The sequence below is a fragment of the Dasypus novemcinctus genome, chromosome 18, assembly GCF_030445035.2.
Source record: "Dasypus novemcinctus isolate mDasNov1 chromosome 18, mDasNov1.1.hap2, whole genome shotgun sequence".
In the NCBI taxonomy this organism is placed as follows: Eukaryota; Metazoa; Chordata; class Mammalia; order Cingulata; family Dasypodidae; genus Dasypus; species Dasypus novemcinctus.
In genome coordinates this window covers 65,305,805-65,440,598 of record NC_080690.1, presented here as the reverse complement: position 1 = coordinate 65,440,598, position 134,794 = coordinate 65,305,805, and the positions used below count along the sequence as shown (strand labels likewise).

At 57.8% G+C, this 134,794-nt stretch overlaps 7 protein-coding genes and 1 long non-coding RNA gene across 15 annotated transcripts; 1 reads left to right on the top strand and 7 right to left on the bottom strand.

The window, feature by feature from the left end:
* Positions 1–14,073: 14,073 nt before the first annotated feature.
* Positions 14,074–17,724, bottom strand: APOC1 (apolipoprotein C1). Of its 3 annotated transcripts, none has more exons than XM_058280405.1 (4): positions 17,698–17,724; positions 15,893–15,968; positions 15,266–15,413; positions 14,074–14,259 (listed from the first exon to the last, which is right to left on the bottom strand). In XM_058280405.1, the coding sequence occupies exons 1-4, from the start codon at positions 17,707–17,709 to the stop codon at positions 14,199–14,201; spliced, it is 297 nt and encodes a 98-aa protein (XP_058136388.1). In that variant the 5' UTR covers positions 17,710–17,724; the 3' UTR covers positions 14,074–14,198. The 3 variants fall into 3 exon arrangements, with proteins under 3 accessions (XP_058136388.1, XP_058136387.1, XP_004484097.1); XM_058280404.1 differs by lacking the exon at positions 17,698–17,724 and adding an exon at positions 16,303–16,437; XM_004484040.5 differs by lacking the exon at positions 17,698–17,724 and adding an exon at positions 16,084–16,155.
* A 911-nt stretch (positions 17,725–18,635) lies between these two features.
* On the bottom strand, positions 18,636–21,464 carry APOE (apolipoprotein E). Its single transcript, XM_004484038.5, has 4 exons — positions 21,316–21,464; positions 20,486–20,545; positions 19,842–20,013; positions 18,636–19,458 (listed from the first exon to the last, which is right to left on the bottom strand). The coding sequence occupies exons 2-4, from the start codon at positions 20,526–20,528 to the stop codon at positions 18,756–18,758; spliced, it is 918 nt and encodes a 305-aa protein (XP_004484095.1). The 5' UTR covers positions 20,529–20,545; positions 21,316–21,464; the 3' UTR covers positions 18,636–18,755.
* A 1,527-nt stretch (positions 21,465–22,991) lies between these two features.
* Positions 22,992–33,229, bottom strand: TOMM40 (translocase of outer mitochondrial membrane 40). Its single transcript, XM_004484037.5, has 10 exons — positions 33,145–33,229; positions 32,781–33,054; positions 31,999–32,066; positions 31,481–31,573; positions 30,659–30,760; positions 30,475–30,580; positions 24,954–25,076; positions 24,743–24,819; positions 24,534–24,636; positions 22,992–23,609 (listed from the first exon to the last, which is right to left on the bottom strand). Exons 2-10 carry the CDS (start codon positions 33,046–33,048, stop codon positions 23,470–23,472), a joined length of 1,080 nt encoding a protein of 359 aa, XP_004484094.1. The 5' UTR covers positions 33,049–33,054; positions 33,145–33,229; the 3' UTR covers positions 22,992–23,469.
* Positions 33,230–34,635: 1,406 nt separating this feature from the next.
* Positions 34,636–62,609, bottom strand: NECTIN2 (nectin cell adhesion molecule 2). The gene is made up of 9 exons (XM_058280403.2): positions 62,491–62,609; positions 51,025–51,402; positions 48,007–48,303; positions 46,934–47,051; positions 46,186–46,334; positions 38,498–38,648; positions 36,638–36,701; positions 36,413–36,499; positions 34,636–35,756 (listed from the first exon to the last, which is right to left on the bottom strand). Exons 1-9 carry the CDS (start codon positions 62,576–62,578, stop codon positions 35,487–35,489), a joined length of 1,602 nt encoding a protein of 533 aa, XP_058136386.1. The 5' UTR covers positions 62,579–62,609; the 3' UTR covers positions 34,636–35,486.
* Positions 60,598–79,870, top strand: LOC131274368 (uncharacterized). Of its 2 annotated transcripts, XR_009181618.2 has the most exons (5): positions 60,598–60,900; positions 60,993–61,045; positions 61,839–65,400; positions 65,549–65,641; positions 75,173–79,870. It is a non-coding gene; the product is annotated as an uncharacterized lncRNA (long non-coding RNA). The 2 variants fall into 2 exon arrangements; XR_009181617.2 differs by having other exon boundaries at positions 60,993–65,400.
* BCAM (basal cell adhesion molecule (Lutheran blood group)) lies at positions 67,781–77,300 on the bottom strand. Of its 2 annotated transcripts, none has more exons than XR_009181615.2 (15): positions 77,188–77,300; positions 75,368–75,489; positions 74,569–74,797; positions 74,413–74,483; positions 73,435–73,531; positions 73,177–73,359; positions 72,608–72,744; positions 72,088–72,244; positions 70,048–70,163; positions 69,808–69,949; positions 69,515–69,651; positions 69,194–69,381; positions 68,957–69,101; positions 68,252–68,360; positions 67,781–68,166 (listed from the first exon to the last, which is right to left on the bottom strand). XR_009181615.2 is itself a non-coding variant. In XM_058280399.2 (15 exons), the coding sequence occupies exons 1-15, from the start codon at positions 77,270–77,272 to the stop codon at positions 68,161–68,163; spliced, it is 1,881 nt and encodes a 626-aa protein (XP_058136382.1). In that variant the 5' UTR covers positions 77,273–77,300; the 3' UTR covers positions 67,781–68,160. The 2 variants fall into 2 exon arrangements, 1 of the variants encoding a protein (XP_058136382.1); XM_058280399.2 differs by having other exon boundaries at positions 69,194–69,338.
* A 1,237-nt stretch (positions 79,871–81,107) lies between the features above and the next one.
* CBLC (Cbl proto-oncogene C) lies at positions 81,108–96,035 on the bottom strand. 4 transcript variants are annotated; one of them, XM_058280401.2, is made up of 13 exons: positions 95,946–96,035; positions 94,991–95,594; positions 93,728–93,874; positions 93,236–93,392; positions 92,876–92,997; positions 91,623–91,760; positions 88,831–88,918; positions 86,958–87,089; positions 86,222–86,383; positions 85,874–85,954; positions 82,381–82,499; positions 82,191–82,270; positions 81,108–82,074 (listed from the first exon to the last, which is right to left on the bottom strand). In XM_058280401.2, the coding sequence occupies exons 2-13, from the start codon at positions 95,341–95,343 to the stop codon at positions 82,037–82,039; spliced, it is 1,617 nt and encodes a 538-aa protein (XP_058136384.1). In that variant the 5' UTR covers positions 95,344–95,594; positions 95,946–96,035; the 3' UTR covers positions 81,108–82,036. The 4 variants fall into 4 exon arrangements, 3 of the variants coding, with proteins under 3 accessions (XP_058136384.1, XP_058136383.1, XP_058136385.1); XR_009181616.2 differs by having other exon boundaries at positions 82,191–82,265; positions 94,991–96,011; XM_058280400.2 differs by having other exon boundaries at positions 94,991–96,000.
* Positions 96,036–106,002: 9,967 nt separating this feature from the next.
* Positions 106,003–115,535, bottom strand: BCL3 (BCL3 transcription coactivator). The gene is made up of 9 exons (XM_058280398.2): positions 115,175–115,535; positions 113,456–113,609; positions 109,043–109,151; positions 108,450–108,654; positions 108,257–108,345; positions 108,030–108,107; positions 107,616–107,783; positions 107,104–107,221; positions 106,003–106,617 (listed from the first exon to the last, which is right to left on the bottom strand). Exons 1-9 carry the CDS (start codon positions 115,428–115,430, stop codon positions 106,430–106,432), a joined length of 1,365 nt encoding a protein of 454 aa, XP_058136381.1. The 5' UTR covers positions 115,431–115,535; the 3' UTR covers positions 106,003–106,429.
* Between the last annotated feature and the right edge of the window lie 19,259 nt (positions 115,536–134,794).

Genomic DNA, 134,794 nt, shown 5'->3' with positions numbered 1-134,794 from the left:
GCAAGGTAGTGGTGATGTGCTCTATTCCCTGGTTATCCAAACATGGAAAAATAGGTGCCTTAGTCGTGCACAAACTTGGGCCCATTGTTGATTCCAGGGCTGGTTTTCAGTGTCCAGATGTCCTTAGAGTTTGCAAGAGCTTTGCTGCTCGAGGCCCTGCACATGGGGGCGCCTGCGCCACCTGGTCGAGACCCACGTAAGGGCAAACTCCAGAATGACCTCCTGGTTCCATCTGAAATCTAGCTATAGAAAACCTATTTTGTTTTGTTGTTTTTTTAAAGATTTATTTTGTTTATTTACTCCCCCCTCATTGTTTGCGCTCACTGTCTGTGCTCTTTGTCTGTTTGCTGTGTACTCTCTGTGTCTGCTCGTCTTCTCTTTAGGAGGCACCAGGAACCAAACCTGGGATGTGCCTAATTGCTTGAGCTACCTCTGCTCCTTGGTTTGTTGTGTCTCCCATTATCTTTCCTCTTTGTGTCTCCTTGTTGCATCATCTTGTTGTGCCAGCTCACTGTGCCTTCCCGTCTCGCCAGCTTGCTGTCTTTGCTCATCTTCTCCAGGAGGCACCAGGAACCAAACCCAGCCCCGTGTGGTAGGCAGGAGCCCAATCACTTGAGCCCCACCCACTTCCCTCTATTTTGTTTTAATATTTCCCCCTTTCGATCAGGATCCTTCTCCGAAAGCATCGCTGACCAAAATTTGGTATTAATCCTTCAGTGCCTGGGAGGCTCATCCCTCAAGAGCAGACTTGATTTTGCGAGATGGAAGCCCATGCCTGAAATCTTCTTCAGAGAAGTGTCATGGCTGTTTCTGTTTTGGAACCCCCAAAGAGGTTCAAGGAAGATTTAAAGAGTCAGGGCTGGTGTTTTCCTCAGTGCCCTCTGGGGGATATCTGGTGCCTGCGGGGCAGTCAGGGCTGGCTCTTCTTGGCCTGGCTGGCTCGTCTCAGCCTCACCTTGCCCAGTCTCATTTTCTCAGCCCTCCCCAATGCCATGCCCAGGCCTTCTCTTACCCCCTTCAACCCAGCCAGTGTCCCCGACGACCTCTGGAAACATGGGCAGCAGCAGCTGAGCCGGAGCCCGCCCTGGAAGAGGCCGCAGGCCCAGCTCTCCATGAGGCCCTGATCAGATGAGAGCAGCCTCCCCGGCCCCCACCACCCCCCCACTCCCGCACCTCAGACATCGCCTCAGGGTGGGAAAAAGGAAGAACAGAACGATGAGGGTGCCTGTGGCAGAAGCAGCAACGGCAGCATCAGGGGGACGTGGGCGAGGGGGAGCCCTCGAAGGCGAGGACGAGGTACCTCGGTGGCTGCCTAGGGCAGCCCAGGAGGGGGCCTGGCAGAACTTCGGAGGCTGCCGGGGCCCCTGAGGCAGGGGAGCTGGAGGGAGCACCAGCAGCAGGACACCTTCTGGTGGATTCCCGGGCTGTGTGCCGCTGAGTGGGCCAGGGCCAGCCGCGCCGTCTCCTGGCCGCCGAGCTGCTGGGGTGGGAGCCCGTGAGCTGGGTGGCTGGGCTACTGCCCAGCTGGCCAAGAAGCGGGCTTCCCCGAGACCCAGGCGGTCAGAGGTGTCAGAAAGGAAGCTGCACCTGTCAGAGAACAAAGGCTCGCCAGATTGTGGAGGAGAAAAGAACTTTATTAACGATCTTGCAAGAAGGGGAGCGCGACCTGGATAACAGGGCTGGCCCGCCGAACAAGAAACACTGACATTTATACCCTAAACCTAGCACGCAGGTCCCTCCCCTGTTCCCCGTTGATTGGGTACTTCAGGGGTTCCAGCCTATCCGAGAGCTCTAACTAACTTACCTGGTTCCTGCTCTGAGTGGCTGCTCGGGTCCCTACGTGGGTCCCTACGTTCCGGTGGGCTGGGTGGGCTCTATGCTGCTTTCACTCCTGGCGCTGTTTGAAATTTGGCGTAGTTTTCATTATTGACCCCGCCCTCGCTTCTCACCATTGGCTGCCCTCACTTTGGCCCCACCCTCACATCTTACCATTGGCCGGCCTCACTTTGGCCCCGCCCTCACTCACCATTGGCCGTGCTCACTTTGGCCCCGCCCTCACTTCTCACCATTGGCCGCCCTCACTTTGGCCCTGCTCGCACTTTGGAGCCACTGTTTAAATTCTTGACGCCAAAGCTACTAGAACCTTTCCCTCAGTCTTCCAAATGCAGCTGGCTCTGGCTTCACCTTTATGTGAAAATTAAACTTAACCCTTTCCTTACATAAAGGGCCACAGAGAGAGGAGGAGCGCAGAGAACCAGCCTCACCCCCTTTCCCCAGTTCCCCGAGGCCTGTGGCACCCACTTCCAAGACTCCAATCACCACTCATCCGCTCTCACCGGCTGTCATTGAGCTGGGTTCCCCAGTCCCCCAGCCTGCCCCTTGTAATGTCAGCCTCCAATCCAGGCTTCAAGCTGCTACTGAGGGGGGTGGGGCTGGGAGCCAGGGATGGGACAGGGACCCCAGGGTGAGGGCCAACCAATCCCATCCCTACTGTCCTCAAAAGGGACCAGGAGGGAAGCAAATGTAGCTCAAGCAATTGAGCTCCCGCCTACCACACAGGAGGTCCCTGGTTGGGTTCCCAGTACCTCTTAAAGAAGACAGCAAACTGGTGTGATAGGCAGGCGTGGCAAGTTGCCGCAACAAGAGACACAAGAAGAAAAACATAATAACAGTCACAACAAAGCAGGGAACAGAGGCGGCTCAAGCAATTAGGTCCTTCTCTCCCATATTGGAGGTCCCGGGTTCCTCTTTAAGAAAACACAAAGAAAATGAACAAACACAGCAAGTGCAAACAATGAGGCGGTGGGGAGAAATAAAATAAAATAAATCTTTAAAATAAAGGGGGGGAGGGGTGGACCAGGAGGGCCTGGGCTAGAGATCAGCACCCCAGCCCCGAGTCATACTTCCTGGCTTGGGATACCCGGGGAGGGAGCCCCTCCAGGGGCCACGCTGAGCTGGGAGGAGGGCAAGGCCAGGGGTCCGATTGGAGGAGGTCCATGGACTTTGAGTTCTGACCTTGGTGACGTCTGACCCTGATCCGCTGCTGGCATCTGGGCTTTGGCCCCTGGTCACTTTGGCCTCCACGCCCTGGGGTCTGTCCAGGTCCCAGTCCCTGAGGTTTTGTTCAGTGGGCTCTGCCTTCCAGGCAGGAGGGCCGAAGAGTTGAGAAATGGGGTGGCTCTCCGGGGTGTATCCCCTTCTCTGTACGATGTGGTAGGAAGCTATTCGGAAGCCTGGAGGCTACATGAGCAAGGCCACCAGGGCAAAAGGGGCAGTCCCTCCAGGGGCCAGGCTGGGGTCACTTTCAGCCCCGGCCCTAGCTGGGAATGCCTCGCCTGTTCTCTCCAGCTCCCTGAACGAGGCGCTGCCTAGCTCGAGGCAGGTCTCGGGAAGCCTCCCCTGACCACTGCAGCCACTGCAGTCGTTGATTTCACACACATAAGGTCACCCGTGGTGTGCTCGGAATATGAATGAGACATTCGCTCAGAGGGGACAGGAAGGCTGGCAGAGGAAGTGACGAGAGGGGGTAGGGTCTGGCAAGAAGATTCTAGTGTGGTGGGAGGACCCAGAGGCCTAAGGCCATCAGCCTGGACGCTGCTGGCTGAGCTGGGACCAGGGTTCAGGTTTCCCGGCTCTAAACTTTAGGCCAAGAAGCTTCATTTCACTACCTGAAAACTCTGTCCTTCCCCACTGCCATGTCCTCCTCCTACCAGGTACCAGGCATGTGATGTGCTCACGACTGTCACCAAGGGTTTAGAATGAACAAATACAGAAGAACACACAGCAAGTGGACACAGAGAACAGACAATGGGGGGGGGGTGAACAAATAATTATGGTTACTAAAGCATTAAATAGATACCTTTATTTTATTTTAAGATTTATTTTTTTATTTATTTCTCTCCCCTCCCCCGCCCCCAGTTGTCTGCTTTCTGTGTCCATTCGCTGTGTGTTCTTCTGTGACCGCTTCTATCCTTATCAGCGGCACCAGGAATGTGTTTCTTTTTGTTGTGTCATCTTGTTGTGTCAGCTCTCTGTGTGTGCGGTGCCACACCTGGGAGGGCTGCACTTTCTTTCGCGCTGGGCCGCTCTCCTTATGGGGCGCACTCCTTGAGCATGGGGCTCCCCTATGCGGGGGACACCCCTGCGTGGCAGGGCACTCCTTGTGCGCATCGGCACTGTGCATGGGCCAGCTCCACACGGGTCAAGGAGGCCCGGGGTTTGAACCGCGGACCTCCCATGTGGTAGACGGACGCCCTAACCACTGGGCCAAGTCCACTTCCCAGTAGATACCTTTATATTACCAATAGTCAAAGGTTAATATCTGAAATTACTGAGACTGGCTAGACTTACTGCAGCCCGGCTCATGATGGTCACTCTTAACAGGTCTCACCCCTGCTATGGTTACTCTAGACCCAGCCTCTCCCTTATGTATGCTTACTCTTGGGATGCTAATTCTTTTTTTTTTTTTTTTTAAGATTTATTTATTTATTTAATTTCACCCCCTCCCCTGGTTGTCTGTTCTTGGTGTCTATTTGCTGCGTCTTGTTTCTTTGTCGGCTTCTGTTGTCGTCAGCGGCACGGGAAGTGTGGGCGGCGCCTTTCCTGGGCAGGCTGCTCTTTCTTTTCACGCTGGGCGGCTTTCCTCACGGGCGCACTCCTTGCGCGTGGGGCTCCCGCACGCGGGGGACACCCCTGCGTGGCAGGGCACTCCTTGCGCGCATCAGCACTGCGCATGGCCAGCTCCACACGGGTCAAGGAGGCCCGGGGTTTGAACCGCGGACCTCCCATATGGTAGACGGACGCCCTACCCACTGGGCCAAAGTCCGTTTCCCCGGGATGCTAATTCTAGATTGAGCCTATCCTTGTTTATGGTTACACCAAAGCTACGCTCACCCTTGCCTTTGCTTACTATTGTGACGGTAACCAGTCTAACCTCCCGTTTACTATCCAGATGGAAAACCTTGTCACTAGCCTCTGCTCTGTACTCTCCTACTCCGTAACCCTGTGACTCCCCCTAGTTTGGAGCCCACCCCCATCCTGCTCAGTAATTGATGTTTATTAATGAAGAAACCTGTTCCAGCTCCACCCCAATTACTCAATAGCATCCTGATACTATAAAATATTAGAATTTCTGCAGACTCAGGAGACAGCTTTTGGGCCGCTCAAGGACACTGACTTTTGCTTGCACAAACAAGCTCTTTCTTTGAAAAGAACAAAACAAAACTGAGCAGATTTGCTTTCTAAAACAATAAAGAACGATAAGGTCAATAGAAACATCAAGAATATTATTCTGATAGGACATAGAATTGTTGTCTTCTAGGCAGAATGCCAGGTGGAAGAAAAAACTTTTATAATTTCTCACCAAGAGCAGTCTTAGTAATCCAAGGAAACTTCATCTTAGCCAGCACTGACTGTGACAAAATTAATTTCCACGAACTTTCTATAACTTTCCATATTCATTTTGGTTTTGTCCTACACATTCCTGCTTCTCACTTCAGGGAAACTAGGCATTTTAATATAGGATTAAACTACACCCCTTTTCCTTAACAAAGCACATCCTGCATACTTTATATCTCCGAACCTATATACCTTAAGTTACCAAAGATCTTTGAAGTATTTTCAGACATCCTGCATAACACAATTATTCTTAAAGTAAAGCTTGTCAAAGTAATAACTCAATTTTGTTAAGCACAAATTTACACTTTACCTTATTTTAAAGATCTAATAAGTGTAATGTTAGCTTATTTTATTAGTAAACTTACATAAATTTAGGGAGAACATACCTAAGTGGAATAAAATTGTAGGCTTTTATTGTATTTAACACTGATACCTCAGAAGGCATAGCTGTTTTAGGGGATGGTTTTCAAATACATTGTTTTTCTCAGTTTACCATCTTATCAGTGTTCTAGTGAGATATGTTACAAACAATTTTAGAAACAGTTTTCTGGAGACACATATGGAGGCCTGGTTTATTATTATGGCTAAGCAATGATTTAATTGCAGGTTTATAAAGGCGGTCAGCAATTTCTATTTTTCCTTCATTTCAGGTTAAAACCCGCTTTGTTTCCATAACATTTCAAAATCATTAACAACCAACCTCAAAAGCATACCGACTCATGACCAGAGACCAGACAGGTCTTGCATCAGAGTCGGCACCTAAACAAACCTACTCACTCTGAAGACATCTTTGCCCGGAACCAGTTTTTCTCTCGAAATTAAACTTCACCAAAATAAATAAATAAAAATTAATTAACAATAATAAACAAAGAGCCAACAACCCCAGTGGGAACGGGAGAAAGTCCTGGTCGTTGAGCCTCTAGGCTAACTGATCTAGGTGGCCAGTCAAGGTTGATGACTAGAAAACTCCACCCCGCAGGGACCATGGGGCTTCTGGCAGGGGTCATTATGACTGTCCCTTCATAGTCACCAGATCAACACCTCCAAGAGGGCCCGTTTGCCTGATGTGCACAGAAGCAATACTGAGTCTCCAAGATTTTGGGAAAAGAGAGTTTATTGCGTAGTTGACCAGCAAGGAGACCAGATACAAGCCTCAGTTTGGTCTCGCCAAAAAAAATGGGCACTGGGGTTTTATACCCTCTGGGGAAGGTGGGCTTGAAGAAGTGGCTAAGGATGGGTGAGATGACTTGGGCCAATCCGGTTTGGGAAAGGCAGAGTTAACCAGAGCATGCTCAGCCACAAAGTATGCTTGGTCTTAGGGTGGAGGCCCAGGAGGCTCCGTGACTACAACGGGTCGGAGCTAGCTTTAGCAGGCACTGCAAGGGGGAGAAGACAGAGTAACTTATCTCTTGAGACAACAAGCCTCCTATGAATAAACACGAGGAGGTGGGCATTTGGAAAAAGGGAAAGAGAAACTTCTAGAAATGTCTACAAAATAGTAAAGGAGGGGCTACTCTGAGAAGTGGGTGGGGGTTTCAGTATGACCACACAAAACTTGTAGCCAGATGCTTGTAGCAGCATATTCATCACAGGCATCTATAGCTGTTTGATGTTGTTTATGAATTCCAAAAATAGATACTGTATTACGTTTGTAAACTGGTTTGTTCCTCTGGGTGTATTAGATTATATTGGATTCAGAGGTTTCATGTTTACTTGATGAAATAATGATTAAGGTTTTGATTGGGCCATGACAGTAGGTCACAGAGAAGCAGATCTGTGAGGAAGGAGAGAAGGCTCCATTAGACTTAGCAGCGGTCCCAGGAAGAGAGGAGCTCTTCGCCTGATTGTCTACAACTGGCCTTGTGGAGCTAGCAGAGCAGCTGAGCCCAGAGAGAGGCAAGCCCTGAGAAGAGAGGAACCCAGCTAGCCTGAGCCCTGGCAGGCGTCGGCAGCCATCTTGCTCCAACCCGTGGCAACAGACTTTGGTGAGGGAAGTAACTGATGCTTTATGGCCTGGGTAACTGTAAGCTTCTACCCCAAATAAATGTCTGTTATAAAAGCCAACAGAGTTCTGGTGTTTTGCATCAGCACCCCTTTGGCTGACTGCTACAGCCTCTAAAATGGTTATAACCCAAACGCCCTGGTCTTGGGCTTCCCTAAGCACTACCCTGCCTGGCCGGGCTCCACTATGGAAGGGAAGTTTGGGGAGGGGGGAAAGAGGTTGAAATGTCTCCTCTTTTATCTCTTCTTTCTACCTTTTCTCTGGGAGATTTCCATTCATTGCTGGTTGTTTTTTTAATTTTAGATGTGATTCACATGCCATAAAATTCACTATTTTAAACTATCCAAGAGAGAAATAAATAAAATAAATCTTAAAAAAAAAAGAGAAAGAACTCCAACATACCCCAAATCTCAGGTACCGGATGCACTAATTTCAACATTTTGCTACTTTGCTCCAGCATTCCCTCCCTTCCCTTCTTTCTCTATCCTCTATCTATTTTCTGGACATTTGAGAACAGGTCAGACATCCTCCTTGAACACGTGCTACTTCCATGTACATTTCCTACCCACCAGGATAGTCACTTAAGTGATCATCTTACGTGCAGTTATCAAGTTCAAGAAATGTAACATTAGTGTCAAGTTTACAGTCCGTATTCCAGTTTTTTTCTTATGTCCCCATCGTGTCCTTTTGACCTTTACTCCTCCAATCTTAGATCCCATTCAGTATCATGCATTGCATTTCATTGTCATTATCTCTTTAGTTTCTGTTTCTTTCTTTTGTTTAAATGGTGGCAACATATGTACAACATAAATCTTCCCATCCCAAATCCTCCCAAGCATACCACTCAGTGAGTTATCAATCACAATGTTGCAGTGCCCTCCCAACTATCCATTATCAGAACTTTCCCTTCACCCCAAACAGAAACCCTACAATTGTTTGGCAGTAACTCCTCATTTCCCCTGTCTTTCCCCATCCCCTGCCTGTTAACCTGTACCCTACTTTCTGTCTCTATCAGTTTTCATATTCTGATATTTCCTTTGTTACTATGGGACTCAAATTTAATGTCTTAAATCTCTAACGGTCTCCTTTGCTTTGATATTGTTTTGGTTTCCTAGGCTGCTCAAAACAATATCCTGAAATAGGTTGTCCTAAACAATAGGAATGTATTCATTTATAGATTTTGTGTGTGTGTGTGTGGGGGTACTGGGGCTAGGAATTGAATCCAGGACCTTGTTATGCGGGAAGCTAGGGCTCAACCACTGAGCTACATCAGCTCCCCAAAGTTGGTTCTTTTGTTTGTTTCTGTTTTCAGGAGGTACCAGGGATCGAATCTTCTGTATGTGGGAAGCAGGTATTCAATTGCTTAAGTTACATCTGTTCCCCTCACTTACAGTTTCAAGGCTGGGAAAATGTCCAAATCAAGGCTTTACCAACGCAGTGCTCTCTTCCTGAAGACTGGCTGCTGGCAGCCCTTGGTTCCTCTGCCACATGGCAAGGCCATGGCGGCTGGTCTTCCCCTCCTTTTCCGGGTTTCATTGATTTCAGTTTCTTGCTTCCATGGCTTCATTTCTCTTAAAAAGGCTTCAAGTAAGAGGATTAAGACCTATCCGGAATGAGGTGGGTCACATCTTAACTGAAGTCACCTCCTCAAAAGGTCCTACTTACAATGAGTTCACACCCACAGGAATGGATTAACTTGAAGAACATGTTTTTCTGGGGTACATATGGTTCCAAACCACAACAGACACCAACTTAACAACTTCAGTGGCATACACAAACACATAAACCATGTTCCTATGCCCCTCCACCCCCCCACTTTTAGGTAAAGTTCTTACCACAAATTACACATATATGCACTATGGTTCCAAAATGATTCATTTATCATTCCACTCCATGTATTTGCCTTTTAGATCCATAGGAATTAAAATAGGAGTTACAAATCAAAATTACAATAGCACTGGTATTTATCTTTATCCATATCATCGTCTTTACTGGAGATCATTATTTCTTCATGTGGCTTCAATTGATTTTCTAGTGTCTTGTCTTTTCAACCTACAGAATTCCTTTTAGCCTTTTTTTTTTTTGTAGGGTCTAGGGTGCAATATTTCTCATCTTTTGTTTATTTGAAAATGTCTTAATCATTTCCTCATTTTTGAGAGACACTTTTGCTGGATACAAAATTCTTGTTTGGCAATTTTTTTTTGCTTTCAGCACTTTAAATATGTCTTCCCATTGCCTTCTCACCTCCATGGTTTCTGATGAGAAACTTGCACTTAATCTTATTGAGGCTCTCTTGTATGTGACACATTGCTTCTCTCTTGGCCTTACAGAATTCTCTATCTGTGACATTCGACAGTTTGATGATAACATGACAAGGTGAGTGTATTAGTCAGCCAAAGGAATGCTGATGCAAAATACCAGAAATCTGTTGGCTTTTATAAAGGGCATTTATTTGGTTAGGCGCTTGCAGTTACCAGGCCATAAAGCATAAGTTAGTTCTCTCACCAAAGTCTTGCCACGTGTTGGAGCAAGATGGCTGCTGACATCTGCCAGGGTTCAGGCTTCTTGGGTTCCTCTCTTCCCGGGGCTTGCTTCTATTTCCTCATAACCAAACTCTCTGTGTGCTTACTGCCTGGGGCTCCAGCTCAAGACTCCAACATCGAAATTCCATCAACAAAACTCCAACTCTGTCCTTTGCCATGTCTTTTATCTGTGAGTCCCCACCCACCAAGGGGCAGGGACTCAACACCCTACTGACATGACCCAATCAAAACCCTAATCATCATTTAATCACACCCAGGTACAGACCAGTTTACAAACATAATCCAGTATCTGTTTTTAGAATTCATGAACCATACCAAACTGCTACATTGTGGGTCTATTTGGATTGATTTTGCTTGGAGTTCCTTGAGCATCTTGGATGTGTATATTCATATCTTAAGTTTGTAAAGTTTTCAGCTATTATTTCTTTGAATATTCTCTCTGCCTCTCTCTCTTTCTTCTCTTTCTGGTACTCCCACTTGATAGTGTCCCACAGATTCCTCAGGCTCCTTTCACTTTTTTTCTTTCTTTTTTTTTTTTAGATTTATTTATTTATTTAATTGTTGTCTGTTCTTGGTGTCTATTTGCTGCGTCTTGTTTCTTTGTCCGCTTCTGTTGTCGTCAGCGGCATGGGAAGTGTGGGCAGTGCCATTCCTGGGCAGGCTGCTCTTTCTTTTCACGCCGGGCGGCTTTCCTCACGGGTGCACTCCTTGTGCGTGGGGCTCCCCCACGCGGGGGACACCCTTGCGTGGCACGGCACTCCTTGCGCGCATCAGCGCTGGGCATGGGCCAGCTCCACACGGGTCAAGGAGGCCCGGGGTTTGAACCGCGGACCTCCCATATGGTAGACGGACGCCCTAACCACTGGGCCAAAGTTCGTTTCCCTTTTTCATTCTTTCATTCTTTTTGCTCCTTAAACTGAATGATTTCAATTGTCTTGCCTTCAAGTTCCCTGAGTCTTTCATCTGCTGGCTCCAATCTGCTGTTGACGCCCTCTAGGAAGTTTTCACTTCTGTTACTATGGTCTTCAGCTCTGTTTCGTTCCTTTTCATAATTTCCATATCTCTTTTGATATTCTCTCTGTGGTCATCCATTGTTTTCCTGATTTCCTGCAGTTCTTTGTCCATGTTTAGCTTTAGCTCTTTGAGCATATTTGGTACCATTTTTAAGTCTTTGTTTGGAACGCGCCAGGTCTGATCTTCCTCAGTGATGGTTTCTAATGCTTTAGTCTTCTCCTTTGCCTGGGTTGTCATCACTCTCTGTTTTCTTGTATGTTTTGTAATCTTTTGTTGAAATCTGGACATTCTGATATTTTAGCATGTTACTTCTGGAATTGAGACTCTGAGGAGCCTGTTCCTTAAACTTTTATCCAGCTAGTGTTGTTTATTTTTTTTTAAGACTTATTTTTATTTATTTCTCTCCCCTTCCCCCTATTGTCTGCTCTCTGTGTCCATTCACTGTGTGTTCTTCTGTGTCTGCTTGCATTCCTGTCATACAGTCGCTTTTTTTGTTGCGCCATCTTGCTGCATCACCTCTCTGTGTGTGCGGCACTACTCCTGGGCATGCTGCACTTTTTTCGCATGGGGTGGCTCTCCTTGCATGGGGCACCCCTATGTGGGGGACGCCCCTGCGTGGCTTAGCACTTCTTGCACGCGGCAGCACTGCGCGTGGGCCCACTCATCGCATGGGTCAGGAAGCCCTGGGTCATAAACCCTGGACCTCCAATATGGTAGGTGGATGCTCTATCAGTTGAGCCACAACAGCTTCCCATCCAGCTAGTGTTATGACTGTTTTCCTTCCTTAACTGTCAAGAGCTAACAGAAGGAAGGAAGGAAGGGAGGCAGGGAGGGAGGAAAGAAGGGAGAGAGGGAGGGAGGGAGGAAGGAAGGAAGGGAGGGAGGGAGGGAGGAAGGAAGGAAGGAAGGAAGGAAAAAAATACCTTTTCCACACTTTGCAGATTAATCTGGGACTGCTCTCATTCCACTTTTATCCATGCATTGAGCTAGTAGATCAGCTCCAAGTCAAAACAAAGAGAATGCATGATCTTTTCTGTGCATTCCTTTTGTCTGGGCTTGTGCCTGTGGCCCTAGGAATTCCCCCATTTACATCGACAATAATGTCCTCTCTGAGCTAGAAAACTGTGTCCTCAGGGACATGACATAATGTTCTGAAGGAGAGCTCAGTGACCTGCTTTCTACATGCACAGGCAAGTCCTGGCACAGCAAGTCCCTTAGAGAAGTCCTCCAGACAGAGTGGGCTGGACATCCGTGCTCCCAGGATGTGCCCGAGGGTTACTCTGCTCCCTCCACGACCAGGACAAGGACTGCCCCAGGGGTGTGAGTTGGCTCCCGCTCCGAGCTGGTGAGGGGTGGGGGAGGGGCCTGCGAGGGCGCCAACCAGGGCACCCACTGCTTTAAGCAAGCTTTTTCTTGTTTGGGTGCTTGCCCTGTTACTGCAATCCTTTAACTATTTTCTGGAGCTTTGAGAAAGATGTTCCAACCAGTTCTCATTGATGGTTCAAAACTTCTTTCGGGAATGGAGCCCTGAAGCATCTCCTTTTGCCATCTTGATGGTGCAGGCCTCCTATTTAACTTTCTGAGGAACTGCTGAACTGTGTTCCAAAGTGGCTCCATTCATTCATTTTTCAATGTATATATTTATTTATTTATTTTTAGATACTGGGACCAGGGATCGAACCAGGGACTTTGTATGTGGGAAGCCGGCGCTCAACCACCGAGCCACATCGGCTCCCCATTCATTCATTTTTGTTTAGTTTTTCGTGCCTGTGTTTATCAAGAAGTACTCATGGAAAAAATTTGTGTTGTTTCTCACCCTTTTCCACAATTCTCCCTGCCTGGCTAATTCTAAACTGACCTTCTAGTTGATTTCATGGCCAACGTCTCCTCCTCTAGGAAGCCCTCTGCGGTTGCCCAGGCTGGGCCCTGCCCGCTGTGGGCTGGGTGCTTCGGGCATTCCTGGATGAGCTGCCTGGAGTCTTAACAGTTCCACATACATGTCTGGGACTCCCTGGTTGTCTCTTTCTCTGTGTGATCAGGGCTATTTTTTCTCTAAAGTCCTGAAGGTATGTTTGTAGACCTGAAAAGAACCAATGGATTGGCTCTAAAATATCAAAGCAAAATTGCAAAATCAGAACTAATGACTGGGTAACGAATGATAACCAAACACGTACCAAATATTCGTGGGTGTCAGCGGGTCTTCTGAAAAGTCAGAGTTCCTTGCTTGGTCTGATACGTATGTATGGAGCTCCCACCGTGTGCCGGCAGTCTTCCAGGCACTGGGGCACGGGGTGGAACAAGGCAGGCTCCGTGAAGCTGATGTCCCCAGATAAGGGGATGGAAGAGTGACGGGAGTGGGGGGTCGCATTTGAACAGAAACTTGGAGGTGAGGCGCGTGCCAGGCAGATAGCGGGCCATCGGGGAGAAGAGCATTGCAGGGAGGGCATCAGCACATGCAGAGGCCCAGAGGTTGGGACCTGGGCCGTGTGTTGGGGGAGCACGGAGGACTTGCAGGTGAGGGAGGGGAGAGCACTAGGGGATGAGGTCACAGGGTAGGGGCCCGTGGTGAGCTCCTTGGGTTCTACTGATAGTGAGGGGATTCCGAGCAGAGGAGGACTCGATCTGACACTGTGATCTGAGAGGATCCCTCTGGCTGCTAAGTGGGAACAGTGTGGGGCTGGAGCCTTTGAAAGTTGACAGGGTTTGGGGGAGGGTGGTGTCTACCTCCTAGGGGCTTTGCGAAATTTTGTTTTTTTCAGATTCAGCATAATCACTCCTTTCACCAAATACCGTTAAGTCCCAGCCCTGTGCTCAGCCCTAGGCTGGACCAGGCCAGGAGACACAGCGGTGACCAGGACAGCTGCAGTCCTGCCCTCCTAGGGCTTACAGTCTGGGGGTGGGGGAGAGAGATCCATCCCCAGGCAGTGATGACCCAGAGTGGGCCGAGCTGGGGGTCAGGGAAGGCTTCCTGGAGGAGGCGACACTAGAGAAATAATCTGAAGCATGGCACAAGTAGAAAATGCCCGTTCCGTTTGAGTTCCTGCATCTCTTCTCCAAAGATAGAACCCACATCCTGTCCTGGAGCCCCTGCCCCAGAAAGAAGAAGCACTCGGAGAGGACTCTCCTAGGACTTTTATTGGTAGGGGGGAAATGAGTCATCGTGGAGGGAGTCCACTGGGCCGCTCCTGGGGCCAAGGAGCTGGAGCAAGGCCCAAGAGGGGAGCAGGAACACCTCCTGGTGTTCAGGAGAAGGTATCTTTGACTTGCGCCTTCAGTTTTTTAAATGTGTCTGAAAACCAGTTCCTGTTGGGAGACATGGGGGAAAGTTCACTGGGTGCCACCGCCCCCCAGGTCGGCCTAATCCCCACCTCCCCACTCAACTCCCTTATCTTCCCCTTCCTGACCTCCCTTCCCCAAGAAAATAGCAGGGCTGCCCCCACGTCTACACTAGGAGGTGGGCCCTTGGGCTTCAGATGGACCAGCCTCCTTGAACTTGGTACGCTTCACCCTGAAGAGCTCTGCGATCTCTCGCTACCAGCCCTTTCCCAAGCCTGTCCTTGCCTAGCTCCTGAACTGTCCCCAGCCCCCAGCGTCTGCTTGGAGCGCCACCACCCTCTGCAGAAATCCTCGCTGGGGAAGGGTTTGAGCTCCTGCCTCAGGACCTTGACACTCAACTCCGCAGGTGCATTCCTATGGAGCTGTTGCCTGGCTGGATTTTCCTAATCTGTAGACACCCCCTGCCCCCCAAGTCCTTGGCTGTCAGGTCTGTCCAGTTTATTGTACTTGGCTCTGTCTGGACTAATTTCCTGGATGTTTCCCTGGTTTATAGTTTATTCTCCCCCACCTAGAATGCCAGCCTCTCTAGGGCTGGACTTTATCTTGCTCGCTATGTTATTCCCCATTTTGGAACAGTTCCTGGCACTTAGCAAATAAATGCTTAGCCAGTGCTTGCCCTGAATGAGCAATTCTCTAACCCGCAGCACCAAAGGGAGCAAAGGTTGGTTAAATAACGTATTGAACACTTTATAACGTGCAGGGCCTCCAGGTCACATCCTTCCAGTCAAGGTCATGTTAGAGGAAACCGAGGCCCCGGGGCAGAGCCCTCTCCCAGGCCCACGCAGGGCAGGCTTGCCTGGCTCAGGCCTTCATCACCACCCGGGGCTGACTCTGTGCTGTGTGAGCACAAGAATGTGGTCGGCCATCTCTGGGCCTCAGTTTTCCCAATCTGTGAAAGGGGAGGACCCGGGACTCTCCTTCAAGCTCCACCCAGAGACACCCCAGGCCCCTCCTGCCCCAGAAGGGTCCCAACCGAGTCTTGGCAGGGATGTCGCTCTTTTTGATGTGGTCGGCGACTTCGCGTGCCTTCTCCTTCACGGAGTGTTCAAACTCCTTCAGCTTCTGCGGGATGTCTTTGAAGCTCTGGGCGATGTCGGGAGACGCCTGGGCAGGGGCGGGGCCTGCAGAAGATGGAGGGGCGGGAAAAGCACAAACACTTCTTTGCAAGAGGAAGCCTGAGGATGGGATTCCAGGCAAGGGGAAGGAGATCCTTGGATGTGGTTCTTGGGGGTCATGGTGTTAAAGTGGGGGTGCTGGAGCGACAGGAGTAGAACGGGGCTCAAGTTGCGTGGAATCGCTTTCCTCTGCCCGCCCCCCGCCCCGGCCCCAGCTGCCAGGTGTAGAAGCGGGCCAGCCAATCCCCGGGGCGTGAGGGGCCACGAGTCATCGGTTGCTGGGGCTTCCCTAGCAGATTTGCTGCTGCCGTGCCTTGGAGAACCTAGAGGCCACCGTGCCGGGTAGAAGCAGGGACTCTAGGGACTCTAGGGGGTCAGGGACACAGCAGGGGCCTCAGAGCTCTCAAAGGTCCCTGCAGCCTGGACCGCAGGCCTATGGCCAGCTGCACGCTCCCAAATCCCAAACTCTCCAACCTGGCTCTTACCTTCCGAAACCATCCATAGAGCCACCACCAGGACTGGGAGGGACAGGAGGAGCCTCATGGCGCGGCCGGAGGGGCACTGTGGAGGCAGAGGAGGGGTGGGGGCGACCGTGGCATCCCCGCTCCCTCCCCTGGCACTCCCACCCTCCCTTTCTTGCCCTTTTGGGGGCCCTCCCGGGGCACCGAGCACCAACCTGGATCAGGCCAGTCAGCAGGGGTGAGAGGTGCTGGCCCTCCTGGGGCCTTTATCAGGCGGGGCGGGGCGGGGCCGCTCCCTCTCCCTCCCCCTGAGCCGCCCCCTGGCCTCCTGCCTCCCTGCACCCAACCCTCTTCTCCTCTCTCCGCCCGCGGCTACTGGCAGGACGGGGCCCACGTGGCCCCAAGGCCTGAAACCCTTGGTGTCTGCCCCTCACCTGGTCTCCCTGGCTGCGGTGGCAGTGGGTCTTCAGACGGCCAGAGCCCCTTCCCCTCCTCAGGAGACAGCCCTCGCCCTCCTTGTGGCATCTGCCCTCTATCTCCTGCTTGATACCCATCTCAGGGCTCGTCCCCCAGGTCCCACTCTGGAAGGGCTCGTCCCCCAGGTCCCACTCTGCGTTCCCAGGCCCCCCACTTGCACACACACACCCTTCTTGGGGAGACTCCTCAGCTCCAACAACTCTTACTTCTTGCCTCTGGCGTCACCACCTACACCCCACGCCCCAAACCCCCCCGGAGTCAGCTCCGGGCTCCTTCCGGCTCCTCATCGCCCTGCACCTGGGAATGTCTTACACCCCTCCCTCGATGCCATCTGGGGTCTTAACTTCAGAGCCTCAGGCTCCCTTTTTTGGGGGGAGAGGTCTCTTCAGCCAGCTCAAACCCCAAAGCTTGTGCTTCGAGGCTCCCAATGCATGCCCCCATCCATTCCACCAGACCCCTGACCCTTGCCCCCTCCCTGGAAAACACCCCACGTCCACTCCAGTTTCTCTCCCTGTTCCCTTCCTGATCAGTCTGCTGACAGCCTGGCCCTGAGCTGGGCCCCCAAGCCCTCCCCCCTCCCCCGCCCTCCTCCATCCCCGTCCCTGTCCCCGGGGCTGGAGTCCAGCCTCCACTGCCCCTGCCTGGCCCGTTGGGCCTTTGACCTCCAGTGACCCCTGCAGCTGGTGGAGAGGGGAGGCTGGCCGGGTCTCGCACCCCTCACCCTGCGGCTGTGTGTCCAGGCTGGGGGCAGGGGGGGAGGGTTATGAAAGGCACGGCGTGGACACCGGCCTGGCAGCATTGCGACACCCCTCTGGTCGGGCCAGCTCAGCGCTCCCAGCCTGCCAGCCCCCGGCTGCCTTCCCGGATCTCCCGCTGCCAGCCCAGCCCCCCTCAGACTCTGCCCAGATGACTGCCCTCCTCCCCCACCCCCCACCAGCCAGCAAGCCCCGTGCCTTGGCTGGAAGGGTTTCTAGTTCATAAATGGGGAAACTGAGGGACAGCTGAGGAACATCAAGCAGGTCAGGAGAGGGGCTGACAGGGTGGGGCTCATTGCTCCCCACCTCTGCTTCCCTGCCCAACAGCACCCACTGCCAGCCTCTGCTCCCCAAACCTCCTGCCCCAGGCCCTTGGTCCACCCCCTAGACTTGGGTCTGGGGTTGCGGTGAGGGGTGAAGTGGGGCCCGCCCACCATAGGTGTCTTCCTGGCTCAGAAACTCATGCTGCACCTCTGAGGGGCCCTAGGTGTACTCGAGAATCCAAGATCCAGCTCTTTGTAAGCTTTATAATAATTGAATTTCACCTCAATTTTTTAAAAAAAGTAAAACACTCAAGACACGACTGAAGCCACCCACCTCGGCCCGCATCCTGGGATAAGGGATAAGGCCTGGCCCAGCAGCTCACTGACCCTCTTGCCTCAGCCTCATGAGTCATCTCCGGCACAGGCAGCCCACCCACAGAGGTGCTGGGGCCGGGAGACAAAAGTTCAAACCTCGGCCCGTGGCTGTGGGAGCTCAGCTCTCTTCCTCCTGAGAACTGAGGGGGTGGCAGAAGGGACAGAGCCTGTGGCTCCCGGCCTCACCCTCCCGGTCTGCCCTTCCAACTCCCAAGGCCCACCCTGGGCGGGGAGCCCCTCCCTTCTCCCGCTGGAGGCAGACAATAGGGCTGGAGGGAAAGAGAACGAGGGCGGGGGGGGGGGGGGGGGGGGGGGGGGGGGCTGGGCGAGTGCTGGGAGGTCTGGCTTAGTGCAGAAAAGGAGAAAAGCATGGGGCTCAAGGGAGCACAAATCCAGACAGAAGCGAAGGGGAAACGAAACCAGAGCAGGGAGAGATAAAACGAGGTGGAGGAAAACAGGAAGCAGCTCTCAGGGGCACGGCCCAGAGCCCGGGGGCCTGGGGAGGGAGACAGGCAAATCAGATGAGCCTGGAAGGAGAGGCCCTGGAAAGAGTGGCTGAGAGGGATGGGGATGGCGCTGGTCCCGGGGCATTTTGATTCACAACTGTCGTAGGCGGGTGTTCTTACTATGGGGAAATGGAGGCTCACGGAGCCCCCTCCCCCGCAACATCAAACAAGTGGCCTTTAACCCAAAGGTGGCTTTATTCCAGAACTCCTGTCGTAGAGACAGAAACCCAAAGGAGCGGGGTGGAGCGCAGCGAGGAGCAGAAACAAGATGCTAGCACAGGGAGTCAACCAGGCAGAGGCGCCGGGGTGGAGCACTTGAGGCCAGCGTGGTGGGGAAGGAAGGAGAAACTGAGGCTCAGGCTGTGAGAAACCACACGGGGACGCCCAGAAGTTGATGTGAAGCTCCATGGATCTTTATTAGGCTGGGGCCCTCGAGGAGGACAGCGGGGTCAGAACCTGGGACCCTGCGGGCGGAGGGGAGGCAGGGGCCGGGGGGCAGGTGCGGGGGTGCTCAGGCACTCTCGGTGGGAGCCGTGCCTATGGTGCCCACGGCCGTCTGGATCCTCTCCAGGAACTCGGCCCACTGGCGGTGGAAGTCTTCCACCAGGGGCTCGAACCAGCCCTTGAAGCGGGCCTGGAGGGCCTCGGCCTGCAGGCGCATCTGCTGGGCCTGCTCCTCCACCTTGGCGCGCACCTCCTCCACCTGCTCGCGCACCTCCTCCAGGCGGTCGCGGGCGCGGCTGCCCACCTCCTCCAGCCGCCCGCGCAGCTGCTCGGCCCGCTCCCGCAGCGGCTGGCCGGCCAGGGTGGCCACGGTGGCGGCGCGCTGGCGGCCCTGCTCCAGCAGCGGCCAGAGGCGCTCGCGGAAGCTGCTCACGCCGCGCTCGGCGCCCTCCACGGCCCCCGCGCGGTACACGGCCAGGCGCTTGTGCAGGTCCTCGGCGTCGCGCAGCAGCCGCTTGCGCAGCTTGCGCAGGTGGGAGGCGAAGCGGGCGCGCAGATCTTCGGCGCTCTGGCCCAGCATGGACTTGGCCTCCATGCGGTACTGCTCCAGGCGGCCCTGCAGTTCATCCATGTCCGTCGCGAGCCGGACCTGCGCCGCCTGCAGCTCCTTGGACAGGCGCGCCTGCGTCTCGGTGACCACGGGGCCCACCTGGGCCTCCAGCTCCGACTTGTAAGCCTTCAGCTCTTTCATGGTGTCCTCCATCAGCGCCCTGTGGGCCACGGGGGCAGAGAGGGTGGAGGGCTGGGGTGGGATAGAGATAGAAATGGCAAGAAAGACCCGCGGTGGGGTGCGCTAGACAGGGGCAGGCAGAGAGGCCCTCAAAATGGGAGAGGCCCGGGGGGAGGGGGCAGAGAGGAGAGAGATGACAGAAACCAAGGAGGAGAACGGGAAGCAGGAAGAGAGAGGAAGACCCCAGACTCCGATGCGAGTCACAGGGACGTCGAGCCAGGAAGTAGCGACGGAGGGACGGAACACAACGTGGGCAGAGTCCTGGACCCCAAGAGCTGGTGACCGGGTCGGAAAGAAGCCCAGGTCTGCGGGTCCTGAGGGAGCGGCCCACCAGCAGGGCCCAGGGCTGGGGAGGGCACTCACGTCAGCTCCTTGGAGACCTGGGTACTGTGCAGCTCCTCCTGCACCTCCTCAGAAAGTGTCAGCACCCAGCGCAGGTAGTTCGAGACGCGGCCGAGGGCCAGCTCCCAGGGCTGGAGGTCCGGCTCCGACCCCAGGGGCACCTCCACCTCCGGCTCTGGATCGGCCTGGCATCCTGGGAAGAGCAAGTTCATGGCCGGGTCAGTGCCCTTCTGCCCCCTCTGCCCCCTCCAGGTGCCTGGAACACACCGGATGTTCCCCAAACGCTCGTGTCCTGTGGAGCCATGGGGTGATGCCCAGTGTCCAGCCACTTGACAAACAAGTGTTGAGTTTCTCCGTGGGCCCCACACACGGCCGTGCAGGGGTGGGGATGGAGAACAAACAAAATTATAGCTGACCGACGTCACTCAGTCTATGCAGTAGAAATTGTCTCCATTTTATGGGTGGGGGAAACTGAGGCCCAGAGGACTTAAAGTGGTCGTACAATACCAAAGAATGTGAGAGGCCTTAGACGTGGGCCAGCCCTCAAGGGGAAGACAGATTAGAGAAAGGGGGGACCCAGGGCCAAAAGGGGTAAAGATGAGAACGGGAGGGGAAGGGGCCGGGGACCTGAGCAAGCTCCCCCCATTCCTGCTAGGCCATCGTACCTGCCAGGAGCGTGGCCACCAGCACAGCCCACAGAACCTTCATTTCCCTGCTTGGTCGGTCTAGGGAGGGAGAGACGCGTCAAGCCTGTCCTCAGCCCCACACCTGCAACAGCTTAGTCCAAACACATTTCCCAAGCCACCTCTGCATTGGCCCTTTCATTCCCCTTTGTCTTCTATCGGCATCCCAGGTCTGCCTCCAAAGCCAAAATTCTCTCTCCCTCTCCCAAGGTTCAAATTCCACTCACCCCGCCCTAGTTCCCCCTGCGTCCCCGCTGGGCTTGCTAAATTCCAACTTTGTGTCCCGGGTTCTACCGTTGCATTCCGAGCCCCACCTTCTCATCAGAGGGCCCTCGTTGTAAACTGGTCCTCATTTGAAAGTCCTCCAGCTGATGCTCCAGCCATCCTGCCGCTGACTGCCCTCCCTCCCCGCCCTGCACTTGCTATTAGGGAGCGCTAAGAAGGGGGCACTCAGTGGGTGCTCTGTGGACGACAGTGACAATTCATGGGGTGGGGCCATTGCTCATCTCATTCCTCCTCCCAGGACCGGCTGCCCCCCTTCCCTTGCACCTCTTAGTCAAGATGGGGCGCGCCCCTGCTGCCTAGCTCTGCACTGGAGCTAGTGCCCTGCCTCCAGCCTCACTCCCAACTCCCGCTTCGGCCCTGACCCTGGTGTGCAGTCACCTCTCCCCTGGCAGCTCTCGGCTTCCTTCGCTCACCTTCCTGCCCCAGATCCTTTTTCCCCCGGGAGGCAGCGGCTCTGGAGGTTACCAGCCTCCTCCCCTGGGCCCTGAGCTCATCCTTGGGCCCCCACCCCAGCGCTGCCGACCCACCTTCTCCCTGGCTTCCAGGGAGCCGCGTCCTTCGCCTCTGCTCGGGCTGAGTAGAACTCAGGGATCCCAGACTTGTCCAATTATAGGGCTCCCCCTGCCCCGCCCCACCCCAGGGCCAGTCCCCAGTCTCTGTTCCCAGAACTGGGCTGTTCTCTTCCCTAATCCCACCCCCACAGGGCGGCAGAAGGAGGTGGGACTTGGAGGAGGCCTCGTGCCCCCCAACCCCCACCGAAAGGTGACAACTCACCCAGTGACCCTCGTGCACTCTTGGGGGCTGGGCCTGGACAGGGGCTGAGCAGATGGCACCCCCCCCTCCTGTGGATGGATGTGACCTGAGGAAGGGGCTGGTGGGGCTTGGCTTTCTAGACCCGAGGGAGGAGCTGGAGGGCTGCGCTTCTGGACTCCCTGGAGTGAGGGAGGAAAGGGAGGGCAAGGACAGAGCGACACAGCTACCAGCGAGGCTGGAAGGCCTGGCTTGCCCGGCCCTGTGCGGGGACCCAGGCCTGTGTGAGCACCTGAGCCTGTCCTGTGTGAGGGAGAACCCAGCACTTCCCTCCAGCGCAGGCGCCGTCCACAGGGCCTGCAGCAGTGCTGCCCACCCACAACCTTGGACTCTAGAACTGAACTGCTGGGAATTGAATCCTGGCCCTGCAGGCTGCCAGCTGTGTGACCTTGAGCAAATGACCCAGTCTCTCTGAACATCGGTTTCTTCATCTCAAAACTGGGAAATCTATACCTTATTGTGATGATGCAGGAAGTTAACAGACACCCTGCGGACTGTTGCTGGCACACTAGGTGCCACATTAAGGTTGTAAGGAACGGCCACAGCGTACACTGCAAGCTGCCACCTTAGTGGCAGCCATTAAGTAAAACCTGCTCTGCAAAGGACAAACCAGAGGTTCAGAGTGGAGGCTGATGAAGCCACACAGGAAGAACTGCGGGGGCTGGGATTCATTCCTGGCTTGATAGGGCAGACTGGATCCCGTGGGGGTCCCAGGCAGGGGGCCTCCAAGCCCAGCTTGGCACCAGGCCTGTGTGCTTTGGCCCCAGGGGGCACCAGCAGGGAGGGGGCAAGGTGGCTTCTCCGAGTCACCAGAGGTCACCCTGCCCGCAGCCCCCACTCCCAGACCCCGCTTGACCGGCGGGGTTTCAGTTCCCCCGTCTGGACACGGACCTGGGGGCGGGAAACTGGAAGCTGAGGTCAGTGCAGGCGAAGCCCAGCTCCAGGCCCAGCTTGCGGTGCCGAGACAGAGGACGCAGCCCTGGCCCTTCTGCCCCCAGGAGTCGGAGCCTCCGGCCCCTGCTGGCCCCAGGCCCAGGTGAGGATCCCTTTGGAAAACGGCCCCAACCTTCATCACCTCCTGCTTTCTGGAACCTGGAGGGACCCCGGGTCCTGACCCCTGTCCCACTCCGAGGCACCGTCATCCCTGTTGCTTCAGGATGCAAGGACAAAGTCCTCCCCAGCCAGTGGCCAGGTGACCAAGGCCCCACAAGCCAGGGCAGGTGGGGCGCCCTGGGCCAGGCTCTTCCGGAAACGGGTGAATGCAGCCGCCCGTGGGAAACCGGCGCGCTCGCCTGCAGCGCCCTCTCCTGGCAGGCTGCGGGAGTGCCGGGCCCACGGGCCAGTGGCGGCTGAGTCCGCAGACGCGCAGGAAAGCTGTGGCCTCCCAGCCTGCTCATTTTTTTCCATGTGTATTTTTTGTTGTTTTTTCCTTTTTTCTGTAAAATGTCCCGGTTCTTCCATAACTTATAAACATGATTTATACCGAGGGGGAGGTGGGAAATGGGTGGGGACGGACTGCCGGGGATGGGGAAGCTCCTCTCCTGGCTGCCCCCACGGGACCAGCCCTGGGCCCTTCGGGGGATGGGGATGCCCCGACACTCCTCCCTGAGGTTGTCTGGCCACCTCTGCCCTGGTGCTCAGAATCCTGTGTTCCCCTCGAGTCCAGAATCCCTTCCGGGACCCAGGCCTGCTGGCACAGTGCCCCGGGTGCTCAGAATCCTGAAGCGCCCCTCGGGTCCAGAACACCCTCCTCAGCTGCTGGGGTGACGGGCCCCCCCTTTCCTCTGCCTCCCCCGACCCCCGAGGAGGGAGGGAAAGGAGGGGAAGGGGATCTGAAGGAGGAAGGGCGTGGAAGGTGGGCCAGGAGGGGCTCAGCCGATGGTGAGGCCAAAGCCGCACTGGAACTTGTTCTTGCGGTGATTCAGGAAGGCCCCAAGCGCCAGGGTCAGGGGCAGGGGCGGCAGCTTTTTCTCCAGCGTGGCACCCACGATCCAGTTGCTGTCCACGGAGCCTGTGGTGGGGACAGCCGGGGTGAGAGGAGCCACTTCCCAGGGTCCCTTGTAGCTGCACTCCAGGCCACCAGGCGGGAGCCAGACCGGCAGCTTTCGGGCTGAAGGCCGCACCTGCTGCCTGGAGCCACCTCCCGCACCCTGGGCACCCTTCAGCCCTGCCTGCAGCTGCCTCACTCTTTTCTCCTTGCTTGCTCTCAGCCCAGTGACCCCTCTCGGCGCCCTGCCCACCCTGGGCCTCCCTAGGAGCCCCTTGGGGCCAGCCCGTGGTCATGGCAGTAACCCCAGCACTGCGCAGCTCAGGGCCGAGTCCAGGGCAGGGGTTAGGTGAGAGTCTGCTGACGGAGCGATGGAGCTTTCTTCCAGGGCCCGAGTACCAGGACCTCAGAGCTGCACAACCGCATGGAGCTGGCGTAGCCTGGGAGGCAGCAGTCATAACCCGCTTAAGGAAGGGACTTCACACCAGGCCCATGGCAGGCTGCGTCCAGAAGCAGGAGATTAGAGAACCATGGGGCTCCGAGGAGGATGTAAGGGTGGATACCAGGGCTAGGTGCCAGTTGGTGATGGGGGGTGAGCTGGGCCTGGCTGTGACCTTGTGGCCTCCGAGACTCAGTTTCCCCTCATGTGAGGTGAATTGGGCCTGGCTGGATCCTCTCTAAGCTGCCTTCCAGTTACAAGGAAAAATCCAGGGCCGTGTGCATGGCGGGAGGGGATACGCACAGCCCCGGCCCAGCCCGGCCCGGCCCCAGCCACCAGCTGCTCCAGGGGCGGGCCCAGGCACCTACCTCCTTAACTAGCGTTGCCCGGTCATCTGGAGACTCGCAAAACTTCCAGAACACTGTCTCACATCCCCTCCTTTGGTCTACACACCCACTCAGCTGAGTCACCTCATGCCTGTTTTTCGTGAAGGTAAACTGAGACCTTACCTTTGAAGAGGAGGTTGGCCTTGGGCAGGTCCAGCTGATACCCGAAGGAGACGCTTGTGTCCTGCATCCTTGTGCTGGCCTCAAACTCCACGCCCACTTGCAACTGGGGGGCCCAGGGAGACACGAGTTAACTTCCCAGCCTGACTCCCAGGCCCTGGCCATGCGAGCCGGGGCACCAGGCCCCCACGGCCGTCCCCGGGCCGGCTCACCTGGTCGCTGGCTTTGTGGTAATATGTTGCGTGCATGCCGGCCTGGCCCAACGTTACCGTCGCCAACCAGTTGTTCACTGGAAGACAGTGGGGGGTGGGGGGATCAGGCTACCAAGGCAACCTGGGGGTCTAGGCATCCAGCCCCCTCTTCCCTCAGACCCGGGGATCCCAGCCCCCCAGCCCCCACTCCTAGCCTGGGCCCCAGGCTCACATGTGTACTTCCCAGCTAGAGACATGACGGTGCCCTCCTCCCCGGGCCGCCGGTGGTAGACGAGCTCTCCGCCCAGGGCCAGGCACGGGGTGACGCTCTGGAGGTAGTGGGCCACAAGGATTCCTGTGGGCAAGAAGGCGGGGTGGGACCTGGGTGTGGTGGCAGTTTCCAGCCAGCCAGGCGTCTGGGGCAGGTGCCCTCCCTCTTCCGGCCAGGGTGCCCTGGCAGACGCCTGCTCCAGCCGGGCAGTGCCTGTGGGGCCCCGTTGACTGTGCAGGAGCCCGCGAGACCAGCATTCTTGCCCCACTTCTCAGAGGCGCAGAGGCTGGGCCTCTCCACTCCCCAGCTCAGGCTCGGGGTCCCCCAGCCACTGCCAAGAGGCAGTAGAGACAGTAAGAGCACACAGCCTGGGTTCCACATCCTGGCCCCACCACTGGCCAGCCGGGTCACTACAGGCCACTGGGCCACTTCCCTGATTGGGGTTAAGGGAACCACCTCTTTGGGTGTGCTGGGGATTTGCAAGCCAGCCTGTACCCGGGGTGCTGCACAGGCCTGGCACACAGCAAGGGCTCAGCTAGCACGATCGTGCGCTACTCTCAAGTCCAAGTCTGGTCTCCACTGGTCCTCAGCAGCTGGGAGTGATTCTCCCTGTCACTGGGTGAGTCCCTCAAGCCCAAGGACTGAGACAGATTCATTTCATTATTTCTGGAGCCCAGAAGAGAGGAGACACCGCAAATACCATTTTGTAAAGAGGAGAGGACTAGAGAGAAAGGCACGATGGGGGGAACAAAGAGATGACACATGTGTATACAGAAAGAGAGGCAGAAGAGGAGGTGGACAAAGCCCTGAGGGCCCCAGGGGAGAAGTCCGTGGAGGCTGAGTGGACAGGGGAGGCTTAGAGGTAGTGGTCAGCAAAGAGGAGGGTGTGGGGCGCTGCAGGGGCCGAGCGCAGAGCAGACAAGGCGGCAAAGAGAGGCCACGACCGACAGAGCAGAGGCATGAAGAGGCTTCCCTGACAACCAGGGGCCTCGACTTGGACCAGGAGGCGGGGAGGGAGGTGGGGGTCCATCGCCAGGGCCCTGGGGGGTCTTCTGGGGTGGCTGGGACCAGGCTGTGCAGGGGAGGGGCCCTGTGGAGCCACCTGGGCACATTTCTTCCCCAACCTGTAGTTGGGACAGATCAGCCTCCATCTCTGCTCTAACAGCTGGCTGTTAACCAGTTACTAACCACCTCTGGTTAGGATTATCCCTGTCAATTGAGAGGGAAACTGAAGCCCGTAGAGGAACAAGCAGCTGCCTAAAGCCGTGGGCAGAGGCAGGGACCGAAATGCAGCCTCTGGTCATCGTGAGACTGAGGGCCAGTGTGCCCTCGCCACCCCCAGCGTCCCTCCAACCATCCCTCCTCTCTATCTCCTGCTCATGCTTCAGCCCTCCGAGCCATCACATGGCCAACAGAGGATCTCTGCGAGAGCACACACCTGACCCTGCTCCTCCCTGCTCAGAGCGTGCCATGGCTCCCCAGTGCTCCACGACGACCCTGGCTCTTTGCGGCAGATACAAGGCCCTGCGTGGCTCAGGCCCTGGCAGCAGGCTCGCCTCAGTGCTCTCCCTCGGCACACACTGCCCCTTCTGCCGGGTGAATCCTGCTGAGCTGGGTCAACTAAATACTTGCACCGAGACATCTCCGGATCTACTTCTTGCCAGCACCCCCCTGGGCCACGTCCACCTCGCCCTGCTAAGGCTAACGAGCATACCCCAGAGCCCCCGGCTCCCCCCACGCCCCGATGCGTTCCCAGTGGAGGGTCCTGGGGCCTGTGGGTGGCAGCCACCCAGGCTCCTGCTCAACCTCATCTCCTCAGGGCCTTTCTCCACCACCTCACTGAGCACACCTGCTTCCCACGCCGCCACCTCCTCGCAAGGCTGGGCTCCCCCTACAGTATTTATCTATATCCATCACCCCAACAGAACGTGAGCCCCAAGAGGGCAGGGCTTCCCAGCCAGGGGACACTTGGTGACGGCTGGAGACACTTGCCACGACCGGGTGCATGTGCTCCTGGTGCCTGGCAGGCGGAGGCCAGGCTGGGTCATCTTCCTGTGCACACGAAGGTCCCCACACGGCCACCGTGCCGAGGCGGGGAAACTACAGACCGGTCTCACGTGCAATCCTAGCACACACAAGGGGCCGGGCACGTGGGAGCCGGCAGGACAGCACTCTGTGAGCCATGGGAGGAAAGGATCCCCACACGGCAGGAGAACACGGAGAACCCGATGACTCGAAACCCCATGAGCAGGAAAGGAAGCAACTCAGAGTCCTGGACCCAACTCTCCCTCCCCAGCCTCTAGACCAGGGAAGAAACTGGAGGAAGACTGGGCAGAAGCAGCAGGGGGTGCTCCGCGCTGCCACACCCCTGCTCTCGCCCCGCCCTCGCCCCCTTGAACTGAACTCAAGCCAGGCTTCCCTGGGGACGCCGCCCAGGGCAGGTGCAGAAGCACCCACAGGAAGGCGGCTCCTTGCTGCAGCTGGATAGAATTCCCTATCCTTGCTCGGTCACACTACTCTCCAGGTCTCTGGCCACGCAGCACCCTCTTCTGGGGTGCCGTCTTATCTTCACCCTCCCTCTGACCGACACCCCCTTGGTCCAGAAGCCATCATCTTAAAGAAGCTGTCCCTGTTGCCGCAGGCAAGACAAGGTCCTGTTACAAGCTCTCGTGGCCACCTGAACTCTTTCTGGGTAGATTTTTCACAACAGCAGTAACTTCACTGCAGGTTATTTGTTTAAGAAGTGACGCCTCTCGCAGTGGCTGTGGGCGGCAGCCTGCCTGACATGGGTCTCGGGCTAGGCCTCAGCTCAGGCCCCAGCTCCACTGTCCTAGCTGTGTGGCCCCGGGTCAATGCCTTCACCCTGGGCCTCGCTTTCCTCAACTGTAAAATGGGGGCGATAAAAACCCTGAGAGCCCCTACCTCTTGTGGGGTGACACGGAGACCCAGGCACAGGATGAGCCCAGCGCTAAGGACCAAAGACAGGCTCTCCTGCTGATCCTTTCATCCGTGAGGGGGCACTGCCATCGTGCCCACATGCCAGGGAAACTGGAGCCACTCGCCAAAGGCACAGACCTGGGTGGGGGTGGAGGTGCCTGAGCTGTTGGTTAAGGTACGTGACTGCTCAGCACAGGCCTGGGCACGGCCAGCCCCGGGCTCATTAGTTTCTGCGGGAAGGAAGAGACCCCTGTAAGAACCGTGACAAAAGTACCCCATTGGCCTCAGGCTCTTGGGATGAGGGCACTGGAGATCAACAGGGACAAGGTGGCCCAGGCCTGCCGAGGTGCTCAAAGCAGGGCACCTGGTGCCATGGAGAAGGGCGCAGAGCCTGGAGCCCAACGTGCTACGTGGCCTTGGGGAAGTCTTTTCCCTCTCCAGCCCTTGGGCTCTGCCTCTTTAGGATGGGGTGATGGCAGCTACCTCACAGGCTGCTGAGAAGAGCCATCCTCCTCCCTGCTCTATCCCCAGTGCCTGGAGGACCGAATGGAGAGGTGCAGGCCAGGTGCCCGGCACCTGACAGAGGACAAGGTCAAGAACAGGGCCTGCCGCTGGCGTCAGCGTCACTTACTCCTTTGTGCAGCGAGAATTTCCCGAGCACCTGCTGCTCCCACCGTGGCTCCAGGCACTGGGCATACAGTGGGAGTAAGACAGGCAGGTCCCTGGCTGCCCTGCAAGGGTCGACAGCCTAGTCCGGGAGAAAGGTGACCAAGAACAAGATGATTTCAGAGGTAAACGCCACAAAGACTAGGGGGCAGCACAATGTGACATGGTGCAAAGGGGTGCAACTGCTTTCGTCTTCTTTCTGTGCGGGTGGACAGGTGAGTGGAAAGCAAAACGTGGAAGAAAGCTATGGCAAGATCAGGGAACATGTGAAGGAATATAAACAGCAAGCAAAAAGGTCCTGGGGTAGGGGAAAAAAAACAACTCAGTTTCCAGGAAGCATAGGAAAAGCTCCTGTGACCCAATTGCACTGAATATGTGATGCTACCAGGGGTCAGCAGGGGACAGAAAGTACCTCGGTGGCCCCTCAAAGGGGACACCTCCTCTGAGAAGTCTCCCTGGACTTCTCCAGGCTGAAGTGATCGCTCTCCCTGGGCTCTGACCCTGAGCCAGCCCCAGCCTCCCACCTTCGCGGACTCATTCCTGTGGGACTCCCAGCCCAAGAGCCTGCGCCCCACGACAGGGCCAAGGGCAGTGCAAAGAGACACGAACCTGCGAACCAGCAGCTCCACCCTTCCGGGCACTTAGGCCAAAAGCTTTAAGTCACCCCGTTGCCCCCCTTCTTATCCTCACATCCGAGCCAGCAGCAAAGCCCACTGGCCCCGCCTTTAAACTACTTGCAGGATCGAACCACCTCCTTTTGACTTCCCCGACAGTAGGATCCGTTGTAATCTGCTCTGCATGTGTCCACACATGAGAATCTCAGACCACGCCTGCCCCTTGCTCAAAACCCTCCAGTGGCCGCTACCCCGAGAGGAAAGGCCCAAGTTCTACAAAGCCCTCCGTGAGGTGGCCCCGTGCCCACCTCCATCGCTTCCCCTCCATCCCCCTCCGTGTTCCTTGAACACACTGGGCACTGTCTGGCCTCAGGGCCTTTGCACTTGCTGGTCCCACAGGCTGAGGAGCCCCACCCCCACGTTATCCACACGGTCCACCTCCCCAACCTTCAGCCTCTGTTCAAAAGCCCTATCTCAATGAGGTCTTCTTTGAGAACTGGACCTGCTTCACCTCTGCCCCTCAGTTTTCCCTATAGCCCCATCACCTGACCTATTTATGTGCAGGTTTCTTCTATGTCTGACTCACTAGAATGGACGTTTCCGGAGAGCGGAGACTTGGTTCTCCTTGCTTACTGCTCTACTCTCGGGGTCCAGAACACATATCTTCCACACTTGCTAAATATTCTTAAAGGAATCATGAGAAAGCAAAGACAGGCATGAAAGGGCAGGGAAGAAGGGAGAGGATAGGAGCAGCCAGACGCCCCGACAGCCCCTGCCGCCACACAGAGCCAACAGGAATGTTCCTAGTCGGCTCCCATCTCAGACTTCCCTCTTCCCCCGACTGCACGTGGACCTCTCCCACCCTAGGACCTGCCCTGTGCTCCAAAGTGACCCCAGAGCCCCATGGTAATAACAAGGGCAGCTCATATTTGCCAGGGACCAGGCACACGCCTGAGGCTGTTCTCAGCCTGTCAGGCGATAACTCGCATAACCTACTCAACGACCCTTTGAGGCGGCCCAATTTCTCACAGGAGGCAACGGGCCCGGAGAGGTGACAGAACCCACTCAAAGTCAGCTAGGATGGCGGGGGAGTTGGGGTTTGAGCCTGCACTCGCACCTGCTCTGCCGTGTCTCACGGGATGTTTCAGAATCACCCCTGGCCATTTCTCAGGTGGCAGAAAGGGAGGCCCACAGGAGGGAATGGGTGTGCTGGGGAAGTTGGGACGAGGGTTTGGTGACCACCCTCCAGGAACCACGCCTCTCACCTGAGCCCACCAGGACGTCTGGGTTCCCCAGGGTGACGGCCGCCGTGAAGTCAGAGCCCCGGTACTCCCCGTCCACCTGCCAGTTCACAAACTTCGACTGCTGGGTCTGTGGGGACACAGGAGAGTGAGAGGGCAGCCGGGTGCTCCGGGTGGCTGGGGAGCCGTGCCTCAGTCAGCCACTCACCTGGAGGGCCATCTTGGACCGCAGGCCGGGGCCCAGCTGGTGAATGACCTGGGCGTTGAGGCTGCCGCTGTTGTCCATGTCACCCACCAGCACGGGGAAGGCCTGTGAGGCACAGGGCGAGGAGAAAGGTCAGGGCCCCGCATTCTCGAAGTACCTGAGTGGTGGGCCTAGGCGAGAAGCCTAGGATCAGAAAGCCTCTGAAGAAGTCCCCCTCCTCCTGGAAGCCCCCTGACCACCTAGTCTGGGTTAGGACCCCCTTTGCACAGCTTCTGGGTTCCCCACCTTAGCCCTGCCCACTTGGGGCTGTTCCTTTCTGAGGACAAATCTGCTCCCCCAAGTCCCAGGAGAGCAGGACACAGAGAACAGAGCACAGTGAAGGTTTGTGAGATAAAGCAATGTGAAAAAAAAAAAAAAAAGGATATTAGGGAAGACCTAGTTCATTCTCCCCTGCTCTCTTGCTTTGTCCTGCTCCAGCCCCTCCCCCTGCCTGATCTAACCTCTGCAAAGCAGCATGTGGGATATTTCTAAAGTGTAAAACTGTAAACCCAACCATGTCTTTCCTTTGCTTCCTTATGAAAATTTTCCCATGCCCCCCCAGTGCCCTCTTGGGAAGCCTAAATGCTGAGCTGGGCATTCAAAGTCCAGCAGGGCCTGCTCTGCTGGGCAGAGAGGATGTTTGCTGGATATGAGCCTTGGAGAGACACACTTTCTGCTTCCCAATGCCCACAGCTCTCTCAATAGTTCTGCCCTTTCCCTGATACAGCTTCTCAGGCTATTATTTAAAAGGAAGATACAATGAATGAATGACAAAAGTAAACTTACTTCTGTGGGACTCAGCTGCTTTGTCCCCACGTATGTGACCCCAAAGTGGTAGTTGGATTCCCCGATTGTGCTAAGGGCTACCGTATGGTTCACCTGGGAGGAAAAGGAGGGTGGGGTTTGAGACTGTGGACCACCCCCTTCCCACACCAGAGCTTCCCTCCAGCCTGTGATGGGGCCTACATGACAGTCTGGCTTCCCAAATCAGAGGGCAAGAGTGGGGCTAGAAATCCTCTTGATGGGGCAGGGCATAAAGACTGGGCTAGATTAGACTCAGAATCAGAGAAAAGATGTGCTGGGGGTGGGCCTACGTATCTCACACTTCAGTCCTGCCTGGATGTGGGGGTCTGGGTGGGGGTGGGAGAGCTCTGGGTTTCAGGTCCCCCTGGCACCATGTCTAAGTCTTTTCAAGCACCAAAGAGGTCCAGCCTTTCAGGGAAGAGTAAAGGGGCTGTTAGGTGAAGACACAGGGGAGAAGACCAAGATGACATTTGCAGAGTGAGGGAACCAGAAAGGCTCACCTGAAAGTGGTTACTCAACCCTTTGTTGACTGTGAGCTTGACACCCTCCATCTGAATGGGAAACAGTTCTGGAGAAGAGAAACGCCGTCACACTCATACCAACTTCAGCCCTTCCTTCCCAATGCTCCCCAGCTCTCTCTTCTCCAAGCACCTCCAAACAGAACTCACGAAAGTATGCCAACCACTAAAGAGACAGTATCGTGCAGCGAAGAGGGCCATGGCCTTTGCCTGCATCCAAATCCCAGCGCTACTGCGTGCTACCTGTGTGACAACAGGCAAGTCACTTGTCTCTCTGCATGTCCAGCTCCTTATCTTTAAAGGGGAGGTTGGCTCATCACACGGAGACATTGCAAGAACTTTATGAGGTAACATCCACTGAACACTAAGAACGTTGCTCCACCAGTTTCCACCATCTTTACTATTCTAATTATTCCAAGGCAAGATCCAGACGCTTTGGGTTCCACCCCACCATGACACCGTGTTGACATTCTGACCTTGGGCCTCAGTTCCTTCCCTGACCCAGGAGATGGCCGGCTTGGACGGATCCCCATGGCTCCTGGGGATCCTAAGGTTTTTTCCCACTACTATGGCATTCCACCCCAAGATTCCACCATTTCAGCTTATCATTTTAAGCTCTATATCCCATTCGAGCCCAACGTCAACTCCTAACATTCTATTAAATGATTCCAAAGGTCCACGCCAATTTCCAGGATCTCGGTGCTCTTCCCCTTACTCTGGAGATTAAGGCCATCAGCCTCCCGCAGGGGGCCCTCGCCCCTCACCCTTGCACTTCCGGTGGCACTCCTCGAACGTGCCCGGGTTGGGCAGGCAGCCGCAGGCCCCATCGTCCGCACCCTTTGCACCACTGGCGGCGGCGGCCCCGGGGGTTCGTTCCGCACCTCGACCCGCACCCGTTCCGGCGCCCAGGCCTCCGCCAAGCGGCGGCAGCGTGAAGCCCGGCGGCGACGGCGGAGGCAGCCCCACGAGGGCAGGCGCAGGCGGCGGCGGCGGCCCTGCGGGCGGCGAGCTGGCGGCCAACACGTTCCCCATGGTTGCCTGAGGGGTGAAAGGTCAGAGGTCAGGGCCCGCGCGCCCGGGTCCCAGCCCCCAACCAACGCCCGCCCTGCAGCGGGCCCGGGTTCTCACTGTCGGCGGCGCCTGATCCCGGCCTGGGCTCCGCTCCCACCCCGTGCGCCACGCGCAACCAAACCCACTGCCGCCGCCACCACCGTCGTCCCGCCCCACCTAGTCCATTGGTTCAGGGCGCCCGGGGGCCCGCCCACTAGCATCGGGGCCCAGCCGTGCTATTGGAGTACGTAATAAGAGTCCCACCTTCCTATTTCGAACGTCCTTTTCTATCGGTCCGCGCTCGCAGGCAGGTCACAGCCCACCTCCAAGCCCTTCCCATTGGCTCGCGGCACCAGCGCTTATTGGCTCGTGACGCCGCGGGTTTCAGCCCTCGCCCGCCATTGGTCTGCACTGCGCTCGTTGCAACGCCCACTGACGCGCAACCTCCGCCCCTCTCCCGAAGGCATCCGCTCCCGTTTAACTCCTCCCTGCAGTGAGGGTACGGTAATTGGCCGGCCTTAGCCATTGTAGCGTTCTGATTGGCTCCGACATGCACAGGGGTTCGCCCCTGCGTAAATCAGGCTGGTGCGTTCATTGGCTAATGTGGCAGGGTCAAAGGACGCGGGTAAGGGTGCGTTGCACGGCAGAGGCAGCTAAGCAGCAAGGTCAGACCTCGCGTCCCACCAGGCACTGGGGCAGAGGGGCTGCCCTCTGGTGCAGAGCTGCCGACCGAAGACCGGAAGTACTGGCCCTTCCCAGAGTGCCTCGGGAGAATTCTAGCCGGCTCGGTTGTGAACCCTTCCTCGCACCGCGTTACCCAGAATTCCCCGTTACCTATTGACGCAACAGCTGCCTTAAACCCACCCCTTTTGTTACCCGTCATGCTTTGGGCCCGCCCCTCACTGCGGCTTCTATATTTGGCCCATTCATTCGCGTCCCGTTACCCAGCGTGCCTCCGTCCCATTCATTTCAGCTTCGTGGCTCCTACCGCCTTCGGCCCATTCCTGCCTGCTCACATCCATCATTCTTCTGGCCCTTCTTTAATATCCCATCATGTTTTGGGTCCATTAATTCCTGTCCATTATCCCTAGTGTCCGCGGCCCTTATTTCCCTGCATTATTACTCATCATGCTGCCTTTGGCTCATTCATTCAGATCCATTTACCCATCATGCCCTGGGCTCCATTTATGACATTAACAATTTTTGCCTTTGGCCTATTCTTGTCATTTATCCCTCTTAGTATGATTGCTATTTCTATCTTTGTTCCGTTTATTTTTCTCCATTACCCATTTGACCACTGATGCCCTGATTCCTTTTTATTCGCCATCGTTTTCCTCCATGATCCTCTCCCATTGCCCTCCATTTCGCCTTAGGGTTTTACAGTTTTGTTCATTACCCTCTCACATAATTATTTTCTTCATATCTTTGTTCCTTTTGTTCCTGACTGTAACCCATCTGGACCTCCAGCCAGCTGATTCTCCTTTTTCCTCAAGTCCTAAATCCCCTATTCATTACCCATCGTGTCCCACCGCAACCTCTTTCACATTCCACAGAAAACGCAAGACCTGGTCAAAGTACAAATCCATATTTTTAGGAAATACTTTCCTAACAATGATCAGGTCCCCTATCCTTAGCCGAAATGACCCATTTTCCCCCCAGGGGGATGTCTGGGTCCCCATCCCACTGGGAAGAGGTGAGAAGGCTCAGTAGTCTTAAAGTAACAGCAAATTCTTCTCCCAAGGCTGGGGGGCTGTCAAAGCACACTCTGCCCAGGGCTTACCCCGTCTTACCCTGGGCTGGAGCTCCATGCCCTGTTGACAGGAATTGGGGTGATGGGGTTCAGGGAAGGGTCTGGACCCTGAGACTCCTGCCTGCAGGAGGGAGGAGATGGGGAAGCTCTGCCTTGGGCTGGGTGAACCCTCTCCTCCTGCCTTCCAGGAACAGACGGGTGGGGAGAGGCAAGTGAGGCTCTGCTGCCTGAGTGCTCAGGCTGAGCAGCAGGGCGCCCCCTAGCGGCCACCCTGGCAGAGCTATTGGGACTTTGCTGACTGAGGACAAATCCCAGGTCTGGCGTGTTCTTTGAGATTGTGGGGGAGTCTGGAGATGTCGGTGGGTAGATGAGAAGTACAGTCTAAGGCCACAGTTGTCGAGAGGAATCCCTGTGCCAGAGGTTGTGCAGAAACATACTCCCCTATCTCCTGTTCATGAGATAAGGTTGCCAAGTTTCTGTTGTCATGGTGGGTTTTCTCCGGGTCAGATACCATGGGTTAATGATCGCAGTGGAGCCACCAAGGTAGAAGTCACAGATGAGATGCAAGTGTTGACTGACAGTGGCCTGGCCAGAAGTCAGGGGCACTCGATCCCTGGCAGAAAGATGAGGGATCAGAAGGTGAGAGGCAAGAGACTCGGGCCATGGCAGCTCACACGTACATGGCCCGGGACATGACAAAGCCTTTGCCCTGGTAGGAATCAGAGGGGCTGGCGTAGGACAGGGCGTCGTAGATGGGGTTGATCTTGTCCAGGTAGTCCTCTTCCTCCTCTTCTTCCTCCTCCTCTAGGTCCAGAGAAACCCCTTCCACAGCTGACGGCCCTGGTGGCACCAGGATGGGGGACGCCAGGCTCGTGGCCCCCAGGAGCAGAGGTCCTGATCGTTCTTCCAAGGTAGGCAGCTCATGGTATCGAGGCACTTCCTGGTGGTGGGGAGGAAATGGGCACCGAAGGTCACCTCCTGAGCCTAACACAGAATCCCACTTCTGCCACTTGGTCCCCAAATCCTGACCATCCTCTCTTCATGCCAGCCAACCAGACCTGATCTCACTCGTTTGTCACCCCTTGTGCCCAGGGCAATAGTGCAAGAGGACGATCATACAGCTCACCCCCAACCCAAAGCTCAGAGCATGGACCTCACCCTGGGCTCTCCTTTGACCCTTGATCCCTGACCCCATGTTTTTTCAGATGAAACGTGAATCTTGACCTCAATGACTTACCCTTAAATGCTAAATAGTTTCTTAGAGCTTGGCTTGTCTCAGCCATCTATTTGGACCCCTGACCTTCAGAAGATCACTGAGGAGAGTGACCATTCCCGCCTGGCCCCAGCTCCCAGTGCAGTGTCTCAACCAATCCTCACTGACTATGTAAGCTTTGAACTCTTACCTCGTGCCCTAGGGACGTTTTTACTACTGGCCTCCTCCAGTGAGTCCTGAACTCACCTCTAAGCTCTGACCAGAGACACATCCCTAACCTTGAGTGGTGACCTTTAGTCTTCGACCTCTTATGCCAGAGCTTGACACCTGACCCTGAAAACCCAGACCCCAAACCCACCCTTGTCTTCCTTCACACCTCCTACCTGATCAGCACATGGGATGCCGGCATCAAAGTAAGGGGTCTTGAGTGGGCTGTGCTCCGAGGCCCCTAGGGTGAAGAGCTGGGAGGGCTGTGGCAGGAGGGAGAGGGGCAGGTCAGCATCCCCCCAGCACCAGCCTCTCCCCACCAGCCCCTCCCTGCCCTGGCATCAGTGGGAAAAGGTGGATGTGGAGGCAGGGACAGCCTGGGCCCCAGGGGATGTGCTCACCATCTCCGGCTCCTCCAGCTTCGCCTTGGGGGTCGGTGGCTTGTATGAGGGAGGTCCCTCCAGGCTGGGGGGTAGGAGATGGGACAGGTGAAGGCAAAGGCCCGAGAAGCCCTCTGACCACTCAGGGTCACCCCGCAGGCTGCTCCCTCTGCCCGGAATACCCTTTCTGACCTCCCCCCACCCCCGCCCCACCATACACACATCTGGCCAGCTCCTACTCGTCCTATGAATTCCTTTTCTTCCAGGAAGCCTCCCTGATTCTCCAGACAGATCAGAAGCTCCTTGGTACATGGACAAATAAATCTACCTTGGGAGCACTTGCTGGGTTTAAATGTTATTTATGATAGTGTTCAATTACTGCACCCTGCCTTGAGCTCAGTGAGGGGAGGAATAAGGTCTGTGCCATTAGCCCTTTGTCCCTAGGCCTCACTATGAGGAATTCGGGAAATATTTGTTAAAAGAACGAACAGATAAACGAATACAAGGCTTTCCTGTCCCCTAAACTAGGTTAAATTCCTCTGCACATAATAATGAATGCTCCTTATTATACCTTTAACCCCCAGCTCAGATGCCCTCTCCTCCAGGAAGCCCTCCTTGGACCCCCCCCAGGCTGGGTAAGGCGCCCCCTCTCTGGGCTCCCACAGCCCCCTCAACTGCCCTATCCTATCCCTGCCCTTGCTGGGCCATCCCTGTCTGGGGACAGTTCCGTCTCCTCCCCTGGACTATGAGCCCCAGGAAGGCTGGGATCCTGGCACTGGTCAGGGCATAGAGGAGATCAGTAGCAAGTTGTTGGCTTGAATTGACATGCATCATCATGAGTTAGGAAGCTTGTTCTCAATACAGAGGCCCAGCCTTTCTTGCAAAGGTTCTGATACAGAAGGTGTGGGGTGAGGCCCAGGAAGGTGCATCTTTTTTTTTTTTAGGAGGTACCTCATACATGGGAAGCAGGCGCTCAACCACTTGAGCTACATCTGCTCCCTGGAAGGTGCATTTTTATCAAGCATTCATATGCCCTGCCCCTCCCCAGATACACAGGTTGGTGGTGTCTGAGAAAAAAAATGGCCACAAAAATACTTATTTGCTGGATGACCTTGAGCAAGTGGTTTGGCCTCTCTCATCCCGTTTCCTCTTTGACTGCCTCCCCCTGAGAATTTGTTTCCATGATACATTTACTTTCGAGGATACTTTTTAAATGTTTGTGTCATCATGGCATTCCCCCCGCTGGGGCCTGGCCCAGAGTGGGGACTTTCTGAATCTTTACACTTATTTGATCAGTGAATGAATGTGAGGCTTTCGTGAGGTGAGGTCACGCGTGTAAAATGCCCCTGTACACAGAGCTCATTTCCCTCGGTCTCCAGTTCCCCTCTTTCTGGTAAGACTGTAGAGTTTAGCTGGGTACATGGCTGTCCAGGAAAAAAAAAACTACATTTCCCAGCCTCCCTTGCGGCTGGGGCGGTCACATGACTAAGTTCTGGCCAATGGGAAGTGAGAGGAAGTGGTGGGTGTAACTGCGCAGCTGTTCCCCTTCCAGCAGCTGAAGGGGGATGGTTGGACGCTAGGGTGGTCTTGTCTGGTTGCCATGCAAGTAGATCTTGGTGGGAATGGCTTCTCCTCGAGTGGGGAGCAATCTTGGAACTGGATAAAGGCCCCACGGTAGGAAAGGTGAAGCAACAAGTCGTTCGGAGTCCAGGTTCGGACAACGTCGCAGAGCTGAGCTGCCATACCAGCTTTCCAGGCGACAGCAGCGGCTTCCCTGCCGCCCCGCGCCCTTCAGTCACTGCTCCCCACGGTGGCTCCCATTTCCCTCACCCTCACTCTCCACCAGCTGCTCCCGTCGCCTTCCCAGGGCCCATCACTCACTCGTCCTCCTCTGGCCCCTGCAGCCTCTGCTCCTTCCGCTGCTGCCGGCAGATGAGGATGCCCGTGGCGGCCACGGCAGTAGCAATGATGGCGGCGATGATGCCCCCGATGATGCCGCCGGTGGCCCCTGCGCCCGCCGTGTTGGGGGTGTCTGCAAGGAGAGGGAGAGCGTGAGGGGGCCTCCAGGGGGAGGCCGCATTCCGCAAGCCCCCACCCACCTGCCTACCCAGGGTAGGGGACATTCCCTCACCCATCTCTTCCCCGAGCCCTTGCTGGGTGCTGGCGAACAAGGCATGACGAGTGCCCACCCTCCTGGGACTCGTGCTCTAGTGGGGCAGGGAGGACACAGTAACCAAACAAATATAATGCACTCGTAGGCTGGTCGAGGGTAAAGACACAATTGGGCAGTGGTATGGAAGTGATGGGAATGGGGGCTTGAGCCATTTAAATAGGGGAGCCAGGGCTGAGGGTGTCATTTGAGCAAAATGAAGGAGATGTGGGGGACCAGGCAGAGGGAACAGCCAGTGCAAAGGCCCTGAGGAGGAGAAACGTGGGGATTTAAAGGAAGAGCAAAGAGACTGTGACAAGAGCTGAGTGTTGAGGTAGAGAGTGGGGACAGGAGGGCAGGCAGGTGACAGTGGGTGGGAGGAGGGTTTCAAAGGCAGAGAATGGGGAACTCTGGGATTGGGCTCAAAACCCCCTCTTTCACTACAAGGAGTGGAGTCATCCTCAACGGAGACCCAAGGCATAAAAGAAAAAGGGTTGGGGGTTCTTGGCCCCCTGGACCTCACCTCTGCTAAAGAAGTAGTTACTGGAGCAGCTACCTGTGTTAATGTCCACATGAGACTGGGAGAGCTGTGTGCCCACCTTCTCCCATCTGCCCGCATCCCCAGCCTAGCGTCTGGTGTTTTCTAGCAGCGGGAGGAGCCAGCACAGGTGTTCGGGAACCCAGCCTGCGGGGGGACCAGCTCCCCACTGGTGCCGGGGAGAACCGGGGACAAAATCCCCTGTTCCTGCCCTCCTGGTGCTGACCTCCCATTGCCAAGTATGTGTGCTTGTGTAGCACAGTCAATAAACAACCAGAAGGAAAAAGCACGTGTGGAAAAAGCCCCCGCGGAAAAAGCCCCCGCAGGTTTCGCTCTCACATCCACCCCTTTATACAGATGAGGGGGCTACAGCTCCCTAGGGGAGGGCCAGCTGCCCACGGGGCTGTCCTGATTTCCAGACTTCCCTTTCCGCAGCTCTGAAGGGGCTCAAGACTATGGGGAGAGTTCCAGAATAATCACAGCTCAGGCCACACACTGCCATCCTAAAACTGCTATTCCTGTCAACTCCGTGTCCCAGGAAGGCAGGGCCGGGCCACTCTGGGTCACCGCTGTGTCCCCCGCATTACATGGCCCCCTCCCCCCGAAAGTGCAAGTGAATATTAGTGGCATAAACAAGCGTACAGGCCCGTCCTGGTTGCTCAGCCCTGCCACAGGCATTTCCGGCCTCACAATCCCCCCATCTGACAGAGCGGGGAGCAGGGTGCCATGCCCATTCCACATTCCAGCGAGTGGCAGAACCGGAATTTGAACCCTACTCCCTCCCACAGGCTGGGAGCCCGAGGAGCCTCTTGGTCAGCAGCCAGGCCAGGTCTGGGAGATTTTCTGGTTGGGGGAACAGGATGTGGTATTCCCTCAGCACCACCGGATATTCCCTCCGGGCTCAGCCCTGGGGCAAAGGAAGGCAAGGAGGTGGAGACAGGCCCCGGCTCTCAGAGCTGACACATGAGGGGGTCCCCCCGTTCATCTCGGACCCCTGATCCCAGCTACCACCCCGTTACCTTGGGGCCCCGGGAAGCGGGCGCCAGGCCTCCCCTCCCAAGATCCAACCTTAAGGTGTTCAGGCCCCCGGAGAATCCGATCACACCCCTCCCCCGTCATTCCCTCAGGACCCGGAGACCAGGCCTCCAGCCCTCTAACCTGCCTGCCAGCTCCAGCCCCGCCGGGGACCCAGGAGTCCCAGAGCGCCAGCCTGAACCCAGAACCGGCGACCTGAGTCCCAGGCCCACTCGCCTCAGGGGTCTAGGGCATCCAAAGGATCCTTCAGGGAACCCACTCCCCAGGGCCCGGTGGCACCCCACCACCCCACATTATTCCCGGGCCCCAGTAAGCCCTGGGTCCCAGCCGTCCCTGTCCCACCCCCTCCTTCCTCAGGACCCAAGAGGGGGTCCGATGTATTACAACCCGCCCCGCCCCCACAGTTCTCTCCTCAGCGGAGCTGCAGGTGTCCAGGATGTGATGTCCTCTCCCCGCCAAATTCCAGGAAAGAGGCACTTTCAACTTGTGTCGCACAGACAAGTCCCAACAGTCCGGTGTCCTTTGCTGGGTGGTGGGTGTGGGGACTAGGACCCCCGAGCTCCGTCTCTCTGCCTGCCTCCAAGTCCCGCTCGAATGGAGAAAGGGGACCACCGCGGGGACTCCACGTCCCCCTCGAGGGCGGGGCGGAGGCAAACCCTGCCTCCCTCAGCCGCCGCCTCCTGTGCAGAAGCCAGGCCCCCCTATTCCCAAACACCTGAGTTTTGGGGTCGTAGGATCCTCGCCTTCTCCTCCTCAGGACGCTTCCTTCTCCTCTTCCTCAACAGGATGAAGGCCCAGGACCCCGCAGTCAGAAGCACCAGCAGTTGTCCCCCCCACGGCCCCCCGTACCACTGGACCCACGTCTCGGGGTGAGGCCCAGGGGGTGTCTGAGGAGAGAGAGAAGGAGGGGCGAGAGAGAGAGAAAGGGAGACACGAGGTCAAGAGGACACATTTGGGGGTGAGGGGAGACAAAGGATATAGGGGGACAGTGGCCAGAATGAGGAGGTGACCCCGACTGGGCAGAAGAATGGAGGAGGTGGAGGAGGGAAGGCTACAGCTGGCCCAGATGTGCTTCCTCACGCCTGCACGGTGTTTTTCAAAAGCTGAGACATGAAGTCAGAGGATATGTTGGGGGGGTTGTCTAAGCGGGTACAGGATTTCTCCTTTTGGGGTAATGAAAACGTTCTGCAATGGCCTGAGCTGCTGACAGCATAACTCTGTGAAGGAGCTGAGATCCTCAGAGTGCACACTTTGAACAGACTGTAAAAGGCATGAGACTGTGCAACACAGCGGACCCGGTGGTGAATGATGGCCTGCAGTTAACAGGACAAATACGAGAACATTCTCTCGTGAACTGTAATAAATATACATTACTAATATGTTGTGTTAATAATAGGATGGTTTGTGGGAAAAATACACCACATGTAAGCTACAGACTACATAGGTTGGTGCAAAAGGAATTGCGGTTTTGGACCGTGAATTTTAAATCATCATAACTAGGCTCAAAGACATCTTTATTCACTAAACAGGAACCATTACAATCAACACATTTTTGCCAAAAGAGAAATAAGTTTGTTGATTCCTATAACATAAAAATTCGTGCTTTGGGATTGGACGAACTCTTGGAAAGCATTTTCTGCATCCTGTAGGTTGTGGAAGCGTTTTCCCTGCAAAAAGTTGTCAAGATGCTTGAAGAAGTGGTAGTTGCTTGGCAAGAGGTCAGGTGAATGTGGTGGATGAGGCAAAACTTTGTAGCCCAATTCGTTCAACTTTGGAAGCGTTGGTTGTGTGACGTGCGGTCGGGCGTTGTCGTGGAGAAGAATTGGGCCCTTTCTGTTGACCGATGCCGGCTGCATGCGTTGCAATTTTCGGTGCATCACATTAATTTCCTGAGCACACTTCTCAGATGTAATGGTTTCTCCAGGATTCAGAAAGTTGTAGTGGATTAGACCGGCAGCAGACCACCAAACTGACCATGACCTTTTTTTGGTGCAAGTTTGGCTTTGGGAAGTGTTTTGGAGCTTCTCGGTCCAACCACTGAGTTGGTTGCCAGTTGTCATATAAAATCCACTTTTCGTCGTGTGTCACAATCTGATCGAGAAACAGTTCATGGTTGTTGCGCAGAATAAGAGACGACGACATTTCAAAACAACAATCTTTTTGATTTTCGGTCAGCTTATGAGGCACCCACTTATCGAGCATTTTCACCTTTCCAATTTGCTTCAAGTGCAAAACAACTAGAATGGTCGACATTGCGTTCTTCGGTAACTTCTTGTGTAGTTTTAAGAGGATCAGCTTTGATGCTTGCTCTCGGTTGGTCGTTGTCAACTTCTGACAGCCGGCCACTATACTCCTCATCTTCAAGGCTCTCGTCGCCTTTGTAAAACGTCTTGAACCACCACTGCACTGTACATTCATCAGCAGTTCCTGGGCCAAATGCGTTGTCGATGTTGTGAGTGGTCTCTGCTGCCTTATGACCCATTGTGAACTCAAATAAGAAAATCGCTCAAATTTGCTTTTTGTCTAACATCATTCCATAGTCTAAAATAAATATAAAATAAATAGCAAGTAATAAGTTATTAGCAAAAAAACATGCAATGAGAAATGCACGTTAAAATGATTACAGCAAATTTCAACAATGCAAAATCGCAATTACTTTTGCACCAACCTAATAAGAGGATAGTTTGTGGGAAAAATACACCAAATGTAAGCTATAGACTATAGATAGCAGTAATATTATGATGATGCTCCTTCACTGATTGTGACAAATGTGTCCCCAAAATGTAAGGTGTTGGTGGTGAGGCGAGGTATGGGAATTCTGTGTGGTATGCATGATTGTTCTGTTAACTCACAACTTTTCAAAAAACAAACAAGCAGAGCAAAACAAAAAAACAGTAGGGGAAGTATCAAATTCATTGTCATTGTAGTTATTATCTTGCTTAAAAAAAAAGAAGTAAAAACCCCAGAAAGGACTAGCCAATGTATGGTTTCACATATATTAATTCGAATATGCAAATTCAGAGCCAGAAATTAGATTACAAGTGACCGGGGCTAGGGTGGGGGTGGGGAATGGGAATCCAGCAAGGGCTGGATTTGAGCTCAGCACAGGATGGGAGGAGGAGTCAGTGGGAGGGCGGAGAAGATGAGGGGAGCACTAAGGAGGGAAGTGAGGAGGGACAGATAGAGATGCCAAGGAGCCATACTATCCACCCCGTCACTAGCAGGACCTGACTGGGCAAGATGTGGGGTTCAGATGTCACAGACACAGGACAGGCTTCTGAGGGGATCTGCTGCAGGGCTGTGTTTTTTTTAGGAGGCACCGGGGATCCAACCCAGGACTTTGTACATGAAAAGCAGGTGCTCAACCACTGAGCTATAACCGGTCCCTGGGTGTTTCTTTTGGAGTGGTGCTTTCAAACTGCGGGTCACGTCATTAAAAGAATAAATAAAAATAGAAAAAAAAGAGTTTGTTGACGGTGAGAGGTAAGTCATATTTCATGAATCTCTGAGTGTGTGTGAGGGGTGGAATCAACACGTCTCTAACCGTACACCGTGCCCAGGCGTAGAAGGATTTCTTGCTGAGTCTCGGTCATAAAACGCTTGGAAACCACTGCTTCGGGGAGTACCGGAGCGCCCGTCTGACCTTCTGGATGTGGGACTCTGAAGGGCGCAGCTAAGCATCTGGAAAGTTCTCCCTGACGCACTCTCCAGTGCGGGCTGTGGCATGTCCCTGTTTTGTTGCTGTCTTTGGGACAGTGCACTTGAGCACGTGAGCGGGAGTGGGTGTGGGTTTGCCTGGGACTTCTCTCTGGGCGGGGGCACCTTCTAGGTGGGGGACCTTGTGCCCGTGTTTCTGTGGCTTTGCGATGAGGTTCCGACCCTGGGTGGTCTGTGGCCATTTTAATTTTTTTAAAGATTTATTTCTTTATTTCTCCACCCCTTCCCCCATTGTCTGCTCTCTGTGTCCATTCGCTGTGTGTTCTTCTGTGTCTGCTCTTTAGGCAGCACTGGGAAGTGATCCTGGGACCTTCCAGAGTGGGAGAAAGGTGCTCAGTCTCTTGTGCCACCTCAGCTCCCTGGTCTGCTGCGTCTCTTATTGTCTCTTCCCTGTGTCACTTTTTGTTGCGTCATCTTGCTGCGCCAGCTCCCTGCACGGGCCAGCTTGCCTTCACCAGGTGGCCCTGGGAATCGATCCCTGGGCCTCCCATATGGTAGATGGGAGGCCAATTGCTTGAGCCACATTCGCTTCCCTCTGTGGCCATTTTTGAGGGGGACGGGGAAGGCGGGGTATCCTCCCACAGCGTTCTGCGGGGTGTGACCATGTGTCCGTGGCGCACACCATAGAAGGGCGGGACGTTGAAGCCTGTACGTTCCGAGGCTGGAGGCGTTTTTGGCAGTGGACGTCCCCGGGGTTTCTCCTGATGGTGGTGCCCGTGTCGGGTGGGGTGGGCGTCGTGGCCGTGGCCTCCTCTGATCGGCCTGGCGCGTGATTGTGCGCTGTGCGGGCTCCACCGGAGCAGCGAGCGAGTTCCCAGGGGTTCTGGCTGGCCAGGTGGGGCTGACCCTCCCCGGGTGCTGCTTCATGGGCTGGGCCTGTGTCTCTGTCATCATCTGCTCCCACCGGTGGGGAGAAACCTCACGTCGCTGCAGGCTGATGTTCCGCCGAGTGAGACTCTCCATAACGGGGCTTCTCGTGGCTTCTGGGGCGGACGTCTTGAAAATGTCTTTCAGTTTCTCCTGGAGTTTCTGAATTCCTGCCTGGGGGACTGCTGCCCTCCGAGACTGAGTTTCCAGCCAGAGTGTCGCGTGCGAGCATCTCGCCCGGGTATGTGTGCTGACACGCAGAAGAGAGGCCCGGCTTGCGGGGGGTGCTGCTTTCTCCCGGGCTAGATTGGGTCGTCATTTCTGAGTTAGGTCCGCAGTGCCTGGAGCGTCGGGGTGCCTGAAAAGGGGTGGGCTCTGCATGTGCGTGTGTGAGGTCGCGTCCCAGTAAGGAGGTCTGTTTCCATGTCTCTAGGCATGTGTGTCTGCCTGCGTGACAGGGACAGCCGATCTGCCTGCTTGGCTTCTGGCCTCTGGCCGCGGGGGCTCTGTCCCACCTGGCGGGGTGGCCGTGCTTGCCCCCCCTGGCGTATTTACCAGCAGGGCTCTTGCCAGGTGTGCCTAGCCTAGTCAATGTGCACTGGCTGGTGCCACTGCTCTCGGGGCGGGGGGATGTCTTGGGGACAAGGGGTTTGGGTGTGCGGGATGTTTCTGGTGAGTTTGTTTTGATGCCACGGCGTCGCTGCCACGGGAGGAGGTCCTGCAGGCTGGGGGTTCTGGCCCGGAGCCCGTTCCCAGGGGGGCTGTGTGGAGCCATCCCGGCCCCTCCAGGCGTGTGGGCCTCCAGGGTGGCGCGAGCCCCGCTCCACCCGCCCGTCCCCGGGCCTGGAGATCCTTTGTTCTTCTGAGCGGGGGGCAGGAAGCGCTTCTGCCTGGCCGCCCGACCTGCTGCGTCTGCGTGCATGATTCTGTGGGCGCGCCCTGCACAAGCTGGAGCCCTGTGGTGGCTTCTTGGGGTCCCTTCCTGGAGACCCTTCCCAAGGCCTCTCCTTTCTCAGAAGCCCCCACAACAGGCCCCAACCTCCTGACTCCTCTCACAGCGCCATCCCTGTCACCCCCAACCCAGCCCCGAGCCTGGGGGCAGAGCCAAACCACCCTCAGCTCCCAACAGCGAGACGGGTCTGAATCCCACCCTCTGCCCCAGTCGGCGGCACAGCCTCCCCCCGTGCAGCCCCCAAACCCAGAAGGCAGGAACAACCAGGGAGTGGACCAGTGTCGACACAGACGCCCCCCAAAACCGCTCACCTCGCACGAGGACGACCTGCTCGGCGCGGCCCGTGCCCACCGCGTTGGTGACTGTACAGATGAAGGTGGTGTTGACCAGGCTGTCCACAGAGCGGATGACCAGCTGGGGCCCGTGCGCCACCGCGGAGGCTGGGAAGACGCCCGAAGTCCTGCAGGGGTGCGGGGTGAGGGTGAGGGCCAGCGCCTGGCGCCCCGACACCGGCCCCCGGGGACCAAGCTCCAGGGCCAGCCCCCTCCCTCCCTGAGGATCAGGGCTTCCCTGTGGACTGTGGGCACCCTGCGGCCTTCTCTCAGGACCCAGGGGTCCAGGCCCAGCCCCCCCTCCCCCAGACCCAGGGGTCCAGGCCCAGCCCCCTCCTCCCTCAGACCAGGGGTCCAGGTCTAGCCCCCTCCTCCCTTAGACCAGGGGTCCAGGCCCCAGCCCCCTCCCCCTCAGACCAGGAGTCCAGGCCCCCAACGCCTCCTCCCTCAGACCAGGAGTCCAGGCCCAGCCCCCCTCTCCCCCAGACCCAGCCCCCCTCCCCCAGACCCAGGCGTCCAGGCCCAGCCCCCCCTCCCCCAGACCCAGGGGTCCAGGCCCAGCCCCCTCCTCCCTCAGACCAGGAGTCCAGGCCCAGCCCCCTCCTCCCTCAGACCCAGGGGTCCAGGCCCCAGCTCCCTCTTCCCTCGGACCCAGGAGTCCAGGACCAGCCCCCTCCTCCCTCAGACCCAGGGGTCCAGGCCCAGCCCCCTCCTCCCTCAGACTCACGTGCTCCAGTCGTAGCCTGTGGGCTCTGGGTTGCTGCGGACGTCACAGCTCAGGGTGACCTCCGTGCGGCCGAGGTACCAGTTGTCATCATAGCCAGTGATGGAGACCTCAGGGGGGTCTGGAGGAGATGGGGGAAGAGGCTCAGAGCTGGAGAGAATTCCAGAGGGTAGGGATAGGCATGTGGATAAACATGAATCCTGAGGGAATGGGGCGGCTGGCAGGAGGGAGAGCAGCGGATGCTGTTGGGACAATGCCAGACAGCATGTGCTGAGGCCAGTGTAGACACTGCGTAGGGAAGCCAATGTGGATGATGTGGGGAGTTATTGCAGCCCCCTCATGCAGGCCGCGTGAGGGGGCTGCCATAGATGGTTGTGCGTGTGCTACTTTGGCACACTCACAGTAGGTGACTTGGGGAGGGCGGGCATCTTAGCACGTAGTATCTGGGGAACCAGTGTAGACACCACTTGGGAGCTCGAGCACACGTTGGTGCATATAGTGGGCATTGCCCAAGGGAGCAAATAATACTGGCAGACGGGGTCGGTGTGCAGGCAATGTTGGCCCAGGGTAGCTGGGAGAGACGGTGAGGGAGCCGTGCCACCTGGGGTCCCCAGGAGCCAGAAGAGATGACGGAGGGGACAAAACCCAGCTAGCCCTGATGGGTCGTGCTTGCCCACTTCCTTGGTGTAAATACTCCCCCAAGCTGACTGCGAGCCGCCAATATTACTTCACCGAATGCAGAATTGGGAATTGCAAGCCCACTCTGGGATACCACTTGGGGCAGCATAGAGAGAGCCCAGGGCACCCAGCAGTGTAGACCACGTGAAGGCAGGGGCAGGATCAACCAAGGGCCGGCGGTCCGATGCGGTGATGGGGGTAGGTGTAGATGCCCAGAGTAGACAATGTTCATGTGTGTGTGAGGGGGGCAGTATAGACAGCTGCCGAGGGCCAGTGTAGACCACAGGAGAGATGCAGCCCCCGAGATCCAACGGAGACAACATTCAGGGGCAGTGTAGACTGTGCCCAGCGGGGCCAGTGTTGACGTAAGCGGGCATGGATGACATGGTGGCACTCACAGCGCACGGTGAGGGTCAAGGGCAGCAGGACGGGCTCCTCGAAGCTCTCGTGCTCCACTTTGCAGGTGACCTTCTCACCGTCTACTCGGCCCAAGGGCACCAGGGCGAAGCGGCTGGTGACGGTGACCGTGCCAGGCAGGGGCCCCGGCACCTGGCTCTCGGTGGCCTCCCCGTCCAGGCGTGAGAACCAGGAGATGCGGGCGGGCGGGCGGCCCCCCGTGGAGACGCAGCGGGCCACGGGCACGGGCTCCAGGCTCAGTGCCACCTCCTGGGCTTCGGCGTGGTTCTGGGGCTGGGCTGGGGGGACAACCAGAGCACGAGGGGCACCCCTGAGCGGCCGCCCCCGGACAGACACCTCCGCGGCAGGGCGGCAGGGCGCCCTTCACCACCCCACTGCGGGCGTGTGGCTTCGGGCAAATCATTTTGCACCTCTGCCTCAGTTTCCACTTTTGTGAAATGGAGATAATATGTGTAGCCACCCCATGGGGCTGCCGTGGGTAAATGAATGACTGCGCAGAGCACTCGGGACAGCGCCTGGCACACGGTATGTGCGGCTCTGCACTAGGCATGTGCGGCTCAAGCGCTAGCCACAACACTGAATGACGGTGCCGGGGCTAGGCTGGGAGTTAGAGAGGAGAGCCAAGGCTGACCCACGCTCAAAAGCCTAGCTGGAACAGGGACGTTTACGTGGTATTTATGTTACCACAGTCAAAGGCTATTAAAAAAAAAAAAAGCCTAGCTGCAAAGAACCCCTGCTTCCCTGCTCCTTTTCCTGCCATTGCCATTGGATTTGGCTGCCAGGAGTGGAATTAAGACAAAAGCCATTTCCCAAGCTGCCCCTTTCACCCCATCCTCCAGGAAGACATGGAAAAATGTTAGGGGAAAAAAAACCTCCCAGAGGAACAAGAGCCCCAGTTCACACTCACTGCCGAGAGCCCTGCGCAGGCTCGTCATCTCCAGGTGTCTTCAGGATCCCCCACCAGAGCCCCCACCCGAGCCCCCACCCGGCTAGCTCCTGAGGCTCTCGCCCATGGGGCCGCCCTCCCCTCCTGCACATCCCCCCCCGCCCTGCTTTCTCCCTGAAGGGCCGCAGAACCTCCAGCACCCCATGTCCTCCCTGGGTGCCCCTCCCACCTGTCCTTCCCGACAGCCTCAGGGACGTGACCCCCCATGCTCCCAACCTGCTCCCTCTATCCGGAATGCTGTGCTTCCCTCCCCTGCCCCCTCCACTCTGTCCCCTCTCCCAGCAGTGGCTTCTCCATCACCTGCTCCCTCTGCAAAAGCCCCTTCCCCAGCACCTGGCCCTGCCTGGTGCTTGGCGGGTGGCGCTTAAGCCTCTCTGGAGCAGAACAAATGCTCAAATGCTTGCACAGGAAGACGTCCGGCGGGGGGGAGCCGGGGGGGAAAGCCGGGCTTTGAGTTATGGGAAACAGTTGTGGTTTCAGGGTTCCTTGGAAAGAGAAGTGTTTCCTCGGGGACGGGGCAGGGGGACTTCTCAAACTCTTTGGGGCTGGGAGGTGAGGGGCCTGAGAGTGTCCAGAGTGACGTGGCTTCTGGGAGCTGCTGGGGGAGGTGGGATCCCCGGGGAATTCCAGGAGGGACCTCCTTCATGAGATTTAGGCGGGAAGGGCATCCCTCGCAAAAGCACCTTTTCTAAGTAGTCCCCGTTTTGCCAGGTGGCTGGGGCCGGAGAGCTGGGAGTCGGCCGTCCCTCTCCCGCCAATCCAGCTGCCCCCTCCATCCGTGGGCGAGCCCGGGGCCCCATCTCCTAAAGCCGCCTTCGTCCCACCGCTTCTCTCTGCCTTGACCGCCTCCCCAGCCTGCGCCCTCCCTCCCTGGTCGCCCTGCGTCCTTCTACCTTTGTCCACCCCCCCAAAGCAGCGTCTTTCTATACTTCCAACAGTGACCAGGTCACTCCGGTGGTCTGGCACCCTTGGGGGTTCCCAGTGGTACTGGGACCAAGTCCCACCTCCTCAGCCGGGCCCCCGAGGCTCACACCATCTGGGTGAGGTCTTGCCTCGACGAGGGGCCACTCGACCCCTTGCCTGGCACCACCAGCACCCCCAGCCCCTTTCAGAGCCTGAAACACGCCACGCTGGCTCCCACCTCTCAGCGAAAATGTCCTTTTGTAGACACCCCCCTGCTATTCCACTGAGCTGCGCCATCAGGTCCCTTATTTTAAGTGCCTCTTCCAGCACCCCGCTGTTCCCTTTGCTAATTTGACTCTTCTCCGGCTTTCCCTCTAAATTAGTTCCAGTATCTGACCTCTTCTAGCCACCCCTACTGCTTCCACCTTGGACCCCTGCAGCTGCCTCCGCTGTGGCCTCGCGGCTCCCACCCCAGCGCCCCCTGAGCCACGCAGCCGAATCACATCCGCCCTCGGCTCAGAACCTCGGGACAAAAGCCAAGGTCCGTCCGCACGGGGTCCAAGGGGCCATGTGCGCTGTCTCCCCATTTTCCCCTTGACCTTGTCTCTCCGTTCACACTGGCTTCCTGGGTGGTCCTGATATTCAAGGTGAGTCCTGCCTCAGGACCTTTGCGCTTACCGGCCCCTCTGCCTGGAGCTCTTCCCCTCGCTCCCGAGATAGGCTCCCTCACAAGCTTCTGCCCTCGTCCAAAAATCACCTCCTGAGAGGGGCCTTCCCGGACCTCCTCTGCTAAATTGCAACCTGACCCCGCCAGCTTCCCTTTTCCTAACACCTGACTCGTTCTTCTCTTTTTTTTTTTTTAACTCTCTTGCACCCCCATACTAGAGTGTAGAGTTCCACCAGGACAGGGAATTTTGTCTGTCTACTCCCTGCTTTACCTCCAGAGCCCAGAACAGTGTGTGTGGCATACAGTAGGTGCTCACTGAATGCTTTTTGAATGAATGCCTGGTTGCCTCCCATACCCCAGCACACAGGACAGCGTCTGGTACACAGCGGGTGCCGACGGGCCAGAGGCCGCATCCCAGCCAAAGCGGAGGCTCTCCCACGTTGCACCCCGTCCCTCGTGGCCCCCGCGGCCCCCTCTGCTCACCTATGGCTCGGAGCCACGTCACGCCCCGGCCGGTGCCCCGGGGGAAGGTGGCGAACTCGCAGGTGTAGTTGCCCTCGTCCTCCACGGCGAGCCTCTTGAGGGCCAGCGTGGCGTCCCGCAGGTCCGTCGTGGCGCCCTCCCCGGTGGCGACGAAGGACAGCCGCTCCTGGCCAGGCTCTGAGCTGGGGAAGCTGGGGCCGAAGGAGGGGTGGAAGACGGCCACGTTCGGGTTGCCCTTGGCCGCGTCCAGGCGCAGCCACGTCACCTGGGAGACGTGCACTTCGGGGGCCAGGGGCAGCAGGTGGCAGGGCAGCTCCACGGTCTCCCCCAGGCGGCCCCGCACCTCGGGCGGCACGCGGACCCGCACATGCTGGGCTCCTGGAGGGAGAGGGCCAGAGGTCAGGCGGGAGGAGGGCCCCAACGCCCCCGGGGCCAGGCAGGGGGTCCTCGGAGGGCCCCACAGGTACAGGTGGAGAAACGCAGGGACACAGCGCCAGGCGTGAGCCTTCCTGGGGCCCCGAGGCCAAAAAAGTCATATGGGGGAAAGGGTGCAGCCGCCGTGGAGGGGTTTGGAGGCTCCTCGGAGAGTTAAACACAGAACCACCGGAGGACGCGGCAATTTCACTCCTGGGTGTACACCCAACGGGACGGAAGGCAGGGACTCAGACGGATGGGGGTGCATCGATAACCCACAATATTATTCATAACAGCCAAGAGGTGGGAACACCCCAAGTGCCCCTCAACAGATAAGGGAGCAACAAAATGTGGTCTATAAACCCCATGGAGGGAAGTGGTTTTGGCTCAACAGATAGAGCATCTGCCTACCATATGGGAGGTCCAGGGTTCAAACCCAGGGCCTCTTGGCCCATGTGGAGCTAGCCCATGCGCAGTGCTGATGCACGCAAGGAGTGCCCTGCCACGCAGGGGTGCCCCCGCACAGGGGAGCCCCACACACAAGGAGTGCGCCCCCCGCAAGGAGAGCCGCCCCACATGAAAAAAAGCACAGGAATGGCGCCGCACACACGGAGAGCTGACGCAGCAAGACGACACAACAAAAAGAGACACAGATTCCCAGTGCTGCTGACAAGAATGCAAGCAGAAACAGACGAATGGACGCAGAGAACAGACAAGTGGGGGGGGGGGGAAGGGGGAGAGAAATAAAATAAAACCTTTAAAAAAATAATAAAATAAAATAAACCCCATGGAGTATTGTTCGGCCATAAAAAGAACGATGTTCTGAACGGACGAAGCCTGAAGACAGCATCTTGGGTGAAAGAGTCAGACGCAAAGGGGCAAATATCATCTGACTTGACATATGAAGTATCTAGAATAGGCAAGGTCAGAGACAGGAAGTAGATTCAGTGTGTCAGGGTTGGGGAAAGGGGAAATAGGTTACTATTGCTTAAGGGGTGCGGGTTTGTTTGGGGTGATGGGAAAGTTTCAGGAATAGACGATGGTGACGATAGCACAACACAGTGTATGTAAGAATATATATATACATACACACCCACAATCAAACCTAAAATAAAAAAAAGACATTTTGGGGAAAACTAAGGAAATCTGAGTCTGGTAAAATTATGGAATTATTGTTAACATTCTTAGGCATGATAATTGTGGTTACATAGAATTCTTTCCCATAGAAAATAGAGGGTTGAAATGTCATGGAGTTTGCAACTTACTCTTAAATGGCTCGGAAACAAACAAAAAGGTACACATAGGCAGGAAGAGATGGAGCAAATATGGTAAAATTTTACCCAATGTCAAGTCCAAGAGGATATGGGAGACTCCTTGGACCATTCTGGCAGCTTCCACTTGTATCTTTGAAATTTATCATTAAGAAAAATTTGGGCAGAAGGAGGAGGAACCCTCCTAAAATAAGTTAATGAAGAACTTTTTGATGCTGGAGGTTTTTGATGTTGGAGTTTGATACTGAAGTCTTAAGCTGGAGCCCCAGGAAGTAAGCACACAGAGGAAAGAGAAGCAAAGCCCGGGAAGAGAGGACCCCAGGAAGCCAGACCTCTGGCAGACGTCAGCAGCCATCTCGCTCCAACCCGTGGCAAGAGACTTTGGTGAGGGAAGTAACTTATGCTTTATGGCCTGGGTAACTACTGTAAGCTCCTACCCCAAGTAAATACCCTTTATAAAAGCCAAAAAAGAAAAAGAAAAAGAAAAAATAAGTTCATAAAAATAAATAAGCCAGGGGAAGCGGCAGTGGCTCAATCAGTTGGGCTCCCGTCTCCCGTATGGTAGGCCCTGGGTTCGCATCCCAGGGCCTCCTTGTGAAGGCAGGCTCGTCTGCGTGCTGCAGACAGCCACCAAGCCTGCAAACACCACGGAGTGCCGCCCGGCTCGCAAGTGCCACGTGCCACGGACAGCTGACCCAGCAAGGTGATGCAACAAAAAAGGGAGACAAGCAAAGAAAACACGGAAGAGCATGCAGGGAATGGGCACACAGAGAGCAGACAGCAAGCAAGCTGCAAGGGAGAGGGGAAATAAAATAAATAAATAGACACAGAGGAATGCACAGTGAATGGACACAGAGAACAGACAGCACAAAGAGCCACAAAGCGGGGGGATTAGAAAAAAAAAAAGCCAGGAGCAGATGGGGCTCAAGCAGTTGAGTGCCTGCCTCCCACATGGGAGGTCCCAGGTTTGATTCCTGGTGCCTCCTAAAAGAAAAAACACACAACAAGCAAAAAACAAGGTGCAAACAGATGAGGGAGCCATCTTGGGGCAGGGGGGGAGGGATATGATAAATAAATAAGCTAATCACCAAATAAATTTGAAAAAAAATCTAAAATGTGAGGCTCATCATCTTTTTTTGTCTTTATTTTTTTAATATTACATTCAAAAAATATGAGGTCCCCATATAAACCCCCCACTCCCCTCACCCCACTCCTCCCCCCCTAACAACAACCTCCTCCATCATCATGAGACATTCATTGCACTTGGTGAATACATCTCCGGGCATTGCTGCACCTCATGGTCAATGGTCCACACCATAGCCCACACTCTCCCACAGTCACCCAGTGGGCCATGGGAGGACATACAATGTCCGGTAACTGTCCCTGCAGCACCACCCAGGACAACTCCAAGTCCTGAAAATGCCCCACATCACATCTCTTCCACTCCCTACCCCCAGCAGCCACCATGGCCACTTTCTCCACATCAATGCCACATTTTCTTCAATTACTAATCACAATAGTTCATGAATTGAATATCAGAAGTCCACTCTAATCCATACTCTATTCCTCCATCCTGTGGACCTTAGAATGGTTGTGCCCACTCCATATCTCTGCTCATCTTTTGCTCCATAGTAACATACGTTCTCTCATCTTTCTGTGAGAAGTAGTACTCTTTTTTAAAAAATCACATGTGTGCGCACATATTGATAACATCTTTTTGTTTCAGCAGCTTTATTGAGATATAACTCTCATACCACACAATTAGCCCATCTAAAGTATACAATGCAGTGGCTTTTAGTATTTTCACAGGGTTGTGCAACCATCACTACAATCAATTTTAGGACATTTTCAACACCCCAAAAGACACCCTGTACCCATTAGCAGTCAGCCCCCTTTCGCCCACCCCCCAGCCCTTGGCAAACACAAATCTCTTTCTGTCTCTACGGTTCTGCCCTTTCTGGACATTTCCTATCAATGAAATCACACACTACGTGGCCTTTTGTGACTGGCTTCTTTCATTTATCATCATGTTTTCGAGGTTCATCCATATTGTGGTGTGCAACAGAACTACCTTCCTTTTTCTAGACTATTATTCCATCACCAGCTAGACCACATCTGATTTATTTATTCATCAGTGGTCGGGTATTTGGTTTTTTTCCATTTCTGACTATGATGAATAATGCTGCTATGAGCATTCGTGTACAGGTTTTTGGTGTGAAACATACGTTTTCATTTCCTAGCCTATCTTGTTTTCCCACGTTTAATAAAAATAATGAGCAGTGTTTCTCTGCCATTCCAGGCAGTAAAGCATGGTGCCTGAGGGCACAGGCTGCCTAGATTCAAATTCCCCACTTAGTGGCTGTGTGGCCTTGGGCAAAGCACTGAACCTCTCTTTGCCTCAGTTCCCTCCCCTGTAAAAAAAAATAGAATTTCTTAGGTTGTTATAAGGTTTAAAAATATTTGTAGAGCACTTAGCCCAGGGCCACAGGAAATACCTGCTCAGTGCTTGCTAAACCAACACAGTGAGGGAGGTATAGTTACAAGAGGCCCTTGCTTGACCTTCAGTCCGGAGGCAAGGCTGGGGGGACAGGCCCTCTCTGGCTGAGATGGGGTGGTGGTGTGTGGTCCCACACTGGAATCCAGGGAGCGTTAACAGACGACCCTAATGAGGGGTCCCCGGGCAGAGGGAGGGCCATGGGTGCAGGCCTAAATGTGCCACATACGTGATCTCATGGAATTCCCATAAATGTCCCGCAACTCGAACCCAAGGGCGCTGCCCTGGGAAACGGGTTAGGGCTGCAGTGCAGAGTATAAAGAGGGAGGACGCTCGGAGCACGCGCCCGCCCAGCTCTGCCCCTTTCGAGCTGGCTCACCGTGTTTCCACGTGCCAATTCCATGAGACCATTTTCTCTTGGCGGCTCCTAGCAGGGTCTGGCACCCATGAGTCCAGCACAGGTGAACATATGCTTTGGCCCACAGGGTGTTGCTTCTAATGTGAATTAGCAGCCAACACAGAAGGGTCTGGAGAAGGCATGTAAAAATCCAGACAAGGGAAGCGGATTTGGCTCAACTGATAGAGCGTCCACCTACCACATGGGAGGTCCAGGGTTCAAACCCTGGGCCTCCTTTACCCATGTAATGAGCTGGCCCATACACAGTGCTGATGCACACAAGGAGTGCCCTGCCACAAAGGGGTGTCCCCCGCATAGCGGAGCCCCACGTGCAAGGAGTGCGCCCCTCAAGGAGAGCCATCCCACACGAAAAAAGCGCAGCCTGCCCAGGAGTGGAACCGCACACATGGAGAGCTGACGCAGCACGATGACGCAACAAAAAAAGAGACACAGAATCCCGGTGCTGTTGACAAGAATACAAGCAGACACAGTAGAAACACAGCGAATGGACACAGAGAGCAGACAACAGGGGGGGAAGGGGAGAGAAATAAATAAAAAATAACAAAATAAAATAAAATAATAAAAAAAATAAAAATCCAGACAAGGGGAGCAGGTGTAGCTCAGTGGTTGAGCGCCTGCTTCCCACATACGAGGTCCTGGGTTCAATCCCTGGTACCTTCTAAAAAAAAATCCAGACAAAAGTCAGGACATGGGGCTCCAGGGACAATGGGGTGCTGGGGCTGGATCCCTCCCTTGCCATAGGGCACTGCTCTCCGGCTCACCCAGGCTCCCTTGAGTGCCAGGACCCCCTCACCCACCCGCCCCCACAGGCTCTGCCTCTTTCTACCTGAGTGAGAAGGGAAGGACACTCAATCGGAGGCAGGAAAAGCCTTCCAGTAAGAGCTGCAGAGAGCAAGGTAGGGTGGGACCAAGGCCAAGGCCTTAGGTTTTCTCCTCAGGCCAGCGGGAGCCATTGAGGGTTCTGGAATTGGAGAGTGACTTAAGCCAAGGAGGCCTGAGGAGAAGGTGGTGATCAGGATATAACCGGATTATCAGGCTTCAGAACAGCTTAGAAACTGAAGGGATTTGGTGGTGGGGGAGAGGCGGGGGCCAGAGAAGAGGGTCCCTGGGAGAACCTGCTCGCCCCCCATGCCTTCGCCTCCTGCTGCCCAATTATGGTCATGCAACAAAGACTCAACGAACAGGTTCTGGGCACTAGAGGGTCAGCTCCCTGAGGGCAGGGACTCGCCCATGCCTTCCCTGTCGTATTGCTGGCACCTACAGCAGCGCCGGGCGCATAGTACGTGCTCAGTAAACCCTGTTGAATGATCAAGACCTTTGCTGATCAGTGGAGGAGACAAATATTGCACACATTTTTATCCCCGAGAATGCCAGGAAGGCTGGGGTGGGAAGGGGGCTGGAGCGAGGGCTTGGGGGTGGGGGCAGAAGGGCTGGGAAGAGGGCCGAGGCATAGGGGAAGGCTCTCCTTTCCGGGACCCCCAGCCCTCTCTGCCGGACATGTCTTTCAGGGCCTCAGATCTCCTGTCCCACAGCAAGAAGCCCACAGCTCCCTTCAGCCCCATCCAGGCTGGTGCCTGAGCACCGGCGGCTGTGGACGATAACGCCCCCAAGTAGCAACTCCTCAGGCTGTCCTTTCACCCCACAGGCTCTGACCCCAGAGGGTCACATGCCTCTCCACTCCCGGGCCGGCTGCCCCGTCGCCTTAGCCCGGGCCTCATTTTCTCCACCTAGCACTTCTTGCCATTTTATACCCTAGACGGACCACGTTCCCCTCTGCAACGGCAATGCCATGATGGCAGGGATTTTTGTCTCGCTTTGCTCACACAGCTGTATCCCCGGCATCTACGACAGGAGCTTGCACACAGTAGGTGCTCCATAAATATCTGCTGAATGAATGAGTGAAGTAGGTTCCAAAGCCCCACTACAGCAAGAGCCCCATTCTAAGTTTCAGATTCGGAAGGACTGAAGGGGACAACAGTCCCAGGTGGGGACAAGTCCATTTCTAAGGCATTTCTTCCACCCAGTAAGAAGCTCAGGACAGAAATCCCAGAACCAGTCTCCACTCGGCTCTTCATCTCTCGGCCCACATGGAACCCATCAGGCAATCCTGTCGGCCCCATCTTCAAGATATTCCTACAAACTGACCACGCCTGGTCCCTGCACCCAGCCTGGACTGTTACAGTGGGCCCCTGTACACAGCCAGAGGGAGGCTAGTAGAACCGACGTTGCATCGTCCCTCCTCTCTGCTCTCCTGTGGCTGCCACCTGACTCAAAAAAAAAAAAGCTCGGGCCGTTGCAGCAGCCCACAGGGCCACCTGCTATCTGCTCCCGTCCCTTCTCTGACCTTGTCTCCTACCCTCTCCCCCGGACTCACCCAGCTCCAGCCACCCTCGCCTCCTCGCTGCTCCTCAAACATGCCAGGCAGGTCCCACCCCAGGGCCTTTGCACGTGCTACTCCTGCGTCCTGGAACACTCTCCCCTCCCGGGTCCCCATGGCTTACTCCCACACTTGCTTCAGGTCTCTGCTCAGCGAGGTCTTCCCTGACCACCCTGCATCGAGTGTCCCCGCAGCGCTGCTTCTGGCTCCCTCCCAGCCCCCTCACTGTCCGATGTCACTGCCCACCACCTTTGCCTGAACATCAGCGGCAGGGCGTGGGGCTCTGTTCCTCTTGTTCCTGATCTTATCTCTAGCGCCTAGAACAGTGCCTGGAACACAGGAGGAGGTCCAGAATGTGCCGAACAAATACATGAGATGACGCTGGAGAATCAACAATGTACTAGGTCTCACAGGCTGAGGCTCACTGAAAGAGTTTGAGCTTTTTTTCCCCTAAAGGCAGGGCACTGGGGAGCCCTGGAGAGTTATTAGCAGGGGAGGGGCAAGCTTAGGCGTGTGCTTTAGAAAGATCCCTCAGAATGGCGGGAGGGCAAAGGAGAGGGGCAGGGGCCCAGGTGAACACCAAGGGGGGGCTGGGGAGGAGAGGAGGGGTTGAAAGCACATCCAGAAGGTGGAATGGGCAGATGTGGGGAGGGGACAGGGGTCTGGGCTGATGCCTGGATGCTCTGTCCCAGGGAAAGGGAGCCCAGGGGATGGCTGGCCTGGAGTCAGGACCCCAGCGTCCGGTGCTCGGCCGGGCAGGCGCCTGTGCTCTGACCTCGGCGGGGACGTGGCCAGCACGGTGGCGGTGGGGGAGTGTGGCAATGGGAACATGGCCTTCCTTGGCAAGCTGGCCTGGTGTCGGCTGGGTCCTCACCCAGGCTTCCTCTCCCTGTGGGCCAGGCTTGCAGGCTTCCTGCAGGGGGAGAAGGCAGCCGTCCAGGATGTGCTGTGAGCCCAGGACAGAGCTCCTGTGGCCTGAGGTCCAGGGATGGAGAGACCAAGGCAGAGAGGAGGGCATGGAAGCTGGAGGAGGAGGGCAGGGGGCCCGGACGTCTGGGTCTGAGCGAGGAGGGGCTGGGGGCCGGGACTCCTCAGGGCTTGGGTCACCCCCCCCAGACCTATAAAGCCCCGTGATGGGCCCCGCGAAGGCGCGGCGGGACTCAGGCAGGCCCGTGAAGGCCCGCGAGCTTCGCGCTCTGGCCTCAGCTGCTGCCTGGGCCACCTGCTTAATTAATCAATCGCGTTGATCACGGTGCCCACCCCTGCAGCAGAAATCCGAGAGCCCGTCTGGGAGTGAGTAGCGGCAGGGAAGCCAGGCGATAGGGCCGTCTGTCTGTCTGCGCCTGGATCACTGCGCCTGGCTTCCTGCCTTCCCCACCCCGTGCCTGAGGTCCCTCTGCAGTGAGAGCGGGGGCGCGCCCCCCGGCCCTTCTGAAGGGGCTCGAACCACACTGAAGGCCGCCCCGTGGGGCCTGATACCTGGGGGTGAACCGCTGCAAGTGCTCTTTGTAGACCGCACCGTTCCCCCATCTCCTGCCTCATGTCCCTGCCGCTTCAGAGCCCCTGGCCTCCCGGTCCTGCAGGTCCCACTTCTGGACAGTTTTCTAACCCTCTGGGCGGCATCTCTCGGTGTCTGCTGTCTGGGTCTCCCAAGAGCTCGTGTCTCTCTCCACACCTGCGTCTTAGGGTCGGGAGCCTGCCCTTGTGTCTCTACTCCTAGGGTCTCAGGGTCCCTGTCGCTCTTCTCGGCGTCTCCCAGGGCTCCTGGGCTGTGCTCTCCGGGCCTCTCATTCCAGCTTTCCGGAGCTGGAAGCCACACCCCAAATCACCCACTCGCAGGGCAGAGTCCAGGGGCTTCCAGGACTCTCAGAGGTGGGCAGGTGTCACCGCCACCAGCCCTACACCGTTCTCATTGGCTCAGGGAGACCCTGCTCCTTAGCCAGCCTCACTCTTTCCTCTTTCCAGGCCTGGGTCCCCCAGCCCCTGGCATCCAGCTCGCTGCGGGACTCCTGGGGTCTCCTGGCCTCCCCCCCACACCGGGGCCTCCAACCTCCGCCCCCGCAGGTCCTTCCGAGTCTCGGGTACACCTTCTACCTGGTCCCCTCTCGTCCTCCCCCATTTCTCAGCATTGCTGGGACCTTAAAAATGTAACAGCGTCCAGGCAGGGCGGGGGAGCTGGACCTGTCCTCTGTGCCGTCCTCCTGCCCGCCACTCCCTGCCGGCCCCACGCGCTCCCTCCCGCGGCTGGGGGCTCGGGCTGCCCGCCTCTCACCCAACCTCGGGGTCTCCCCTCAGCTGCCGAGCATGTCTTCACCCCGGTGTCTGCCCGCTCCCCGCCCCTCCTGCCTCTGGCTTTCTTCCCCAGCCGGTGTCTTTCACCGCCCCCATCTGTGTTCCCTTCCTGAGGTGTCTCCGCCTCCAGCCCCCTCTGTCTAGGGGAGTCTGTCCCCTGCTATCCGTGCCCCCCTTCTCCTCTGCCAGGCCTCTCCCCTCCCCCTCCAAGACGGGGCTTGCTGGGCTGTGGGAGTGGGAGGCGGGGGAGGGGGGGGGGAGGGGCATGGGAAGAAGGGAGGAGCAAAAGCTCCCGGGAGAGGTGGAGGGAGGTCAGAGGGCAAAGACCAGGCAGCAAAGGAGAGGGAGGGAGAGCAGCGGAGGGAGAATGGGGCTGTGGGGAAAGAGTGAAGGACGCAGGAAAGGAGCGGGGGTGCGGGCGCTGAGGAAGGCCAGCAGGGAGCACAGGCAGAAGGGTCACGGGCAGGAAAAGGGGCCAGCTTCCCTCTAAGGGACCTTTGGATCCTCCTGGCAGCTCTGCAGGGAGGGGACTGCAAAAGGGGAAATGGAAGCTCAAGCACCCACACTTTCCAGAGCCTCGAGGGGGTCAGAAGAGGCCACCTCTAAAACGGTAAGGTAGGGGCTGGGGCCCGCCCCCCCAGGGCCTGGCCCCGGACCCGGGAAAGCGGCTGGCCCTTTCTGAGCCCGTTTCCGCCCTGGCAGAGGCAGCACAGGAGGAGTGCCGGTCTCCGAGGACCGTCGGAGCCTTCTGGGAGGTGAGGCACCAAGTCACCCCTTGGCTCCAGGCCTGGTGGGCTGGGGTGGGAGAGCAGCTCTCAGCTTCGCGTCAAGGCTGGGAGACCTTTCAGGGGCATCCTGGGAAAAATGGGGCCCGAGGGGTGCCCGGGGCTCCCCCCAAGCCCCCCAGAGCCTCCTTCTGGACAAACCCCGGGGAAAACCCTGCATCCCCGGCTTCCAACTGGGAATAAACAGCTGGGCGACCTGCGGAGGCGCGGCCAGGGCCCTCGCCAGCTTCCTCCTGGCACCTCCCCCGCGGGGGCGGGCAGGGGAGAAGGGCGGCGGCTCCCCGCGCCCACCTCCCAGGGCGGCTCTGAGGACAAAGGCGCGGCGAGAGAAGAGATAAGCTCCCCGAAACCCAGGGAATCCGGAACCCGGAGCTGGGAGATCTGTCCCCGACCGCCCCCCCGCGCGAAAGTGAAACCGGGAAAATTCCCCCGGGATGTCCCCACGGGCCGTTCCCTGCCTCGGGGCTCGGCCTCTCCGTCTACCTGGGACCCAGCAGAGCGGGCCTCCAGCCCTCAGTTACTTCTGGATCTCAGAAGACATTCCTCTGTCCACAATTAAATCCGAGACCCACGAGATTGAGCCACCTGCCCCCAGTTAAAGCTGGAACCACAAGACAGACACGCCCCCAATCCCCAGTTCTACCTGATCCCAGTGGACAGAGCCCCCGGGCTCCATTCATTCTACTTGAGATCCTGGAAACAGAGCCCCCAGCCCCTAATTTTTCTGGAGCCCCGTAATCAGCCCCCCTTCCCTTGTTTCCAGGGGCCCAGGTATCAGCCTTCAGCTCTCAGAGATGCGGGGTTGGAGCCCCCAGGTCTTTCCCCTCGGATCGCCCCAACTCGTATCCTCGATCACCCAAGAACCCAAAGCCCGAGCTCCCCGTCCCTCTGGAGGACCACGATATCTGGACCCCTGCCCTCAATTCTCCCCAGGCCTCAGACGCCAAGCCGTGGGAGAAGGGGGAAAAGGGGTGTGTGCTCGCCTCCACATCACGGGCCTCCTGCTAGGAGGGGAGGTCCTGAGGAGGGGAGCGGGGACGGAACCCCAGATCCATATTAACTGATGGGCGAGGAGTGGGGCGGGGGAACGAAACCACCGGCAGACCTCGGGTTTAATCCTTTCGGTGTCAGGGCCTTGGGAAGGGGCGGGGGACCGAGAAGGCCAGCAAAGGGTGTGGGGTCGGGATTAATAAAGGGTCTTGGGGGGTGAGCTGGATGCAGACAGGAGGGGCTTCTGCTTTCAGAGAATGGGGTGTGTGGGGGTCGGAGTTGGTAGAGCAAACCAGGAAGGGGGCAGGAGAAGGGAGGCTCGGTGAGCTGGGGTGGGGTGAGGGGAGGTGCTCAGGCTGGAAGGTAGGGAAGGGAGGAGGGTCCACATGGGGGAGGGCACCCCGGGGTCGTCCGCGCTTTCTTACCGCTTTCCCGGGGAAGCAGCAGCAGCAGCAGCAGCAGCGGCAGCGTCCGCGACAATTTCGACGGCGAGAGGGGCCCGGCCCGGGCCATGGAGGGCCCGGGGAGGGGCTGGGCCTGGACGAGGGTCCCCGGGTCACTGGGCACGCACCGATCGAGTGTGCGGGCGAGCAGGTGCCGGGGGGCCCCGGCTGCCAGCGGGTTCCCGCCGCGCTCTGCTCTCCGGGCTCCGCTAGCCGAGCTCGGCTCTCCAGGCTCTGCGCGGGGCGCCCGGGCCTCGGCTCCGACCACTCGGACTCGCTGACGTCACAGGACCTACAGGCTCCCTGCACCCTGCGGAGCCGCTCCCCGGCGCAGGCCCCGCCCCCTCCCAGGATTCTACACCGCGCGTCCCGGGGATCCTGACCCCGCCCCCTCGGGATCCTGCTCCCATCCCCCCGGATTCCGACCCGGTGCCCTCCCTGGAGCCCGCGCTCGCCCCTCCCCCAGAAGTCCAGTCCCGCCACCACGTGGTGTTCAAATCCCGCCCCTCCAGGGTTTTCTCCTGGCCTCTGCGAGCCCTCACCGCTCCCGCCCGCGCCCCGCACGCTCCCGCCCGCGCCCCGCACGCCCGGCTCGCGGGAGCTCGGTGGGGCCGGGTCTCGGCCTGGCCGGAATTCCTAAACCCACGCCCTCAGCCTCAGCCGAGGCCCCACCCCTCCACCCCGCAGCTGCCCCCCGGGGGGAAAGCCTCTGTGCGGCGGGGGCAGGCGCAGGTGCTCTTCCACTGCGGGGCAAAGAGGCCCCAAGGGCCCGCTCCCTGGCGCCCCGCCCCTTGGCCGAGACCCCTCCGCCACCGCTGTTGTCGTCCGTCGCCGGGGTTCCCGCGGCCCTGGGAGGGCGTCTCGGCAAAGCCTCGTCTCCGTCTAATCTGAGGGGCGCTGCGTCGTTCCTTTCCAGATTTCTCTCGGCCTCTGGGTCTCCCTCTCCGTCCCTGGATTTCTCTTCCTCCCTCTCCGCCTACTTCCTCTAACTCGCCGCGTCTGATTCCTGGTCTTTGTCTCTCCGTCTCTTTCGATGTCTCTTCCTGACCCAACTCTTCCGTGGGTCTCCCGCCCGCTCGCTCCCCGCGTCCCCCTTTCCTCTCCGGGCGCGCTGGGGCCGCGCCGCCGCCTTCCCGCGCCCGCCCGCCAGGGGGCAGCACAGACCAGCCCTGCGCTCCTCCCGCCCCGCCGCGCCGCCAGGCCGGGGCGGGGCTGGGGTCCGGCCTCCGCTCCCTGCCGGTCCCTCCCCGTGTCCTTGTCCCACTTCCCCTATCTCCCCAGCCTCCCGCCGTCGCTCGCGTCTTTGTGTCGGTCGCTCTGACTCGGCCCCTTTGTCTCTCCCTGGCGCCTCCGGCTCCTCCCCACCCCCACCTACCTCTTCACATTCCTTGGGCAGCCCGGGGAGCTGGCGAGGGCACCCGCCCCAGAGTAGTGGGGTGAGAGCTGGGGGCGGGACGCGGGAGGCTGAGGGAGAGGGTGCTGCCGAGGGCCTGAAAACCCCTCCACGGCGAGGAGGCCACCGATCAGCGCGGGGCGGGGGGAGGGGCGGCCCTGGGGCCTCCTTGCCTAGCAGTGGAGGGCCACCTGCGCCTGCCCATCCCTGCACACCTGAGCTCTCCAACCCTGGAGGGCAGAGCCTAGGTCTTGGCGACAACAATATTAATCAGTGTCTTAAGCACTTACTGCGCGCTGGGCACTGATCTAAGTGTGCTAGGGGTATTACCTCGAATCACCCACGGGGCACCTTAAGTGATCACACAATGGAGGCGTGGAGAGACTGTGGCCTGGCCGCAAATCAGAGTCAAAGAAGGGCAGATCAGGAGCTGCCACTGTTCTACACAGCTTCCTTGTCTTACTTAAATCCCTCACAAGAATCCCGTGAAGGGGACACTGTTAGGATCCTCATTTTACTGAAAAATAAACGGAGGCATGGAATGGTTATATGCCCCAAGACACGGCCAGGACTTAGCAGGCTGGGATTTGAACCCAGAACTCTAGCCTACATCACCTCCAGATGACAGGCATCTCAGGCTTGGCGCAGCCTGGTGTGAGGTCAGCGGTCCTTCTCTCCCTCATCTGGGGCCAGGCTGGTGGGCCAGGACCTCTGGGCTTTAGTGCCAGCCTTGCCACTAACTTGCTTTGCAACCACCAACCACCGCAAGTCCTGGCCCATCCTGGAATCCTGTTTGTCCCTTGAGCAAAAGAACTGGTCCCCAGGACACTTCTTCCAGGAAGGCCTCCTAGCACCCCCCTTCTCCTGACCTGTGAATCCTGGCTATTTTCCGTGGGCAGGGGTGTGTCTGGAAGGGGAGCTCCCGGAGCAGGGGCTGGGCACTTGATCCCACTCTTAAGGGGATATGTGTAAGGCTGGGCACTGCCGTGTTTGTTGACAAATGACTGGGTGGGTCCCCTGCCCAGGGAGTCAGCTTCCAGGGTCAAGGAGTCCCAGAGGCAGCACTTCACTCAAGAGCTGTAACCACTGGTTGGCAGGGATGCAGGGCCAAAGGCTCCTGATGGATGGGTGGAGTGGGCGCCAAGTGCTTTATCTGCCCAGCAGCCTCCCTCCCTTCTGGAAGCAACTCCCGAAGATTTCCCCATAGTGAACCTTCTGGTGCAGAGTGAGCCTGACCCTGGTCTGGCCAACCAATCAGGGCATTCTGTGGCCCTAGGACCCCTTCCTGACCAATGACAATTAGCCCCGAGACTTCTTTTAGAACTAAGGGGGAAGGGACACCCTCTTTCCTTGGAGTAAGGTAGAAATTCAGTGCTGTGGGCGTCACCTGAGACAACAGACCCTGCCCATGCCTGGAGGACAGCAGTGTGGAGAGATGGGAAAGGACAGCTTTCCGGTGAGACTATTTGAGCCTCTGGATCCAGCTCTACCTGAAGCCAGTAAGTCCTTCAACTTCCTGGATATTATATGAGGGAATATATTCCCTTTTCACCGACACCAATATTTGACTTCGGTTTTTTGTTTGTTTGTTTGTTTTTTGTCATTTGCAACCAAATACCTCCTCACTAATGAAATCTATGAATCCAGAAGAAGCACAGATTCCTGGAAAGTTTCAACGGCAGAGAAAAGGGGGTGGCAAGTTTTCAGAGTCTTTCAGCATGTCCCGGCCTTGCAGGACAGGTGAGTTGCTTATAACGGGGGAGGTGGGGATGGGCATTCCAGGTTAGGGGGATAGCAGTCAGGAAGGCACAAGGAGAATGGACATGTCGGGGTGTGGGAGGCGCACAGCTTGGAAGGTCCCAAAGGCCAAGATGAAGGGACGGCACCTGCTCCGGGAGCACTGGGGAGCTGCGGAAGGATGATGAGCAAGGAGGGTTTACTCCAAACTTGCCTTGATTTCCTAGAGTCTGGGATGCTAGGGTTTGCTCCTCCCCGCTCCCTTCTCCTTCCCCCAGGCCCCTGACCAAGGTGGGAGGAGGGGTGGGACCTAAGAGGGCCTGGGCTGTCATCTCTATGTAAAATGTCTTTATGCAAATATGCGCTGGGACCCTCCCCTCATTAACTCGGGTACCAGGTGCAGGAAGGAGAACCCCTTCCTCCCTCAGGTCCACTTTCTCCTGTCCCCTGAGCCACCTGTCAACTTGCCCTCTACCTCCCCAGATCTCCCCAGGCCTCTGCCTTTCGGATGGTGCCTCTCTCCACCTTGGTCCTTTTTCTGGACCAAGAGACCCTTTTCCGCCTTTCTCTCTGTGCCTCCATTTCCCTGGGGTAATAATCGTGATACTTAACGTGTCCTGAAGACTTCCTGTGTAGGGCCAGGCATGGTTCTAGGCACTGCCCACGGATCACCCTATGATCCTATGGCTGCATTTCTTTAAAAAAGAATATTCTCTTCTGCTATGTAGAGAACAAGAGAACCAAACAAACAAGGAGACAGACAAGACTAAGGATGGATACGGAGGAAGCAGCTCGTGAGACCTTTAGACACATTAAGAATTTAAGCTGAACACAGAAGGGGACAAAGGAAGGGCCGAGTTAGCCCCAAATACCCACACCGGTCAGAGCGTTCTGGCCAGTCCCCGTAGCTGACACCTACTCTGCTCTCTGAAACCTGTGCCCAAGGCTCCCAGTAAAAAGCCATGGCAGGTTATCACCCAGGTACAGTCGCGGACAGGTGCACCTGCTCCCCCACCCACTCCAGACCTCGAAACCTCACCGTCCATGGGGAGGTAGATAGCGAGGGAGAGAGGACCTGGGGACCTGCATACCCCAGAACTCAGGGATCGGGGCCCTTCGTTTGCACCCAGCTCTACATGCGTTACCCTGCCCCATCTCTTTTCTCGCCATTTGTTTGAAATGGACTCAGTACACCTATGGGCTGTGAGCACCTTCCTCTGGCCCGGGTGCCCTTCAGCTGTGGGATTCTGGGGTGTGCTGGGAGGCTCCCCAGCATCACGCCAAGTCCTCGCCACGACAGCTCCCACGCCGCCCATTCTGAGGTCCACTAACCTGAGGTCAGAGAGGCGAAGTCGCTTGAGAGGCCACAGTGGCTGCCCCCTCCGGGCCAGAAGGTCATTTCTCTTCATTTGATGGGCAAGAACCAAAGGTCACCCCCACTTTCTGAGCTCCTTCTTTCAACATTTTCCTCTCCCTTTGCACTTGTAATTTCGTCTCTGAATTCCAAGTCTCTGTTTCTTTGTCTCATGTTGTCTACCTGCCTTTCTCCCTAAATCTATTCACCTGTCTCCCCCAAATCTTTCTGTCTCTTTCTCTGAGCTTCCCTGGCTGGACCTCTTGCCTCTCCCCTGAGTCTCTCCCAAGCCCCCCACCCCAAATCCCTCTTCTTCTGTCCAGGTCAGTTTGCTAGCTGGCCTCGCTCTCCGTGGCTGTCTTCTCTCTGCCCCGGGTCCCTCCCCGGGGAATCCTTGGCTGCAAGAACCATTCCTTCCCTTCCCTGATTCCACCAGCTCTGCAGCTCAGCCTGAGCTCTTCCTCCAGCTTTTCCTCTTCCACAGCTGCAATTCCCTCTGGGGCTCCAGCAAGAGAGACCGGAACTTTCACTGAAGGGGACAGCACCCCGCCCCCCCAGCAGGGACTGTTCCTTTGGGCAACGCCCTCCGGACCCCCCGATGTCTTTCTCTTCCCCCCTCAGCCAGCTGAGTCACCCTCGGCTCGCTCCTGTTCTTTTCTCCTTGACATCAGTCTTCTCCCCAGGTCTTGCAAGGAGGCAGCTGGGGGGAGGGGGCAGCTGGGAGGGGCGCATCACCTGCACCCCCCTCTTCCCGCTCCCCTCCCTGCCGTGGTGGCCACAGGATGGCGTTGATGTGACAGACGGCATTTATTCCAGACTCCAGTGTCCACAGGCGGGGGCGGGGGCGGGGATCCAGTGTCAGACTATGCAGCAGGGAGGCAGGTGGGGGGACCAGCAGGGGAGGCAGGAGGTAAAAATAGCCCGAGCCCGCGACCCTCGGAGCCTGGTCCCAGGCCGGGCGCTGGGCCGGGCTCCAGGAGCTATTCTGGGGCCTGGGAGAGCGTCTCCCCACCCCCGCAGGCCGCTGCTGTGGTCCCTGCCCAGCTAGGCAGGCGCAGGAAGGAAGGGAGGGCCTGCGGGGGGGGGGGGGTGGGCGCAGGGGGGCGTGACTGCGGCTGCTTCTCGGATGCCGGCGCCGGGTCGGTGACGCTCTGGAAGGTCCTCGGGCTCAGCACTGGGAGGAGATGGAGAGGGTCAGCCTCTGCCCATGTGGCCCCAGGAGTCCCCTCTCCTCGGGTGCCTGGGGGGCCCTCACCCACCTCGTCCCCAAAGGTCCCCCTGGCTCCTCTGGAGGCGCCTCCCACGAGAAGGCCGGCCTGCTCCGGCCGCTCTGACCCTGAGTGGCTCAGCTCTGGCTCCCCAGGGGGCCTGCGGGGAGGAGGCAGTGGTCAGAGGGGGTCATGGCTGGGGAGGGACGGAGGGGGGGCCGTGCGGGGTGGGGGTGGGCTTGGGGAGGGGTGGGGATGGATGGGCGATGGGGGTGGGAATGGAGTTGCAGATGCTGTTTTTGGTTGGAGAGGATCACGGGGGCGGGGGGGGGCGCTTTGGGAAGGGATTTGGGGACGGGGATGGGGTGGTTTTAGGTTGGGGATGTGGCTGGGGAAGGGGTTGGGGTTGGCTGGTGATAGTTTGGGGCTGGGGAGGAAGGTGGAGTTAGGGGGACTGGAGTCGGAGGAGACCCGGTGGGGTTGACCTGGGTTTGGGTGGAGCTGGGGTGGCTGCGGGTCTTTGGGGGTTGTAGCGGGGAGGGATGCAGTAGGGGATGGGGACGGGGTTGAGGATGGTTTTGTACCAGCTTTGGGGATGGGGTTCCCTTGTGGCTGGAGTTGGGGAGGTGGTTGGGGTAGAGGACACGGTGGGGTCGAGGGCCCCGATGTGCTGGGTTTTGGGGTTGAGGTTGAGGCTGAGGTCGGGGGTGGAGCGCGGGGCGGGGGCGGGTCAGCGAGGGGCTGCAGGTGACTCACGGAGCCCCCTTCTCCCCCCGCCGGCAGCAGCCGGGGCGCCCCTTGCGCCTCATGCAGTAGAAGGCGGCGACGACGAGGAGCAGCAGGCCCACGCTCACGGCCACGGCCATGACGGCCACCCCCGCCTGGGCGGTCTGGGGAGCCACTGCGGGGACAGGACGGGGGAGGAGGGGGTCAGCCCGCCAGGCTCCGCCCATCCCCCTCCCAGCTCCGCCCCCCCCCCATGCCGTCACCCACCGGTGCCGAAGTGGAAGACGTGCCGGCTGCTCCCGTGGAGGTTGTAGGCCTCACAGGAGACGCCGTCGCGGCTCAGGGCCCCGGTCACCTTCAGGGTCAGGGCGCTGCTCACCCAGCCCTGCCCCCCGGGGGCTGGCTCTGCCGGCTGTGGGGGCTTGGGTCAGGCCCGGGCCCCCGGGGGTCAAGGGCTGGGGGGGGAGGGTAGAGGTGTAGGTGGGCGCGTGCCTGGGGAGATGACGGGGCAGGGTCCCAAGGGATTTGGGGGGGGGGGGCCTGGGTTCCAGAAGGGTCGGGGTGGACTGGGAGAGGGGTGGCCCTTACGCTGCCGCCCGCTTGGCTCCAGCGGAATTTGGGCTCTGGGTAACCGCGGGCAGAGCAGATGAGCTTGGCCTCGTCTCCCTCCATCCAGCCGCCCTCTGCCTTGGGCTGGGTGGTCTCCGGCCTTAATTCTGGCAATCCTGCAGGTGGTGGTGGGGGGACAAGGTGAGAGGGAGGCACTCGGGGTGCAGGGGAGGGGACGGAGAAAGATGAGACGCCAGGAGCTCACCCTCTTTGCCCTGCGTGCCCCCCCCCACGGTCCCCATCCAGACCTTACCCTCCCACCAGCCCCAAACCTTGGACCAGCAGCTGGAAGCTCTGGGTGCGGCTGAGGAGGGGCACGGTGGGCAGGGAGGCCTCGCAGACGTAGGTGCCCGCGGAATCGAAGGTGACGGAGCTGAGCGGGAGCACTGGGCCGTTCCCCAGGGGCACAGCGTCCTGGGCGGGGTGGGAAGGGGGGGCATGAGAGCCGGGGGAGGTCGACCCAAGGGGAGGGGGTGTGAGCCCCGGGGTCCCAGGGCTCCTCTGCCCCTCACCTTGGTCCAGCGAAGGGTAGGGGCGGGCAGGCCTCGCACGGAGCAGTTCACGGCTGCGCTGCTGCTCAGGTTCAGGGAAAGCTCCTCCCCGGCACTGAGCGTGAGGGGGTCCAGGTCTGGGGGGGTGGGGAAGAGGCTGTCACGGCCCCCAGCCCCTCTCCCACTCAGCTAGGGGCTCCCCAGGGCTGTGGCGGCGGGGGTGGGTGGGGACTTAACCGGACAGTCCTAAGCAGAGGCCGGCAAGGGCTCGCCCCCGTTCTTCCCACCTCTGGAAAATCAGACTACAGCAGTCAAGCTCCAACTCCAGGCCCCCTCGGCCGCTTTCTCCAGAGCTGAACTCAGGGGCAGCGGCTAGCCTTCCTCTTTCGGTCTCCCTGTTGCTCCAGCCCGAACACTTGCCTTCTAAGTGCCTTATCTGCTCTGCCTCCAAAACAGATCCTCCTCCTCGCCACCTCTGACCCCACAGCTGCCCGGCCCAGTCACCTCTTTTGTGGTCTCCCTGCTGCCACCATGTCCTGTCAAGTCCATCTTTTCGTCCAATAGCCAGAGGAAGCTTTTCAAGACACACACCGGTCAGCCCTCCCCTCTGCTTACTATCCTGCAGTGGCTCCCCAGTGCCCTCAGTATCAAGGCTAAATTCCTTGCTACATGCCTGGTCTGGCCCCTGCTACCTCCTTGGCTTCATCGCCCGCCCTTCTCCTTGCCCACTAAGCTGCAGCCACCCTGCTCTCTTGCTGCCCTTCACAAGGATGCCAAATCCTGCCTTGGGGCCGCGGCGGCTCCCTCTGCCAGGCATGCTCTTCCGGCTCTGCGCCATTCTCTGGTTCCATGCTCAGGGGTCCCCTTCTCAGAAAGGCCTGCCTGACCCCGTTGTGGACAGCCAGGACCTCGGGACTTACTCCCCCGGCTGCTGAGAAGGCTGTCAGCTGTCAGCCCTCAGCTGTCCACTTTTCTGGGCCCTGCCGGGTCGCAGAGCGCCTGGCCCGAGGTCACGCCCCCTCCCCGGGGCAGCTCATAGTCAATGACTGGTTGACATGGGGGTAGAAAGGCCAGCCGCTTTGTCCCAGCGGGGGCGGCTCTGCAGGGCCGTCTCAGCTTCCGAGTGCCCCGTGGGGCCAGCTGAGGCCTTCTCGAGACAGCATCAAGCCCCAGCTTCTCCCTCTGCCCGGTCCTGCTTCCTTCGCCCCCCTCCCCACTTTAGGTGTCGATCCCAAAGTACTCCCCGGTAAATGTTCTACTTGCAGATCTCCAAATCGGAATCTGTGTCCTGGGGGACGCGGCCTGCAGCACCCTCCATCTACAATAATCTCTGTCCCCACCTCCCCAACAACTCCGCCCTCCCCATGCCCAGCCCTGTCCCTGGAGGTGCCCTTATTGCCACCGAAAGTGTCTCCTTCAGCATTTGCCACCTGTCTCCCTTCATATACTGGGGTCTCTGGAAAGGCGAACACTGGGCTATCGTGTTCACAGACGTTCTCCAACATCTGGCTCAGGATCTGGTTCCAGGAAGGGGTGTGTTAGGAGTCCCAACAGGAAACAGCCCTTGCACAGGGCTCGACTAAAAAGTGGACTAAAAAGATTTCTTAGAAGGATCCAAAGGATTGGCAGGAAATCGATGGTAGACAGGACAGTGTGGGAATGAGGCGCAGAGCTGGGGATGTGATGAGGAGGCAGCTTCGACTGGGGAGAAGGGTCAGCTGGAGGGGAAGTGGCCAAGTACACAGGTGGACATCAGGCCTTGGAGGCCAGCGTGAAACACGTGGGCTTCCCTCCTGGAGGTGCTGGGGAGCCATGGCAGGGGAGGGGCAGGTTTGCGTTTTAAAAGGAGCCCTCTGGCTGCCTTGGGTGGGGTGAGTGGGAGGGGGTGAGATGGGGTGCAGAGGGGAAGGAGCCCTTGAACTGGGGCAGGGAATGCCTAGAAATGGAGAGAAAGGGAGGGAGGCAGAATATTCAGGGTGATGGGCTGGTGCAGGCCGGGGGCGGGCCGAGGGGGCTGCTGAGGGCCCCTCGCGTGCTCGCCTCCCTCCCCAGGTCTCTCACAGGCCACGCGCAGCTCCCGGGTCTGGGAGAGCTGGGCGTCCTCGGCCGCGTCGTAGTCCTCCACCCTGCAGCCGTAGGTGCCGCTCTGGCTCCGCTGCACCCGCTCCAGCGTCAGGTTCCCGTCAAGGTTTGTGTTCAGCACCGTCTCCTGCTGCTCCTGGGGGCCAGGGGCAAGGAGCCAGCGTCAGGGGAGACACGGCCCCGCAGGGCCAGGGGCCGTCCCAGGCCCAGCCGCATGTCCTGGTAGGTCAAGGGTCACCAGATCAGTATCGGGTGGCATCAGCACCCACTCGCGGAAGGGGCCAAGGGTCCTGCCGGGTCAGGGGTCACCCAAGTCGGGTGTCCTGCTAAGCAGGATTCTCTCAAATTAGAGGGCAGAGGTCCTGTTCGCTCCTGATCGGCCCGGACGGGTGCTTTGCTAAGCCAGGGGCCCTCCACGTCAAGCGCTGGACCCTAGCGTGGTGGGGACGTCACAGAGGCCTGGGGCCGTGGGTTCCCCACGGGCGATAGGTCGGGTCACCTGAAAGCGGAAGAACGTGTACTCCGGGCTGGGGCTGCCGTCCCCTCGGCACAGCAGCTGCACAGAGTCGCCCTCGCGCACCCAGCCATCCGTGGTGGACGGACTGCCCACCCAGAACTGCACGTGCTCCGTGGGATCTGCGGGCAAGGGCAGAGGACACCAGAGGTCAGAGGTCAAAGGAGTAGGGCAGGGTAGGGTCACGGAGACGGCAAGGGATGGTCAGAGGTCACATGTTGGGAGGCTCACGTTCATGGGAAATCTGAAAGCAAGGAGCAGAGGTAAGAGGTTGGGAGGAGCAGAGGATTCAGGGCAAGGGTCAGAGGTCAGTGTGGATGAAGGTCACTGTGACATCATATCAGGATCCAATTCAGAGTGAGCACGAAGAGGGCACTGCAGAGCCTTCAGTCCTAAAACTTGGAGGGGCTTGGGGTGCTACGGTGGCGGGGTCAGAGTTCGGAGGTCAGAGGCCAGCAGCACACCTTTCAGTGTGAGGCGGGGGGTTCGAGGTCAATGTGAACCACAGGCTGACCTGCGGCGTGAGGTCAGGGGTCGGGGCAGTGCGGACTCACAGTGCAGGGTGAGGCCGAAGGCTGGGCCGTCCAGGCGGCCGTGCCCGTTGTCGGGCAGCTCGTAGTGGGCGGCACAGTGGAAGCGGGCGTCGCGGTCGGCCTTGCGCAGCCGCAGGTAGAGGGTGCTGGTGAGGGACAGCAGGCCCGAGGCCTCGCGGACCGTGCGGATGCTCATGTAGCCCTCTGGGGGGACACGGAGCAGGCGGTCAGCCGGCCCCCCGCCCCCACCCCCGTGCGCGCACCGGGCCCAGCGCTCACCCTTGTTCACCTCCAGGGGCACCTCCAGGCGCTGCTGGTTCCGATACCACGTGATCTGGGGGGCGGGGTTCCCATTCCGGCTGAAGCAGGTGGCGATCTGGGGACAGGCAGGCGCGGCCTTGGGCTTTGAACGTCCCCAAGCCCCTCTTCCCTCAGGACTCTGCTCAATCAGACCCAACCCCGGGTGTCTCCAGGACCAGGAACGCGGAGGCCCAGCCCCTCCCCCCAGACCCAGGGGTCCAGGCCCCAGCCCCTCCTCCCCAGACCCAGGGGTCTAGGCCTCAGCCCCCTCCTCCCTCAGATCCAGGAGCCCAGACCCCAGCTCCCTCTTCCCCCAGACCAGGGGTCCAGGCCCGAACCCCCTCCTCCCTCAGACCCAGGAGTCCAGGCCCCAGCCCCTCCTCCCTCAGACCCAGGGGTCCAGGCCCCAGCCCCCTCCCCCTCAGACCAGGGGTCCAGGCCCGAACCCCCTCTTCCCTCAGACCCAGGAGTCCAGGCCCCAGCCCCTCCTCCCCCAGACCCAGGGGTCCAGGCCCCAGCCCCCTCTCCCTCAGACCCACGAGTCCAGGCCCCAGCCCCCTCCCCCTCAGACCAGGGGTCCAGGCCCGAACCCTCTCCTCCCTCAGACCCAGGAGTCCAGGCCCTAGCCCCCTCCTCCCTCAGACCCAGGGGTCTAGGCCTCAGCCCCCTCCTCCCTCAGATCCAGGAGCCCAGACCCCAGCTCCCTCTTCCCCCAGACCAGGGGTCCAGGCCCCAGTGCCCTCCTCCCTCAGACCAGGGGTCCAGGCCCCAGCCCCCTCCCCCTCAGACCCAGGAGTCCAGGCCCCAGCCCCCTCCCCCTCAGACCAGGGGTCCAGGCCCGAACCCCCTCCTCCCTCAGACCAGGGGTCCAGGCCCCAGTCCCCTCCTCCCTCAGACCCAGGGGTCCAGGCCCTCCTCCCCCAGAATCTTGGAATCACCCCGCCCCCCCCAAGGTACCTCCTGGGCAAAGTCTTCTATCACAGACAGCGTCCCCTTGTTGGGGAGGACCTCCGTGGTCTCTGGTTTGGCTGCGGGGAAGGCATCACGTCAGGAGCCCCTTCCCTGGGTCCTCGCCCCCCTCCCTCCACCCCGGGGTAACCCGGGGACACTCACCATACACTCGGAGCCGCGCGGTGGCCTCCGCAGTGCCCGCGGCCCCGGCCCTCACCACGCACACGTAGTCGCGCTCGTCGCCCACCTGGGCCTCGGCCAGCACCAGGCGCCCCCGGGGGTCCAGCTGGTACGGGGGGCTGCGGCCCTGGGCGCTGAGCACCGTGCCCTGGCGCTCGGAGCCCTGCAGCTCCGCCTCGGCCAGGAGGTGGCGGGCCCCAGAGCGGTCCGTCTGCAGGGGGCAGGGGGCAGGGTTAGGGTCTGCAGGGGGCAGGGGGCCTAAGGGGCTGCCCAGCCGGCCTCCCTGCCCGTCTCACCCCAGCACCCGTTCTTTGCGCCCCTGCCTGTCTTCCTCCTGTTCTCTCTCTCTGGTCCCTCTCTCCCCTCTCTCCCCTCTCTCCCACCCCTGCTTCCCTATCCTCTCTTTTTGCCTTCTGTCTCCCCCTTCCCTCTTCTCACTCTGTTCCCATCCCTCTTTCCCCCTGTTCCTCCCTCTCCCACCCGCTCTCTCTCCCTCCTCTCCCTCCCTCTCTCTGTCTTTGGAGCTGCCCAGGCGCTCTCCCTTTCTGGATGCTTTGGCTCTGAACGATCGCTTCTCACTTCCCAGAAGCAGCGCTCTGAAGGATGTCATCCCAAGCCTCAGCGGAGCCCCGAGGACCTGGTTCAGTCCCTCCCCCCCGCCGGGCCTCAGTTGCCCCAGCTGTGAAATGGGGCTGCGCTCGGCAGGTGGCTAAGGGTCCTTCGGGTCACGAGGTCACGCTGGCCAGCCCCACCGCCCTGAAGCCCAGCTGGCAGCACTCACCAGGAACCATTCCAGCGTGAAATGGTCTTGGGCCCTGAAGGGGGTGCAGTCGAGGACCACGGGCTCCCCTCGCATCACCTCCACCAGGGGAGGCACCGAGACCTGCACCTCAGCCTGGGCACCTGCGGCGAGAGCAGCCGAGCTCACCCCCTCCTGGGGCCCCCAGCCCCCTCCCCGCTCAGACCCAGCAGTCTGGGCCTCTAGTCCCTCCTCTCTCAGATCAAGGACGCGGGTCCCCCAAAGCCACCCCAAGGGGCGGGTAGGGGGCTCTGGCGCCAGGCTGGGCAGGTCTGAGCCAGCCTGTCCCTCCCACATTCCTGAGACCTGCCCAGCCCTGTCCCCCCTCACCGCCCCCACACACCCCGCCTGCCTCAGCTCCAGGCCGCCGCAGCCCACACCTCGGCCCCCCGCTCCTGAGGAGGAGATGGAGTTCTAGAGGGACAGGCTGAGCGAAAGACACCCAGAGAGAGAGAAGGAGACATGGAGAGCTGGAGATGCCAGCGCGGAGGAAGAGGCTGGAGCCCAGGAGGAGAGACGCAGCCTGAGGTGGACTCCGACGAGGAGAGCACCGACTACCCCACCCAGCGGGCCAGGCCCTGCTGAGGTGCTGGAGGCAAAGGGATGAGCCAGCCCCGGCCCTGCCCTGGAGGGGCATTTAGTCGAGCAGGAGAGGCGAAGGAAGGCACACTTTTACCCCCAGGAAAATGCAATGGAGGTGGCCGGGGCCTGTGCAGCCCGGGGAAGGGGTCCTTAGCTCAGCGAGGAAAGGGAGATGGAAATGGTGAAGGCTCTGAGGCTCAGAAATATGGAGAGGAGTGATGGGGGGCTGGGGGGTAGGCTGAGGCAGGAGGGGACCCGGGACCCTGGACTCCTGGGGCTGAGGGGGGAGGGGACTGTGGTCCGGATTTTTTAGTCATGGGGGAGCTGCGGAAGGGGGCCTGGACTCCTGGGTCCTGGGATCCTAGCCCAATGAGCTGTTCTTGTCAGGAAACCAAGCTCTCTCACCCTCTGGGCTGGCATCAGTTCTCAATTCGGAGAACCTTCCTTTTCCCCGCCCAGCCGGGCCCGGCCCAGCCCAGCCCCGGGGGACCAACTCTCTGCCATGCTTATGCCCGAGGCCTGATTCCCAGGCCTTCACCTCTCACCCTGGTCGTCCCAGCCTGTCCTTAGGGCCAGTCTCTACCATTTCTCTGTCCCCGTTTCCAGCCCCCGGGGCCGCTTCCGTCCGGCCACCACGCAGGTGTGCGGGTCTGTCTGGGGCCCCGGGAAGGGGGCACTCGCAGTTGGAAGCGGTTTGTTCCGCTGTTACTGCCCAGGGCCAGTCCCCCAGCCTCTGGCCTGAGAGAGGCGGCTCTTTAGAGTCTGAGCTGTGACTCTAGTTGGGGAACCCACCATGTGGTTTCTAGCCACAGGGTCCCTAGCTACTCTTAGGGGGTCCCTGGTCCGCTAAGAACTTGAGAACCTTTGGTGGGGGGGCAGCCCTGGGGTGGTGGACTTCTGTAGCCTGGGGGAAGAGGTGGCTAGAGACCTGGAGTCTGACGGAGGAGGCTGGGGTCCCCGATTTGGGGGTCTGAGGGAGGAGGAGACCGGGGGCCCGGAGGGGGTTCACTCTCGGGTCGTCTCTCTCCGCTGCTGTGCTGTCCTCTGCTGCCCTGCCTGGCTGTCCCCAGGTCTCCATTGGGAGGGGTTCTTTCCAATGCTCCCATGCCCCAGGAAGGGCATGCGACCGGGGAAGCCCCCTTTCCCCCTTTCCCTCCCGGGGTCCCGCGGAGCCACTCCCCTCTCCCCCCTTTGAGCCCCGTTTTCAGTCCGAGCTCTACCTGGGTGCGCCCGCAGCAGGAGCGCCAGCAGCAGCAGCAGCCGCGGGGCCCCATGCGCGCCGGCCCGCGCGTCCGGGGGCTCCATGTTCGCGACGGCGGCGGCGACTGCCGCTCGGCGGCCGCGGCGCTGGGGAGAGAGGAGGCCCCGCCCCTGGGCGCCCCGCCCCGCCCGCCCGGCCCCCCTCGTCCCCCGAGCCCGGGCGCCCGGCCAGGACCTCCCACTGCCCAGAGCGGACCTCCCGGCCGCGGCAGCTGGCGCAGGGCTCCCTCTGCCCCCAAGCCCCTGCTCTCCGGCCCAGGCTGACCAGTGCCCGCGGCGGGGCACTGCCTAACGAGATGAGCAGGTGCCCTGGGCTGGGGCCTCATCGGGGACCCAGGATCCGGCTGCGCCTTCAGTCTGACCAGGGGCCTTGGGGACACGTTTCCACTAGGGCCGGTGGCCCGGGTTGGCCTCCTCCATTTGAACCAGCAGATCTGAGCACAACCGGTAGCCTGCACTGGCCTCTCCCAGGATAACCAGTGACCCCTAGCCTGACCTATGGCTGAGTCAGGCTCCTGCAGAATAACCAGCGAATCCATTTAATCAGCAGCCTGAGTCTGCCCAGTAACTCCCACCATGACCAGTGGCCCAGGACCACCTTGCCCAATATATTTCAGGAGGCCTTCCCTGGTGACCAGGGCTCTGGGCTGACCAGTGGCCTGGAACTGAACTAGTCCCACCTCATATCTAATGGCCTTCAAATCCCAATTCCACCTATTCCACTGTGGAGAGGGAGGGTTGGGGGCGCACTGGAGGGCTGCTGGGCGCTCTCTTGTTCTTTCCTTTAAGGCCCTCTCTTTACCACCACCCCCCACCCCAGGGAATCCCAGGAATGCCACCCCTCTTTCTCCCTCCTTCTCCGAGGCCCTTCCTCCCAGCTTTAGGGGGAGGGGCGGAGAAGCAGGCTGGCCGGAGCAGGTGAGTGGGGCAGGGGAGCAGGCCAGGGCACCCGGGGAGGCAGGAGGAGCCCACTCCTTGTCACCGCAGAGTTCCCAGGTCAGACAGGATGACAGGTCAGACTGCCACAAGCTCCTCACAACCGGCTCAGGTTGGGCTGCAACCGGTCCCCCCCACCCCACCCCAGTTGGCTGAGGGGAAGGGGGATGCCGGGAGAGGACTCTGATCAAACATGGTCCCTGGAGCCTGGGTTTGGCTCTGTTGGATGCAGTGTTCATCCTGGGAGGCATTGGTCAGCCTGGTCCAGGCTGCTTTACCCATTGGTCACAGAAATGATCAATTGTTATCCTGAGAAAGGTGACCTTTAAGTAGAGCTTCCTCCTCCAGGAAGCCCTCCCTCACCCCTCTGGGCTCCTCCAGACCCTTTCTGTCCCCCGTCCTAGCCTTGCCCACTCTAGATTGTCACTCTCTGGGGATAGGTCTCTCTCCCCCACTGGGCTGTGAGCCCCAGTAGGATGGGGCCGAGGCTGTTTCCATCATCGTGGTGGCCCCAGCACCACCCAGCACAGGGCCAGGCACAAAGCAGGCGCCCAGGGAAGGCCTGCAAGGCTGGATCTCAAGAGCACAGACCCCCACGTGCAAACCCCACCCGGCCTGGCTCATCACTAGACACACCACACGAACTGCTCCAGGACAAATGCAAGCACTCTCCCAGACAACCCCTGCTGCTCCCCGACACAGGCTCACACGCTGCCACCCCAGGCACCCACTCCCGGCTCTGCAGTCCCCGGCTTGTGCACCCGCTGCTGGGGGCTGAATGCTGGTCAGTGCCCTCTCATCAGCCTCCCCTTCCACCTTCCTCAAGAACCCAACCAGCTGAGGTTCTAGGTGAGGGACAAGGGATGCACAATGCACGGAGTGTGTACAGAGGAGGGAGCCAGAAATGTCAGCTCCAGCCCCTGGCAGACTTGCAGAAACCAGCACTGTGATGTCATCTGCCCTTGCTCCCTACAATTTATTCTCCACCAAACAGCCAGAGGGATCCTGTTAAAAGGTGAGTCAGCTCACATCACTCTTCTGCTCAGGAACCTCCTATAGCTCCCATCAGAGTAAAAGTGAAAGCTCCAAGGCTCCAAGGTCTCCAAGGCTCACAAATTCCTAGACCTGGTCCCCGTTACCAGACTGACTTCATCTCCCACTCTTTCCCCGTCGTTCACTCTCCTTTTGCGTGAGCAACCATCCTGTTCCTCCAGTGCACCAAGCATGGCCCAGCCTCAGGGCCTTTGCACCTGCTGCTTCCTCTTCTGGGATATTCTCCCGCCTCCTTCACCTGCTTCAAATCCTTACTCCAAAATCATCTCGGGAGAGAAGAGCAGAGCAGCTCCTGCTTATCCTAGCCATGCCCCCTCCTCATCTTATGATTAATTACTTTTACTGCTTGTCTTGTCCAGTAGAATATATGCTCCAAGAGAATGGTAACTTTGTTTTCTTCACCGGTGTCCAGAACGGTGCTTGGCACAGGGAGCAGCTGAGTAAATATTTGTGGAGTGAACTGAATTAACTCACCGACTCCATCCTTGCTATCATGTATCTTTATGTACGGATTTTGATTAGACAGCCTTATCTTTTCATACCACATGTGACGGTTAACTTTAAAATTAGTTCCCATTCTGAATACATGACATCCACATGGGTGAACCCTGAAGACATCGTGTTGCATGAAATAAACCAGATGCAAATGACAAAGATTGTATGGTCTCAATTATGTGAAATAACTAGACTATGCAAATTCATAGCAACAGAAAGAAGATTACAGGTGGAGGGGGGATGATGCAGGGAACGGGGAGGTAAAGCTTAATGGGGACAGAGTTTGGGCTGATGGGAAGTTTTAGGCGTGGCTACATAGCTGGCGGTGATGGAGGCACAGCATTGTGAAATGTAATTAATATCACTGAATTGTACACTTGGAAGTGGCTCAAATGGGAAATATTGTGCTGTATATACGTTTCCACAATAAAATGTTTTTTTCAAAAAAAAATAGTTCCCAGCTTGCCGAGTGTGGGGATCATGTCACATTCGGAAAGGACTTGGATTTGGAAAATTTTATTGGGACGTTGGGTTGTCTTGGGGATAGTAAAGGGAATGCATTTGGGTTGTACAACGAGAGTTGGTGGTGCAAGGAGAGTTTAGATAAGAACTTTTGGGGGGAGGGCACATAACTAGAGGAAGAAGGGTTACATCCTGAGGTTGAGCATTCCAAGTAAAAGTAACACTGCATGACTTTGAGGATCAGGGCAGAAAAGACCACGCATGGGGCTTCAAGGGGACAGAAGGAAAAGTTTTGGTAACGGATGGTGATGACGGTAGCTCAACATAATGAACTCGATGCACACCACTGAGTTGTATACTCAAATGGGAATTGTCGTGTTGTACGTCTGTTATTACAATAAACGTTTTAAAAAATGAAAAAAGAAGACCATGCAGCCTCTGGGCCCCAGGCTCTGTGCATGAAGACTTCAGCTGCCAGCTCAGCAGTGTGACTGCCGGGGGCCGCCATGTTGTAGGGAAGCCCAAACTAGCCAGCACAGAGAGGCTGAGATGGGGGTGGTGTGGTCAGTCTTTGGCACTGCTGCTCCAGCCTCTTTTTGATTGCAACTGCAAGATGCACCCTGGGCCAGAACCACACAGCTGAGCCCCTCCCAAAGTCCTGGCTCACGGCAACCTCGGGTGATAAGATAACTGCTGCTGGAGTGATTACCAGCAGTGGCTCACTGGAAGAGCCACCACATCAGAGGCGGTGAGGCAGGTGCATGGTCTATCCAGTGGTCATCGGGGGCACTGGCGAATCCTCATCAGACCGGTTTGGTGGCGTGTTGGCAGCTGGGCACCCCCTGCTGGCCGGCTGCCAGTGTTCTTATTTTCTGATCCTGGCTCTCTAGTCACTACTGGGATTCTGTGAGTGACCCAAAATCCTTTCAATAAATTCTTTTTTTTTTTTTGCCGCAGAGGTCGTTTTTATTTGCATGGAAACGAAATCTCTGATAAGAGCTTCCACCCTCCCTTTTTCTCATCTTTTGAGTCTCAGCTGAACGTCCCCTCCTCCAAGAAGTCCTCTTAGGCTTCCCAGCCACCCCCTCTGGGCTCCTGCAGCCCCCCGAGCTCACCCATCCCGGCTCTGTCCAGCGTGGGTTGTCACTGGGGAAGGATCCGTCTCCCCCAGTGGCGGTGAGCCCGTGGAGGCAGGGCCGGAGCTGTGCCTGCCGCCGTGTTCCCAGCAGTGCCAGGCCAGGGCAGGGGCTCAGGGAATGGGGACTGACCGAAATGGACGTGGAGGTGGCTTGGTCCCTCCAGCACTCGCGATGGGGTGGCGTATACCCCTTCAACTTGATTTAGGTTGGAAATTGCTGTTACTGCGGGAGAAGGATCCCAGAAGGGAACGGAGGAAAATGAGGTGGGCAGGGGCTGGCCGGCTGGGTGCGTAACTCTCAAGGAAACGCAGGGTCTTCTCTGAACGGGGGCTTAGAGCTTGGCTCTCTGGGTCTGGGTCTCGGGGTTTTTCTGCCGTGGCTGGGCTGGGGGAGGGCGTGGGGGAGGAGGGACACCTGGTTTTCTGAAGTCCTGGGACTCGGGGATTCGGTCCTGAGGGATGGACTCCTAGGTCTCAGGGGGGCGGGGGCGGGGGACCCAGAAACCATTCGGGGTTCTGAGGGGCTGGGGGCTCTGATGCCTGGGTCCCCAGGAGCTGGGTCCCTCGCTCTTGGCTCTCTGGCCCCAGACCCCTGGGTGGAGTAAGTGGGGATCAGGCCGCAGGGGCTGCCCATTCCCAATGCCAAGCTGCCCCCTGGTGGCCGCTGAGCTCTTGCGCCACACAGCAGACTCGCGGAGCAGGCTTGGCAGTTTATTTCTGCTTCATCAACGCCTTCCAGCCCTTAGCAGCACAGCTTGGTGTCCTGTGAGGCAGAAAGAGAGGGAGCAGGTTAGCTCATATCACATCCGGGCAAGGCAGGGGTCAGGCCAGGGGAGGAGGCATGGGGGAGGGGCGAAGGGCCTGCACGGGTGGGCTCACCTGGCCTCCAGCTCTGGGCAGCGACAAGGGGCCCCACGGGGGCAGTTGGAGGGGTGACGTTCTCTTTAGGAGTGTCTGCACTGGACGGAATTTGAGGGGGGCTGTTGGTTTTCTGTGATTTCCCCACTGACCCCCTCCTCCTCCTCCCTCAGACCCAACAGTCCTTGACCACTGCTGCCCCTCCACTTACTCTGTGGCCCCCATGCTGGCCTGGGGGCTGGAGCTGCCGTTGTCCCATGAGACTAAAGCCAGGGTCCTAATTCTCGGCAAGGGGAGAGGGTCCTGAAGCTGGGGGAGGGCCAGCGGGGCCTGGAGCAGAACACGTTGAGAAATGTCAGAGCTGTGCTGTAGCCAGGGGTCTTGGGGCCTGCTCCATGAGGTCACAGGTCCATGCAGGGGTGACAGGGGCTGTGGAATGGGGCCTTGTCCTAGTCTTTGCAGTTTTCTCCTTTGTACCTCTGCCTTGGTAGGAAGAACTTTTCCTCTGTTCATCCACCTCTTCATCTGTACACTCATCCATCAATCTACCCATCCATCACCATCCACCCACCCACTCACCCATCTATCCATCATCCATCCATCCACCCATCCATCCATCCATCCATCATCCATCCATCCACCCACCCATCCATCCACCCACCCATCCATTCATCCTTCCATCCATACATTCACCCATCCATCATCCACCCACCCATCCACCCATCCATCCTTCCATCCATCCCTCCACTCACCCATCCATCCACCTATCCATCCTTCTATCCATCCATCCATCATCCACCCATCTATACACCTTCCCATCCACTCATCCACCCATCCACCCATCCACCCACCCATCCATCCATCCATTCATTCACCCATCCATCCACCTTCCCATCCACTCATCCACTCATTCACCCATCCACCCATCCATCCATCCACCCATCCATCCACCCACCTATCCACCCATCCATCCTTCCATCCATCCATCCATCATCCACCCATTTATTCACCTTCCCACGCACTCATTCACCTATCCATCCATTCATCCACCCATCCACCCATCCATCCTTCCATCCTTCCATCCTTCCATCCTTCCATCCTTCCATCATCCACCCATCTATCCACTTTCCCATCCACCCATCCATCCATCCACCCATCCTTCTATCTATCCATCCATCCATCCATCATCCACCCATCTGTCCACCTTCCCATCCACTCATCCACACATCCACCCACCCATCCATCCATCCACCCACCCATCCACCCACCTTCCCATCCACTCATCCACTCATCTACCCATCCACCCACCCACCCATCCATTCATCCACCCATCCACCCACCCACCCATCCATCCATCTATCCATCCATCCACCTTCCCATCCACTCATCCATCTATCTGTCCATCCACCCATCCACCCATCCACCCATCCATCCATACAACCACCCACCCATCCTCCCATCATCCATCATCCTACTAACACTAACAGAGCACCTACTGTGTGCCAGGAACTGTCTTAGACTCTGAAGAGACAGCTGTGAGCAACACAGATGCAAATCTCCGCCCTCATGTTGCTGACCTTCTACTGAGCAAGAGACTATGAGTAATCAATGCAGGAACTAGGAAGTGTCTCAGGAAACTGAGACAGTCATGGGGACAATGGGCAGCTGGCTGGAGATGGGAGGGCGGCTGGGAAAGGCCTCTCTGAGGAGGGGGCCATTAAGCAGAAGCAAGAAGGATCTGGGCAGAGGCCCAGCGGTGGCAGCTCCGTGAGCTGGGAGAGGCATGCCTGGGAGAGGCATGCCAGGGGTCCATTGTTGTTGGAACGCGCGGGGCGGGGGTGGTAGGAGGTTGGAGTTGTGGGGAGGGTCAGATCCCTCAGGGAGAGAAGTTGGGCTTTAATTCTTGGAGCCTGAGGAGGAGCTGCTGGGGGGTGGGGGAGGCCCGACTCCGGTACACACAATCTCATCGGCTTCACCAAGGCCTGTGGGGCTTGAGCCACGCTTGTCCCCATTCTCCAGGTGGAGATACTGAGGCTTGAAGAGATCCCCAGGGGCAAGTGACAGTGTCACCCCCTAGAAATGGGAGTGGGAACCTTAGGACATAGACTGTTACCAGGGTACCCACCTGGGCCCTGTCCCCACGACAGCCCCGCATGGCAGCGACTAGCATGAGGAGCGTCATGCCTGTTTTACAGACCAGGCCATCGAGACCCACTGAGGGAGTGGAGAATGGGCCCTGGAGCCTGGAGCCAGGGGCCAGGGTTCCAGCCCTGGCTCTACCCCCTCTGAGCTGGGGGACCTTCAGGTCAGGCCTCAGCAACCCCCTGTGTACAATGCGGATCGCTCCAGGGTCGACCTCCTGGGGCTGTGATGACACTTAAACGAATATGCTAGAAGCAGGGCCAGGCACGCGGCAAAGGTCAGACACATGCCAACTCCTCTTCACCACCGTCATCTTGCTGGGAAGTAGCAAAGTGTTTCCGGAACTTCTGCCATGTGGTGTGAAGGACAGAGGGGGAAGGGCTCATTGGAAGTGGGGTCAAGCAGGGTTTGGGGAGAAGGGGGAAGGGCATGCCAGGCGGAGGGGGAAGGGCTCATGGGAAGTGGGCTCAGGCAGGGTTTGGGGAGAAGGGGGAAGGGCATGCCAGGTGGAGGGCACAGCCCTGCAAACGTGTGCCACCTGGCCCCAGGCCCTCCTGATGTGCCCCCCCTCATCCCCGGGGAGCCGGCTGAGTGCCTGCTAATCTCCTAATGTTTCCATTTGCGTTTGGCTCAGAGTCGGAGGCTGTTGTGAGAGTCCCTGGCTGGTCGCCGCGCTGCCCCCCACCCTTCCTGCTGGCTCTCCTGTTTGCTGTGGTCGAATCGTGTTCCCGGACTTCCTGAGCTGTTTGTTTGAAGACCGCCTGGTATTGATCTAAGCCTGCATGCGCTCAGCCGGAGAGGCCTCAGGGACCTGGGGCTCAGGCAGCCCTGGGAGTGGGGGGGTGGGGGGGGGGGCGGGAAGCAAGGCCAGGACTTTGACCTGCTGAGGTCATTTTCTTTAAAAAAACACACACACAAAAAGGCCCTCTAAGCCCAGCTTCTCCTCGTCCAGGTCGTGTGGCTTCGGGTCGGTGCAAGTCACCTCCCTGAGCTCTTCTCCTCTGGAGTGGAGCAGTATTGACTTCATAGGGTTGTTGGGAAGACTCAGTCCATTTAGTCATTCAACACCTGTTTACTGAACACCTACTGCTCTGGACTCTGGACCTCTAACAGAGACTAAGACAAGGTCCCACCCTCAGGAAGTTTTCAACCCACTGACAGTGACGCCAACACAACTTGATACTCTGCTGGGTGCAAGAGGGCTGTGAAGACAGCAGGGCGAGGGGAGAGAGGGACGGGGGTGCTGTTTTCAACAGGAGGGGACAGAAATGCGAGCCTAGGGGAAACGGTCCGGGGAAGGCACAGCCAGTGCTAAGGCCCTGAGGCAGCACAGGCCTGGCCTGCTGGGGGAGGGGCAAGAAGGCCAGGCAGCCTGGGCGCAAATGAGTAAGGAAGAGAAAAATAGGAGATGGGGTCCTAGGCAAGTGGGTGCCAGCTGCTCGCACAAGGCCTCGGAAATGGGTGCCAAGGATGAGCCCGGCTTGGCCCCCTGGGCTCCCAGTCGGACCAGCACCCTGGGGCCGAGACCCGAGCTGCCCACCTCAGGCCGGGGTCTGACTCACCGCTTTTGGTTGATCTCCACTTCTGGGTCCCCTGGGGGGCAGATCTAGCCGAGGCGGCAGTGGAGGGGCTGAGGAGACCACCTGGGGGAGACAGGGTGGGGAGGGGCTCATGAGCTGCCATTTTCTGCCCACCCACACCTCCCCCATGCTCTCCTGCCTGGAGTCCCAGCCTTGCAGCCCAGGCCTGGACGCGGGAGAGGGAATGGGGAAGTGACAGAGTCCTAATCCTCAGGGGAGCTCGAGCCAGAGAAAGCCGCGGCCCCAGACCCTTGACGCGGGAGTCCAGCCCCCTCCTCCCGCAGAGCCCGCCATCCAGCCCCCCCCCGGCCCCCGGCCTGGCCCTCTTACCTCCCCCAGCTCCCCCTCCCCGTCTTCCAGGTCACTGCTGTCCCCTGGGTCCTCGGCAGTGGCCCTGGCTTCTGCTGGCCTCCCTGGGAGCTGATGGACACTCACGGCCTCTTGGCCCTTGATCTCGCAGCGGCAGAAGGGGCAGGTCCGGCTGTCAGTGTGCTGGGGGCGGGGCGGGGGGCGGTGGGCACCAGGCCAGCAGGTCTCCCCGCTCTCCACCCGGTCGCCTGGGGCTGCAAGGGCCTCCGGGCAGGGCGAGGGCGGGCAGCGGAGAGAGAGGAGTCGTGGAGAGAGGGTGGGAGAGAGATGCTGACAGAGAGAGGGAACCGGGCCACCACAGGGAGCTGGTGGGAGCTGCTGCCGCTTCCCAGGGGCCTCTCGGGCGCTCACCGAGGAACTCATGGACTTGAAGCCCCGCTAGGGCCCTGGAGAGGTCACTGCCATCAGCCCTGCCCTCCAGAGGTGGGGGCTGATCTCAGAGACCCATAGCACTGCCCCAGCTCCCCCAGGAGGGAGGGTTCTCCCCACTTCTAGTGCAGCTGGGAAGGGGAAATGGAGGTGAGAGGCGCAGACACAGGGAGCCGGGCCCCTGTTCCTCACTCCTCGGTGGCCCTGAGCAAGTCTCTGCTCTCCCCGGTCCTCAGTTTCCCCACTGGATGGATGAGGCATCTGGAAGATCCTCTTGGGAGGGGGAGACCAGGCGGGAGCGGGGGGGGGCGGCAAGGGCCAGACCCACCTGCCAGGTAGCCAGGCAGCGGCTGCAGAGCAGGTGCCCGCACGGCTCGATCTTCACATCCTTGTCATTCTCGGCACAGATCTTGCAGACCTCGAAGGTGGAGTCCATGGCCCAGTAGAGCTGCAGCTGTTCCTGGTGGGCGAGAAGATGGGCAGGAGGAGGAGGGTGAGAACATCGGGCACGGGGGTACACCCGAGCCGCAGGAAAAACGGCCCAAGCCTCCGCTCCAGCCCAGACCCTCCTCCCAAATTCAAGGCCAACTGCTGCCCCCATCTTCACCTTGTTATGGACTTGTTCTCTAGGGTCACCTACATTTAGGGGTTGCCAGAGTTAGTAAATAAAAATGCAGGGTGGGGAAGCGGCTGTGCCTCAGTCGGTTGGGCTCCCGTCTACCATGTGGGAGGCCCTGGGTTCCTGTCCCGGGGCCTCCTTGTGAAGGCAGGCTGCCCGCATGCTGCAGAGAGCTGCCGGCCAGCAAGTGCCGCAGAGAGCTGACTCAGCAAGGTGACGCAACAAACAGGGAGACCAGCAAAAACACAGAAGAGCACGCAGTGAACAGACACAGAGAGCAGATAACATGCAAAAAGCCGCCAGGAGAGGGGATAAAAAAAAATACAGGGCGTAGAGGAAGCAGATGTGGCTCAAGTGATTGGGCTCCCGTCTAGCACACAGGAATTGAACCTGGGACCTCCTGGTGAAGGTGAGCTGGCCCGCAGGGCGCTACCGGCCCGCACAGAGAGCTGGCCTGCGTGGAGAGCTGATGCAACAAGATGATGCCACAAAAGAGACACAGAGGAAAAGACACGAAAGACATAACAAAACAGGGAGCTGCGGTGGCTCAAGTGATTGAGTGCCTCTCTCCCATGTCAGAAGGTCCCAGAATCAGTCCCTTGTGCCTCCTAAAAAGAAGACAAGAAGAAAAGACAAGCAAACACAGAAGAATGCACAGTGAATGGACACAGAGAGCAGACAGCAAGCACAAGCAGCAAGGGTGGGGATAAATAAATAAAATAAGTCTTTAAAAAAACAACAGCAGGGCATAGGGAGCAGATGTGGTTCAAAAAGCTGAGAGCCTGCCTCCCTCATGGGAAGTCTGGGGTTGAGTTCCCAGTGCCTTTTAAAAAAGACAGACAAACAACGAGCAGTGAGCAAAAGCAACGAGCAGACAACAAACAATGAGCAAAAACAACAAGCAAGACAGCAAGCAAACAACAAGCAGACAGCAAGCAAAAACAAATGAGCAGGGAGCGGATGTGGTTCAAGCAGTTGAACGCCGGTCTCCCACATGGGAGGTCCTGGGTTGAGTTCCTGGTGCTTCCTGAAGAAACAAGGAAGATGAACAGGCACAGCAAGTGCAAACAATGAGGGGGTTGGGAGAAATAAGTAAATAAAATAAATCTTTAAAACAAAACTAACAAAAAAACCCGGACAATGAGTGGACAATGAGTAGGCAACGAGGGCAAACATAAGTATATCCCAAATGTGCATGGGATGTACTTATACTAAAAAGTTATTAGTTGTTGCTCTCCCCCCATGGGGAGGCTGTGAGGACCAAGCGAGGCTGCACGCTGGCACAGGGGCTGGCACTGGCAGATGCTCGGGTGCGTTAGCCATGCCGCTGACCTCGGCGTCGCTGCTTCCTTAGTTGAGCCCCTTGATAACCCCTGCAAAGGCGGAAGGAGGAGCGGTATTTGCAGAGGAGGAAATGAGGCTCAGAGAGGTGAAGGGAGTTAGTCAAGGTCACACAGTCACCAAGCCAGCACCTCAGCTCAAGGCTTCTGTGGGTCCAGGGCTAGCCGCCCAGGAGAGATTCCGAGCAGGGGTGGAGCAGCGAGGGCGTGAGCAAGGGCTGCAGGCAGGGGCCTGGTCTCACCTCGGGCACCTGGATGTGCTGCTGGGGTTGCATCCGGCAGAGCTCTGTCAGGTCTGGGTTGTGGCTCTTCCCGTCTGGGTAGAGGTAGCTGAGGGAAGGGAAGATGGGGGGCTGAGGCCGTCCAGCATCCGGTGCCCAGGCTGCTGGGAGCCCCCCAGGCCCCTCAGTTGGGATGATGACTTGCCCCAAACCTGTCGCTGGCCTGGGAATGCTTTCTTTCCTCCCTCCTCAGATGAAGACTTTTCCAGGCAGGGCCGTGTCCCTTCAGACCCGTAGGGCAGAACTGTGACCCCTCAGGCCCCCAGGGCAGGGCTGTGACCCCTCAGGTCTCCAGGGCAGAACTGTGACCCCTCATAGCCCCACAGAGAGCACAATAAACTTAAATGACTCAAGTTCTGGAAACGAGGATCAGATTGAGCCAGAACCAGGAAACAAATAAAAATCTCAGGGAAGCAGACATGAGTCAACTGATAGAGCGTCTGTCTACCATATGGAGGGTCCAGGGTTCAATCCCCAGGGCCTCCCGACCCACGTGGTGAGCCGGCCCATGGGCAGTGCTGCCGCATGCAAGGAGTGCCCTGCCACACAGGAGTGCCCCCCATGTAGGGGAGCCCCACACACAAGGAGTGCGCCCTGCAAGGAGAGCCATCGTGCATGAAAAAAGTGCAGCCTGCCTAGGAGTGCCGCCGTGCACATGGAGAACTGACACAGCAAGATGATGCAACAAAAAAGAGATGCAGATTCCCAGTGCCACCGGATAAAGTAAGTGGACACAGAAGAACACACAGCGAATGGACACAGAGAGCAGACAATGGGCGGGGAGGGGAGAGAAATAAATAAAATAAATATTTAAAAAAACCAGGAAAACGGACTTTGGCCCAGTGGTTAGGGCGTCCGTCTACCATATGGGAGGTCCGCGGTTCAAACCCCGGGCCTCCTTGACCCGTGTGGAGCTGGCCCATGCGCAGCGCTGATGCGCGCAAGGAGTGCCGTGCCACGCAAGGGTGTCCCCCGCGTGGGGGAGCCCCACGCGCAAGGAGTGCGCCCGTGAGGAAAGCCGCCCAGCGTGAAAAGAGAGAGCAGCCTGCCCAGGAATGGCGCCGCCCACACTTCCCGTGCCGCTGACGACAACAGAAGCGGACAAAAAAACAAGACGCAGCAAATAGACACCGAGAACAGACAACCAGGGGAGGGGGGGAAATTAAATAAATAAATAAATCTTTAAAAAAAAATAAAAAATAAAAAAACCAAAAAAGTAAAGATCTCGGGCATACCCCTCCCAGAACCTCTCCCTTCCTGGCCTGTCCAGGCTGAGCCTAACGACATCTCAGTCTCAGACTGCTGGAGGGGCCGGCAGGGCCCTCTCAGGCCCTCCCTCCTCACCTCGCAGAGGGCAGGGCGCTTGGCCAAGGTCCCAGGAGAGACACAGAACCAGACACAGAGGCCAGCTCCGAGGACTGGGCTTCCAAGTGCCCGAGAAGAAGGCCGTGGACCCTCTGGGTGGCCCGTCCAGGCCGGAGCAGCAGCAGCAGGGACACAAGCCGCCTGTGGCAAGGCCAGGGCCCTCCGGCCGCCCACCGAAAGCGTACAGGAGTCCCTGCTGGACTCCCGGGAGGTTTTCCCACACATGCGCCATGGGACCTTGGAGGTAACATGACCTCCCTGCCTCAGTTTCCCCTTTTGTAACCTGGCCGTAACCATGCCTAGGCCAAAGGTTGGCAGCGAGGATCAAATAACGACACTGACTAGGAAGTGCAGGCCACCAACGCGCACGGGAGCGCCTGATAAAAGGGAACTTTCAGTCCGGAAGGCAGGAGAGCCCCGCCTGTCCAATGGCAGCGCGCGCCTGTGTGTGTGGGCCCTGACAGTGGATTGACAGTGTTCACGCCGACTTAAATGCCGGAACCCTCTCTTCCACTGAAATTTGATGTGGACCTCAGAAGAGCCCGCCTGGCTGCCTGGCTTTAAATCCCAGCTCTGAGCTCGGGAGCTAGGGACACTGCTTCTCTATGCCTCAGTTTCCTCAGCTATCAAATGGGGGTATGATGATCGTATATGTGCGCGTTTTTACGTACATACGCGTTCACACACACATAAAACTTCCTTGAGGCTCTGACCACAGCTCCCCGAGGCTCTGGCGCCTCGCTTGCTTCCCCCCCCCCTCAGCTTCAATCCAGGGCCACGTCTGAGGGGCACTGGGGCAGCCAAGGTTACAGAGCAAAAGCCACCAGTCTAGCCGGTTCCCCGGTCCCCTTCCTGTCCTAACTGTCTGTATTCTAGATAAAAGAATATGGAAGTCCAGCCAAAAGCTCTCGAGCCCAGATCCAAGGAAGGAAGCCTTCAGGGTTGTGCCCACACACTTCTTGGAGCCCCTGCACAGGGCAGCTTTGGAGGAACTAGAAAAAGGTACCCCTTCCTCAAGACCCTCGACTGCCACCTGCTGGAATTTGGTAGTATTGCAAATTTGTCTGCTCTCTGAACTGTCAGTGTCCTCCAACTGGTGATCTTGTGCAGTGCCCAGCATGCACAACATTTTGCAGTGGCCTTTTTTTTTGAGATAGCGGGGGCTGGGGATTGAACCCGGGACCTCATATGTGGGAAGCCAGCACTCAACCGCTGAGCCACAATGGCTCCCCTGAGTTGGTTGTTTCGTTTGTTTGCTTATTGTTTGTTTTTGTTTTCTGAACCTGGGACCTCCCATGTGGGAAGCAGGAGCTCAACTGCTTGAGTCACATCTGCTCCCTTTGCAGGGCTTTTGATGACTCCCTCCCCCTTCCAGCACAGGGACTCACAAGCCTTCTTTCTGTCCCTCCAGGAGCGCCTGGAAGAGGGGTCGTTTGAGAGGGATGGTCTGCAGGATGCTGCCATCCGTGTTCACGTACCCGATGGCCCAGTGCCCCAGGCGCGTGCAGCTGGGGCGGAAGATGTAGCTGGAAGCAGAGGGGACGGGCAGGGTGATGGAGTGGTAACTGCTGCCCCTTCAGGGACCTCCCAGACCCCCACCCTTTTGGGGATTCAGGTATCTAAGTCCTTGCCGCTTATAGGCCCAACTCCCCACCCTTTAGGCAACAAGCCACTACATTTCCATCTACCACTATCGAGGATCTGGGTTGATTTTGCCTGCTTGACACCTTTTATTCCAATTACAATGCCCCAGTTTCCTTTGCTGGGGTTGAGACAAGGCTGACTCTGGCTTGGCCACTCCTCACATTTCAGGACCCCTTACCATAGAGATGGGAGTCAGGCCTGGGACGTTTCCTGAAAGTATCAGGAGCAAGGCACCCCATTTCTACAGAGGTTGCTAAGCTGATAGGGTGCACATGGGGTCTTCTAGAAGCCATTTTGCCCCATTGAGGAGACACCCATTCTGCGAATGAAGGTAACGCAGAGGAATGTAGAAATGGGGAAGGAACAGGAACTGATTTCTATGAATAGCATGTTAGCATCTGGATCCAGCTGTGCCTGAAATCCACTCCCTCTTTTTTCAATCATGGGAATTAATTCATTCCTTCCAGGTTTTTCTTCTTCTTTTTTCTATAACTGGAAGAGTGCTGATGCACTTGCTTTCCTAGGGAATCCCACAGGACTCATGAATCTGACCTCCTTAACTTCTTAGCTCCTTAATTCTTAAATTTCTGGGAGACCCAATCACTCAAAACTCCTCTCAGCTTGAAATAAGGACTCGGGTATCTGGTTTCCCAGGCCTCTGCCCAGCAGGTGGAGGTCAGATTCAAACTATTTGACAGATGGCACAGCGTGCGCTGACCTAGGAGAAAAGGACCTGATCCTGGGACTTCTGCTGAGCCAGGCGTTTTCCCTTTAGTGGATGGACTGCGAGGGGATCCGAGAAGTTCTGAAGGGGAGTGGGGGTGGCAGGGGTGCTGGGCCTCTGACCTCTGAATCCTCGACTTCCTGAGGACCCAGATGCTTCGGCCCTTTAGTTCTTGCTCCCTGAAGGATCCCCAGGCTCCCAGCACCCACCAGCACAGGAGCTGGACACCTAGGTCCCTGGCAGCCCCACCCCCACGGGCGCAGGACCTTTTACCTGCCTGGCTTGTCCCTGCAGGCCTGCAGGCGCGCATGAACTTCATCATAGGTGAGGAAGGCCATGTAGCCCGGATGGCTGACCGCCAGGAGCTGCCAGTTCTTGAGGAGAGTTGGCCAGGGCTGGGGTGGACAGGGCTTGGGTCAGGGAACGGCCAGAGAAGCAGCGGGCACCCTAGTGCTTGTGCCCACGGTGGGCCTCGGGAATGGCTCTACACAGAAGACCCCGGCCCCCTCCTCCCTCAGACTCTAGAGTCCAGGGTCCCTAGCCCCAAATCCTTCAGACCCTGGGGTCCGGGGTCCCAGTCTTCTCCTCCCTTGGGCCCAGGAGTCCCGGCCCCCAGCCCTGGCCTTCCCTGACCTGGAAGAGCCTGGTGAAGATGTCAAACTCGAAGACGGACACGTGGCCATTGCAGGTGAGGTCGATGGTGGAGCGCAAGGCCAGGGCCGTGGCACCTGGCTCAATGGGGTGGCGGGTGCACAGGAGTGACTCAAACTCATCCCAGGGCAGCACACACCTTCAGGGGATGGGGGGACAAAGCTGAGGCTGCTGTCTGCCTGGGGTGGGAGGATCTCTGGGAAAGAGAGGCTGGGAGCCTGGACGGCGGGGTCTGCAGGAGGAGGGGGCTGGGAGCTGGTACTCCTGGGTCTGAGGGAGGAGGGGGCTGGGAGCTTGTACACCTGGGTCTGAGGGAGGAGGGACTGGGGGCTGGACTGCTCGGTCTGAGGGAGGAGGCAATGGGACTCAGACTCCTGCGTCTGAGGGAGAAGGGACTGGGGGCCGGGACTCCTGGGTCCCTGGGCAGGCGCAGGCTGGGGCTCCAAGAGTTGAGGGCTGGGGCGGCCCACTCACCGGGCCCCACAGCACTCCCTCCAGAAGGTGTGGGCCGGCGCCTTGGTGAGCTGGTAGGTGTGTCCGCAGTACTGTCCGTCGGGGAAGAGCGCGCCCAGCTCTGCGTGCATGTGGCTGAAGATGAGGGCCAGCTTGGCCAGCTGTCGCCTGTGGGGACGGGCTCTGAGGACCTGGGCCGAGCCTTGGGGCGCTCACCGACAGGCCCCTCCCCGCAGCGTGTGGCCTCAGGGACACAGTCCTAGGCCCTCCCTGTGGCTCCTGGGCACAGGGTGAGAGCCAGGCTGCCTCTCCCAATGGACGCCTCTCTGCTCTGGACCTCAGTTTCCCCATCCGTGAAGGAAGTGGGGGCTCTGCCCAGCATCTTGAGGATGTCTGCCCGTGTCCCGCCCCCAAACAAAGCCCCGCCCCTGCCGACGCCCGGATGGCTTGGACTTGGGGAGCACCTAGAGCCCAGGACAGTTTGGGACTTGGGGCTCTTCTCTGGTTTTAGCAGCACCGGGTCGCCGGGCCCTGTCTTTCCCCTGCCAGCTGCTCTCTGAGATTCTGATCCGGATGGGGGTGGCAGTAAAGGGTGGCTGTCACACTTAGCAGCTGTGTGGCTTTTTGGCAAGCTCCTTTTTCCCCCTAAGTCTCAGTTTCCTCGACTGTGAAATGGAGCCAAGGGCAGGATAAGGCCAGCCCCACCACCTGGGGGAGTGGCGGGGATTCTTAGACACCCTCCAAGGACACAAGATACAGAGCAGATGAGTGCTGATGACTGCAGGTGGCAGGCAGCCCGCAGACAAGGCCTAGCAACTAAGGACCACGGGGGGCCTCTGGGTCCCCCAGGCAGGGGACGGCACAGGGACTTCATGATCAGTTTCTCCAGGTGTGTCAACCCCCTCTTCCTGCAGGAAGCCCCGCAGGACCCCCACATCCCAAGACTGCGCATCGTCAAAGGCCTCTGGGAAGTGGAACGGGGGTTGGGCTGCGGGGTAACTGGGGAGAGGGGCAAGTGGAGGGGGCGGTTGTTGAGGGTTGGGTCCCCAAGGGAAGAAAAAAGTAGGTGGCCTGGTTCACCAGGTTGGCTCAGGGAGGAGGGGGCTGAGGGCTGGCCTCCTGTGTCTGCGGGAAGAGGGTCCTGGGGGTCCAGGATGGGGTCTAAGCCAGGAAATGTCCCAGACTGCCAGCTCTTCGGCTCCTTGGACGTCAGGGAGGAAGGAGCTCCAGGAAGGAGCTGGAGGCCTGCCCTGCCCCTCACCTAGGCCGTGGGTGTGCACTCACCTGAGTCTGGAGCCCTCCAGGAAGAGCTCGCTCTCGGTGCCCGTCTGGCCCCGGGGTGGTAGCAGCGCAGCCACCTGCCTGCCCTTGGCCTCCAGGTTGGTGAGGTAGACGGCGAGGAAGTCGCCGGCGCCGCCGGGGCCTTCGGAGTCGCTCCTGCCCGCCGCCCGCCGGGCGTGGGCCACCTGGCGCAGCAGCAGCGCCGTGCGGGGCAGCAGGTCCCGCAGCGAGGGGGGGCTCGAGGAGAGCCGGGGGTCCCCGCATTGCTCCTCCAGGCTCTGCAGCAGCCTCACCGCCCGCCCGAGCGCGCGGGGCTCCTGCCGCCGGCGCCTCCACCGGGCCGCCGCCGCAGCCATGGGCGCCTGGGGAGCCCGGGCAGGGACGCGCGCGGCGGGGAAGGGCGCGGCCCGCGCAGGACGGGACCGGGGAGATGGGGGGCGGGTCCCGGAGGACTGGAGCGGAGGCGGCAGGGATCCGTGTTTCCCAGGAGAGCACCTGGGTCCCCTGGAGGCGCGATCTGGGAGTCTGATTCCCCAAGACAGCAGGGTGGAGGGGCTTCGGCGGGCGGCGGGCGGGCGACTCCTGGGTGGCGTGGAGGCCTGGGCGCCTGCAGGTGCCAAGGTGGCAATGGGACAGAGGGCTGAGGACACCGGGGACTTCGGCAGGAGCGGGCGGGGGAGACAGGGCTGGGAGGTGGGGCCGGGGCGCGGCGATCCTGGACGGTGGCTCAAGGTCTGGGTCCCCGTCGGTGGCACCGGACTAAAGGTCAGAGAGCTGGGCTCCGTCGGAGGAAAGGGGAGGGAGACAAGGCCATTCCTTTGTCCCCAAGAAGGAAGGCTCGGCGTGACCAGACCCCTGAGGCTCTCGGGGGCAGGGGTCGGGAGGAAGGTGTCCGAGTGGGGGAGGGGGGTTTGGGTCCCCACGGCCGGTGGCTGCAGGAAAGCAGAGTGGAGTTTACCTGCCCAGATTTCCCAAGGAGGCAGTTTCCTGGGACCTCGGGGGCGAGGCAGGAAGCGCGGGCTGGAGACCGCGGGGGCCGGGGCGGGGCCTGGCGCCGCGCTGTCCCCACAACCTGCAGAGCAGGTAGCCTCGGCCCAGCGCGTGCTGCTCCCCGGGCAGCCACCCGGGGGCGCTGGGGCCCCGAGCCGCCCCCAGCCCCGAGGCGCCCCGGCCACGCCGCCCGCAGACCCCCGAGCTCTAAAATCGCCAGTGATCCCTTCCCTGGAGAATTCTGCATCGGAGACTAGTCACAGCGAACACCTAGGGCACACTCGCCCTGTCGGGCCCGTGGGTCAGGCTTCGCCAACATCCCCCCCCCCCCCCCCGAATTATCACCAGGCCCTCGCGGTGCGGGCCGAGGTGGGAGGGGGCGTGGGCCCTGGCCTGGGAGGGGCGAGGCGCCCGCCGCGCCCCCAGCCCCCGCTCGGGCCCCCTATCCTCTGGGAACCCGGGACTCCTGCACTAGGGGAAGTGCCGGCTCTGCGTCTCAGCTGGGAGCCGGGGCCTCCAGCCAGGATGGGGGGTGAGCATCCCGGCTCTACGTGTTCCTGCCTCTCTGAGCCTCAGTGTCCTCCACTGGCTAACAGGATGAAAACCCATCGTCCTAGCAAAAGTTCAAATTTTCTGACAAAGCCAAGCACTGAGGAGGAGGCGGTGGGCGTGTGGATGGACGAGCTTCTTTGGGGAGAGCAGTTCGGCAGCACTTATGCCACCTTTGACAGGGCAGGTGCGTTGCCAGCTACAGCCTTGGGGGGGGGGGCTGTGGCTTGGAAACAGTTTTACTCACTTCGGGACATTAATACAGGTTTATACACCTGAGACAAAGAATTCACAGGCCGACCCTGACCCGACGATGTGCAATACACGCGAATATCCTATTCTTTTTAATTCCATTTCATTAAAGGGAAAATCTTGTTTGCGACCCACTAAATTGATTTCACAACCCACTAATGGATCTCGTTGGGCAGTTTGAGAAATACTGCTGTAAGAAACCTCCAAGACACACATTCAGGGATATTAATCGCACCCTTGTCGGAAATGGAAAAAACTGAAAACAAGGTAAGCGTTAAGTGTCCATCGCCAGGAAAAGGGATGAATCAGTTGCCGTTTTCACTCACAATGGGCTTACAGCAGTTAGGATGAACGGGCTGGGCACAAATACCAATTTGTGTGACTCTTAAAAACATAATGATGTAATAAATGGATTCAGCAAAGCTGCAGGCTACAAAATTAACACCTCCAAAATCAGTTGTGTCTCAATACACCAGCAAAGAATATTCTGAAATGAAATTTAAAAAGAACAATTCCATTCACAATTGTCCCTAAAGGAATAAAATACCCAGGAATAAACTTAACCAAGGCGGTGAAGGACTTGGACACTGAAAACTACAAAACACTGCTGAAAGAAATTAAAGAAGACCTAAATAAATGGCAAGACATTCAACGTTCATGGATAAGAAGACAATATTATTAAGATATCAATACTGCCCCAAGCGATCTCCAGCTTCAATGCAATACCTATCAAAATCTCATCAGCCTTATTTTTCAGAAATGGAAAAGCTGATCCTCAAATCCATATGGAATAATTAGGGGCCCCAAATAGCCAAATCAATATTGCAAAACAAGAATAAAGTTGGAGGTCTCACACTTCCCAGTTAAAAAAACAAAACAAAAAACTTACTACAAAACAAAAAAAGAAAGAAAAAGAAATAAACAAAAATAATAAAACTTACTACGAAGCCACAGTAATCAAAACACTGGGGTCCTGGCAGCAGGCATAGAGGTCAATGGACTAGAATTAAGAGTTCAGAGATAAACCCATACATCTATGGCTGATTGAATTTTGAGTTGCCAAGTACATTAACTGCGGGGAAAGAACGGTCTCTGCAATAAATGGTACTGGGAAAACTCAGTTGTGTCTCAATACACCAGCAAAGAATATTCTGAAATGAAATTTAAAATGAAATTTAAAAAGAACAATTCCATTCACAATTGTCCCTAAAGGAATAAAATATCCACTTACAAAAGAACGAAGTTGGACCTCTACTTCACACCACATACAAAAATGAACTCTAATAGATGAAAGACCTAAATATAAGAGCAAAAGTTATAAGATTCTTAGAATACACATAGATGGAAACCTTCTATGTTATTTCTTAGATATGACACGAAAAGGATGAGCAACAAAAGAAAAAAGAGATAAAATGAACTTCATCAAAGTTAAAAAGTTTTGTACATCAAAGAACACCATTAAAAAAGTAAAAATACAGCCTACAGAGTGGGAGAAAATAATTGCTATACTTAATAATGGTTTATTATCCAGAATATATAAAGAATTGCGGGCGGCGGACTTGGCCCTGTGGTTAGGGCGTCCGTCTACCACATGGGAGGTCCGCGGTTCAAACCTGGGTCCTCCTTGACCCGTGTGGAGCTGGCCCACGCGTAGTGCTGATGCGCACAGGGAGTGCTGTGCCACGCAGGGGTGTCCCCCGTGTAAAGGAGCCCCACGTGCAAGGAGTACGCCCCCTAAGGAGAGCTGCCCAGTGCAAAAGAAAGTGCAGCCTGCCCAAGAATGGCGCCAAACACACGGAGAGTGACACAACAAGATGATGCAACAAAAAGAAACACAGATTCCCGTGCTGCTGACAACAACAGAAGCAGACAAAGAAGATGCAGCAAATAGACACAGAGAACAGACAACTGCGGTGGTAGAGGAAGGGGAGAGAAATAAATAAATCTTTAAAAAAAATTGCTATGACTCAACAACAAAAAGGCAGACAATTGAAAAATGGGCAAAAGACTTGAATAGACATTTCTCCAATTAAAATATGCAAATGGCCAATGAGAACAATAAGCACAAAAGATGCTCAACATGAATGATCATCAAGGAGATGTAAATCAAAGCCACAATGAGATAGCCAAAGACAGACAACGACAAGTGCTGGGAACAATGTGGAGAAACTGGAACCCTCAGGCATTACTGATTGGAATGTAAAATGTTGCAGTTGCTTTGGAAAATAATGTGGCACTTCCTTCACCTGTTAAAAGTAGAGTTACCAGGGGACCCAGCAATTTGACTCCAATGTATCTACCCAAGAGAACTGGGCCACTCAAGAACTTACGTACAAATGTTCTCAGCAGCATTATGAATAATAGCCAGAAAGTGGAAACAACGCAAATGTCTATCATCTGATGAATGGATAAATAGAATGTGGTCTAGACATACCATAGAATATTATTTGGCTTTTCAAAGAAATGAAGTGCTGATATATGCTGCAAAGTAGATGAACCATGAAAACATGATGCTAAGTGAAAGAAACCAGTCACAAAAAGACCCTGTCTTGTATGAGTCCATTGATATGAAATTTCCAGAATAGGCAAATCTATAGAGATGGACAGTAGATTGGGGGTTGCCTAGAGCTGGGAAGTTTGGAAGGAAACGGGGTGACTGCTGATGAGCAGAGGCTTCTTTCTTTCCTGGGGTAATGAAACGGTCTAGAATTGTGGCGATAGCTGCACAACTCTGTGGTTATACTAAAATCCAATGACTTTCATACATTTTAGATGGGTGAGTTGTATGGTATGTGGTTTATATCTCAGTAACGCTGTTAAAATAAAAAGAAGTGGATGACACTACTACCAGGAGGCCAGATCTTGGGGGTAGCCACAAGAAGGCGCTCTGGGTACAGGCATGTCTCCAACCTGGAAGGAGGCAATTTCGCTGGCCACACCCCCAGGCCCTGGCCACACCTCTGAGATCCTAGCCACGCCCCGCGGTTCTGGCCACATGCCCTTCATAGCCTGCCGCTAGAGCAATTAAGCTTGCGAGGCCCTGGCCGCACCCCAACGACCAGGTCCCACCCTTGGACTTTAATCAAACCCTTAAGGCCCTGCCCTCAAAGCAGGGTCTGGAGCAGCAAATTCACCCACCCAGCCCCCCAAACTCTGACCACAGGTGCATGCGCAGACTTAGAGACTCTTAAAAACACAGAACCTTAAAACGAGAGACTTTTTAAAAAAAACCGTAACTTTTACTTGTTTTTAAATTTTTCAAATTAATAGATCAAAAGGAATGTTACATTAAAAAACATGAAAGAACAAAAAACCTAAGAGGTTCCCATATAACCCCTTCCCCACACCCCACCACATATTTGTAAATTGTATTTTTTTGAGCTTACAAAAAAATTGCAAGACGAGGACAAGGGCTTCTTGTATAGTTTTCACACAGTTTCACCAATTGTTAACAATTTACCACATTTGCTTTAATCACTGGCACACACTCTCTCTTTTTTTCCCCTATCCCCAAACCATTTGAGTTTAATCTTGACTGCTTCAATGTTTATCTCTAAACATGAGTACATTCTTTTAAGTTACAGAACAATTGCCCAAATCAGGACATTCAACACTGATATTAGTATCTAATAGTTCAACTCATTTAAATTTCACCAGTTGTCCCCAAACTGTCCTTTATGTTTTTCCAGATGGTTCCATATCCAGAGTCACGGGTTGCATTTAATTTTCAGGTCTCTTTAGTCTCCTTCAGTCTGGTACCTTCTTCAGCCTTTCTTTGTGTTTCATGTTAGTGACATTTTTGAGGCGTACAGGCCAGTTAATTTGTAGAGTGTTTCTAAATTTGGGTTTGTCTGATATTTCCTTGTGATGAGATTGAGGTGGCAGGAATATAGTAGAAATGATGCTGCCTTTTTTTTTTTTCTGTGTCCTTCTTGCTGCATTGTATCAGGAGGTTCATGATGGTGACTCGATTATGGGCAATGGATTTGATCATTTGGTTAAGGTGAACCAGGGACTCTTAAATTCATGGAATCTTAGACCCCTACACTCATCTGGTCAATTTCTTCTCTCTCTGGGCCTCAGTTTCCCTTTCTGTAATATGAGGTTTGACTTACATTAGTGTCTTCAAACACACTCGCGCGTCAGACGTTCTGTTTTTCTCACACTCTTAAATCATTCTTTGGAACAGCACCAACTTTCAAAATTTGGCAGATTTCGCCCACACATCTGGAAGAGATATTTTCTGACTGTCTGGGTTTACCCACAGTGGTGAGAACAAGTGAAACTTTGTAACTGGGGCTGGGGTCCCCAAGAAATGCATCAGAAGTATGACTTCTTCTGCCTTTGGATCTGACCCTGGAATCTTAGGACCAGCGCTGCTGAGAAGAACAGATTTGGTGGTGGTGGCTGAAGGGTGAGTGATTAATGCTGCGGTGCTGGAAGCTGGAGCCCTCCTGCTGGAGTCTGCCTTTCTCCAGGGAAAGGGGATGGGTGTGCAAAGACAGCCACCCGGTCCCAAGGTCTAGGAGGCTGAGAGGGGATTTCCATGCGCCTCAGAAGCCAGATCCTTTATTTTAAGGAAGTAACTTACCAAGGTCAGTGCTGGGTTCAGCTCTTGAACTTGGGACAGTTTCTCACACACAGAGTTACATCGACCCCAGCCTGGGCCCACAGGTACAAGGAGCCTCTCGACACACACTCCCGACTGACGGTGGGCCAGGCCCTGTGCTAAGTCCCTTTACACCCACATTCTCACTGAATCCTTAATCCTGAGAGGTGGAGGTCATCCCTATTTTACAGGTGAGGAAACTGAGGCTCAGGGCCATGAAGCCACTTGGCCAGAGTCATGCAGCCATTCGGTGCAGAACCCTGGTGTGATAGATCCACTTGTTGTCCCTCAATAACCATTCTTCCCTTCTTCTTTTTGTAACAGAACCTCTGAAGTTTAGCTGGGTGCATGCTGCCCAGAATAAAACTACACTTCCCAGCTTCCCTTGTGATTGGCATGGCCACGTGACTAAAGGCTGACCCACGGATTGTGATATGTATGACTTCTGTGCTGTAGACTTAAAAGGCAGGGGCACATTCACTTGACTTTCATTTTCCTCCTTCCCAATGGTTGGAATGTGGATGTGATGGTGGGAGCTGAAGCAGCCATCCTGGGCCACATGGCTGAAAGCATGAGGAGAGGGTAGCAGAGCAACAAGATAGAAGGAGCCTGAGTCTCTGACGTCCTTGAACCATCATTCTAGCCCTGGATTGCTAACTGGACTTCTATGTGAGGGAAAAACAGACTTCCATCCTGATTAAGCTGCTGTATATATATTTTTATTGGGGGATAACTCTTGTTACAAGAGTAGATTGAAAAAGTCTAATACACACAACTAGGCAGGACCTCATTATCCCATTTTTTCATCAGGACAAAGGACGGGTCCTGTCATTTCTACTTTTTCTTTATCCTGTCCTCAAAACCAATTCCCAGATGATAATAACAGCAATTCCCATTATGAAGCCTTTCCTCAGCACAGTGCCCTGTACTGAGCTCTGTGCACAATTTATTCATGCTTACTCTTCACAACAACCCGTGAGGGGGACCCTAGGATGGGGGGTCTCACTTTTACAGATGAAGAAACTGAGCCTCAGAGGCTTGAAGTCCCTTCGTCCAGAAGGGTGGGACTTGGGGAGATGTGGCTCAAGCGGTTGAGCACCTGCTTCCTGCATAGGAGGTCATGGGTTCAGTCCCTGGTTACTCCTTAAAAACAAAAACAAAACAACAAGCAAATAGACAAAGATGCCAACTTGGGGGAACCGCTGTGGCTTCCCACATAAGAGGTCTTGGGTTTAATCTCTGGCCCGGGTACCTTGAAAAAAATAAAAAAGGGTGGGACTTGAACTCAGTTCTGACTCCAGGGCATGAGCTCTTGGTGACATACCCACCTATCATCCTACACCCTTCCCAGCAGCACGCACATATGCACACACCTTTGCATACACAACCCTGGAATAACAGACACAGACACACATGCCTTCCCACAAGGCAAGAGAGCAAGATGAGCATGGGTTTGGAGGCAGCTGGCCTGGCCTTGGACCCAGCTCTGCCCTCTGCCAGCAGCGTGGCCTTGGACAGACTCCTTGTTCTCTCTGACCTCAGTTTCCAGACGGGGGCCACCCTGGTCAATAAATGGCTGTTAATCTTCGTGTTTCTGTTCACCTCCCCGACAGTGACACGGCCTGGCCTCGCCCTCGCAGTGCCTGCACAAGTCTTTTTTTTTTTTTTTTAAGATTTATTTATTTCTCTCCCCTTCCCCCGCCCCACCCTGGTTGTCTGTTCTACTGGTTGTCTGTTCTCTGTGTCTATTTGCTGTGTCTATTTGCTGTGTCTTCTTCGTTCGCTTCTATTTTTGTCAGCGGCACTGGAATCTGTATCTCTTTTTGTTGCGTCATCTTCTTGTGTCAGTTCTCCGTGTGCGCCATTCTTGGGCAGGCTGCACTTTCTTTTGCCCTGGGCGGCTCTCCTTACCGGCACTCCTTGCACGTGGGGCTCCCCTACACGGGGGACACCACTGCGTGGCAGGGCACTCCTTGTGTGCATCAGCACTGCACATGGCCAGCTCCACACGGGTCAAGGAGGCCCGGGGTTTGAACTGCGGACCTCCCATGTGGTAGACGGACGCCCTAACCACTGGGCCAAGTCGGCCGCCCCTGCACACGTCTTTACACGGGAGGTAAAGGACGAGAAGGGAAGCTGTTATACACAGCAGCTGGCAGGGCCCAGCAGTCACCCTTCCCATGGGCAGCCCCAGGGACACTTTCACCAGGTGGGACCAGAAATCCTGGCCAGGGGTTTTGCAAAGACACACAAGATGTGTGGCTATCGCAGTCAGGAGGGACAGGCGCACGGTAAAGCTCACGCGCAGGTGCATGTGCGCACACCCATGTTCGCAGACTCTGATGGCCTCATCAAGAAAGAAGTCAAGGCCCTCGGTCCCAACACGTGCGAGAGTCACCCAGACATACAAAGTCCCAGGGGCCCAGAGAGGCCTCTGGGGATGGAAAACCCCCCAACACTCCCCATGACTGTCACTCGGGGAGGCAGGGACACGTGGGCACCCCGGAAGGGCAACAGGACAGCAGCTCCCCAGTGGGACACCCATGCCGCCAAGACTGGAGGCGGTGAGAACGGACACGGGCTCCAGGCCATCCCCTGGGCTCCCGCCTCGTGCTTGGGTTCCAGCTGGTCCTTATTCCTCCCCCACTTTACGTCCATCTTCCTTTCCCAAATGCCATCCTGCGGATGTCGAGCTCCAGCATCGGATGCAGATACAGCGGCATATAAGCCTGTTTAACCAGCTCCTGCGTTGTGCCAGGGCCACCCCCTCTAACCAATCCCTAACAGTTTTGTGTCTCTGATTGTACCATATCTTCTAGCAGTTTTGCTTCTCTGATTGTACTGTATGGTGGGTTGAACGATGGTCCCCAAAGATATTCCTCAGACCTGTGGAAATGTTCCCTTCCATGACACAAGGGACTCTGTAGATGGGATTATATTAAAGACTTTGAGATGGGGTCCTTATAACTGGGAGGCAGAGGGAGACGTGACGAGTGGGAGACGTGACAGCGGAGGGCAGAGGTTGGAGTAAGGCAAGGAAGGGGTCACAAGCCAAGGAATGCAGGCGGCCTCCAGGAGCTGGAGAAGCCCGGGAAACAAGCGCCTTGTCCCCTGAAGCTTCCAGAAGGAACCAGCTCTGCTGACACTGACTTTAGCTCTGTGACCGTGATCTTGGACTTCTGACCTCTAAGAGAATGAAGCTGCAAAGTTTGTGGTGATTGAGGCAGCAGCCATGGGAGGCTAACACAAACCCTGGCTGATCTGGAGACGCATCCAGGAAGTCACGCCACGGGGCGGGGAACCTCTAAGAGACACGGGGCACTCCAGCCCGGCAGTCACGGAGGAAGCAGGTCCGCGACTACCCAGGTCTCGGTGTCAGGAACATCCATCAGTGCTTCGCACACAGGGACCCAGACACACCCGGTCACAGGGCGGATGTCTTGCCTTAAGTGTCCTGGGGCTGCCATGACAGTGAACCACCCACCAGGAGGCATACAACAACAGGAGTTTATCGTCTCACAGTTGCAGAGGCCAAGGGCTGAAATCGAGGTGTCAAGGTGTGGGCAAGGTGAGAACCATAGGGGCCAATCCTTCCTCGCCTCGTTTGGGGTTGTCAACAACCGCTGCCATTCCTCGGCTTGTGGACCCATCACTCCAATGCCTGCCTTGTCTGCACATGGCCATCTTCTCCTGTGTCTTCTGTCCTCTTCTCATAGGGACACCCAACAGATTGGAGCAGGAGCCACTGGACTCCAGCATCACCGATGAGCTGTGCAAAGACCCTATTTCCAGGGAAAAGGACTTGACCCAGTGGTTAGGGCGTCTGTCTACCACATGGGAGGTCTGCGGTTCAAACCCCAGGCCTCCTTGACCCGTGTGGAGCTGGCCCATGCGCAGTGCTGATGCGCGCAAGGAGTGCCCTGCCACGCAGGGGTGTCCCCCGCGTAGGGGAGCCCCACGCGCAAGGAGTGCGCCCCGTAAGGAGAGCTGCCCGGTGTGAAAGAAAGTGCAGCCTGCCCAGGAATGGTGCCACACACACGGAGAGCTGACACAAGATGACGCAACAAAAAGAAACACAGATTCCCGTGCTGCTGACAAAAGAAGTGGACAAAAACAAGAACACGCAGCAAATGGACACAGAGAACAGACAACTGGGGGCGGGGGGGGGAAGGGGAGAGAAAGAAATAAAATAAATCTTAAAAAAAAAAAAAGACCCTATTTCCAAACAGACTCACAGTCCAGGTACCGTGGGGTTAGGACTTCAGCCTATCATTTGGGGGCAACACAGTTCAACCCCTAAGAGTTGTGCTAACACAGGGACCCACAAACTGTGGACTCCCTCCAAACCCCACATACACTCACGCACATATACACCCAAGGTCATTTAGGGAGCCCAACAGGGTCTCCTGGAGAGGTGTCACCCACCAGCTCGTCCTGAGACACAATGACGCAGTGATGCAATGTTGGAAACATTCCCAATCCAACACCTTGGAGGCCCAGAGTTATGCAACCCCTGTGGCGGTCCGTCTGAGACTCAGAGCCACTCAAGTGTCAGCACACAAAAATACCCTCCCGTCCAGAGCTCCTCGAGAAGCAGGCCCAGCCAAGCAAGGGACATGGTACAAAAATAGTTTATTATCAAAGAAATCCAACCAAAATGCCTAATAATTTACATTGTTATCAGTGCCCGCCTATGGTCGGCCCATCTCTCTCCTCCTCCTCCAGCTGGGCAGAGGGTAGAGAGGAGCGCTATTCCCTGCTTCCGCCAGTTCTGGGAGAGGGCAGGGAAGGAACGTTTGGGTTGAGTTCCAGGCAGGACTGGAACCTGAGAATAACGGGGGTGGGGGAACGGGGGATGAGATGTGGGCATTATCTGTACTCAGAAGAGGGGGCTTATGGGGAGGGGCATGTGTCTGTGCAAATCCTGGTCCCAAAGATTTGGGGGGGGGGCAGAGTGAGATCTTCACAGTTTCCAGGAGGGCTGATCCCACAGGGCAGGGAGGCCCCTCCTCATGAGTCCGAGATCTGCCCCCCCATCCCTCTCAGCTGCCTCCTGGAGCTGGGGAGAGGGGCACCGGCCGGCCAGGGGCTCGGAGGACCCCAGCGAAGGGCAGGAAGGCAGGTGGAGATGAGGAAGGCAGGAAGAAATTGGGGGGAGCCAAGGGGAATCCAGGGGGGTCCTTAGGGGGAGACTGGGAGGGCGAGGAGGATGGTGACGCAGAAAGAAGACCTGCAGAGGGAGAGTGAGACCAGGAATGAGGTGAGCGCAAGGCTGGATGCAGGGGGCAGGGGCTGGGCGCTGGGCCCTGGGTCAGGGAGAGAGGGGCTGGGGGCCTGGACCCCTGGGTCTGAGGGAGGAGGGGGCTGGGGGCCTGGACCACTGGGTCTGAGGGAGGAGGGGGCTGGGGCTGGAGCCCTGGGTCTGAGGGAGGAGGGACTGGGGCTGGACCCCTGGGTCTGAGGGAGGTGGGGCTAGGGCTGGACCCCTGGGTCTGAGGGAGGAGGGACTGGGGCTGGACCCCTGGGTCTGAGGGAGGAGGGGGCTGGGCCTGGACCCCTGGGTCTGAGGGAAGAGGGGGTTGGGGCTGGACCCCTGGGTCTGAGGGAGGAGGGACTGGGGCTGGGGCTGGACCCCTGGGTCTGAGGGAGGAGGGCTGGTGGAGGACCAGGCCGTGGGCCTCTTCCTTGGCCTGGGGGTCTGGAGCCGGTTTCTCACCGTTAGAGCTGAGGCGGCTGTTGCTCTCAGGGGAGGTGGTGGTGCCCCGCTCAGGCGAGGGGTCTGGCTTTGGTGTGGGGGCAGGCCGTGTGGCCTTGCCCCTCAGGATGTCGATGACCTGTGGAAAGACGTGGGTGTCACCTGGGGGGGAGCGGCTACTGTTGCCGACACATCCCCCTCTCCCCCTCTTCCTGCCCACAGGGTCTGTGACTTGTGCCTCCTCTGAGGACCCCCTCCTTCCCACAGCGCACAGTGGGCTGGCCGCTTCCTTTCTTTGTGCCCCGCGCCTCCCTCAGCTTTAAAATTCCCTCCATAGCCACATGGCCCCCCTGTCCCCACGCACAGGCACAGGCGCAGACTCCCCCCTGCACCCTGGCCCACTCGCCCACTCACCGGGCACACGTCCGCGGACGCCCAGGCTCCAGCTCGCAGGGCCCCGGGCGCAGGCCCCTCACGCACCCACCGCCCCGCGCCGCCCGGCCTCGGCCCCGGCGCCGCAGGCGCGCACTCACCCGGCGGCTGCGCGCCACCGTGAGCGGCGTGTCGTTGTGGCAGTTCTTCAGGCCGCTGTCGGCGCCGCTGCGCACGAGCGTGCGCACGAGCGGGAGCAGCCCGCGGCCCGACGCCGAGTGCAGCGCCGAGCTGCCCGAGTACATCTGCGCGTTCACGTTGGCGCCGTGCTGCGGGGCGGGGGGCGGCGTGGGGGGGTCAGCGCCGGGTTCAAGGTCGAAGCAAGGGCGGCAGGGTTGGGGCCAGCCGAGCGAGAGCCAGCGCCGGTAGAAGCCGGGAAAGGGAAGGGTCCCGGGGCGGGAGGGGAGCGCGGGGACCGGGCCAAAGCCGGAAGGTGGGGCCGCGCCGCGCCGTCGGGTGGAGAAGGCGACGAGGCCCCGAGGAGGCCTCGGGCTGGGGGGCGGGGGCGCACCCACCTGCAGCAGCAGCTGCACGGTGCTGAGGCTGTTGTTCTCCACCGCGTGGATGAGCGGGGAGCGGCCGCTCTTGATGTCCTGCGGCAGGGAGGGGAGGTCTTGGAGCCTCTCCAAGCTTGGCCACAGCCAACCGTCCCGGCGGTCCGACCCCCGTGTCCCACCCGGGCCGACTCCCACGCAAGCGCCACCCCTCGGGGCCCCGCACCCGGCCCTCCCCGTGGGCTCACCACCGAGTCGATGTCGGCGCCGCGCTCCAGCAGGAGCAGCACTGCCTCGTGGCACTCGGCGTTGACGGCCACGTGCAGGGCAGTGAGCCCTAAGGGGAGGAGGAGGCTGAGTCAAACTCGGGCCTAGGGCCTGGCAGCCCCAGGGGTCGTCTGGACAGCCGCCCCCTCCCTCCCGCGCTCTGCGGGGCCTCACCATCGTAGTTGCGGGCCTCCAGATCCACGGTGCCGGGGGCTGCGCTGTCCAGCAGGGCCCGCAGGCAGGTCGGGCTGCGGTGTTCGCAGGCCAGGTGCGCGGCTGTCTGGCCGTGGCGGTCCAGGGCCATGGGGCTGGCGCCGGCCGTCACCAAAAGCCGGACCACCGACGGCAGCGTAGTGATCACAGCCAGGTGCAGCGGGGTCTGGGGACAGCATCTGTGAGGGACTTGGGCCTTCCCTACACCCCAGTCCTGCTTCCCTCAAACTTTCCTGACCCCCAGCCTTGGGAGCCCTTCCTCCCTTAGATCTAGGAGCACAGGTGCCCACCCCCTCCTTCAAGACCCCAGGGTCCAGGCCTCAGAGCCCTCTTCCGTCAGACCAGGAGTCCAGGGCAGCTCCCTCTTACACCCAGGAACCCAGGTCCCCAGGCATCTCCTGGACCCAGAAGTCCAGCCTCCAGCCTCCTCCTTCCCCAAGAAACAGAATTCCGGGTCCCCAGCCACCTCCTCACTCAGATCCAGAAATCCAGGCCCCTACGCCCTCCTCCCTCAGCCCCAGGAGGCCAGCCCCAGGCCCCCTCAGCCTTCTCACCTGCCGGAGGTTGTTGTAGATGTCCAGCTCCCGGCCCCCGTGCTGGAAGAGGCTGACCAGCCTGTGCACGGCGGGCAGGTTACCCTGCACCACGGCGATGTGGAGAGGCCTGGGGAGGGGATCAGGGGCGTGAGCAGCTGGTCACCCCACACCCCCCATGTTCCTCGAGGTGCTGACTCAACATGCTAGAGGGGTGGGTTCGGCTTTGGAGGTACCTCCCGAATCCCACCACGTCCCATGCCCACTTCCTGCACTCCCTCCTGGAGTATTCCAGCCCCTCCTCACCCGCAGGTCTCCCAGCTTCCACCTCTGCTCCACCACTCTGTTTGCCACACAGCTGCCAGAGAAAACCCTCTTAGAACTGATGTCAGGTCACGGGCATTCTCTGCTCAGAACCTCCAGTGGCCCACCATGCCCCATGTGACTTTGTCTCCCCCTCTCCAAGCCCCTTGACTGCATTTCCTTCTCTGCTGGCCTCCTGTGGTTCCTGGGAAAGTCAGCAAGCTTGCCTCCCAGGCTTGCCTCTCATTCCAGCCTCAGTTGAGGCAGCAGGAGAGCGGCTCCCTCCCCTTCCCCCTTCCCGGGCCTTGGCCCCTCCACACCATCGCCTGGCTTGGTACAGGTGACCTGCTTCCTGTCTGAACCTCCCCCGCTGGGAGGTCAGCCTCATCAGGGCAGGAGTTTTGTTTCCAGGCCTGGGGTGGTGTCGGAGAGGTGCCTCCCAAGCCTGTGCTGAATCAATGGCTCCATCCCAACCATCGCCCTGGCCAGCCTTGAGGCCGGGAGCACGCTCCTACCCCTCTCTGGGAACATATTTTTCTCATCTGCGAAACCCGTGGGGATGAGCTGGTTAGCGAGGTCTCTTCCAATAGGGACCCAACGTCAGGCTCAGCCTGCAACCCCAAGACACCCAAGGGCTGAGCACCTGTGTGCTGCCCCAAAGGGAGGTGGGGACAAACTGAGAGGGAGTCTCTCCTTTCGGACTCCAAGACTCCCGCCCCCAGCTCTGGGAAGGCTCTGTGCTCTCTGGCCATTGCCCTCCATTGAAGAGAGCTGCCTGCCCAAGGTTGCAGCCCACGGGTCGGGCAACCATCCAGGGGCATCCAGTGGGCGGTCAGCAAGAGCGAGCATATGAGGCCCAGCTCCCTCACCAGCCTCGGAAGGCCATCAGCTTCCACCGTCCCCATGGGACAGCCGAGGCCTGGGGAGGCTGCACAGCAGCTCAGTTCTCCCTCTGCCCGCCCTCGCTTCCTGCACCCCATGGGTTTTGATTCTCAGAGTGCTCTGCCCGCCCCCTCCCCCAGGAACCCCCCAACCCAGAGCAGTCCTTTAGAGCAAGAGGCAATCTGGGATGATTGTGTGTGTTCGTGAGTGCACGGGCACGCGTGTGCACGGGGGTTAGGGCCCGTGATAGCTGAGGGCATGAGGTCCACGGTGTGGGCACAGGCTGCACAGTCTCAATTTCAAGTCCATTACTAGAGCAACTATGTTCCCATCCCTCACCTCTTTCCTACTCAGCTGGGGGGAGGCTCTCACAATTGCCAAATGTGCATCCAGAACCCCTATTTTAAGCCAGCTCCCTAGGTGGTCCACAGGGAGGTACAGAAATCCTGGGGCCCAGAATGTCTGGGGGAGGGGGCAGGCCAGCCAGGGTGGCCTATCGGGCTGCACCTTTCTTCCCCAGCGGTGTGACAGCACCAAGGGCAAAGTCTGGGTCTCCGTTTTTCTCCTCTGTCAAGTACAGCCCCCCCAGAGCGCCCACTTTCCCAGGAGATGATGCACGGGTCATGCTGAGCGTGGCTGAATCTTGGTCCTTGAAAGCCCAATTTAAAAAGAAACGATGGGGGAGAGCCGGACTTGGGCCAAGGGGTGTGGGTGGCGTGGGGGTGGGGGCTCCCGGGGAGGGCTCTCCCCCCGCCCCCACCGCCCCCCGGCGGCGGGCGGGGTTACGTGAGGGCACAGGGAGCGAATGATTTCAGAGAAACCGTCCAGGCCCGAGTTCCCATAAACGCGCGGGCCGCAGGGGGTGGGGCGGGGCTGGAGGAAGTGGGGACGGGAGGGGCGGCCCAGCCCTCCGACTTCCAGTAACAGGTCTGCGGGGCGGGGCTGCGCTTCCTGCTCCCGGGGGAGGGAAGCCTGTTCCGCCGGGGATCTACCCTGGCCACCCCCGGCACCCCAGCTTCCATCTCCACTTCGGGGAGGGGAGGGGGGAGCCCAGCCCAAGTTGATTTGGCTGCCCTGGGGGTGGGGCAGGACCCCGAGTCCTCCAGCCTCGGGACCCCTCTGGAACCCGACACCTCAAGACCCAAGACGCCACCTGGCTCCCTAACTGCCGGCATACGGGGGTATGCCCCCCCATCAAGATCTCTTGGGACCCAAGAATACATCGCCCCCAATTTTCTTCAGGGATACGAACTTGTAGACGGTTTCTCTGAGCTCTAGGTCCCCAAGCTGTCCCCTCAACCTGTGGGGACAGACTTTTCAGGCCCTAAGCAGAACCTGCTTCTCCGGTGGGAGAGTGATCTGCGCAGTCACCTGGGCCCCCCCCCCCTTAGCTGGTGCTTTGCTGTCTTGAAATCCTGGATTTCCGAAAAGGGGCCCTGCATTTTCATTCTGCACTGGGCCTCGAATTATGTATCCAACCTGGCCCCTAGGCCCCTTTGAGTGCCAGGCCCCCCAAACTGCCCCCCATGCTGTTCTTTGGCCCCCTAGGGGATGGAGAAATATGGTACCCCAGCCTCTGCACTCTGGAACTCAGCACGTTCCTTCCCCTCTTGGAGACCCCAATTTCCAGTTCCCCAGACCCTAGGGGGTCCAAACATCCAAGCCCTGGAGGCTCTGGCTGGCTCCCTTGAGGACATAGAAGTCGAGCCTCCCAAACTTTGCCCCATTTTGGGGGCCCAGAATTAGTGTTGCAGCCCCCTTGGGAACGCAGGCTCCCACCCCACTCCCACATGAAGTGGGGCCCACGCGCAGGCTGGGGCTGGGCCAGCTGCCCATTCCGGTAAAGTCTGGCCCCAGCGGAAGGGGTTAAGGTTAGAGGGAGCGCCAGGAGGGGGAGGCTGTGAGCGAGTGACGGCGGCTGACGTGGGGGAGGCTGAGCAGCTGGGCTGCGGTCAAGTTCTGCGGGAAGGGATTTCCCCCAACAGGCAGCTGAGGCAGAAGTGTTTGCGTGGGGGCGGGGGGGGGGGGAAGCTGGGGTGTGTGGGGAGAATGGGGAGGGCGGGTGGGGTGCGGGCTGGGACATCTCCTGCACCCCGCTTTCACAGGCCACCTACACCTCGCCCCTAGGAAAGGAAACAAATGAAGCCCATTTCGCAGAATACCCCTAGAAGGTCCCAGAGGTAGGGGGGGAAACTGGATTTTGTTGAGCCTTTGTGTATCTCCAGCACTTTCTCCTGCTTGGGCTCATGGGGGTGGCCCACAACCGCCAGTTTGAACAAGACCCATTCTCATGGACTGAGCACTTACTGTGTACTCTGCCCTGTCCTATGCACTAGGGCACCGAACCCTAATTGGGATTCGTGCTGCTGTGAACACCGATTGATTTCCAGACAAGGAAACTGAGGCCCACTCCTGCAGCAAAGGCCTGTGCAACCCCACCTGCGGTTTCCAGGTCTCCAACTCCCACACTTTCATGTACTGATGGTCCCTGTTTTTACAGAGGGGGGAAGCAGAGGCACAGGCCAGTGAGCAAGTGGCCAGCTGAGAAGTCAAACTTAGGTCTGCATTATAATAATAACCGTGACGGCCAAGTGCAGAGTGCTCACTATGTGCCAGGCATGGGGTTCCACACTCCTGTGTAGGCTCCATGGCAATCTCATGAGAATGTTCCTCCAGTTGCAGGTGATAAACCATAGGGTTTGTGGAATCAGTTTGGGGGGTCTTCACATTAGATCAGTGAAAGTTCAGCAAAGACAATGAAATAAATGGAAAAATACCAAAGTTGACCCCATGCAGTGAAGGTATTGCTTCGTTTTGTGCAATGTTTATTTCAAGTTCGTGTGTGTGTTTGTGTGCGTGTGCTGGGTTTGATATGAAGTCATAATAATAAATACTTATCAAGCCGCTACAATATGTTAGGAGCCTTATATGCATAATTCATATCATCAGTCAATGACATGTATTTCCCACTTTCGGGTTGTGATAAAATATTTGAAGCCCACTGCTGCCAAAACAGCCCTAGGAGGGAAGTGTTCTCAGGGTGCCCATTTGTCATAGGAGGAAACTGAGGCTCAGAGAGGGGCAGCGCATTGCTCAGGCTCACCAAGCCAGCAGTGGAGATAGGATTCTAACTCGGGCCAAGATAACTCAACAGCCCAAGCTGAGTGTCCCCAGATGTGGTGGCGAGGACGGCGGAGGGCTGTCCTCCCCACACCCTGTCCATTCCTTCCTTGGGGCACGGTCACTCACGTGTCTCCGTCCTCATCCGCACAGGTGGCCATGGCGATGTCAGCTGACAGGGGGTGTTCCATCGAACACACCATGGGGTACAGGGGGGCAGGCAGACTCAGCAGAGGAAATGGGGAGCCCATGGTTGGGGTCGGGTACAGAGGCAGTAAAGGTCCTGGGCAGTGGAGAACAGAGAAGGTCACAGGTGAGACCAGACCCAGAGACCCTTACCCCACTCACCGCCCACCTCCCGGCCTTTGGCCCTGCAGAGCTGCCTGCCCTTCCTACTTCCCAGGACCCTTGGCATCTTGCAGGCCCAAGACAAGCCCTTCCATGTCCCTCCTCTGGGCCCCCACGGGCTCCCTCCTCCCTGGTCACCTGCATTGTCACTTTTTTCAGGTGTCTGACCACCATCTCCTACCAGACAGCTCTCAATGTCACCCAGCAGGCGGACCCCAGGGGCTGTTTGCTGAGTGAATTTGTTGCTGAGGAAGATCAGGAATGGATGGAAAGCTGGGTGTAGTGAATGGGGTGCATAGGTAAAGGGTTTGGGGAGAGGGGAGGATTGGAGGGTGAGAGTAGGTGGTACCAAAGCCGATCCAAATCCAGCTGTCAGGAGGGATTGACTGTGGCAGCTGTCAAATCTGCATCCACCCACCACACGGAGGGGGAAAACTGAGGCCCAGGTTCTCATCCAGGGAATGGGAAAGGGAGGGGAGGCCGTGGCAAGGCCTCCGGACACACAGCTCGTCGAGGCTCTCCATCTGCTGCACTTCGAGGGGCTGGAAGGTGCAGAGACTGGACAAACATTTGGGTGTGCAAGGGATGGGCCCTCTGCAGCTTTTGGGGTCAACTGGGGATAGTAAGGTGGACATAGCTGTGGGATAGGGGATGCCCCTTTCACGAGGTCCAGGGTGGAGACAGGGGATATGGAGAATGGTGTGTGGCCCTCTCCACCATCCCCGCATCCTTAGGGGCCCCCCCATTCTGGACCCACATGTTTGCAGGTCCCTGCATTTCCAACACCAAACCTCAGGGCCCTGGAACCTTCTGCCGGAAGACCCTGAATCCCTCATTCTAGCCCTAAATCCTCGAATAGGAGAATTCCCCAGCCCTGCCACCCCCACCCCTCGAATCCTCACTCTTCAGAGCCCCTAAGGCCACCTGCCCTTGTGACCCCAGAGGGCACCCGGCCCCAGTCTCTGTCCGCTTGACTCATTGGGCCCCCAGTATTTGGGTCCCTGGAACTCCAGTTTCTGTTTCCTCGGATTCCTGTCATTCCAGATATTGGGGTGCTCAGAACCCCAAACTCGGTTGTCCTAATTCCCCATGCCCCCTGATATCTGGGTTCCTGAGATTTCTGACATCCTGGGCCCCTTCATGTCTGTCTCCTTAGAACTCCGTTCTCTGTTCCCCTGACTGCCTTTGGCTCCCACATATGTGGATCCTAGGAACCCCAGCTGTTTCTTGGGTCCAGGCCTGACTCCTCATAGCCCCAAATATCTGGGTCACTGGGATCTTGTAATTCTGGGTCTCCCTATCTGTGTCCCCAGGACTCCAGACTCTGCCTCCCAGTTCCCCAGGAACCTTATAAATGTGTCCCTGGGACCTCGGGTCCTGTCCCCCTGTCCCCAGCTCCCTGGGACGCCACACATTTGCGTCCCGACTCTGCCCCCTGGCTCTGATGACCCTGCGCCCTGTGCGGCCCCCACCCGGTCCTGACCCGCGGGGGCCACTCACCCTGGTAGTAAAGCGCCTCCGGCCGGGCCAGGCCGTGGGGGACCCCGGAGAAGGCCGCTGGGTCGGCGCCGCCGCAGAGGGGCTCCGCGGGGAGGACAGGGCCCGCGGCGGCGCGGGGGGCGGCGGGCTCCGGGGAGGGCGCGCGCAGCGGGCGCTTGCGGAGCGGCAGCGCGGCGCCGGGGGGTCCCGCGGCCTTGGGCCGGGTGCGCAGGTCCACGGGCCCCTCGTCCATGGCCCCCGCGGGGCATCGGGGCATGGGGCCGCCGAGCACGGCGGCCGAGCGGGCGGCCGGAGCGCGGCTCCGCTCGGCAGCACGGGAGGGTGGTTTCGCCGGGCGCCGGGACTTCCCCTGCCGCCGGCTGAACTGAAGGGACTTTTGTCGGCCGGGGCGGTGCCGGGCGCCCGCCTCCCCGCCCCGCCCCCCGCCCGGGGCCACCCGTCCGCCCCAGGGGTTTCCTGGACGCGCCGCCGCTCCCGCCGCCCCGCGCCGCCGCCGCCGTGCTCCGCCCCGGCCGCGCCCCGCGCCCGCCCCTCCCGGCCCCGCTGCGGCGCCCCGGCCGGTTCGGCCCCCTCTCGGGGGCGGGCGCGGAGGTCCACGCTCAGCCTCGGGCGTTTGTCCCTCGGGCTGACTCCCTCTCTCTGCGTCCCCGGGGCCCTGCAGCTGTGTCTCTCCCTGGTACAGATCTCTCAGTGTGAACCATTGTCGCCTGCGCGGCCCTCCCGGGGACCCTGCGCCGCACTGCGTCTAGCTCTGTGGTCTCTCCGCGTCCCTCTCGCTCTCTGGCGCTCAGCTGCTGTCTCCTTCCTTCTCGGTCTTCCCCCCCGGGGAGGCAATTCCTTGGGGGCCTTGGAGTCGTGGGGGCCTTGGACTTGGGTGCGAATCCCGACTCCCACTTCCTCACCGTGTGACCTTGACAGGACACTTCCCCTCCCTGAGCCGTTTCCTTCTTTGTGGGTGTGAAAAGACGCACCCAGGAACTGTCCCTCGGCCTCCCCTGCCACCGTCTCGGCCTCTTCTACGGGCCGCGCTGAACGGGGCTGGGGTGCACAGAGCGACGCTGCGTGCGCTTGCTCCCCGCAGGGCCACTGCACCCGGCCCGGGCCGCGGAGCGCAGGGTGGGTGCTCGGGGAATCGTGGGTGCTCGGGGAATCGTGCGTGCACGGAGAGAAAGAGACACGGAGACAGAGGCGTAGAGCTCGTGAGAGACAAAGGAAAGAGAGACGGAAAGAGAGACGGAAGACAGAGATAGCAAGAGACCCAGAGACAGCCAGCAGGCGGGGACGGAGCGGCCAAGGCCCGGCCGGGGCGGGTGGCAGGCAGGTCTTCTCCGCCCCGTTCCCCTCCCGCCGAGCGCTTGGAGCGCGGGGAACAGGCCGGGCGGGTTGGGGGCATGACTCAGACGCGCAGGAGCTGCGGAGCTGGAAGGGCAGCGCGACCCCGCCCCTCCCCGCCCCCCCTGGCCGCGGCCCCTCCCTGCCTGGTCTCCCCGCCTCGGGGAGGGGCTCCGGCCGCGAGGGGCTTTCCCGGATTTCCCTGGGGGCGGGGCCGCCGCTGGGGTTGAGTCCCGGTCACTGAGTCGAGGGAGGAGGAAGGAGGGCTTTGCGGGCTCGGGGGAGCCGGGCAATGGGGGCTGCACCCCAGGGCTGTCCGGGCGGCACGCGGGGTCTCCTTGGTTCTCTCCTCTTGACTCTGTCTTAGCAACTCTGTCCCTCTCCCTTCTCCTGTCTCTGTATCTCCCTGTCCCCATCTCTCTGCCTGCCCCTTCTGTCTCTCGGGCAGCGTCTCTCTGGGATCCTGAAAGCCGGTGTGGGGCCCCAGGCCCCAGGAAAGGACTTTGGCCAGGGCTCGGCCCCACCCCAGTGGATGGTTAACCTGCTGGGGGAGGAGCAGCCACCGAGAGACCTCACCCCACCCGGTCCCTCCTTATCTCTGTAGCTCCACCAAGCCCTGTGGTAGAAAAACAACTGGCCCGGCTCACAGACCTGGGTTCAAATCCCTCTTCCACCCCTTGCTCACAGGCGGACCTTAGACAAACCGTCCCCTCTTGGAATATGGGCCGGTTGCCTCCTTTCTCCCGGTGGTGTGCGAGCTGCAACCAGGGGAGGAGGAAGGAACTGGGTTGGGAAGGCTGCCTGTCACCTCCAGCTCCACCCAGTGCTCACCTCTAGGGACCGGAAGCTGAGGCTCAGAGGGATGGCACTCATCAAGGCGGTGACCCTAAGACACCCAATTCCTCCCACTCCCCATCCCCCTGGGGCAGGTGGTGCAAAGGGCCTGGGGCCAGGCAGGACTGGGAAGGGGAGCGTGTCTGCTTGGTTCAGAGAGGCACTTGGAAGGGCTGGGAGAGAGGGTGCTGATGGCTCAGAGCCGGAGGACAGAGGAGAGGATGAGGAATGAAAGGGTCTGAGGAAGGAGGAAGACACGTCTGAGAGAGAAGCCGATGGTCTGAGGGAGACAGAAGGCGTCTGAGGGAGGGAGAAAAGGTCTGATGGAGGAGGTGAGGGCCTGAGGCAGAGGCAGAGGGTCTGAGGGAGGAGCAGAGGATCTGAGGACCGTTTGAGGGAGGGCCTCAGGGTCCGAGGCAGAGGGCAGCGGCTGAGGAAGGAGGATCAGTCTGAGAAGGACTAAGTGAGAAGATGCTCAGGAGGAGAGAGATGGGGGGAAAGAGGGGTCTGAGGAAAGAGATTTAGAAAGGTGGAAGTGAGTTCTGAGGGAAGAAGGTTTGAAGGAGAAGATGTGAAGGTCTGAGGGTGGAAGGCCTGGCCTGAGGGAGGAGGAACGGTTTGAGGAGGGCAGAGGGGAGAGAGGCAGGCCTGGGGAACCAGCAGGGACCAGAGGGAGGGAAGGAAAGGCAGGCTGGGAGTCGGCCCCGCCCTGCTGCTGTCTGATTTCCCAGAATCTTCTGCTGCTCAGGAAAGTCCCAGCTCCTGTAGCCACCTCCCTCCAGTGTCGGGAATGGAGGATGCGGAACCAGGATGGCTACCCCCTCCTTTCCCCCCTCTCTCCTCGCACCCGGGCGGGGAGGGCTGGGGTCTCCCCTCCCTGAGCCTTGAGCTCTGCAGCCCTCCCCTGCTCTCTGTCAGCCGGGGCAGCCCCTGGATGAGTCCCCAAAACTTCTCAGAATAGGCCTGGAAGTCCTGCTTGGAGTCTCACCATTTTCCCTCATGCAGTCTGCCTCTCCTTCCGGTTGCCTCATCTCCCCTGATCGTCCCCCAACCCTCCCTAGGGGAGGAAGACCAGGATTTTACCTATTCCAGGCCCTGGTAGGAAATGAAGTCCCAAGTGAAAGGCTGGGGGCATCTCGCTCTCTGGACCTCTGTTTCCTCCTCTAAGAGGAGAGGGTAGGAATGGTCAGACCCTAAATACTCATCGGTTCAATTCCTGGACCTTCTACTTTTTTTTTTTTTTTTTGCTACCTGCAATCTCCTTTATTTTTTATTTTTTTGGACCTTCTACTTTGCTTCCAGCTGAGGCTGGCTGAGTCCTGTCTCCCGTTCTGACCTGCCCTCCTCACCCTTTTCTACCCAGAGATGCTACAAGATAGGTCCATTCACCCTGGGCCCAGCTCCCACTGAGCATCGGCCGACTTAATCCTCTCAGCACCTTGTGAGTTAATTCACCTCAAACCCCATTTTATAGGGGAGGAAACTGAGGCATAGAGAAGTGAAGTCCCTGCCTAGGATCACGTGGCGAGGAACCAGGAGAGATTTTAGTCCAGCTCTTTGAGACCCCAGGACTCTGGTTCCAACCCACTGCCTTGGGAGGGACGGTCATTAGTTCCAGAGACACAGGCCTTCCTTCCCAGCTCTAATTCTAGGTCCCTACTCCCTGGGAAGGAAGGGTGTAGATGGGGAAACTGAGGCATGGAGAGGCAGCCATGTGCCCAAGGGGATTAGCCTAGTCCACACTCGTTCTGCTGTGCTCCTCCAGCCCCAGGGAGGTTCAGCAGGTGGTGAGTGGTCCCGTTGCAGCAGGACGGAATAGAGTTAGACTTAAGGCTAGCTGCTGGGGAAACCATCACCAGAGCCTCTGGGGAGGATCAGGGGCAGCAAGTGAATTCTCCCGAAGGGATACAGAGGCTCTGAGCCCAGAATGGGAGGGACTTGCCTGAGATCATAGCACCTCCCTTCTCAGTTCAGGGCTAGAAGGCCACCCTGCTCTGCCCACCCCCCTGCTCCCCGAGGCTGCCTCTACCCCATGCCCAGTGGTGACCGCAGGCCAGCTTCCTGGAGCACGGTTTCCCCCTCCACGTTCCTCCCTGCCCTGGGGTCTTGGCAACCGCTGGATCCCCTGGCACCAAATGGGACCGGCCCATCTGGGGCCTGGGCCAAGACTTAATCTTCCCCTTTCTCCTTCTTGCTGGGTCTGCACGCAAGACGCTGAGTCAGAGAATTGCAACATCCTCGCTCAGTGGGCCTGGGAGCCCGGGTAACCTCCTGTGCCCGGTTTTTCCCCAATATGCTGTCTGGGTCAGCCAGGAATGATGGCAGAGGGGGGAAGGGCAGGGCAGTCTGGGAAGGTCGGGGGAAGGGCAGAGGTGATGGCCATGGTCAGGGCCTCTGTGTCCTCATTTGTAAATGGGGCTCATCGTCTAGCTGCTTGGGTTTGAATCCCAGCTCTGCCCCTTACAGGCTGTGTGGCCTGGGGCAAGGGACTCAACCACTCTGAGCCTCAGTTTCCTCCTCTACAAGATGGAGGCAAAAATGGGACCTGCCTCACAGGTCGTTGTGAAGGTCGAGTGCGTTGTCATGTGTTAACGTAGGCCTGGCCTGGAGGGAACTCTCAGTGGAAGGCAGTGTTTTTAAATGAATGTTGTTATTAATACAGAGTTTGGGAGCGGCCGCCGCGCAGGTGCGTCGCTCGTCTTCAAGAAGAGACTTGTGGCCCAGCTGCCAGGAGAGCAGGGCGCTGAGAGCCTGCTTCGGCTGGCTCCCTCAGGGTCCGCCTCGGCTTGCCAGTCGAGGGACCGTTTCTGCCCAACGTGGGATTCCTCCAAGGGGCAGGCTTTGCTCCAGGGGCCCCCCACTGGCTGGCAAGGTGGTCTGATGGTGACCCCAACCCCGTCCTGCTCCCTTCCTTTTCCTCCTCCAGCGAATATTCTCCAGCAACCTTTTGTACTCTTTCCTGTGGATCCCACCTGTGACAGCGGGCTCTGGAGTCAGACGACCTGAGCATGTGTGGTACTCGCCAGGGGGACTTGGAGGGGCATCTGATCTCTCTGAGCCTCAGTTTCCCCCTCTGAGTCATGAGAATGATGACAATGAGATTAATAGTGGCTGAGAGAGTGAGTCAGGGACAGAGCACTTGGCACAGTGGCCTGGCACAGAGCGAGGGCATGATACCCACCCTCGACTGCGTGCGGAAAGAGCCGGGCTCTGGAGGGAGGCAGGTCTGGGTCTACACTGCCCCCCCACCCCGCACCCTTCGCCCCCCTGCCGCTCTGCCAGTTTCTGGCTGCGTCGCCTGCAGCCAGTGCCTTGCCCTCTGAGCTTCGGTGTGAGCTGGGGATGGACCCCTCCCTCCCAGAGCAGGGCGCGGTGAGATCAGGCCTGGAAAGCCCCGTGGAGCCTGGCACCCCAAGGGCACTCACCAGCCGGGTGGGGTCGTGGCGGTGACCGCTGGGTCAGGGTCAGTGGGGACCTGTGGCTCTGCCCTGGGTACTGAGCTGACTGATGAAGGGAAGCCCCAAGGTGGGAAGCCACGGTGTGCTCCTGACGAAGCCCCCTGACCCACGTCACTGTGGAAGGCGCGGAGGGGAGGCCCTCGCCCCGCGCATTCAGCCGGCGCAGGGAAGGGAGGTGTGCAAGAATGGAGGCTCCAAGGGGCGGCAGGGGCCGCTGGGACTAGAGCTTTCCGTGGGTGGGAGACATGCCTCCTCCGCCAGCCTAGAAGGTCGCCGGGATGGGGACCCGAGGTGGAGGTTTTTGAGCACCTGCGTTGAGTTCTTCCTCTTCCATCAGATCCGAATCTCCCTGGGAACGAGGGCGTGACCTCGCAGAGTAGCTGAAGAGTGGGCGCTGCCTCTCCGAGCAGAGGCCTGCCATTAGACTGAAAGTGGAAAGTGGAGCAGCACGCCTCTCTCCTCCGTACAGGACGGTGGTTTGCAGTGAGGGGTGGTGGGGCCATTTTGTTCCCCAGGGAAGGTGAGCTGTGTATCGCGGTGGACCAGGGGCTGGTAGCTCCCCGAGGGGGGATCCGGGCCTGCCTCTTCCATCAGAATATGATTCACTGAAGGGGGCATGCCTTCTGGATCAGACGGAGGAGCACAGAGTGGGAAAATGTTTCCCCCATCAGACTATCTCCTCCATCAGACTAGGAGCTCTGTGAGCGTCTGATTAAGTCTTGTCACTAACCCTAGGCCAGGAGCCTGGAAAACTCTGAACTTCCCAGGAGGGAGCTGGTGCCTGCCTCCTGCATGAGGCTGGCGCTTCTTGAGCCTGGCGTTGGGGAAGCAAGCCTCCCCCACCAGCTGGTCACTCCCGAAGGTGGGGCAAGCCTCCCGCTCGCTGCAGGCGCCCCCTGCTCGGGCGGAGCCCTTTCCCGCCCGGGACAGCACCTTCCGTGGAACTCCAAGCCTTTTCCCTGGAAGTGGGTGCCTCCCCCGCCGGAGGCCACAATCTCCACCGTCCGCGGCGACCACTGGGGCCTAAAAATACAGACGCAAAAGTCCCTCCAGCTCCTGGGAAAACCGAGGTCACGCCAGGTCCTTCCTCATTTGCGCGGGGACCACGGCGGGCGCCCCCCCCTCCCGACCACCGCCCCAGGCGGGGCCACCCCTGCCCTGCACCAGCTTCCCACCAGAGTGGGGACCGCGGGGGCGTCTCCACTGCCCGTCGCCGCCCCCCCACCAGGCGGTGGTGAGCCGGGACCGCATCCCGCCGCGCAGCCTCCCAGCCCAGCCCCGGGCGGGCTCAGCCTCCACCTCCGGAAAGCGGGGCGCCGGGGCGGTCGCGCGGGTGGAGCGCGGGGCTCCGGCTGCGGGGGTACCGTGGGGTACAGGTGGCCTGGACTCTCCAGGAGGGCTCTTTGGCTCCTGCTGCTACCTGGAACGTGACCTACCCCTGAACTCGCCGCTTGGGTCCCTTGTGGTCACACAGGGCACAGCACATTTTGCTCACTTCTGGGAAAATCAAACTCTCACGGGTTTCAGATCCCAGATCCTTCCTGTGGCCTCTCCTTGCACCCGCGCGCCTCCCTGCCAGAGCTCAGGCGACCCAGAGCTAGAATGAAATCATCTGAGGATCAAAGAGTTTTGGAATCAGGGGATTTAATTTTTCTCTCTCGAAAAATTATGAAATATAACGTGAAGAATTGTGTCAGATAGTATTCAGATGAACAAATCATCGTGAAGGTCATAGCCGGCTGAGAAGCCGTGTGGACAGCATCTCAGAGGCACCCCTTCCAATCACAGCTCCCTCCCTGCCCAAGTGAGCCCGCGCCTGACTCTTACTATCTACTTTTCTTGCTTTTACTACCATTTATACTTTCATTACCGTTTGCCTCTTTTGAACTCTTAGTAAAGAGAATCTTCTAGCACCCCCTCTCTGGGGCTGGCTCCTTTCAGTGCTGTGGCTGAGGTGTGCCATACCCTTTCATCTGGGGGTGTGTTCGCGGTCCGCTGCTGCGAGGAGAGCGGGTGGGGCTCCAGGGTTGAGTGCCTGCCTCCCATGCATAAGGCCCCAGGTTCACTCCTGGTACCCCCTGAAAAAAGAAAAGGCTCTTCATTGCTGTGTGGTAGCCTCTTGCCTGGGTTCACCCCAGTTTATGAGTCCCTTCTGCTGAGGGGCACAGGGGCGGTGTCCAGGCTCTGCCCCACGTGGCGGGCGTAAGAACCCCGGCTTTTCTACGCTGTCCAGGAGTGGGATTGTTGGGGCATGGAGTGAGCAGCTATGCAGCTGTAGAAGATACTGCCACACAGTTTGCTCATGGGGTTGCACCTATATATATTTTTTAACTCGTTTAAAAAAAATGATTTATTTATTTCTCTCCGCCCCCCCCTTGTTGTCTGCTCTCCGTGTCCGTTTGCTGTGGGTTCTTCTCTGTCTGCTTGTCTTCTCTTTGGGTGGCACCAGGAACCGATTCTGGGAACTTCTGGAGTGGGAGAGAGGTGCTCAGTCTCTCGCACCACCTCAGCAACCTGCGAATCTCTTATTGTTTCTCCTCTGAGTCTCTCTCTCTTTTTTTTAATGATATAGTTTTTTGTTTTTTTTTAAAGATTTATTTATTTATTTAATTCCCCCCCCCCAGTTGTCTGTTCTCTGTGTCTGTTTGCTGCGTCTTGTTTCTTTGTCCGCTTCTGTTGTCAGTGGCACGGGAAGTGTGTGTGGCACCATTCCTGGGCAGGCTGCTCTTTCTTTGGCGCTGGGCAGCTCTCCTTACGGGGCGCACTCCTTGCGCGTGGGGCTCCCCTACACGGGGGACACCCCTGTGTAGCACGGCACTCCTTGCACGCATCAGCACTGCGCATGGGCCAGCTCCACACGGGTCAAGGAGGCCCGGGGTTTGAACCGCGGACCTCCCATGTGGTAGACGGACGCCCTAACCACTGGGCCAAGTCCGCTTCCCCTGAGTCTCTTTTTGTTGCGTCATCTTGCTGCACCAGCTCTCAGTGCGGGCCAGCACTCTGCGTGGGCCTGTTTACTTCTCAGGCCCGCTCGCCTTCACCAGGAGGCCCCGGGGAATCGAACTCTGGACCTCCCATATGGTAGAAGGAGCCCAGATGCTTGAGCCACTTCCGCTTCCCATGCAGCCATTTTTTACTTCCACCTACAGGTCGACTGCGTGTTCTCGTTGTCCACATCCTAGCCAGCGCTGGGTCTGGCCAGACTTGAATATGAGTGATCCAGATGAGGTGTGTGTTGGAATCTCATGGCGATTCTAATTTGCATCTCCTGGACCAATAAGGAAGTTTAGCACCTTTTCCTGTGGGCACTGTGCACCTGAGGCCAAGCCTAGGAGAATCTTAAAGAATTCTAGCATCCCACAACTTTAGGAACACGGGATTCCAGAACCCTATGCCTGGGTTTCCTCACTTGTGTGATAGGGATGATCGAAGCCTCTAACTCACAAGGTTGCCGAGAAGGTTGAATGAGTTATATGCGCGCCCGCAGGGCAGAGCCTGGGTGGATGTTTTCCTGAAGGCAGGGATCGAGTGCGCTGGGTTCTGCCCTACATTCTCGCCACCTAGGACTGAACAGAGGCTCGATGTTTACTGAATGAAAGGCTCCTGGAGTCTTAGGATGCAAGTATAGAACCTTAGGAACAAAGAGTTTAAGAAATTACAAACGATCACATCTGAGACTTTTAGGAACTAAAGGATGATAAAAATGTGTCCTTGGCGGACCTGAGATTTGGGATCTCCAAATTTTAGAAACAGGAAGCTGCCATCTGAAAGGCCTCAGGGGGGACTGAGAAGAGAGATGGGACAAGCAGGGCCCGCGCCGCTGCCCCCCAACCTGCATCCCCTCCTCCAGGCGACTTTCACTGGCGCCTCTCATTCCCAGGCCTCCCCTCGCCTTCTTAGCCTCCTCCCACTGATCCTCCGTGCACGTGGATGGGTCCTGAGCAGCTGCTCCCGCCTCCTCCAGCACCTGCAGGAGAAAGTCCAGGCCCCACCAGGGAGGCGGCAGGGCACCAGGCACCACCTCCCTCCAGCCTTATCTCCCGCCGCTCTGCCCCCACCCATCGTCCTGCCCAAAAATTCCCCTTTCATTTCTGCCTCGAAAATATGCCTCTTCCAGGCACACACGCTCAATAAGTATAAGAGGCTGACAGCCTCAGCTCTGGCAGCCTCTCCTCCAGGAAGTCCTCAGTGATAGCTCCCTCCCTCCCAGGCTGGGCTCCCCCATTCCAGCCTCCATCTACTCTGGGATGTCCCTGCCTGGGGACATGCCTGTCCCCCCATATGTGTGCCCTATGAAGGCAGGCTCAGGGATGTCCTCTGTGGGTATCCAGCACTGCCCAGAACAGCAGGGACCTTGAAACAGGGCTGTCATTTGACTGTTGACAATGACTTCCTTACAGTGCTCTGAATTGTGACTGCCCCCCCGCCTCCCCGGCTGCCATCCCTCTGGGACCTGGGGATGGCTCTCCTGGCTTTTTCAGGTCAGCAAAGGAGTGCCTGGTGATTCAAAGAGGGTAAGACCTACCTGAAACCTCCTTGCTCAGGACACAGGCACCATTGTCAGTGGCACATCTGTGCCGCAGGGCCCGTCCTCCAGGCCCACAGAGCCCCTCTGTTTTATCTGAAAACGTTTCTTGCGCCTACCCAGTACCTGTACCCAGTACCTGCCGTGCCACCTGAGACTCAGGCACCCACCCTGGGAGCACCTTATCTCCTCGCCTATCTCCCTCTTCTTTTCCAGAGACTCAGAGAGGTTAGGGGGTTTGTCCAAGGTCACACAGCCAGTGAGGGGGAGGGAGAGCTAAGATTTTAAAATTCAGCTTTATGGAGGTATAATTTACGTACAATAAAATGCATCCGTTTTAAGTGTACATTGGACAAGTTCTGATAAACGTGTGCAGTCATGTAATCATATCACAATGGAGATATAGAACTTTTCCTTGACCTGGAAAGCTTCCCTAGTGCCCCTTTGCCCTCCACGCCTCCCCCCCTTCGGAGGCCTCTGGATCTGATCTATTTTCTGACCCCACAGTTTTGCTTTTCCAGAATGTCCTCGAAATGCAATCGTACAGCACGTAGCCTGAAAAAAAAATTCACCTACAGTAAAATGCATCCTTTTTGGTATTCGGTTCTATTTGCTTTGGCAAACGCACACGGTTGTGCAGCCACCACCAGAATAACAACGGAGAGGAGTTCCACCACCCCAGTTCCCGCCTGCCGCCCCTCCCCCGCCCCCGCCAACTCCCCATCTGTCTTCGGTCTGCACACTTTCGCCTTTTCCAGAACGCCTTCTACACGGAATCGTGCACCACATGGCCTTTGGAGACCGGCTCCCTTCGGGGAGCGCGAGGCCCTCGCAGCTCCCGGCGCTGCGGCGGGCGCCGGGGCCTGCTCCTCTCGCCGCTGCGCGGGTGGCCGGTCGTGAGCGGCCCGCGGGCTCAGCCACCTGCCCGCCAAGGCCACGGTTCTGAGCACCGGCGCCCCGGCTTTCTGCAGGCCTGAGCTTTTCTTTCCGCCGGCTTCGTGCCGGGGCGGAGGGGCTGGGTGCTCGGGGCAGGGTGCGTTCAGGCTCGCGGGAAGGGGGAACCGCTCCCCGCAGCGGCTGCCCCGGCTCGCAGGCCCGCCTCGGCCTGGGCAGTTCCGAGGGCAGAGCTGGGCCTGTGCGGCTGAGCGCTCGGCCAGGAGGCGCCCGCTGCGCCCAGTGAATGCGGGCCGGGCCGCGGCGCCCTCGCCAGGGCACGCCAGCCCGTGGCTGTTCAAGAGAGAGAAGGAAGGGGACGCTCTCCCCGCGCCCGGTGCTGTGAGCTCCCCACTGTGCTTAGGTCTTAGCAGGGGCGCTCTGGCCACTGGGTGGGAAACACACCGCGGGGGCGAGCTGGAGCCCTGCCAGGCTGGGAGACGGTCAGCCCCGTGGGCTGCTGGACCTGGGTGGGCGCGGCTGAGACAAGGAAAAGTGGCTGGATTCGGAGCCTGTTTTGAAGGTTGAGCCTTCAAATGAATCAGACAAACGAAATGACAAGGACGACAAACAGGGAAGCAGATGGGGCCCAAGTGATTGGGCATCTCTCTCCCACACGGAAGTCCCCGGGATTCGGCTCCTGGTGCCTCCTGAAAAGAAAACAAGCACACAACGAGCAGACACAGAGAGCAAACAGCGAGTGCAAACAACGAGGGGAGGGGCGGGGGGGAGAAATAAATAAATCGTAAAAAAACAACAAGAGCAAACATTCCTTCTGCTCTGCCCTCCTGGCAGTCCAGGGAGAGGCAGACATCACTCCAATGGCACCCGAAGGCATCTTTACTTCCACCGCAGGGAGGGGCTTTGCCAAGAGCTGCAGGGAGCCAGGAGAGGGGGGACAGAGAGGAACCCGTCTGGTCTGTGGCAATCCAGGAAGGCATCCCTGGGGCAGTGATGTTGGAGCTGAGACCCGCAGGGGGTGGGGAAGAGTGCTTGAAGGAGGAGGGAAAAACAAATAAAAACAGAAACCATACATAAAATAATAAAATAAAGAAAAAAACAAAAATGAAGGAGTCGGGAACAAGTACCTATTCAAAAGACAGGGAGGAGGGTGGACACAAAGGCCACGGCCTGGGTTCCCTCCTGAGGGCACTGGGGAGCCATGGTGGGTTCTGAGCAGGGGTGGGGTAGGGGCAGAGCTGAGTTTTGGGAGGATCTCTGTGGCTGTGGTGGGGAAAGAGTCCAGGGGCAGGGGAGCCAGTGGAGCAGCAGCAGAGCAGGAGTAGGTCAGAGTGTGCTGGGCTCCAGGCCAGAGGTGTGGGAGGCCACCTCTTGGGGTGGGGAGGGGAGGAGAGGGTCCAGGTTGACCCTCCCCAGGTACCACCATGAACCACTGTTCCAAGGGTTGATTGTGCCTTAACTCACTGAGGCTTCACAACCGTCCAATGAGGTATCCTCACTTTACAGATGGGGAAACTGAGGCTCAGAGAGGCAAAGCTCCTGGTCCAAGGCAGCCTGGAACCGGAGAGGCTGCATTTGAACCCACAGCCCTTGAGGATGGGACGCAGTCCTGCCCACCTTCCACCCTCCTAGCAGCTCCACCTCCAGGGAGTCCCCCCCAGATGGGGCTGGCTGCCGCCCTTTACTCTCCGTCCCCCCCGAGGCTGGAGTTCTGCTCTGGACTTTAGCCCCCGTCTCCCCCAGCGCCGATAAGGGAAGCCAGAGCTGCACAGAGGCCGGCGGGTGAAAATCCCCTGCTCCAGGCGCCAGGGCAGTTACCCAGGGCGTGGGGAGGGGAGAGGACAGGGTGCGGGAGGGGGGTGGGGAGGGGAGGAGGCACCTGCAGCTCCACGGGGCCTTGGGTGTGTGCTGCGCTGCTTGGCTTCTCCGTGCCTCAGTTTCCCTCTCGATAAAGTGGGCATGGCCCCATGGATGGGAGCGGGACCTGCAAAGCTTTGCAAGGGTGGAGAAGTCCTTTCCTCTGATCTGCCAGGGAAGGTTTCCCCAATCTGATGGGGGAGACAAGGAGCCGCAGTCCCTTGGAGTGAGGACCGTGTCAGTCTGGATTTCCAATCTGTGGAGGGAGGTCAGGGGAGCAAATTTTGATGGGCAGGATGATGAATTTTTAATCGGATGTGGGGTCAGGTAGTCCTAGTCTGATGGGGGAATGAGGGGCCCCCAAGTCTTCTGGGGGAGCTGGCAGACTTCCAAACTAATGGCGGCAATGGGGAGCCCCTCAAACTGCCGGGAAGACAAAGACCCTCCCTGAGCCTGGTGGCAGAGGGTGAGAATCCCCGTGCCTGAGGGGGAGGCAGGCGCTCCCGTCCGAGCTTCCAGTTTAAAGAGAGAGAAGAAAACCCGCTGGCTGCGGCCTCGCCAGCCGGTTCCTGAGCGAGGAGGCCGAAACGCCCTCTCTAGCACACCCAGCCCTGGAGGCTGCCGGGAGCCTGCGCCGAGCCGGGCGCCCGGGGGCTTAGCCCAGGGGTGGGCCTGGAGCCCGTGGTGTCCTGGCGCCACCTAGCGGCTGCTGTGGCCCAGGCCTCCCGTCCAGGCGAGCAAGCCCAGAAATCCCAGGCCTGCCCCAGCCCCTCCACTTGGAAGGCTTTGCTCTGCTCATCCTCAGGGTGGCAGCCCGCCCTTGCCCCTCCCCTGCTCACAACCCTTCCATGGATCCCCAGTACCTTAGGAGGAACCCCCCAGGGACCAGAAGGCTGGTCTCCCTAATCTCACCGGCGCCACGCTGGGCTTCAACGGAGCGACGGGCAGTTTCCAGGAACATTCATGCTCAGGACTTAGCCTCAAGCCTTTGCACAGGCTGTTCCCTCTGCCTGGAACACCCTTCCCTGCCTCTTCCCCGGCATCGCTTTTACTCCTCCTCCAGGTGTTAGAGTAGATGCCTCTTCTAGGAACTGCTCCCTGACCCCAGGGTGGGTCACAGCCCAGTGGGGCTTTTGTGGTCACTGCTGTATCCCCTCAGGTCTCGGCACTGAGTAAGGACTCTAAGGAATGTTTGTTGGATAAATGACTGACTGACTGAATGAATGATGGGTGAGTGAATGCTGGGCTAAAGAATTTGCCAGGGGAGCTTTAGGGGAGTTTAATCAAGGGGGGACATGACAGATGTCAAAGTCCCCAGGCTTCCTCTTAACCCTGGACCTTTTGGGGAGAGGATGTAGCTCAGTGGTTGAGCACCTGCTCCCCACGTCCGAGGTCCTGGGTTCAATCTCTGGTACCTCCTTAAAAATGAAGAAAAGCCTTTATCTTTAACCCCAGACCTTCGCACATACTGTTCCCTCACCTGGAACATTCAGACCTATTAACTCCCACCCATCCTCGAGGTTTCAGATGAGTCACCCCCTCCTCCAAGAAGCCCTCCCGATCCCTCTCCAGGCTCCCACCGCCTCCCTGCTCTCCCATCTCAGCCCTGATCACTGCCTGGTTGTTACTATCTGGGGACGGGTGTGTCCCCTCCTGGAGACCCCGGGAGGGCAGGGCCTGATTCCGTTCACCCTTCGCCTTCTCCTCGGAGCTTATGACAGAGAAGTCCTTCTGTCGGGACCTGGGTTCAGATTCTGAGCCCGTCTGCGGAGTGTCTTGGGTAAGCTCGGGCCTCTCCGGGAGCCCAGTTTTCTCGTGGGAAAAGCGGAGGGGCCGGACGGTCCCTCCCTCCGCCTCCCGGGGCTGTGGTGTGGTGTCGAGGGGACGAGACCCTCCCGCCCTGAGCTGGCCACATGCTGGGGACTGCGGGTGACCCACTTCCCCTTTCGGGCCCATCTGGCTGGCTGAGCGGGTGGCCGAGGCCCCCTCCTGCTGGGACGGTCGAGGAGGCCAGCAAGGGGCTTCCCAGGCGGGGAGGGTCAGGGACAAGCAGGGGAAGAGGTGTCTGCTGGGTTAGGGGAAAACCAGCCTTCCCCATCATAAAACGGATGAGGACAGGAAAACAAACACGGCCGGCTCCAGCGCGCGTGAGGGGAAGTTGGGGCAGAGGATCGGGGGCCCACGAGGTGGGGGACAACCGCAATCCGCGCCCTGCCGCCAACTTCCCCTGGGAGTCTAGGTTGCTGGGGCCTGTCCCCCCACCCCCGGCACACGGGCCTCCCGAAGGCGAGTGTCCCCAAAGCACCCTCTTCATTCCCACGTGATCCTGCCCCGCCCGCAGCCATCCCGCCTCAGAAACCTCAGGTTCCACGGCTCCCAGCTCCGTCCTTGCAGCTGCTCAGGCCCCAGACTGGGAGAGCCCTGGAGCCCCCTCTCCCCGCACCCCACACTTCATCCCTCCTCACCTCCAGGGCCGCCCCTGCGCCCCCTGTCCTCACCTCCCTCTGGACCACCACAGTCGCCTCCCTGTTCTTATCTCAGCCACGACAGCCACTTCCCCACCTGCAGCCAGAGGGGTGGGGTGGCGCGGGGGCCAAGCCAAAGTCCTCTCCGCAACCCCAAGGCCAGGCACCAACTGCCCCCTAACCCTTCTGCCCTCACCGCCTCTCCTCTCCCCGTTGCCTTCTCCGCTGCAGCCGCCTTGAACTGAAGCCTGCTTTCCTGCCTCCTGGCCTCCGTGCACGCTGTGCCCTGTGTTGGAAATGCTCTTCCCTGCCTACCAAGCTTCTCTGGTCTTTCTGGCCTGTCTCGAGGTCAGCTGAGTAATAGCCCTCAAAAACATCCAGGTCCTAATCCTTAGAACCTGGCTAAAGGGGTACTGCAGATGGGACACAATTAAGGCTTTCGAGATGGGGCGATTTTTCTGGGTGGGCCCTCAATGCAATCCCAAGGGTCCCTAGAAGTGGGGAGCAGGGGAGCGGCTGTGGCTCAGTCAGCTGGGCTCCCGTCTACCATGTGGGAGGCTCTGGGTTCACATCCCAGGGCCTCCTTGTGACGGCAAATCTGGCCCGGTGTGTAGAGTTGACGGCTCATGCACCGTGGAGAGCTGGCACAGCAAGATGAGGCAACAAGAGGGAGACAAGCAGATACAGAATAAATGTGCAGCGAATGGACACAGAGAAGAGCCAGCAAAAGAAAAGGAACAAGCTGCAAGGGGGGGAATTAAAAAAAAAAAAAAAAGAAGTGGGGAGCAGAGGGAGATTGACCACAGAGGAGGAGAAGGCTGGGTGAGGTCAGAAGCAGAGATTGGAGCGGCGATGTGGCCACAAGCCAAGGATTCCCAGCAGCCACCAGAAGAGGGAAGAGGCAAGGCCAGCAGGGTCTCGCCTGGAGCCTCCGGAAGGAATGGGCCCTGTCGACACCCTGGTTTCAGCCTCGTAGGACTCAGTTTGGACTTCTGGCCTCTAGAACTGAAGAGAACACATTTCTGTTGTGTTAGGTCACAGTGTTTGTGGTAATTTGTTACAGCAGCTGTAGGAGACTAATACATACCTCTGGGAGGTTATCTCAGGTCCTTCGCCCAAATTATGGACCCTGGTATTTCTCTCCCAGAACCCACCCTTTTCTGTCAGAACATCATGCAATTTTGTGATGACTTTGCCTGTCAACCTGTTTAATATCTGCCTCCTCTGATTGACCTGCTTAATATTTGCCTCCCCATTGGGCAGATGGGTGCCAGATACCCAGCTGTGTTGGTCAAGCTGTGCTCCCGTGGCCTTCCGTGGGACCTGCACGGAGTAAGTGCTCAAGAGATATTGATCAAATGCATTCATTCATTCATTCACTTAGCAAATATTTATTGAGCACCTGTTGTGTACCTGGCGCTGTGCTTGGAGCGGGGGATGCAGGCAGTGACTCAGCCCTTACCTTGCCCCTCCAGCATTCCTTATCTTTTTGTTGGTTCTTGTGCTGACTTCACACTCTTAATTATTAGAGCTGTGGTGGCTTCAAAGCATGTCTACAGACTTTGGGAATCCTCCTTTCAAAAGGTGGAGACAAAGTCCTCTTCCTTTGAACGTGGCTGGACCTAGTGACGTGCTTCTGACGAACAGAGTAGAGTGGAGGAGCCAGTGCGGCCCTGGAGCCCGGGCCACGAAAGGCGCTGTGGCTTCCCCCTTGGGCTCGGTTGGAGTTCACTTGACCTGGGAGAATCAGCTGCGGTGTCAGGACGCTCGGGCAGACCCTCGGAGAGGTGCGCGTGGCAGTGAACTGAGACCTCCTGACAACCTGGGAGTGAGCTGGGACCTGGTCATCCAGCCCCAGCCAAGCCTTCAGATGTCCACTGCCCTGCCAGCATCTTATCTGCAGCCTCATGAGAGACCTGGAGCCAGAACCATGCAGCTAAGCGGCTCCTGGATTCTTGATTTACAGAAACTGTGCAATAAGAAAGCTGCTAAGTTTTGGGGTAATTTGTTACACAGCAGTAGTAGATACCTAATACGATCATTCTGTAGTATGTATTGTTACTTGGTTGGGTGAGTCTCCTTGTTACTACTATTTATACTAGCGCTACTACTACTATTAAGTGAGTCCGCATTGTGTGCTGAGCATGGTGAACAAATGAGATGAAACTCCTGTCCTTGTCGAGCTCACAGTCTGGTGGAGAAGACGGATCATGAACAAGTGAAGAAAGAAATGCAAAATATGACTTGTGTGTGTGATGATGAATGCTGTGAAAAAGAAGGAAGCTGCATAAGACCAGGTATCCGGTCTGAGGGGGTGACATTTGAGCAGGGGCCTGAATGGAGTGACCCAGGTATCTGGGGGAACAGCATTCCAGGCAGAGGGAACAGCCTGTGCAAAGGCCCTGCAGAGGGACTTGCTTGGTGGGTTCAAACAATGGGCCAGTGTGGCTAGGGTGGAGTGGGTGAGAGCAGAGGAAAGAGTATGAGGGATGGGCAGGCCTTCAGGCCCCAGTAAGAACTGTGGTTTTTATGCTGTGACCCAGAGGGCCGATGGGTGCAAGAAACGTGACCTTACCTCTGGGGGCCTCAGTTTTGTCTTCTGAGGAATGGGTGGGCTGACGCCAGCCTCTGAAGGGCACTGCGGGGACTCAGCCCAGCTTGGTTCCCCAAGCCGGGCCTTGGCACCCTGCCGCCAGGCATCCCCTTCTCCCCCTCCACCCCTGCCCCCTCGGCCCTTCCTCAGCCTCCTCCTTCTCTCTCTCCCTTCCTCTCCTCCCTCTTCCTTTCCCTTTTCCTCTCTCCTCCTCCTTCCCTTCTCTGCTCTCTCCATCCTGAAACAACATTCCAGCCCAGAAGAGAAAAACAGGGCAGGTTTCCTTCCTCTGCCTGGCCGGGCTCCAGAGAGGGACGGGCCATTGTGTGTTCCGGCCTCAAGGCCATTGCTCTCTCCAGTGCAGTCACTCGGGAAAAGATAGCTTGGGTGAAGGGGGAGGAATAGACACCGAGAGAGGCAGGGGCTGCCCTAAAGGCCCGCCTGCCCCTTCTCCCCCCCGCTGGTGGAATCCGAGGGCTTCAGCGCCGTCCCTGTGGCTTTGTGGGGAAGTGGGGAGCAGCCGCCCCTGGAGCAGAGGCGAGTCCAGTCTCAGCCTCCAGGCTGGAAACTGCTGTGTGATCCTGGGCTAGTTTCTGCCCCTCTCTGGGCCAAATCCTGGCCCTGCCCTTCCTGGCTGAGTAACTTTGGGCAAGTTGACTCCCCTTTCTGTGCCTCAGTTTCCTTTTTTTGTCAAACAGACCCTTTCTCTGGGTCCCACAACTTTCCAGTTAAAAAAACTCACCTGGGGTGCTCTTTAAAATTCAGCTTCTAGGTCCCTTCCCGGGAGATGGATGCAGCTTCCAAGGGTTAAGACAGGGGCCTGGGGTGTGTATTTTTAATAAACAGCAAGTAGACTTGAGAAATGTGGCCCCCCTCTAAAGGGAGGCTGTGAGGAAGAAGTTAGTGGATCTGTGCCAAGAGCACATCACCCTGGAACTGCAATGATTAGCATCACTGTTCTAAAACCTCATAAGCATTTGTTTATTATTATTTTTCTCGCATGTCATTTTCAATTTTTACAATTTTCAAGAATGTCATGTATTACATAAAATGAGGCAAACCTGTGCTCTAGGGCTAATTAAGTCCCCCAGGCATTTTATCAATTAAGACAATCATGTGGCTTTCCCCCTTTGTTCTGTTAATGTGGTGTATTATATTTATTAATTGATTTTCTTAAGTTGAACCATCCTTGCATGCCTGGAATAACTCTCACTTGATCATAGCATATAATTCTTTTAATGTGCTGCTGGATTTGGCTTGCTAGCATTTTGCTGAGGATGTTGTTTATCTGTATCATAAGGAATATTAGCCTGTCGTTTTATTTTCTTGTGGTATCTTTATTTGGCTTTGGTATTAGGATGAGGTATGCCTCATAGAATGAATTAGGGAGTGTTTCCTCCTCTTCAATAAATTTGGAAGAGTTTGAGCAGGATTGGTGCTCATTCTTCTTGAAATGTTTGGTAGAATTCGCCCATGAAGCCATCTGGTCTGTGGTGGGAGGTTTTTCCCCCCCTTCCCCCCTCCCCCTCCCCTACCCCTTCCATTTTTGCTGTCTGTGTCCATTCGCTGTGTGATCTTCTGTATCTATTTCTCTTTTTGTCTTCTCTTCTCGTTTTTCCTCCTCTAGGATCCACCAGGATTCGATCCTGGGGACCTCTGATG

Excerpts from the sequence above, each read along its gene's own strand:
- NECTIN2 (XM_058280403.2), bottom strand. The coding sequence starts at position 62,578 with ATGGCCCGGGCCGGGCCCCTCTCGCCGTCGAAATTGTCGCGGACGCTG. Across the intron at positions 47,052-48,006 it reads CTTGACCCTCACCGTGCGCT|ACCCCCCTGAGGTCTCCATC; the intron begins GTGAGTGCCACC and ends CATCTCCTCCAG. Across the intron at positions 46,335-46,933 it reads ACAGGCTACGACTGGAGCAC|GACTTCGGGCGTCTTCCCAG; the intron begins GTGAGTCTGAGG and ends GCACCCCTGCAG.
- TOMM40 (XM_004484037.5), bottom strand. The coding sequence starts at position 33,048 with ATGGGGAACGTGTTGGCCGCCAGCTCGCCGCCCGCAGGGCCGCCGCCG. Across the intron at positions 24,637-24,742 it reads ACCACAAAGCCAGCGACCAG|TTGCAAGTGGGCGTGGAGTT; the intron begins GTGAGCCGGCCC and ends TGGGCCCCCCAG. Across the intron at positions 23,610-24,533 it reads GGCCAACCTCCTCTTCAAAG|GCTCCGTGGACAGCAACTGG; the intron begins GTAAGGTCTCAG and ends TCCCCACCACAG.
- BCAM (XM_058280399.2), bottom strand. The coding sequence starts at position 77,272 with ATGGAGCCCCCGGACGCGCGGGCCGGCGCGCATGGGGCCCCGCGGCTG. Across the intron at positions 75,490-77,187 it reads CCTGCTGCGGGCGCACCCAG|GTGCCCAGGCTGAGGTGCAG; the intron begins GTAGAGCTCGGA and ends CTCTCGCCGCAG. Across the intron at positions 69,339-69,514 it reads GGAGCCAAGCGGGCGGCAGC|CCGGCAGAGCCAGCCCCCGG; the intron begins GTAAGGGCCACC and ends AAGCCCCCACAG.
- APOE (XM_004484038.5), bottom strand. The coding sequence starts at position 20,528 with ATGAAGGTTCTGTGGGCTGTGCTGGTGGCCACGCTCCTGGCAG. Across the intron at positions 20,014-20,485 it reads GGTGGCCACGCTCCTGGCAG|GATGCCAGGCCGATCCAGAG; the intron begins GTACGATGGCCT and ends TGCTCTTCCCAG. Across the intron at positions 19,459-19,841 it reads CAGGTCTCCAAGGAGCTGAC|GGCGCTGATGGAGGACACCA; the intron begins GTGAGTGCCCTC and ends CGTGGCCCACAG.
- BCL3 (XM_058280398.2), bottom strand. The coding sequence starts at position 115,430 with ATGCCCCGATGCCCCGCGGGGGCCATGGACGAGGGGCCCGTGGACCTG. Across the intron at positions 113,610-115,174 it reads GGAGGCGCTTTACTACCAGG|GACCTTTACTGCCTCTGTAC; the intron begins GTGAGTGGCCCC and ends TCCACTGCCCAG. Across the intron at positions 106,618-107,103 it reads CAGCCGCCTCAGCTCTAACG|GTCTTCTTTCTGCGTCACCA; the intron begins GTGAGAAACCGG and ends CTCCCTCTGCAG.
- CBLC (XM_058280401.2), bottom strand. The coding sequence starts at position 95,343 with ATGGCTGCGGCGGCGGCCCGGTGGAGGCGCCGGCGGCAGGAGCCCCGC. Across the intron at positions 82,500-85,873 it reads GTGGAGATCAACCAAAAGCG|GCCCCGCTGGCCCTCCCCCA; the intron begins GTGAGTCAGACC and ends GTTCTGCTCCAG. Across the intron at positions 82,075-82,190 it reads TGCCCAGAGCTGGAGGCCAG|GACACCAAGCTGTGCTGCTA; the intron begins GTGAGCCCACCC and ends TCTGCCTCACAG.
- APOC1 (XM_058280404.1), bottom strand. The coding sequence starts at position 16,422 with ATGGGTATCAAGCAGGAGATAGAGGGCAGATGCCACAAGGAGGGCGAG. Across the intron at positions 15,414-15,892 it reads TCTATGGATGGTTTCGGAAG|GCCCCGCCCCTGCCCAGGCG; the intron begins GTAAGAGCCAGG and ends CATCTTCTGCAG. Across the intron at positions 14,260-15,265 it reads GACATCCCTGCCAAGACTCG|GAACTGGTTTTCAGACACAT; the intron begins GTTGGGACCCTT and ends GTCTCCCAACAG.